This window comes from Martes martes (assembly GCF_963455335.1).
Source record: "Martes martes genome assembly, chromosome: 8".
In the NCBI taxonomy this organism is placed as follows: Eukaryota; Metazoa; Chordata; class Mammalia; order Carnivora; family Mustelidae; genus Martes; species Martes martes.
Window position 1 is genome coordinate 20,233,116 of NC_137895.1, and position 144,179 is coordinate 20,377,294.

General features: G+C 37.6%; 2 protein-coding genes across 4 annotated transcripts in view; one reads left to right on the plus strand and one right to left on the minus strand.

The window, feature by feature from the left end:
* Positions 1 to 31,206: 31,206 nt before the first annotated feature.
* On the plus strand, positions 31,207 to 92,244 carry SLC5A8 (solute carrier family 5 member 8; the record flags this gene model as incomplete). The annotated part of the gene is made up of 15 exons (XM_080812171.1): positions 31,207 to 31,557; positions 36,833 to 36,898; positions 38,339 to 38,390; positions 42,985 to 43,052; positions 44,101 to 44,255; positions 46,842 to 46,982; positions 50,344 to 50,473; positions 53,679 to 53,767; positions 54,648 to 54,760; positions 58,802 to 58,869; positions 74,660 to 74,746; positions 77,785 to 77,990; positions 84,743 to 84,846; positions 88,125 to 88,204; positions 88,458 to 92,244. The coding sequence occupies 15 exons, from the start codon at positions 31,207 to 31,209 to the stop codon at positions 88,581 to 88,583; spliced, it is 1,836 nt and encodes a 611-aa protein (XP_080668297.1). The 3' UTR covers positions 88,584 to 92,244.
* A 47,420-nt stretch (positions 92,245 to 139,664) lies between these two features.
* Positions 139,665 to 144,179, minus strand: part of ANO4 (anoctamin 4) — a gene marked incomplete at both ends in the record, with an annotated part of 455,955 nt that continues 451,440 nt past the window's right edge. For all 3 annotated transcript variants that reach the window (XM_080810130.1, XM_080810131.1, XM_080810132.1), the window contains 2 exons: positions 139,665 to 139,856; positions 141,288 to 141,393. In XM_080810130.1, coding sequence (XP_080666256.1) covers positions 139,665 to 139,856; positions 141,288 to 141,393 — 298 coding nt within the window. The remainder of the gene's footprint in view (positions 139,857 to 141,287; positions 141,394 to 144,179) is intronic.

Here is a 144,179-nt window from a genome sequence, read left to right on the forward strand (position 1 = left end):
TGATTTGCTTTGCTTTGGATTTGTTTGCTTTGCCAAGTCTTAATGATACAGAATATCTCCAGTGATGTGGAACTTTATGATGTATCCCATTCCATTTTGGAGTTTCATTGGAAATTTCTTTCTTACATAATGGTATTTTGCTACATTAAGTTTGGTCTATATATACATTCTTTGAACATTGGCATATCAAGACAGGTTGTCAAGAATTCTAAAGTGCGAACATAATTAGCCATCTGGAGAAAATATTAAAGAAGACTTCGGGTAGTAGAGAGTAGATGTAGGGACAGTAAGATCAAGCTCAACACAGTTAACAGGAAGGCCAGTCTCAGCCTTTCAGAAATCCAAAAGACACTGGAAACTACCCCAAGTGAGGAGAAAGTTGCAGTACCTAGGACATTCATTGATTACTAGCAATAGTTTTGGTACAACACATTTGCTATTCAAATGTTGCTTCAGCCCTATCCTCAGAGAGCTTAATTCTCAGACTGGCTCTAATATCCTCCAATTTTACAAGCCCAAAAGTAAATGTCCCTTTTATAATTGTTCTGGCAAAAGTCCCAGGACTGATTCTCATTGATCCAAATTGGGTCATGTGCCCACATACCTGTCCATGAACCAACCACTATTTTTAATCACAAAACACTCTTATCTGTTAGGCCTGAGTGACTCATTTGTGTACTCCTGGTGTGTTGTGGTCAGCTTACCTGAATTGCATCGATTTAGAGCATGGGAAGTAGATACCCATGAAAACTGAACTGTTCCCCAAACAGTGAGAGAGTGATGCTGGGCAGGCACAACAGCAGATGCACATGACATGTCTGCAAAGAGTGACCTGACTCAGTTTTCATGTGTTTCTAACTGTGAGAACCCAGCATCTTCCTCAAAGGTAGCATTCACTTGGGCTATGATGCGAATGGAGACCCTGGATTTTTGCAGTGCTTTGCTCTTCTTCCTCTCTCCCTGCTACCACTATTTCTTTAGCTTCTGGTTTTAATAGGTTTTCAATAGACAGAGGGGAGATAGCACTCAAAGTACAGGCTTCCATAGAGATACTGATCCTGGGAGTTCAGGTAAGTCACACTATTAATGAGTCCCAATGCCTACAACCTAGTACCAAGGTCTTCATGCTGTTGATTCAGACCTTCCAGCACATACACAAACTTTCTCTATGACAGAGAAAACTGCTGCTAACTATATCTTCAGAATTGTTTCATATTTATCATAGGTCTTGTATGCCTCCGATAATAATAGTAGTTGTCATTTAATGAATGCTTACAAATGAGTTTTTGGAACATTGCCACTTCATAAGCTGGAAATTGCATGTGAATTTGGAAATGTGTGCCAGCATTAACCTGACTAGACATGCTATTTTGTTTTAAAGATTTTTATTTATTTGACACACAGAGAGAGAAATCACAAGTAGGCAGAGAGGCAGGCAGAGAGAGAGGAGGAAGCAGGCTCCCCGCAGAGCGGAGAGCCCGATGCAGGACTCGATCCCAGGACCCTGAGATCATGACCTGAGCTGAAGGCAGAGGCTTAACCCACTGAGCCACCCAGGCACCCTAGACATGCTATTTTGGTCATAAACCAATAGGGTTTTCCTTTCTTTTTAAAGATTTTATTAATTTATTTGACAGAGAAAGAGATATTCAGAGAGGGAACACAAGCAGGAGGAGTGGGAGAGGGAGAAGCAGGCTTCCCGCTGAGCAGAGAGCCCAATGTGGGGCTTGATCCTAGGACCCTGGGATCATGACCTGAGCTGAGACACCCAGGTGCCCCCTGGGTTTTATTTTCTTATCCCTGTGTTTGACTGACATAAATTCCCTTGCTCTAAACCATTCCACTATAGACACAGAAGTCTTCTTTCTCTGTTCCTTCATATAACCTCAAAAGGGTAAATTTGAACTGGAGGAAAAATGGAGATAAAGGTAGAATTTATAAGCTAAGAGGAAAAATTATATGTTTAGTTTATCATATGGTATATAATGTACTATATGTACTATATAATATATAAAACCTCACACACATATTTTTATATATATACATATATATTTATCACATATGTGTGATATATAATTTTTCCTTTCTTTCCATGTTTTAACTTTGTGGTGTATCTCTGATTTTAACCAATTTATCTTGCCTTCTCTGATATATGTCTTAAGAACTTACAGGGGAATCCAAACAGATGACAAGTTTAAAGTCAGTTTAAAGTGCTTAATGGAAAAAAATAAAGTACTTGACTGTTAGTATTCTTATAGCAAAATTTTCATAAGGTTTACGATATTTCTTTGATTTCTCAAGGTTTCAGAACTACAGAGGTATCATTACAGAGGTATAATTACAAGGTATTAAAACCAAGTTTTCCACTTTGGTTTAGAGATTTGTTTTAATTTACTATGCGTCATTTTTAGGCTCCTTGACCTTCTAGATCCGCTAGACCATTCTTTCTTTTTTTAATTTAAATTCAATTAGCCAACATATAGTATATCATTAGTTTCAGATATAGTGTTCTGTAGTTCATCAGTTGTGTATAACACCCAGTGCTCATCACATCACTTGCCCTCCTTAATGCCCATCACCCAATTATCCCATCCCCACACCCACCTCCCCTTCAGGAATCCTCAGTTTGTTTCCCAGAGTCTCTCATGGTTTGTCTCCCTTCCTGATTTCTTCCTATTCAGTTTTCTCTCCCTTCCCTTATGATCTTCTGCACTGTTTCTTATATTTCACATATGAGTGAAACTATTTGATAATTGTCTTTCTCTAATTGACTTACTTCACTTAGCATAATACCCTCCACTTCCACCCACATTGATGTAAATGATAGGTATTCATCCTTTCTGGTGGCTGAGTAATATTCCATTGTGTATGTTTGTGTATGTGTGTGTATACACACACACACACACACACAACATATATACACACACACACACACACACACACATATATGTGTGTGTATATATATATCACATCTTTATCCATTCATCTGTCAAAGGACATTTCGGCTTCTTCCACAGTTTGGCTATTGTGGACCTTGTTGGTATGAACATTGGGGTGCAGGTGCCCCTTCATTTCACTACATCTGTATTTGGGGGGTAAATGCCTAGTAGTGGAATTGCTGGGTCATAGGGTAGCTCTATTTTTAACGTCTTGAGGAATCTTCCTACTGTTTTCCAGAGTGATTATACCAGCTTGTATTCCCACCAACAGTGTAAGAAGAGGGTTCCTCTTTCTCCACATCCTTGCCAACATTTGTTTCCTGTGTTGTTAATTTTAGCCATTCTGACCTGGTGTGTGGTGATATCTCATTGTGGTTTTGATCTGTATCTCCCTGATGCTGAATGATGTGTAGCAATTTTTCATGTGTCTGTTGCCATTTGTATGTCTTCTTTGGAGAAATGTCTGTTCATGTCTTCTGCCCATTTCCTGACTGGATTATTTGTTTTTTGGGTGTTGAGTTTGATAAGTTCGTTATAGATTTTGGATACCAGCCCTTTATCTGATATGTCATTTGCAAATACCTTCTCCCATTCTGTCAGTTGTCTTTGGTTTGTCGACTGTTTCCTTTGCTGTGCAGAGCTTTTTTTTTTTTTTTTTTAAATTAAATTTTTTATTTATTTTCAGCATAACAGTATTCATTGTTTTTTCACCACACCCAGTGCTCCATGCAATCTGTGCCCTCCCTAATACCCACCACCTGGTTCCCCCACCCTCCCACCCCGCCCCTTCAAAACCCTCAGGTTGTTTTTCAGAGTCCATAGTCTCTCATGGTTCACCTCCCCTTCCAATTTCTCTCAACTCCCTTCTCCTCTCCATCTACCCTTGTCCTCTATATTATTTGTTATGCTCCACCAATAAGTGAAACCATATGATACTTGACTTTCTCTGTTTGACTTATTTCACTCAGCATAATCTCTTCCAGTCCCGTCCATGTTGCTAGAAAAGTTGGGTATTCGTCCTTTCTGATGGAGGCATAATACTCCATAGTGTATATGGACCACATCTTCCTTATCCATTCATCCGTTGAAGGGCATCTTGGTTCTTTCCACAGTTTGGCGACCGTGGCCATTGCTGCTATAAACATTGGGGTACAGATGGCCCTGGAAACAACGTGTGTTGGAGAGGATGTGCAGAGCTTTTTATCTTGATGAAGTCCCAGTAGTTTGTTTTTGCTTGTATTTCCCTTGCCTTTGGAGACGTGTCTAGCAAGACGTTGCTACAGCCAAGGTCAAAGAGGTTGCTGCCTGTGTTCTCCTTTAGGATTTTAATGGATTCCTGTCTCACTTTTAGGTATTTCATCCATTTTGAGTTTATCTTTGTGATGGTGTAAGAAAATGGTCTCAATTCATTCTTCTGCATGTGGCTGTCCAATTTTCCCAGAGCCATTTGTTGAAGAGACTGTCCTTTTTCCATTGGATATCTTTCCTGCTTTGTTGAAGCTTAATTGACCATAGAGTTGAGGGTCCATTTCTGGGTTCTCTATTCTGTTCCATTGATTGATCTACACGTCTGTTTTTGTGCCAGTACCATACTGTCTTGGTGGTTACAGCTTTGCAATAGAGCTTGAAGTCAGGCATTGTGATGTCCTCAGTCTTGGTTTTCCTTTTCAACATTCCTCTGGCTATTTGGGGTCCTTTCTGGTTCCATACAGATTTTAGGATTATTTGTTCCAGCTCTGTGAAAAAAGTGGATGGTATTTTGATAGGGATTGCATTGAATGTGTACATTGCTCTGAGTAACACAGACATTTTAACAATATTCATTCTTACAATCTATAAGCATGGAATATTTTTCAGTCTCTGTCTTCCTCAATTTCTTTCTTAAGTGTTCTACAGTTTTTAGGGTGCAAATCCTTTACCACCTTGGTTAGGTTTATGTAGGTATCTTATGGTTTTTGGTACAATTGTAAATGGGATCAATTCCTTAATTTCTCTCTCTTCAGTCTCATTGTTAATGTGTAGAAATGCACTTGCTTTCTGTGCATTGATTTTGTATCATGCCACATTGCTGAATTCCTGTATGAGTTCTAGCAATTTTGGGGTAGAGTCTTTTGAGTTTTCCACATAGAGGATCATGTCACCTGTGAAGAGTGAGAGTTTGACTTCTTCTTTGCCAGTTTGAATGCCTTTGATTTTTTTTGTTGTTGTCTGATTGCTGAGGCTAGGACTTCTAGTACTGTGTTGAACAATAGTGGTGAGAGCGGACATCCCTGTCATGTTCCTGAGCTTAGGGGAAAGGCTTTCTCCATTGAGAATGATATTTTCTGTGGGCTTTGTTTAGAAGGCTTTTATGATATTGAGTTATGTTCCCTCCATCCCTACACTGTGGAGAGTTTCAACCAAGAAAGGATGCTGTGTTTTGTCAAATGTTTTTTCTACATCAATTGAGAGGATTCTTTTTTTTTTTTTTAAGATTTTATTTATTTATTTGACAGAGAGAGATCACAAGTAGGCAGAAAGGCAGGCAGAGAGAGAGGGGGAAGCAGGCTTCTTGCTGAGCAGAGAGCCCAATGCAGGGCTTGATCCCAGGACCCCAGGATCATGACCTGGGCGGAAGGCAGAGGCTTTAACCCACTGAGCCACCCAGGCACCCCAATTGAGAGGATTCTTAATGAATACTTATTCTAGCCATGAATACATACCAGGGCAAACAGAGAGTGCAGGCAAGCTAATTATTTCAGTGCCCCTTCAAACTGATATTATTTAAATTTGTATTCAATTCCCCAGTCAAGCTTTCAGAGAATACCTCAACCCTGGCTGATACTTGATTGCAGCCTTGTGTGAAATCATGAGTCAGAGTACCAAGTTAAGCCATGTCTGGATTCCTGACTCACAGAAACAGGGAGATAATAAACATGTGCTATTTTAAGCCACTACATTTGTGGTAATTTGTTGCATAGCAATAGATTAATAAAGTAGTGATCAGAGAAGTTTGCCTATACCTAGCCCAAACCTCCATTGTTAACTAGAACCACCTCCTTAAAAGGTAATTGAACAATCAACTGTGTGAACTGAACATATCCTTCAGAGACCTTACCTTTTACACTGGTCAGAACTCTTTGGGCTGCAAGCAACAGAAACCTATTCTAACTAGCTTATGTAAGAATGAGACTTATTAGCTTACATACCTGAGTGTCAAAGGGTATACCAAACACCCTCAACCTTAAATCTACTAAGGAGGACTATAATTGACTCTTTTTGGGATATATGCCAATATTGGACCAATACTGTGTCTAGATGGATAGGGTACTCTAAGTAGGTGGCTTGAGTTGCATGTGTATGCCTGTAGTGGGGAAGTGTTGGGAAGGGACATCGCATCTGAAGGCCTCTTCATGTAATAATAGATAGTTATCCAAAGGAAAATTGAAATTTCATTTCTAAAAGAACAAGAAGGTGTATAGGGCAGGCAAAAGAGCACCTTTTTCTACCATACTAACTTCCACCCAGCATGTTAAGAAAACACTGCTTCCAAATACATGCAAACATTTCTAAGAGAAATTATGGTAAATATGGAATATTAGAGCTTTATAGTTTCAGTGATTTTTTTAAAAAAACTATTTTTTATTTTTTTAATTTTAATTTTTTTAAATTTTTAGTTATTTTTTAAATTTCTTTTCAGTGTTCCAGAATTTATTGTTTATGCACCACACCTAGTGCTCCATGTAATATGTGACCTCCATAATACCCACCACTAGGGTGAACTATTGTAATATGCATATATCATAAGAGGACAGATGGGTGAATTTTCATAACCTTATAACCAGCACCCTATCTAGAAATACTACCATCACCACAAAAGCCTTGCTGCATGTTTCTTTTTCAGTCAGTATTCACATTCACCTTCCTCTGTCAAGAATACCCACTGTTCAGGGGCACTGGGGGGCTCTGTTGGTTGAGCAACTGACTTTTGGTTTTGGCTCAGGTCATGATCTCATGGGTCACATGATAGAGCCCCACGTGCATCTCCATGTCAAACTTCACTCCACTTGGATTCTGCTTGGGATTCTTTCCCTCTTCCTCTCCCTCCCCTTCTGTCCTCCCAACCGCCCTGCTCACATGTGTGTGCTCTCTCTCTCTCAAACAAATAAATAAATCTTTAAAAAAAGAACCACTGTCCACTTCTAACAGCATTGATTAGTTTTGCCTATTTTACTATTTTATGTAAAAGAAACAATAGTACATGCTCTCTTTTGTGTTTGGCTTCTTTGCCCAAAATTTTTTTCTAAGATTCATCCATATTGCTATTATAATTCAAAATTACTCATTCCTATTTAGATATAGAATTCCATTGTGTGACTAGATTACAGTTTATCCATTCTACTATTGATGGGCACTTGGGAAATTTCCATTTTGGGGCTACTATTTAGAGTGCTGCTACAGACATGCTAGTGCATGTCTTTTGGTGAACACATGTATGAATTTTGGTTAGGTATATAAATAGTACAATTGCATACATTAACATTAGTGCCAAACAGTTTTCTGAGAGGGTGTATCAATTTACATGCCCAGTACTGGTGTATGTGGATTCTGGTTGCTGCAAATCTTTGCCAAGTCTTGGTATTTTTCATCTTTTTCATTTTAGCCATTCTGGTGAGTTAGGTGTAATATCACATTATGGTTTTAATTTCTAATTCCCTGATGACTTATGAAGATGAATGCTTTTTAATATGCTTAGTAGCTATTTGGATATCTTTTTTTTTTAAAGTCTTCTGGTTATTGTCCTATTGTCTTTTTCTTAATAATTTGTAGTTCTTTATATATTCTGGATATGTCATTTATCAAATATAATTATTGCAAGTATCTTCTCTAACTTTATGGTTGCTTTTTCATTCTTAACCATGTCTTTTGATGAACAGAATTCTCAATTTTAACGTAATAATTTATCAAGTTTTTCCTTTTGTGTTTAGTGGGTATTATGTTCTATTTAAGAAATTTTTCCAAACTTAATCGCAGCAATGTTTTATCATATCTCAGTGATATTTTAGGAACCACAAATTTAGTGACTTCTCATTAATGATAGCCATAAGTTTAGGTTGATATTTCAGTTACTTTGGAAAGACACTGAGCTTTTTGTTTCTAGATAAAGCCTAATTTAGCCAACAAATGTATTTTCAGAATGTTACATTTCAGTAGACTATTATCTTCACCTTATATTTTAGAAGGTTCTCTTTTTTAGTTTCCAGATTGGAAAGAAAATGCAAAATGTTGTTTACTTAACTTTATGACAGCTTGGCCTAAAGAAAAAAGCACTCATTTACTACAATGAGCTTTTGTCAGATGCTTTATGGTAGCAAATCATTCACTGTCTCTGAGCCATAGTAACCTCTTCTGCAGATGTTGGGGAATAATTCCCACTATGTCAATATCATAGTGTTGTTATGAAAATAACAGCAGCAATAATAACAATAAAAATAATATGATAAAATGCAATGTACCAATTCCTTATGAAATAACTACCATGGGGAGACACATTGACAAGATGTTTGGCAAATAAGTGAGTATGACATAGAATTGGAGGTTTACTGCTCACCAGGAGTGACAGGAAAGTATCAAAAATGATTGCAATTTTGGGGAAAAGACGGTCTCTTCCATAAATTGTGCTGGTAAAACTGGACAACTACATGCAAAGGAATGAAACTAGACCATTTTCTTATGCCCTACACAAAAATGAAGCAAAAATGGATGAAAAACCTAAATGTGATACCTAAAACCATACAATTTCTAGAAGAAAACTTAGGCAGTTTTGTTTTGTTTTTTTACATTGAGCAAGGAAACATATTTATAGATATGTCTCCTCCGAGAAGAGAAACAAAAGCAAAAATAAACTACTGGGACTAAACCAAAATAAAAAAGCTTTTGCACAGTGAAGGAAACCATCAACAAAACAAAAAGGCAGCCTATTGAGTGGGAGAAGATATTTGCAAGTGATATATCTAGTAAGAGGTTAATATCCAAAATATATAAAAAGCTTATACAAGTCAATGACCCCCCCCCCGCTAAAATAATCTGATTAAAAATGGTCAGAGGTGGCGATTCACAGACCTATACCCCTGGGGCTAATAATACATTACATGTTTCAAAAAAAAAAAAAATGGTCAGAGGACCTGAATACATTTTTCCAAAGAAGGTGTACAGAGGACCAACAAACACATAAAAAGATGCTCAACATCAGTATCATTACGGAAATGCAAAGAATCATATAGTTTCACTCATATGTAGAATATGAGAAACAGCACAGAGGATCATAAGGGAGAGGAAGACTGAATGGTAAGTGATTAGAAAGAGAGAAAAACCATGAGAGACTCTTAACTATAGGAGACAAACTGAGGGTTATTGGAGGAGAGGTGAGAGTGGGGTTGGGGTGACTGGGTGATGGGCTTTAAGGAAGGCACATGATAGGATGAGCACTGGGTGTTGTATACAACTGATGAATTATTGAACTCTACACCTGAAACTAATGGTGTACTATATGCTGGCTAATTGAATTTAAAAAAAGGTAAGAAATAACAAGTGTTGGCAGAGGATAAGAAGGAACTGTCATGGGGCACCTGGGTGGCTCAGTGGGTTAAAGCCTCTGCCTTCAGCTCAGGTCATGATCTCAGGGTCCTGGGATTGAGCCCCACATCGGGCTCTCTGCTCGGTGGGGAGCCTGCTTCCCCCTCTCTCTCTGCCTGCCTCTCTGCCTACTTGCAATCTCTGTCTGTCAAATAAATAAATAAAATCTTAAAAAAAAAAAAAAAGGAACTGTCATGCACTTTTAGTAGGGATGCAAATGCCACTGTGGAAAATAGTATGGAGGTTCCTCAAAAAATTCAAAATAGAATTACCATACAATCCAGTAATTCCACTACTAGATACTTACCCAAATATAACAAAAACACTAATTTGAAAAGATAAATGCACCCCTGTGTTTACTGCAACATCGTTTATAATAGATAAGATTTGGAAGCATTCCAAGTGTCCATCCATGGATGAATGGATAAAGAAGATGGTAGTGTATTATATGGAATGGAGTTGTTTTTGAAGATCTTATTTATTTATTTGACAGAGATCACAAGTAGGCAGAGAGACAGGCAGAGAGAGAGGAGGAAGCAGGCTCCCTGCTGAGCAGAGAGCCCAATGCGGGCACAATCCCAGGACCCTGGGACCACAACCTGAGCCGAAGGCAGAGGCTTTAACCCACTGATCCACCCAGGCACCACTGGAATGGAAATTTTAAAAAGGCATATAAAAAGCCATTTAAAAAGGCATGAAATCTTGAAAAAAAAAAAAAGCGTGAAAGCATTTGCAACAAATGACTGGATCGAGAGGGTAAAGTGCTAAGTGAAATAAATCAGTCAGAGAAATAGACATACTATATGATTTCACTCATGTGGAATATAAGAAACAAGACAAATGAACAAAGAAAAAGACAAACAAATATAAAACCAGGGTCTTAAATATGCAGAACAAACTGGTGGCTGCCAGAAGGGATGTGGGTGGGGGTGGGTGGATGAAATAGATCAAGGGGATTAAGAGTACACTTATCTCGATGAACACTGGGCAATGTATAGAATTGTTGAATGATTATATTGCACACTTGAAACTAATATAAATTGTAAATTATGCTTCAATAATAAAAAATATGTTTAAAAAAAAGGAAGCAGTGTCACTAATTTTGTTGTTTTGCTTGCCAGCAGCCTTCACTATTCTGTTGAGGTCTGTTCAGATATCTCCTTATTTCAGTAAACCTGAGCTTTTTCAGGAAGAAAGATGATTGCATTTTTTCCGTGGAGAAAGTTAATTTACCAGGGAGTGAACTCATTTGAATTTCTCTAGAGAAATCTTCTTTCTTATATACTTCTTCCCAAAGAATAACAAAAGACTTTATAGAGTTAGATGCAGATATTAAAACTAAGCCAAATACAGAACCATATATATAAAAGTCTCCATAGTTGAATGTAAATCTTTAATCCGACACTAACATTTGATACCCTACACAAATTTGTGGCTCTGTTTTGTTAGTTGCTGCTCAGAATCTGGCTTTCTTGTTGATTATTTTGGACGGTAGCTACTTTTTCAAAGCCTGCTGTGGATGTAAGCCATTTTTGTTTTTTTCTTTTTTTAAAAAAAATTATTATATTTTTTCAGTGTTCCAAGATTCATTGTTTATGCACCGTACCCAGTGTTCCATGCAATACATGCCTTCCTTAATACCCACCACTAGGTTCACCTAACCCCCCACCCTCTTCCCCTCCAAAACCCTCAGTTTGTTTCTCAGAGTCCACAGTCTCTCATGGTTCGACTTAAGCCATTTTGAACACTTAGCAGACAGCCAGTTTACAAGGCCTATCAGAAAACCTGTCTGCTTACTTTTTTAATGTTATTTTAAACCAAAGGGGGCATTAACACTTCTTGGCATTGTCTCACTTTGAAAGACTTTGGACTATGTCTGAAATCACAATATCTTTCATGGAAGATTGTCGTCATTTAAGTTGTTTACAAAGAAATGCCCTTGATGTACGCTTGCCAGAGTTAGCTAATAAAAATACCCAGTTAAATTTGATGCCCATAGCCAAACTATGGAAGGAACCTAGATGTCCATCAACAGATGAATGGTTAAAGAAGATGTGGTATATATATTTACAATGGAATACTATGCAGCCATCAAAACCCCCGAAATCTGGGACGCCTGGGTGGCTCAGTTGGTTGAGCCGCTGCCTTCGGCTCGGGTCATGATTCCAGGGTCCTGGGATCGAGTCCCACATCGGGCTCCTTGCTCGGCGGGGAGCCTGCTTCTCTCGCTGCCTCTGCCTGCCTCTCTGCCTGCTTGTGTGTACTCTCTCTCTCTCTCTCTCTCTGGCAAATAAATAAAATCTTAAAAAAAAAAAAAAAACCGAAATCTTGCCATTTGCGATGACATGGATGGAACTTAGAGGGTATTATGCTAAGCAAAATAAGTCAATCAGAGAAAGACAATTAACATATGATCTCTCTTTATGAGGGATTTGAGAAGCAGGGCAGGGGGTCGTGGAGGGTAGGGAGGGAAAAATGAAACAAGATGGGACCAGGGAGGGAGACAAGCCATAAGAGACTCTTTTTTTAAATTTAATTTTATTTTTTCAGTGTTCCAAGATTCATTGTTTATGCACCACACCCAGTGCTCCATAAGGGACTCTTAATCTCAGGAAATAAACTGAGGGCTGCTGGGGAGTGGTGGGGGTGGGGATAGGGTGACTGGGTTATGGACATTGGAGAGGGTATGTGCTATGGTGAGTGCTGTGAATTGTGTAAGACTGATGATTCACAGACTTCTACCAAAAAAAAATTTTTTTTGATGCCCAGTTAAATTTGAATTTAAGATAAATAACAAATACTTTTTAATATAAGTATGTTCCATGCTTATACTAAATTCATATCTAAATGGGCATCTTATAATTTATCTGTGATCCCTACCAAATTGTTGAAGATAATTAAAAGAAAAGGATTTTTTCTTTTTTTTTAAGATTTTAAAATTTTATTTATTTGACAGAGATCACAAGTAGGCAGAGAGGCAGGCAGAGAGAGAGAGAGAGGAGGAAGCAGGCTCCCTGCTGAGCAGAGAGCCCAATGTGGGGCTCGATCCCAGGACCGTGGGATCATGACCTGAGCTGAAGGCAGAAGCTTTAACCCACTGAGCCACCCAGGCACCCCAAAGAAAAGGATTTTTAAAACTGTTTTGTATAATTGTGGCATTACAGAACTACAATACACATCTAAATTATAAGACTTTTTTTAAAAAAAGGGATCACTTTATCATATTATCAGACTTTACAACATTGTAGCAAAGAAAAGTGTGCATCAGGAGTAATAAATCACAAAAAGTATGTGGATTTCATTAGTGTATGTTGTTTATTACACCTTGAACAGTCTCTCAGATTAATAAAGAGCTCCTTGTAACCTCTCTACAGTCAACCTAAGCTTATTTAATGAGTCAGATGAACTGTTTTTATTTTTCAAACCACTTTATGGGGGTATGACTGACATTAAAAACCATACATATTTAACATATATAACTCAATGAGTTTGGGTAGGTCAACTGGTTTTATCCAAATATCATAGGGAATAATGAATAAAAGAAATAGGAAAATTGTAGTACCAAGACAACAGATGAAATGGGGAATTCCCCGTTGAAGATTAGCCTTAACCTTGCCTGGTTCCTGGTTTCAACTTGGTTTCCTCTGACCTTAGTGGTGGAGAGGTACAAGAATCTGTAAGGGAGCGCCCTAGTGCCTCATGCCTTGTTTAACCATTATCTAGTAATAGCAACTTGTTGTTATGTAACTCCAGCAGTAACACACCATCAGCACACAGAGGACTTACAGAATGAGAGGGCCTGGGCTGTGATGTATGACGCATGCCTTCAGGAATTTTTTTAATCTTTTTAAGTATTTTAATAATGCCTTTTATACAGTCAGTATTTTCCTGACACAGTATGCCTTCTGTACTCAACATGAATTTCCTTTGTTACATCTCTTTGTGCTCTCAGTAGTTAACAGTTTAATTTTAAAAGTGAAAATTTACTTTTCTATGGATGACAATCAATAGAAGAATTTTGCCAGGAAGCAGGAAAGGCAATAAGGAATCTTTTCTCATTCTGTCAATAGGAAGTATCTTTTAAGAACTTAGACTTTCTTTGATTAGCCAATTATTTTTCTCAAGAATTGTAGCTCACTGAGTATAAAGTGAGATACCTAAAAGTTGGGGAAAAAGTTGAAGATTGTTACTGCTTTTGCAAATCTGAGTCTTGCAAATCTAAATCTTGCTTGAGGACAGAGAGTAATCGGGACATTAAAGGTAAAAGTTGTTAAGAGGTTCAAAGAAAATAAGCAAATAAAAAAGAAAAGAGAGAGAAATAATTATTCTAGGAAAAGCAAAGGTTACATAAAGTTTCTTTTTAATACACTATGTGACTTGGCTATGAATAATTATATAGCCATAATAAAATATATGGTGAATTTTTCTCTAACAAAAAATTATGATACATCTCTATTGGGGAAATTGGGAACAGAAAGTATGTGTATGTGTATGTGAAGATGAAGAAAGGAGGACCTGATTTCTCTGGTAGGGAGGTAAGAGGAAATATCTAAGCCTTAAAACATCAAGAAATAGCTATAATACATAGCTACTTAGAAACCTGCAGGTCAATACTAGAAGAAACAACTAAAAGAATATAAAATGGTTTTTCAGGAATGAGAACTTGTGGGATTGGGGTATTTGGTTATAAGCCTTATTGTCCCATTTGACTTTTTATCATATACATGTATTAGCTTAATTAAATTAAAAGTTTTATAAAATCAGGGATCCTCCCCGAACAAAACACATCAAATTTAAAAAATAATAGAACTATTTCAGGGAAGGTTGTGGAATATATTCTTAGTTCCAAACACATTTTGAAAATAAGTAAGACTTAGGTCCATCAATAGATTCTAGATAGATAGATATAATATAGATATCCAGGTTGATTTCTGAATAGATAATATATTTAGAGAGATAATATAAATATAGAGAGAGTAGATAGATAGGAATATTACTCAGCCATAAAAAGATTAAATTCTTACAACTTGTTACAAGGTAGATGGACCCAGAAGGTATTATGCTAATTGAAATAAGTGAGAGAATAACAAATACCATATGATATCATTTATATGTAGAATCTAAAAAATAAACAAAAAGCAGCAATAGACCCATAAATACAGAGAACAAATTAATGGCTACCAGAGGGAAGGGTGGATGAGCAAAATGGGTAAGGGGGAGTAAGAGATACAAGCTTCCAGTTATGGAATGAATAAGACATAGCAAGAAAAGGTGGATCATAGGAAATATAGCCAATTTTGTATTATAATAGGGTTGTATACTGAAACATGGCAGCAACACTTATGAGCATAGCATAATGTGTTGACTTGTTGAATCACTCTGTTGTACACCTGAAACTAATATAACATTGTGTGTCACCTATATTCAATCTGAAAAACATACAGAAAATAGATTTTAGGAGCATAACCTGTTCATAAGGATGGGACTTCCTACCTTTCAAACTCAATAATGGTATGAGATCTGCCTTAAGAGATTCTAGATACAGCCTGGCTTCCCCCACCTTGCTCCCTTGTTCAATCCTTTCCCGGTACACGTTCAGGATGAATAGCATTGCCTTTTGGAGTATTGCAAAGTACTAGCCTAACAAAGCTAATGTTTCTAGGATCATTTAACTCAGTTTTCCTAGAAATAAGCATGGGAATGAAGTTTTGAGACCTACTGAGCCCTTTTCTGATCTGAGAATGTGTTGGGAAACTCAAACCTCCTTCCTTTCTTTGCTCTTTTCAAAGAGGTAAAGGGCCTTGTGATGGCACTTGAGGGGGGAGACTTTTGCCAGATTAAGCACATAGGGTGCCATGGGAAATAAAACTGACAATAGATTCAGGTTAATGAGACTTCAACAACTTTCAGGATTCTACAGTCAAGCTTCAGATTTGGGGGGACAAGAGAAAGCTTTTTGTCTACTGGGTTTACACTTGGGTTTAGATTGAGGTGCAGGTGCTTTCCACTTGGTTGGCAAAGTTCCTCCAACTGCTAGAATTTGAAAAGCAGCCAGGGCTGGGCTAGGAGCATTTCTCACAACTGTACTAAGCCATGTTTCCCCCAGGAACCAATTATCCTTTGACATAAAAACAACCCTTGGCCAGTGAAAGTTCCAGCACACCACCTGGTCCACGTGGCTGCCCTTTTGAAGAAGAAAGGGGCTGGGACGCCTGGGTGGCTCAGTTGGTTAAGCAGCTGCCTTCGGCTCAGGTCATGATCCCAGCGTCCTGGGATCGAGTCCCACATCGGGCTCCTTGCTCCTCAGGGAGCCTGCTTCTCCCTCTGCCTCTGTCTGCCAGTGCTCACTCTCTCTTGCTTCTCTCTCTCTCTGACAAATAAATAAATAAAATCTTAAAAAAAAAAAAAAAAAAAAAAAAAAAAAAAAAGAAGAAAGGGGCAGAGGGGATATTCATAGTGCCAGTGAGCTGAGTGCTCACAATGTGGGGAACTATTCCTTCTCTTCCACCTTTACAAGAAAGGAAATTTCGAGTGTCTGTTCTCTGGTATTAGCCCTTCTCCTCATCCCTGATGCTCTGGGCTTATTTGTCATAGTAGATTGTTCTGTGCTAGTTCTGTTGGTGAGAGGACAACTATCCCTATAGATGATTTTCTGCTATTATAGATTTTTTTTTACTTTATTTTTTTGAAGACTTTATTTATTTTGAGAGAGAGAGAGAGAACAAGCAAGGGGGAAGGGTAAGAGAGAGGGAGAAGCAGGCTAGCAGTCTCTGTGCCAAGCAGGGAGCCCGATGGATATGGGGCTCAGTCCCAGGACCCCAGGATCATGACCCAAGCTGAAGACAGACACTTACCCAGCTGGACCACCCAAGTGCCCCTTCACTTTCTTCTTAAGTCCTGTCTCCACAATGAGAATATAAGATCCTTGAAGTCGAGGATTGTGTGATGCATTTCTTTTTTATCTGTTTCTACCCTAGATCTTTCACAGTGTTGATACTCAACATATGCTGTGTGTTGATAATGACATTTACAAATACTTTACTCTATTGTATTTGTACAAAATATTGAAGAATAGCCATCATAAAAATGTGTATAAGATTATGAGTATAGTAGGTCTTCTTTTTGCTTATCTGAATATTCTAATTTTTCTATAACAATTAGGAGTGGGGGAGATTCTTTGTCCTCAACAACCTTCTTCCCTCCTAAAAGGAAAAGAGGCCACAAATGTATTCGAACATAAAATTAACTAAGTACATACATATATACATTAAAAAAAAACAGCCAAAGCTAACTTTTATTGAGCACTTACTATATGCCAGGAGCTGCTTTAAGTACTTTACACGTGTTAGCTTATTTAATCCTAAAAATGGTTCTTCTAATCACAGCTGTCTCACATTGTGTTAAGAAACATCCTGTACTAAAAAACTGGGTTATTTCCTGACTTTACGCAAACAGATTGGCATACTTTATAATCCTAGTCATCATGGTACAGTAACACCTGTACCTGTATTAATTTGAAAGACTTCAGGGAAGTCATCAATATATTGGCGTAAAGGTATGCCTTCACTCCATTGTGAAATTGGGACTTGTACATGTCACAAGTATAAATGCAAACTAACTAAAGAAATTATTTCTAATCATTGTTGATTTTGAAACTGATAGTCTACTGGGTCCCTTATCACTGCCTCATGGCATAACAAGAACTTGCTCACTAGATGGCAGTTATCCAAGTATCACTATGCTTAACTAATTAATCTTAAGGAGCATGGAGTGACCACATGTGCACTTAAAATGATTCTATTTAAAGTGAAGTATAGCCTGTAACATACAGAGTTTTTGAGGTTGGCCTTTTAGCTGAGGATTCCCCCATCTGATAGTCAGTGGATGCTCCCTGAGATACACTGATGTTTCCAGGGAAGCAAAAGTCATATGTAATGAAAGCAGAGAAGTTGGTGCTAACCCAAGGACAACCCATCACCCTACCCAAACCAGAAAAGCAGGAGTTTGATGCCATGGAATGTGCTAATACCTCCTGCCAACCACCAGCTGGACTCAGAACTTCCTGAGGTAGTTCCTGGAACTTTGGGCAAACAAGTCACACCAGCACTGTCAGACACTGGAGTAGTCACGGCAAATATAACAGAATCTATCACTTTAAAGGAAATAATAATCATAAAGATTTATTAGCAATGAAAACAATCCTGCCTGTTTAGATTGGCCTACTGGCATTCTAAAACATTTCCCCACTTTGGCCCAGAGTCAAGAATAGATGCTACAGAGGGAAGAAGTAGGAGTAGCTATTGTTGGCAGAAAGGACAATCAGAATTTTGAAGCGGGGAAGTCCCAAGACCTTCCATTTCCCAAAGAGGAAACAGAGGCATAGAGAGATTCAGAGACTTACCTAATATCACACAGTGCAGTCAATACTGGAATCCAGATTTCTGGATGTCCAGTTCAAGGTGTTTTATTATTTATTACCTTTTTTAAAAATAAAACAATGTAAAAAAAAAAAATAAAAATAAAACAATGTAACATTTCAGAAAATGGAAAGTTTAGCAAAAAAAAAAAAATACTCATAATCACAACTTTCCAGTAACTATTGTCATTTTTATTTTCTTCTAACATGTCATTATTTTTATGTCTTTAACATAACTATAATCATTAATCATATTTCTCATTTTCAAAACCAAAAATTAACTTTTCTCTCTTAAAATTTAAGTGACTCTTATATGTTCATTCCTGTTTATATTTTGTTTACTGAAGTTTTTATTTAAATTCTAGTTACCATATAGTGTAATATTAATTTTGAGTGTAGGGTTTAGTAGTTCAACACTTATATACAACCCCCAGTGCTCATCACAAGTGCTGTCTTTAATCCCCATCACCCATTTAACAATCCCCCTGTCTCCCCAGTGCACCTCCCCCCCGCAATCCTCAGTGTATTCTCTACAGTTAAGAGTCTGTTTTATGGTTTGCCTCCCTTTTTTTCCCTCTATGTTCATCTGTTTCGTTTCTTAATTCCACATATGAGTGAAATCATGTATCTATTATCCAATGCTTACGTGCACCAGTATACAGTTGTTCCAAATAACACAATCCCTGTCCCACAGAACTAACATTCTAGTGTGGTAGACATAGAATACATAAATGAAAAAGTAATGGACAATATTCTCCAACCAATGAGGATAATTTGTTTCTGAATAAAGGCCCTTGTGGGGGAAAATATAGCTCCTTCTTCCATAAGCTGAAATTGTAACTAGCATTAATTTCAATTGGAAAAAATTTTTTCTCTAAAACCCCTAAATTAACTCCCAGTTATGCTAAAAGCAGAGCCAATCCCATTAACATAGACCCAGTTCTATCATAGGAAAATAACTGTCATAAGACTGTGCTCACAAATCAACTATATGCTACCCAGTGTTTATGTAATTAAATGTTTAAGAAGAAAAGAGCGATAAAGAGTAAAGACATGAATGAAAATGATGCACAAGAGGAATATTTCCATGAGTACTTTAAAGGGAGAAACTTAGAGCAATCCACATTATTTTCAAGACTGCAAGAATGACACATGGGTGCTTATGCCAGTGGCTTCCTAGCCAAAGAAGTCCAAATCCGTCTTCCTGAGTATGAAAAATGACGCATAAGCTGAAATGAAGGTATTACTACTTATAACATCCCCCACCCCCACTGCAAACACAGTTCTATCCAGGACAGTAGGACTGAATAGAATAATGGCAAGTAGTGATAAATAGTAGGAAACAAAAATAAAAATAAAGTTTAATACATTTTTATATATATATAATATATAAAATATAAATATATAAATATATATTCATATATACTTATTTATATACATATATCATATTTATATATCTTATATATATACATTTTATATATATCTTATATATTTATATATAAAATATAGTTTAATACATTTATATATATCATATGTGTAATGATATATAATGTTTATATATAATCAACACATATATTTAATATGTATATACTGATATTTTATATATCATTTATATATCATGTATATTTTAATATTTATATATAATACATTTATATCTAAATATGTATATATTTAATACATTTATATATCATTATATGCATTTATACATATCATATATATTTATATATATACATATATATGTATATATATTTATATATATATTTATATATATATTTATAAATATATATATATAACTAAAGTGTCATTCAGGAAACTACTGAGTGGTATATGCAGCCAAGACAAAGGAGTGTACCAAAGAAGACACATGAGATTCAGGTAAAAAGAGATCAACTGGAAAAAGACTGGGAAAATCCCTGGAGTATGATAAACTGAGATCTCAGGGCAACAACTATGTATCAGTTCTAGAGAACAAACAGTTCAGTGAGGACCTGATGTAGTGAGTGGAGATTTACAGTCTTGGGGAAGAGTTTGGGAAAGAGATAACGGGGGAAAAGATGCCAGGGGTCTTCCTTTTTTTTGCATATGTAGATATTCCTTAGTCCCCCAGTTTTCAGTATAACAGCGAGGCTACAGTTGTATCCAGTGTGCTCTTTCTAGAGTCTCTCTGATTTAACCTCTTCTGGAAGTGAAATTAAGTCTTCTGCTGCGGTAGGGAAGGGGCTGTTGCCCAGCTGACCAGGGTAGGGATAAAATTTCCTCATATATAGATTTTCAACCAATTCTGTTTTCAGCCACCCCTCCCCAGCACCCTGTCCCCTTCAAGAATTTTTGTTATCTCCAATTCCTGATCTTTTGGGGCTCCTGAGGCACAGCTAAGCCTGTTTCCAGGCTTCCTATTTTGTTGGCTTGAATTTCAGCTTCCTCTGGTTTTCTAAGTAAGTTTCTACGTATTCATCTGCTTTTTGGATTCCAAAGTTTTATTCCTCTTCTTTTGTCTTTCACTCTGTTTATCTTTTATAGTTTATGCTATTTTTGTTCCACTGCAGTCATGTCAGTGAGGTCAGAGAGGGAGCAAAAAGTGAATATGTGTTCAGTCTGTCATGCTGTTTAAAACCTAGCTTTCTTTTAAATTGTAAAATATTTGCATACAGTTTAATGAATAATTATAAAGTGAACAATCATTGACCAATACTAAAATCAAGAGATAAAACATTGCCAGCACGCTGAAAGCTCTCTATATATCCCTTCCTGATGGAAACTTGCTACCTCTCCCCAGAGATAACACTGTTCTGCCTTTTATGATTACAGCTTCCTTCTTTTTCCTTATGGTTTTACCACTGTTTACAGTCATTGTGAAACAACATAGTATAGTTTGGTCTGTTTTGGAATTTTATATAAATATTATATTTTTATATAATTTTATATAAATTTTATATAGAGTCATACAGTACATGTTCTTTTGTGTCTCACTTCTTTTAGTTAACTCTTAACTTTTTTAGTTAACTCTATAAAATTGTACCATGTCGTTGCACACATCCATTTGGATTGTGTGAGGATACCACAGACTATTAATCCATGTTCTTGTGGATGTATTTGTTTCCAGTTTGAACTAAGTCTTATAGCTACAGATATTCTTGTGCATATCCTTGCTGCACAGACACATAAATTTCATTTGTTACACAACAGGATGTGAAAATTTGGTGTCACAGTGCATGAATAACTTCATCCCTATATTACCCAAAGCATTTATAACAACATTATATGCATGTTCCCACTACTCCACATTCTCAGCAACACTTGGTATTAGCTGACTTAGTTTTTACCAATTTGGTAGCTGTACAACCTAACATACTTAGCAGGAAATACAGTTGACCCTTGAACAATATGGCTTTGAACTGTGCATATCCACTTACATGCATATTTTTTCAATAAATACAGAACAGTGCTGTAAATGTATTTTCTCTTCCTCATGATTTTTTTTTAAGATTTTATTTATTTATTTGACAGACAGAGATCACAAGTAGGCAGAGAGGCAGGCAGAGTGTGTGGGGGGAAAGCAGGCTCCCTGCTGAGCAGAGAGCCAGATGTGGGGCTCGATCCCAGGACCCTGGGATCATGACCTGAGCTGAAGGCAGAGGCTTTAACCCACTGAGCCACCCAGGCGCCCCTCTTCCTCATGATTTTCTTAATAACATTTTCTTTTATCTAGTTTATTGTACAAATACAGTATATAATACATACACCATACAAAATATGTGTTAATTGACTGTTTTTTTAAATGTTATGTTAGTCACCATACAGTACATCATTAGTTTTTGATGTAGTGTTCCATGATTCACTGTTTGCATATAACACCCAGTGCTCCATGCAATTCGTGCCCTCCTTAATACCCATCGCCAGGCTACAGACAAAGGGTTGATATCTAAGATCTATAAAGAACTTCTCAAACTCAACACCCAAAAAACAAAAAATCAGATCAAAAAATGGGCAGAAGACATGAGCATACACTTCTCCAAAGAAGACATACAAATGGCTAACAGACACATGAAAAAGTGTTCATCATCATTAGCCATCAGGGAAATTCAAATCAAAACCACATTGAGATACCACCTTATACCAGCTAGGATGGCAAAAATTGACAAGGCAAGAAACAACAAATGTTGGAGAAGTTGTGGAGAAAGGGGAACCCTCTTACACTATTAGTAGGAATGCAAGTTGGTGCAGCCACTTTGGAAAACAGTGTGGAGATTCCTCAAAAAATTAAAAATAGAGCTACCCTATGACCCAGCAATTGCACTACTGGGTATTTACCCCAAGGATACAGATGTAGTGAAAAGAAGGGCCATATGCACCCCAATGTTCATAGCAGCAATGTCCACAATAGCCAAACTGTGGAAAGAACCAAGATGCCCTTCAACAGATGAATGGATAATTGACTGTTTATATTATTGGTAAGGCTTCATGTCAACAGTAGGCTACTATTCAGGGAGTCAAAAGCTGTGGATTTCCACCCTGCAGTTAGGGTCAGTGCCCCTAACTCCTATATTATTCAAGAGTCAACTGTATTTTGCCTAGTTTTCCATGTACCTGCCATCACTATATCACCCCACTTTTTGAAAGAATTTTTATTTTTATTTTTAAAAATTTTATTTATTTGAGACACAGAGAGAGAAATCACAAGTAGGCAGAGAGGCAGGCAGATAGAGAGGGGGAAGCAGGCTCTCCGCTGAGGAGAGAGTCCAACGTGGGGCTCGATCCCAGGACCCTGAGATCATGACTTGAGCTGAAGGCAGAGGCTTAACCCACTGAGCCACCCAGACGTCCCTGAAAGAATTTTTAAAATTCCCCTTTCATAAAGGTCAGACTGTAAGGCAATCCATATATCTCATTGTTTTTTGTTTGTTTGGGGGGAGTATGTTCCACATGGAGATTCCTAGTTTCCCCAGATCCCCTGTTTCCTCACTCCCTTGTCTTCCCCTTTCTGTATTTTCTCCCTGTTTTTGTAGATCACTTCTCCAGAAGCTTTATAAGAAATGGTGTGTAGAGTACAATTTGGGAGATCTTGCAAATTTGAAAACATCTTTATTGTCCTCTCACATATGCTTGATAGTTTGATTGGGTTAGAATTTTAGGTTGGAAATAATTTTCTAAGATTTTATTTATTTATGTGACAGAGAGAGACACAGTGAGAGAGGGAACACCAGCAGGGGAAGTGGGAGAGGGAGAGGCAGGCTTCCCGTGGAGCAGGGAGCCCAATGCGGGGTTCGGTCCCAGGACCCTGGGATCATGATCAGAGCCAAAGGCAGACACTTAATGACTGAGCCACCCAGGTGCCCCTGGAAATAATTTTCTAAGGAATTTTGAAGGCACTTTATTGTCCTCTAGCTTTCAGTGTTGCTGTTGGAAAGTCTGATGCCATTCTGATTTCTGATCTTTGTATGTAACGACTTTTTTTTTTTTTTTAACTTCTGGAAGCATTTAGAATTGTTTATGTATGGGGTTCTGACATTTCAGAATGTTGGGTTTTGATGTGGGTCTTTTCTTTTAAAAGATTGTATTTATTCATCTGAGAGACAGAGAGCAAGCACGCACATGTCAGCGGGGAGAGGAAGAGGGAGAGAGAGAATCCCAAGCAAAGTTTGCGTTGAGCATGGAGCCCAATGTGGGGCTCAATCCCAGGAGCCTGAGATCATGACCTGAGCTGAAATCAGGAGTCAGTCACTTAATCCACTTAGCCACCCAGGAGCTCCTTAATGTGGGTCTTTTAAAATTCACTGTCTATACACTTGGTGAGCACTTTCAATCTAAAGAATTTACCATAGAGCACACATGAAAGAAATTGAGGAAGACAGAGAAATGGAAAAACATGTCCATGCTCATGGATTGGAAGAACAAACATTGTTAAAACATCTATGCTACCTAGAGAAATCTATATGTTCAGTGCAATCCCTATTAAAATACCATCAGCTTTTGTTACAGAGCTGGAACAAATAATCCTAAAATTTGTATGGAACCAGAAAAGACCTGAATAGCCAGAGGAACGTTGTAAAAGAAAAGCAAAGCTGGTGGCATCACAATTCAGGACTTGAAGCTCTCTTACAAAGCTGTGATCATCAAGACAGTATGGTACGGGCACAAAAACATACATAGATCAGTGGAACAGAACAGAGAGAACACAGAAATGGATCCTCAACTCTATGATCAACTAAGCTTTGACAAAACGGGAAAGAATATCCAGTGGAAAAGACAGCATCTTCAACAAATGGTGTTGGGAAAATTGGACAACCACATGCAGAAGAATGAAACTAGACCTTTTCTTACACTATACAGAAAGATAAACTAAAAATGGATGAAAGACCTAAATATGAGATGGGAATCCATCAAAATCCTAGAGGAGAACACAGGCAGCAACCTCTGTGCCCTCAGCCACAGTAACTTCTTCCTGGACACATGTCCAAAGGCAAGGGAAACAAAGGCAAAAATGAACTATTGGGACTTCATCAAGATAAAAAGCTTTTGCACGGCAAAGGAAAGTCGACAAAACCAAAGACAGTTGACAGAATGGGAGGAGATATTTGCAAATGAAATACCAGATCAAAGGCTAGTATCCAAAATCTATAAAGAACTTATCAAACTCAACGCCCAAAGAACAAATAATCCAATTAAGAAAACACCGGTTAGAATGGCCAAAATTAACAAGACAGGAAACAACAAGTGCTGGAGAGGATGTGGAGAAAGGGAAACCTCTTAAACTGTTGGTGGGAATGCAAGTTGGTGCAGCTACTTTGGAAAACAGTGTGGAGATTCCTCAAAAAATTAGAAACAAGGCTGCCCTATGACCCTGCAATTGCACTACTAGGTATTTACCCAAAAGATACAGATGTAGGGAAAAGAAGGACCATCTGTACCCCACTGTTCATAGCAGCAATGGCCACAATCGCCAAACTGAGGAAAGAGCCAAGATGCCTTCCAACAGACAAATGAATAAAGAAGATATGACACATATATGCAATGGAATATTACACAGCCATCAGAAAGGATGAATGCCCAACTTTTGTATCAACATGGATGGGACTGGAGGAGATTATGCTGAGTGAAATAAGTCAAGCAGAGAAAGTCAATTATCGTATGGTTTCACTTACTTGTGGAGCATAGGGAATAACATGGAGGACATTAGAAGAAGAAAAGGAAAAGGAAATTGGGAGAAAAGTCAATTGGGAGGAGATGAAGCACGAGAGACTGTGGACTCTGAGAAGCAAACTGAGCATTTTGGAGGGGAGGGGAGTTGGGAGATAGGTGAGCCTGGTGGTGGGTATTAAGGAGGACACGTATTTCATGGAGCACTGAGTGTGGTATATAAACAATGAATCTTGGAACACTGAAAAAAATAAAAAATAAAAAGAAATGGGCAAAATACACAAACAAACATTGCTCTAAAGAAGATATACAAATGGCCAACAGACACATGAAAAAATGTTCCACATCACTCGGCATCAGGGAAATACAAGTCAAAACCACAATGAGATACAACCTCATACCAGTCAGAATGGCTAAAATTAACAAGTCAGGAAATGACAGATGTTGGCAAGGATGCAGAGAAAGGGGAACCCTCCTACACTGTTGGTGGGAATGCAGGCTGGTGCAGCCACTCTGGAAAACAGTATGAAGATTCCTCAAGAAGTTGTAAATAGAGCTACCCTATGACCCAGCAATTGCACCACTAGGTATTTACCCCAAAGAAACAAACTTAATGATCCAAAAGAACACCTGTACCCCAATGTTCATAGCAGCCATGTCCACAATAGCCAAACTATGGAAAGAACCCAGATGTCCTTTGGCAGAGGAATGGATAAAGAAGATGTGGTATATATACACAATGGAATGCTACTCAGCCATCAAAAAAAAATGAAATCTTGCCATTTACAACAACGTGGATGGAAGTAGAAGGTATTACGGTAAGTGAAATAATTCAATCAGAGAAAGACAATTATCATATGATCTCACTCATGTGTGGAATTTAAGAAACAAAACAGGGGATCATAGGGGAAGAGAGGAAAAAATAAAACACAACAAAATCAGAGAGGGAGACAAACCATAAGACGCTCTTAATTACAGAAAACAAACTGAGGGTTACTGGAGGGGAGGGAGGTGGAGGGGGATGGGGTAACTGGGTGATGGACGTTAAGGAGGGCACGTGATGTAATGAGCACTGGATATTATTCAAGAATGATGAATCACTGACCTCTGCCTTGGAAACCAATAATACATTATATGTTAATTAATTGAATTTAAATTTTAAAAAAAGAGTCATGTTCTTAAGATGTGGGGAAATTTTCTTGAATTTTCCTTCGATAATTTCCTTTCCTCCATTCTCTCTCTAGAATTCCTTTAGTCATGTTATAGACTCCCAACATTGAACTTCTAAATTTTTCTTTTAGCTCCCATTTTTCATCTCTTTATACTTTTGTTGTGCTTTGTAGAAGGTTTCTTCAACTTTATCTTCTTTCTACTAATTCTTAATTTCTGCTTCTATATATTTTGATTTCCAAAAGCACATTCTTATCCTCCATGAAATTAATAGAAAACTCTTTGCATTTCACAGCATGAAGAATTTTCCTTGTTTTCTCAGAAAAACTGGATTTTTCCTTGTATTCTTAGAATAACTCTGGATTTTTAGGGTTTCCCTTTGCTTCCTTCATTGACTCCTTTTTTTTAATGTTTCTTTTTTATTTAAAAGATTTTATTTATTTGGAAGAGAGAGAGAGAACAATGGAGAGGAGCAGAAGGAGAAGGAGAAGCAGATTTCCTGCTGAGCAGGGAGCCTGATTCGGGGCTCCATCCCCCAACTCTGGGATCATGACATAAGCCGAAGGCAGACACTTAACTGACTGAACCAGCCAGGCACCGTGTAATTTTTTTTTTTTTTATGGTTTGTTTTTGTCTCTGTCTTTCCTGCAAAAAGTTATTCTGTGGGGCACCTGGGTGGCTCAGTCATTAAGCGTCTGCCTTCAGCTCAAGTCATGATCCCAGAGTCCTGGGATCAAGCCCTACGTCAGGCTCCCTGCTCAGTTGGAAGACTGCTTCTCCCTCTTCCTCTCCCCTTGCTTGTATTCCCTCTCTCTGTCAAATAAATAAATAAAATCTTAAAAAAATTAAAAAAAAAGTTTTTCTGTAAGGGATAGTGATCCCTGACTATCCATTCATATTAAGGAGAGAGATAGTAGAAGCCAGCAGGAAAGTGTGTGTGGAGGTTGAGCTCGTAGATGGGAGGGCCTCACTTTAGGATGGTAGGTGGGGGCCCTGCTTTTTTTTTTTTTTTTTTTTTTTTTTTTAAGAAAGAGCAAGCAGGAGCATGAGCAGGGGGAGGGTTAGAGGGAGAAGCAGGCTTCCCACTGAGCAAGGAGCCCGATGTGGGGCTCGATCTAGAATTCCAGGATCATGACCTGAGCTGAAGGCAGACGCTTAACCAACTGAGCCGCCCAGGCGCCCCCACCCTGCTTTTTTATAGTACCCTTAAATGCCAACATTCTCTTGGGCTGCTTGGTTTCTTCAGAAAGAAATCCTCTCCAGTCCTACTTGAGAACATATACAAAGTCCTCATGCTGGGAGCCTAGTAGGAAAAGGATGGGGAGGGTGTCTTGCCATTCAGTAGACACTTTCTCTAATCCCTGTCTTCTAGGAAAATGCCTCACTCTAGTGGTTAGCTGTGACAGGTGTCCTGAGCCAGAGTTTTTTTGCTTTAACCTCTCCAGAAGGTATCTGTAGTTTTCCACCAAGGAAGAAGGAGAGGTACTTACCTGACTGCCAGTCCCAAAGCACTCCTTATATGAGTCTTCTGGTTTTCATTTTACCTCATACTTCATCTTTAGAAGTATATGGCCCCTCTGATTTCTGACTTTTCCCAGGGGTATTATTGTACAAATTGTTTTGTCAGCTTCCTCTCCTTAAGGTATTTCACAAGGGGGGAAAACTGAAACCTGTGTCACTTTCCACTTGTCTCTCTGCATTCATTCTTCCCAAACTGTGGCAAACTTTTTATTGACAATCATCTCATATTTCTTTCTCTCTGTCCTTATGGGCTGACACCTTTTTTACTCCTTTGATGCCATGTTAGTGGTGATTTAGGAGGTACTGTGGTATGCACAAGGAATATATTTTGGTTTTCCTTCTTTGTGTATAACTTTCTGTATCCAAAAGAAGATGTGAGATGACGTGCAATAAAAGATACATATGCAGGGAATGTTGAGACTTGGTGAAGACAACAAAAATTAAGTAGCAAAAGGAGGGAAATATCTGTGCCAGAAAACCAAGCTAAGGGTCTGGGCTATGATAGTAGAGAAGTTGGCCTTATTGAGCTGCTATGGCAGTTTTGCTAGAAGGAGAAATATGATGCGTTTCACAGCCCTTATTATTTAGCAGGAAGCACACCAGGACATTAGATAAAACTTCTCCTACTAAATCTATTAGGTTGATTGTTCCCATTACTTAATAAAAGTACCTAGTACTACAACTCAGCATTGATGACGCTGAGTTGGTTAGAGTGGGACCCAGATAAGAAAGAAACAAAAGAAGATATGTGTGTGGGGGTATAGATGCTAGGTACTGATTCATAGACATCTTTCCCAACTCGAGCCATGTGATGACATTTGCCATTGTACTAACCTGAAATTTCCAACTTAACTCAATGTTCCTAGGCGGAAGGATGTTAAGAAAGTACTCTGTAGAGGAAGGCTCGGGTGCTCTTATCTTCCTTTGCCAATTCAGAAGGATATTCTCTAGTAACTGTGGTTGTGATTCCAAGGTAAAGAATAGGCAGACAGCAGAGAATTATGTTGGTAGTACACTTTCCTTGACTTTTCCTCTCAAAAACATAGGTAAGCATGTGAGTAATCTAGATTCAGGATTCAATAGGATCACTATCAGATTTCCAAATTTCACTTTTAGAAGTTTAGGGGGAAATTCTGGATGCCAATAAGCATTGTAAAGTAGGATCAATACAGTAGGTTTAGCATATTTTTTAGGCAACAAACTAGGTTCTGGGGGTTTACACACATAGGCAAGCACAGTCCCTTTTCCCAAGGAGCTTATCTTTTACCCACAGGAGATAATAAAATGACACGGACATTTAATAGAGGAGACACTTTGCAGACATTACCACCCTCCTATGTGGAGAACTATTCCCCTTTCCCTACTGTCAGGGTGAATCTGTGCAGCCCGCAATGAGAACCCTGCCCTTCTGGCCAGGGATGATTGGATTAGATGACCAAAGCTACCCCAGAAGGATTTCTTCTCCCAGGGATTTAGAATTCGAAGTCAAAGACGCTAATTGGTCTCTGCATTCCACTGAATTAAGGGCATTTTTGACCATGCACCTGTGGCAATGGCAGAGAACACGTCTGGAGAAACGGGGGAAAAAAATGAAGCAATATGTAGAATGGCTTTCTAGTTCCTGCTTTTGGACTCATGGAATCCATAAAATACTCCTACATTAAGAGCCTTGATCAAAACAACTGCACTACTATACCACCAGGAAGGCCAACAAATGTGTATAAACATACTAAGAGGACTAAGGTAGGTGAAAGAGTATAGCTGGTTGTAAAGCAGGTGGGATTAGGAGATGATGTTTCCTGGTGAGTTTGAGTGCCAGGCAGTAAGAACAGAAGAAAATGCTGTCTTGGTCCAAGAGAGTCATAAGTGCAAAGACAGCAAATTTTACACAGTCGGGACATAATTCCACACCACATATTTGTTTAAATGATTGCATTGCTTGGATTTAGCTTCTATTTCCTTCTTTAGTTCCCTTTGAAAATGTTATACAAATAATGCCAGCTCACAAAACATAAAACCTGAAATAGCTTTCTTCCTTCACATAGTGGGTTGGGCTAAACGCATTCTGTGGATTGTTTACCAAGAATCACCTGGTAAATTATGCAGATATATGACAATGAACAAGGTGGCCTGAAATAGACCTATGCCAGGGTACTTTTGACTGGAGGGTCTATTTTACAGGAAAAACCTGGAGTCACATTGCTTTACAAGTCTGACTCATGTATTGTTTGTAATATTTCAAGGCAAGCCTCTTAAAATATGTCCTGAGGACTGATACTGGACATGATCTTGTTTTCCATATGCTTTCAAGTGTCTTCACTTAAATGTACATATTTATATCTACTTTTAACATCTATCTACATGAACTCTACAAAATATAGTATTATGATTTGAAGAACAAATTCTGAGATCAAAACCTTAACCGCCACCATTTCCTTGGGCAAGTGTTTTCATCTTCCTATGCCAGTTCCCTCATTTGAAAAATGGAGATTATTCCTACCTCAAGGGTAATTGAAATTACACTAGTTAATGTATAAGGTGCCAAGCATGTTCTGTGTCACATAGAACTTCTTAAATAGTAGGTATTATTTTTAAGGTATTATTATTAAAGAGTAAGTCTCCTTAAATAGTAGGTATTATTAATACTATAGAAACTGTCATGTTTAGGAGAGACTACCGGGGATCAGAAATGTTTATTGAATGAAAAGGCAGGGACCAATAGCACAGATTTCTTCCTGTCCTTTGTAAATGCTTACCTGTCTAGGAACTGGAAGCTCAACTCACTGGGCACTGTCACCAGAATCGCCCATTAATTTACCAAGTAAGGCAATCTAATAACTCTAGGTGTATCTTCTCCTGAGGACCCGGACTGTTGAACTGGAAAGCTAAAAGTGCAGGCGTGACAAATACCTTTCGATCCACACCCCCCATAGGTCGCCAGCTTATTTAAAAGGTGCGTTCCCTCAGGTGCCAGTTGCTAACCTTTAGGCGGTCTCTAGAGACCCCCTGTCAGTTCTCCGCGGAACGCAGCTGAAGACTCCAGTTCTCCCAGGTGTCCGCAGCGCTCTGCGATCGGGCCACCCCGAGCCCTGCACCAGGTGAGGGTTTAGCGTGGCGGAGGTGCCCCTCCCCACCCGAAGTCCCAGTTAGAGGAGCTGGGCTGGCTCCCCTGGGCGCAGAGGACACTGACGGCGCCTTCCCACCTTCTCCGGGCGCTCGCGGCCAGCTGGGGGACGGATACCTGGAAGACGCCTCCAATCCCCGCGGGCGCCACGCCCGCCGCGCCGGCGGCGGCGCGGGGAATAAGTAGAGAGCGCCGGGCCGCAGAGGTAAAGCGCGGGCACCGGCAGCGCGTCGCAGGGCCACAGTTTGTACGCAGGGCCTGGGCAGCCGCACGACCGAGCGACCATGGACCCGCCGCGGGGCATCGGCACCTTCGTGGTGTGGGACTACGTGGTGTTCGCCGGGATGCTGCTCATCTCGGCTGCCATTGGCATCTACTACGCCTTCGCCGGGGGTGGCCAGCAGACCTCCAAGGACTTCTTGATGGGCGGCCGCAGAATGACTGCCGTGCCGGTGGCGCTGTCCCTCACCGCCAGCTTCATGTCGGCAGTCACCGTCCTGGGCACCCCCACGGAGGTGTACCGTTTTGGGGCCATATTCAGCATCTTTGCCATCACTTACTTCTTTGTGGTGGCCATCAGCGCGGAGGTCTTCCTGCCGGTGTTCTACAAACTGGGAATTACCAGCACCTACGAGGTAAAAGGGGGGAAGGGGACGCTGGGGAGAAAAAGGGGCAGGGCTTTTCAGGGTCTTGGAGGGATTTTCCTGATGGCTGACTCCGCACCATGTCGAAATCCCTCCCTGTCCAGGTCCATGACCTCCCCTGAGGTCCCCTCTTGGGGAGAGTTGTTCAGTGAAGGCGACAGAATCTTTGGGGTTACTTGCATGAGCTCAGTGAAAAAGAGAAATTTCCAAAGTAAACGGGATGATTTGGACTAGTGCTCACAAAGACCCTTTCTGCTTTTAGTATCTTTGATTCCGAGTCAAGGGGAAAGATTTTAATACTTTTTATCCTGGGGAGGGCAAGTGTTCAAGTCTCAGCCCCTCCTCCTTGAAAGGAATAGCCTTGTCCCAGGTTCCCAGACACCATTAGCTTTTCCAGGAAAGTTGGAGAAGAATTTTCCCTCTCCCCTCCTTGCCTCCGCACACACATGTTCCCTGGAGAGACAGATTCCCCAGTGGTTAAGGTGCTGTAACTGTAGTCTCAGTACCTGCATTTGAGACCAGATTCTACATTTACTAGCTGGGTAAACTTGGGTGATTTATTTAACCTTTGTGCCCCCCCTTTTTTTTTCATCTTAAAAATGAAAACGATACCAACTACCTTATCCAGTTGTTGGGAGGATTAAATGAGATGATTCAAGTATAGCATTCAGAATAGTGTCTGGAGCAGGGTGAGTGCTGGATGAACGCTGACCATAAGTATTTGTGGTGGTAGTGGCAGAGGTGGTTGTTTTGGGGTCACTAGGAAGCCTTGGCTGCAAGGTTATCAAACAGGCCTACCTCCTCTGTATCTGGAAAGATGATTAAGGAAAACGATCTTTCCTGGCGCCCAGCTCCGCTGGTTATAGGTGTTCTTCAGTTGTCTGCAGGAAAGGGCTTTGCAAAGATGGGGAATGTTTGATTTTAGTTTAAAGAGCTGTTGAATGGGAGTGCGGGATTTGGGGGGCATAAAAGCTCTGGGGTGTGGAGGGGCCTGTTCAGTGCCCTCACCGGTCTCCTTTTCCCAGGTACTATCCCATGAGCAACATGGATAAACAGGGCAGAGTTTCCTCTCTCACAGGTCATGATCCAAAGGGTGATTACACTCATTCCTCAGTGCTTGAGTTTAGGTACTGAGTGCTCTAATCCAGAGCTACTGGAAAGGTGGTTTCCTAGTGAGGCTGGTTCAACTGGTGCCGGCTACAGAGCCTTAATGGCACAAGTGCTGGTGACAAACGCCTGGGCTATAGTGACGCCATCCAGGGCGAGGCACCCCTGGGGCAGCATGCCTTCCACTCACTGGCCATTGTGTTTGGGAGAGTTCAGTCATCGTCCCAGAAGTGAGCAGGATAGAATTTCTCTGTTTTGCTCAAAGGTAACAAAGCTGGTTGTCCCAGACCAAACTGTTTTCTTTTTTTTTTTTTTTGACCCTTATTGTGTTTTGAAAGAAAATTAATTTAGCATTTCTGATGTTGAGAAGTCAAATAAAATTCCAGATTCTAGTTTCTTTTGAAAATTTAGAAGCCTGGGACTGCCTGGGTGGCTCAGTTGGCTAAGCAGTTAAGTGTCTGCCTTTGGCTTAGGTCATGAACCCAGGGTCCTGGGATTGAGCCCCACATCAGGTTCCCTGCTCAGCGGGGAGCCTGCTTCTCCCTCTCCCTCTGCTGTTCCCTCTGCTTATGTGCTCTCACTCTCTCTCTGTCAAAAAAATAAATAAAAGGGCACAGATTGCATGGAGCATTGGGTGTGGTGAAAAAACAATGAATACTGTTACGCTGAAAATAAATAAAAAATTTAATTAAAAAAAATAAATAAAATCTTTAAAAAAATTTAGAAGAGTGGTGACACTGGGCTCACATTCCCTGTGATGCAGGAACTCCAGTTTTAAGGCCAATGCTTTCACCTCCTGTCGATTTCTGTATTGAGGCCTCATCATGGTAGGTGCATGGTTATTTTCTTATGATAGAGAAATCTTTATCTGCATTTTTGTCTTCCTCAAAAATATGAAAGAGAAAATGGACAGGGGTGAAGGGAGTACTTGGTTTTGAGAGAGAGATGAGATGACATATTTCTTAGTGGATATGAGGAATATTTTAACATTTTAATATATGAACACCTGGCTGATCCACTGGGGTATGTTACCTGATGAGACCTTAGGCACTTTGCATCCATGGGCTCTGATCTGTAGTTAACCAACTCTAGAACTCAGAAGGGGTTTCAAGAACCTGGCAAGAGGACTTCAGTCCCCAGAGAGGAATGCTCCTCTAGTAAGCACTGACCCATGCCTCCTCAGGGGCAGCAACATTAACTCAACCAGAAACAGATTTCCCACACATTTCCCATGGTGGAGGCTGTTAGCAGGGTTCCAGCCAAAAATGGCAAAAAGTTAACATTTACCAAATGTTTAATACATGTGTGGCACTGGGCTGCATGTTTTATACACATACATTATCTGAATCAATACTCTAAACAATCCTTATGAGGGGGGTACTATGAGAGCCCCATGTTGACAGACAAAATTAAGCTACATAAGAGAGTATGAGGCAAAGTAGACACATGCCTGGGACTATGCAGTGGTGCCTACTGTCTGCTTCTGAAAGCTCTGGTAAGTCTGTTATACACCCAGGCAGGGCTTAAAAGAATGCAGAGAGAACAAGAGAAGTAGAATCAAACACCAAGGGTTTGGGCATGCTGGGGGTGTTCATGACTTGCGGGTGCCCAGCAGTAGGAGTCAGGGAGGTTAGATAACATGCTTTGTCCCTGACAGTTGGCCATAGCAAATACTTTTCTTGTGAGTATTTTTTGCATGTTTTGTGCTGAGAGATGGAACCTACACAGAAGAAGAAGTCCAGCATCGAGGGATACCTTGGCATTCTAGCTCAAATGGGAAATCTCTTCCTGCTTACATTTCTTTACTAGAATTGGCTGTTCAGAAGCATTTTTGTTATCTATTTATCCCTGCCTTCAAAGTATAGGCCTGATAGGTGTTTAGCCAATTCCAGACCCACAGACAAGAAGTAAAATGCAGGACTCCAGTTTCATTCCCCACTTTTTCAGGATCTTTCTGGATCCATGTAATCTGTATATTGGATCTGAGTTATCCAGATTATATGTGTATGTGTATGTATCTGTGTGTGTACATATGTGTGTGTGTGTGTGTAAAATATGTATTTTTGATTATATTTGTCTTTATTATTCATATATATTTATTTGTGAATATGTATGTATGTTTATAATTGTGAATTATATTAATCTGTGGATTTAGATCCAACTTCTTAATGTCTTAGTTTTGAATAACAGTTTATACTATTTCCCCATCCATTTATATCATTCAATAGTCTCCAAACTCCTGCAAAGTAAGAGGGAAAAGAATTAATACTGTGATCCTCAATTTCAAGAAGAGCAGCCTAAGATCTCCAGTGACTGCCCCAAGCTTGTGCAGTCACAAGTAGGACTGGGTTGAGGGCTGGAACTCCTCCCCAAAACTATAATGTGCTGCATATTTTTTTACCTGTCAGTTGTTTTGAAAGGTCCTACTATGTGTCAGTGCCACCTACTCAAAGCTATGGTCGGTTTCCTTACTTACTTATTTGGAATAATATAGTTGTTCCCTGTCCAGATTTAGGCATTAAATAGTCCTAGACTTGCATTGTGGCTTTGAGAGCTATAAGGGTACAACTCTGGTGTTATCTCTTAGCCCCGGTGCCCTCCCCTCTAATAGGTAGTTCTGGCCTCAAGGAGTTGTTGGGAGGACAGTGTACATAGCAAGTACTCTATAACTGTTACCTGTGACTATGGAACAAAAATATCTGGTGTCATTTCTCCAGACTATTACTTAATGTCAGTTTTTCCTTCCTCCTTTTTTTCTGGTATGAAGACTGTTTTCAGCTTTAAAATTCCCTCTATGTGAGTAATAGTATTCAAGTTAAAGAATGTTTGAGACCCCCAGCTTCTTTCCAGCTTTAAAATTCTATGACTCTAACTCTATATTATGACATATAATATAGGAGATGAGCTGACTATATTTCAAGATATAGCAGATACCAAGGAGAGTATGAAAAATTGGCAGGGTTGTTGGCTCTGAACAGAAACTGACTTAGGCCAATTTAAGTAAAAAATAATTTATTTGGGAAGATATAGGGGTAGCCCATAGAACAGAGTGAAAAGCTGGATGAATAGGTTGTGAAAAGGACAGAAGCCAGTGAAGCCGCTTCAGGCCACTGTTAGATCAGTCTGCTTCTGCTTCAATCATTTTCTGTCTTTATATTATACCTCCAAGAGCCAAATACCCATTGGAGAGAGGAGCTGATTGGCTGAGCTTGGATCATGTGACCATCCCTCAGTCAAAAGAGGCAGGACACCTTGATGGACAAGTCCATCACAATTGCCTGCAGTAGGAATGGGCTGATTCCCAAGTGAATCAGGGAAATGTCTGAAGTAGATACCAAGAGAAAGGGGAGAAGAGCACTTCACTCATTTTGAAGTTGCAGAATATAATCCACTTAGGTGAGATTCTGGGAAAGCCAAAACTAGGGATGGAGAACAGATCAGTGATTCCAAGGTTTAGGGTTTAGGGAACAGTTTGACCGTAAAGGAACAACATAACAAAGTTCTCTGAGGGTGATGGAACTATCCTGTATGTGTGAAAGTCCAATGAACTGTACTTTAAAGCAAGAGCCAATTTTGGTATATGTAAATAAAAATAGTAGTAATATAGGAATACAGAATACAAATCACTTACGAAGTTGCTTTAAATTTTTTTAAATTTAAATTCAATTTAGTTAACATATAGTGAGTGTATTATTAATTACAGAGGTAGAATTTGGTGATTCATCAGCTGCATATAACACCTAGTGCCCATTACTTCATGTCCCCTCCTTAATGCCCATCATCCAGTTACCCTATCTCCCCATCAACCTCCCTTCTAGCAACCCTCAGTTTGTTTCCTATAGTTAAAAGTCTCTTAACGGTTTGCTTCCCTTTATGTTTTTATCTTATTTTATTTTTTCTTCCCTTCCTCTATGTTCATCTGTTTTGTTTCTTAAATTCCACATATGGGTGAAATCATGTGGTATTTGTCTTTCTCTGACTGACTTCTTTCACTTTACCCTCTAGTTCCATCCAGATTGTTGCAAATGGCAAGATGTCATTCTTTTTGATGACTGAAGTTGTTTTGAATTTCTAACCCCTTTACTTCTTAAGCAGATCATTTTTTTAAAGGTATATAAGGTTTTCACATATTAACCATTTCTTCCTTTTTTGGAAACAGTATTTAGAGCTCCGATTTAACAAATATGTCCGTCTCTGTGGAACAGTCCTCTTCATTGTTCAAACAGTAAGTCACTCTCCCTTAGTTTGCTTTACCTTCTGTTGTCTAAAATGTTTTCAATCAAGGCACCTGGGCTAAACTTATTTGGTAAACACATGAAAGATAAAAAAGAGGTGTTGAAAATAGGCGTAAACTAGAAAGGGAAAACACTTGTCATTACTTTCCATTCTTCATCCAAGTTGCTGGAGGCTTGTCATGATTATTGTCTCTTCATTTATATCCATCTTCCTCTTGGCAGCTGAGAGCTTTAGGGATGGGTTTGATCATGGAAGTCCAGGAAGGACTTTTCATTCTCATCCCTATTTGTAATTCACTCCTCCAAGCATTTGCAACAGCGTCACAGAGTGCCTTTGTAAATTGTTTAACTTGACTCCATTTTATGTTTCTGTAAATTGCATAACTTAGATTGGTTATTGGTCAAAGAAAGGAGCCCTTTGGGGTCTGGCAGAGATCCTGACAAAGAACTGAAGCTGGTAGCTTGCATTTACCAACTGTTCAGACCCTCTTTGTATAATTTTTAGAAATGCCTACAGAAATGAAAAGTGGGGAACAGGTGTTAGGAATATGGTCCATGGCCTTGTTTTCAAATCTTCAACTTGGTCAGGATGATGACTGTGGAAGTCTGGTTCCTTCTTGCAAAAAAGAGGAAAGCTTTAGCATCTCCCACTTGAAGGACTTATTTCCGTTGATCTACCCATGTAATATAATCAATCATTCAAATACTGTAATATGGCTTTTTTCATAATATGTTTTTATAGAGTAAACATGGACTCATAGAGAATCATAGAACCATAATATATTTTTATAGAAAAAAATCACATAGAATATATATGATATATTTGAAAGATCAAATGCAGTGGAAATGATGTTCTGAGAAGAAAGACATATTTATCATACACTGGATTAATAAATATTTGTTAGGCGTATGAGTGAAAAATAATATATAGAAAAGATGGGAATATGATTTTTGTTGGCTTTCAGGATTTTTTAGTGTAAATATATACTTTTGTTTAATTAGTAAGCATGAAAACTTTTTAAAACCAGTTCACAAAATTTTCACTGTTTTCCTAGTTAATTATGCAGTAATTAGTAATAGTTTGAAATCATGTGAATGGGGAACCATCTCCTTTTAAACTTGTGTTTTTTCTTCCTAATTGTTTAGATTGAGGAGAGTTGATTTCAAGCTTGAGAAGATGGATCAGTGACTATCTGCACTAAACACCATGTGAAAAGTGCATAATTTTAACAAAATGGGTCATATAAGATTTTTGTAAACTATGACCACACCACAAACAGGAGAATCAACTCCACTTAAATAACATTTTCAAGTTACAAACATATTTTATTAAGTATATTGAAAATACTGTTTTAATTCATTGTTGAGGTTATAGAAAAAATTGACTATTTTATAATTCATACAGTTTATTTGTTTCTTTTTTCTTGTAGATTTTGTATACTGGAATTGTTATTTATGCCCCTGCCCTGGCTTTGAATCAAGGTACATTTTAGAGTTACGAGTTATGTCCCTCACATTTTGGGGGTCATTTTTAATAGAACTTATTCTCTCTTTGAGGAGTTGTGGAGTTGGAGGGATGTTCCCAGTAACCTGCATCAGCTTGAGGGGAGCGAGATGGGCTTAGTGTTTAGCAGCTTCTTTGCATTTCTGGATCGATAGCTCCAAAAGATCTATGATTAATAGAAGGGCAGACTTCCCTGAGGAGTGAGTCTCTGAAGTGCCAACCCACCATGTTCCACTCCTTCAGAATGAACGCCCCCTATGTTCTAAATCATGAATGGCTGCGCTTTCTTACTTGGTGGAAGCCCAGAGTCAAGAGGCTTCTGTGTTACTCAGCTCAGCTCCATCGTAAAATGTGGCAGGGAGAGAGCTTTCCTTATTTCCATTTCTACTGTTGTCCAAAATGCAAGAGAAGGAGATCTGTGTGATTTGAAGTATCAGCCCACTCCTAGTGACAAAATGAAAGTGGTTATGGTGTCCTTTTAAACAAATATACGAAGATGGTGCTGATTGACATACTCCTATACTCTTTGGTTTTGGGCGGATAAAAGCCATGGAACTGGAATAGTTTCCTGAGGCAAAGATGCCTGTTAGTCATATCCTTAAAAGGCTTTGGGAAAACCCCATATCCTTTGGATTCTTATCAATCAGATGTTAGTTTATCTTTTAGGCTTCCTTATGAAATGTAAAGGTATACTCTGATGGGGAAAATGTGATGCAATTCCTGGAGTTAATATAAAATGGAAAGCCCTGCTAAACCCACACTCTAATTTCCTGCTTTCATGGCAGATAGATAATAATTATTACCTAAGTTTATAAAGTACAACAGTATCATTATAAAATATTCCATTATGTAACATGCTCTTGAATTCTGAATGCCAGGCATGTTCCAAGTCAATATTACCAACACCATGATCGAGTCATTTCATGGGTAAAGAGCTAACTTATAAGCTTCATAAGTTACCTATTGGCAGTAAGTATAATTAAAGATGTGGCCTTAGGGTTTTAAAGTGCAGTTCTGGCAGTAAGAGAGTACTGTCTTCCATCTATGAAGAAATCAAGGACTCTGATCTTATCAGTTTATTGGACTATTCCCTAGGAATTAGGACCCACGAAGCTGCTGAATTTTGACCACTTGAATATCAATTGCATATATTACTGTGACCAAAGATAAATACAGTACTTGGTATGCAACATATGTGCTATAGAAACTTGTTTAACTGAAATGAATCTTAACACTCTCTAGGTCCAATAGTTTTCATTTTACCTTTTAAAAAATACATATAGAAAACTTTAAATAAATATATGCTAGAAAAAGGAAAATAGTATATTGAACTCTAATGTACACTTTACAGTAAAAATTATCAACTCTTGGTTCAGTTCACTCGGTTTCCCTCACTAGAGTATTTTGCTGTAAATCTGAAGTATTTCATCATTTCATCTGAATTCAGTATCTTTTAAAAATAATGATGTGCTAATTTTTTCACGGGGGTCTAATTGACTTATAACATTGTATTATATTATAATGATTTAAGATATGTATATGTTGAAAAATGACTACCACAATGTCTAGTTAACATCTGTCTCCATACAAAGTTACAAAAGCTCTTTTTCTTGTGATGAGAGCTTTTAATATGTACTCTCTTGGCAACTTTCAAGTATGTAATACAGGATTATTAATTATAGTCATGTACCTTACATCTCTGTGACTTAGGTATTTTATAACTGGAAGTTCATACCAGGATGTGTTTTGTACACACAATTATACCGTATTCCTATCTAAAATATTAACATTATTTTTGGGATGCCTGTGTGGTTCAGTTGATTAAGTGTCTGCCTTCGGCTCAGGTCATGATCCTAATAGTCCTGGGATTGAATCCTGTATTGGGCTCCCAGCTTAGCAGGGAGCCTGATTCTCCCTCTGCCTGCTGTTCCCACTGCTTGTATTCTCTCTCTCTGACAAATAAATAATCTTGAAAAAATAAATAAATAAAATATTAACATTATTAAAACATATCAATATGAAGTCAATGTTCAGCTTTCCTTGATTTTTTTTTTCAGTGTTTGTTAGAATCAGGACTCAAATAAGTTTACGCAGTTGCAATTAGTTGATTCGATAAATTTCTCTTTCTCGCTTTTAAAACCTCTTTCTTTTTAAATAGGCTCCACACCTAGCATGGAGCCCAGTGCAAGCCTTAAAATCACAAGCCTGAGATCGAGACCTGAGCTGAGGTCAAGAGTCAGATGCTTAACTAACTGAGCCATCCAGACGCCCCTCTTGCTTCTTATTTTCTTATTATTTATTTATTTATTTATTTGACAGACAGAGATCACAAGTAGGCAGAAACGCAGGCGGAGAGAGAGGTGGGGGGAAGCAGGCTCCCCGCTGAGCAAAGAGCCCAATGTGGGGCTCGATTCCAGGACCCTGGGATCATGACCTGAGCCGAAGGCAGAGGCTTTAACCCACTGAGCCACCTAGGTGTCCCCCCTCTTGCTTCTTAAAATTAAAAACCATTTTTTGTTGAAATACAACTTGTACAAAATAAAATGTACAGAAATTAAGTGTACAGTTGAACTAGTTTTAACAATTGTACATAGTTATGTGACCACCACCCAACTCGATACAGACTATTTTCACCAGTTAATCCTAGGAGATTTTCTTTGCTTCTTTCTAATAAATTCCCCTGCCAACCCAAGCTGCCACTTTCTGATTTTTTGTCACCATGAATTAGTTTTCCCTTTTCTTAGATTTTATATAAATGGAATCATGTAGTGCCTCTTTTGTAACTGGTTTATTTTGCTCAACAAAATATTTCTGAGATTCATTCATGTTGCTACATGTTTCAGGAGTTCATTCCTGTTTATTGCTAATATTTTATCATCTGTATCTCTACGGTCTATTTATCCATCAACAACGTTGGGCACTTTTAGGCCATTATGAATTAAGACTACTAAGTTCATTCTTGTAAAGGTTTTGTTTTGTCTCGTTTTGCTTTTTTTAAGTTCATTTGCATTTGTTAAAAACTTTTAAAGCAGAATGTGACTTGAACACTGCATTTCCACTCACAGAACTTGCTGAGTTACTTTTTTGAGCAGCTTTACAACACACCTAAATGAGCTTGTAATTTTGCTAAACAATGCTCTTCTTTGGAAAACATGCCATTTAGATAGTTATTCCCATCAAGTTGGCTCAGTTTAACATACGAGTTTCTAGGTGCCCAGTACATGTGGTTGATAACTATAGGGGATAGAAGATTTAAAAAATAGATCCTAGAAGGTGAAAGTTGTTTTAACCAATATTTCTCTTTTAAACATCAAGATATAGCTCAGAACACTTTAGTGACAAAAAATTTGGTCCTTACTAAGGAATCTGCTTGATTGCTAAACACTTTAGACCACACAGTCAACATTAGTTTACATACATCTTACAACAAATGTTACCTTGTTCCATTAAAATAAGCCAGTTTACTGAGTTTTTATAATAAATGGATGTTGCCTTTTGTCAGATGTTTTTTCTGCATCTTTTGATATGATCATGTGATATTTCTTTTTTAGTGTGTTAATATGATAGATTCCATTAATTGATTTTTAAATTTTGAACCAGCCTTGCATACCTGGGATAAATCTCTCTCAGTCATGGTATATAATTCTTTTTATACTCTTTTGGATTCAACTTGCTAATTTTCAACTTGCTGAAGATTTTTGCTTCTGTGTTCATGAGAAATATTGGCTTGTAGTTGTCTTGTAATGTCTTTATCTAGTTTTGGTATTAGAGCAATCCTGGCTTCTTAGAATGAGTTAGGAAGTATTCCCTCTGCTTCTATTCTCTGAAAGATATAGCAGAGAATTGGTATAGTTTCTTCCTTAAATTGGTAGAAATTACCAGTCAACCCATCTGGGCCTAGAGCTTTCTGTTTTGGAAGGTTTTTAATTATTGATTCAATTTCTTTAACAGCTATAGGCCTACTTAGATAGTGTATTTCTTCTTGCATGAGTGTTTTGGCCTATTGTGTCTTTCAAGGAATTGGTTCATTTTATATAGATTATCACATATATGGGCAAAGTTGTTATTCTTCCATTTAGAAAGAATATAATATGCCCCTCCACTTAGATAAATGGTAGCAAATTATACGACTTTTCTCTTTCTTGGTCTCATCTTAGTAACATGCACAACTTGTCTTTCAAGGACTGGTAGAGTAGTGTGTTTATTTGAACTATGAAGACACATACTCTCTGACCCCATTCAGTCTGGGTAACTATCTCACAGAATCAAGTTGTTTCTTAGCTTTATTACAATATAAATGCTTTCTCATGTATTTAATTTAGGCAATGGTGGATCCATGTATGCTCTCTGAGGGCAGAAACTAGTTCCATTTAACTTACCAAGTAAAATTTTAAACTTCATTTGTTTAGGGGCATTTTGTGAGATTTGTATCTAGTTTTAGGCAAGAGTAGAGAAGTAGGTAGAAAGATAGGTGCCCCATAAATAATATCACTTTCTATTGATGATTTTTTGAGAAGTATTTTTATTATACATGTTTCACAGTTATACATGCATTTTCTTTTCTTTTTACAGTCACAGGATTTGATCTGTGGGGTGCGGTAGTGGCAACAGGGGTGGTCTGTACATTCTACTGCACACTGGTATGTCAAGAACATTATTTCTTCTTTCACTCTACCAACTGTTTTGCAAAGTTGAAAATTCCAGTAGTTGTGTTCTGCAAACTAGATTGTTTGTATGTCCTCTCCTACTCCTACCACTCACCGTGTAACTTTTTTATAAGAGAGAGTCCAGCTGGGGAAAAATTTGATTCTTTATAGAGCATTGATTATAACTGAAACTTTTTTCTTTTACCTGAACCATTGCAGTGGTCCTGAGTCTTGTCTCCTAATTCACCCTTACTATTGCTAAATTATTATATTTGTGTTCATACTATTCTTCAGCTTAGAAACCTAAGATATATTGCATGGAGGACTGGGTATGGTGCATAAACAATGAATCTTGGAACACTGAAAAAATAAAATTAAATTTAAAAAAAAGAAAAGAAACATAAGATAGTTTCCCATTGCCTAAAGGCAGAAAATGCAGTCAAAATATGTAAAAACCAGGTAGTATGGACACCGGTATTATAATGGATGCTAGTTTCTAGAAGTGGTGCAACTCTTGTGGCATATCTGACATAATAGGTCTTAAGACTTTAGTGGATTTTTTTAGAAGATGGGGATCTTAGGGAAGGGATAGTTCAGCCAAGGACATAGGGACTGGAGCGAGACACTGGGAAGTTTGTGTCAGTGGCTAGTACAAAACAATTTTAGTATGTCAACAACGGGTATGACATTCTGTGTGCATACTTGATTGAATATCAGCCCTACCTATAGGATAAAATCTATGACATTGCCTTTTGCAATTTCACTCTGGCCACATTCAAGTCATGGACTTTGAATTCTTTGTGCTTTTGTCCATGCTGTTTTCTCTTCTGGGATGACCTTCTTCACCTCTGCTTCTGTCTGAAAGGTTGGCTTAAATCACACCCTCTTTTGAAGGTTCTCCCAACCTTACTGTCTATTACCTTAAGTGTATTCCTTGGCCAAGATCTATGTTTTCATTATTCCTGTCCAGCATAATATATATTAGATAGATGATAATAATGTCTGATAAGAGCATTAATCCTAATATTCTTTTCCCTCAAAGGGTGGTCTTAAAGCAGTTATCTGGACAGATGTTTTTCAAGTTGGGATCATGGTGGCTGGATTTGCATCTGTGATTATACAGGCTGTAGTGATTCAAGGAGGGATCAGCACTATTCTAAATGATTGCTATAATGGTGGAAGATTAAACTTCTGGAAGTAAGTTGCTATTTATCTCCTCGTCAATAGAACACTCCTTTTGTTTTTTTCTTTCCTATAAAAATAATCTCATCATTGAAGTAGTAGATTTACATTAGAAAACAAATAGATGGCTACGAATGTGGTATGAAAAATTGAAGGTGGTAAGTTAATGTGTGAGGGGTTTCTACCAGGTCTTTAAGGGGTTAAAGCAGTCAGATGGTTGCTTATTTACATAGAATGTAACTTCATTCTGAGAAAGGATTGATAGCAAAAGAGGATTTTTCTTCCAGATATTAAAATCTGGAACTGGTCAAAGGGTGGGGTAGTGTAATTAGGGAAGAGGGAATGGAGAAATAAGAAAAGGAAACCTCTTAAGAGAAAAACACTAAAGGATCATGCTGTTATTCTGACAGTTCCTTGTTTCAAGCAGCCTAGAGAATTTTTCTATTGATATTGCCCTGGCAGTATATATTATTACCATATTTCATAGTGATATATGTACAAATATTTTATAATATTATATATTATTTCTAGAGTATTGACTAGAAAATTTATGACTAACCTCAAGTGTCAGTATATTGTATAATATAGCATATCCTAAACAGCTATTTAGGTTTCCTAGAGAAAGACCAGTGGAGAAACTAGATATTTCATCACAAATACACCACACAGCTTAGAAGAATATTTAAAACACCTTCTGGAGTGGGTCAGTAGTGTCATTCTTGTTATTGTGTTTAATGTGGGGAGGGGCTCATTTTCATATGAACTGGCTTATTTCCTCTTCAAGCAGTCCTACTTTGAGAGAGGCAAGCTGAAATCACTGGCAAGAAGAAAGAAAAAACATTTCTTACTTGGTGACTCTCTTCTAGTTTTCTGACAACGGTGCTAATGTTGAAAAGAGCCTTTTCAGAAATTGGTCAAGGACAATGTGTTAATCGCAGAGATAAGTTGAATTATGATGAATCAACTTCCACTATTTTCAATAATTGCTTTTTAACCTCAAGATTGAGATTCCAAGGAAGAACACCTCCAGTTGTCCTAGCCTGGGCATTGACAACCATTTAGACTACTTTATGGTGAAATGGTCATTTCCCCAAAGCAGATTGGGTTGCCGTTACTAGAGCACAAGAGAATGGATAGAGAAGCAGAAACAACTAGTGGACACTCAGAAGACCTTGCTTACTCCTAAATTTCCTAGTAGGCGAGGCTGAGGGGAGAGGATGTAGAATCAATCATTTTTCTGCAAGATAACTCTCACTAACTCTGCAAGATAACTCTCACCATATTGCTTCATTGAAGTGACAACTTATACACCAAAAAGAGATTATTAAAAGTAAAAGATTAGACACTTTTATGACCTTTACTGTGGAGGATGCCAACTATTAAATAATCATGAAAAGCCTTATTGTATATCTCTTGTGTGTCTGATATGTTTGAGAATATTGGTGGGCAAAGTACCTGCTCTCGTGGTGATAAAGCAAGAGAAGGATTTTGTGTTGGTATTGTCTGTATGGTTATAGTTGTCATACATATTTTGTATGGCCTAAAACCACTAAATTGGGTATTCTAAATCTTGTCTTCCTTCAAGTAGATTCCTGAAACCTTTTGGCTCTTGACTTCCATTAGCTAATATAGTAGCTGTTTTCTCTATGGGTTAAAGGGTCAACATCCTTGAAACACTGAACTTTGATATGAAGTGTTAGAGAATGGAGTAGAGGCTCTTATATTTCCATAGGAATGCTGGGATATATATGAAATCTGAACACTTAACTCATCTTAAATATAAGATTGAAATGGATTTACAGAATTTCGTAATTTTTAGAAAGTTTCTATGAAAGCTAATTTTGCAGAAATTTGTCAAACTTATATTGTGTATCATGGATGAACAGAATCATTCCTTCCAAGATAATGCATTAAGAAGAGTTAAAACACATATTCAATACAGAAGTTGAGCTTTCTTTGTGACAATATTTTGGACTTAAGTACATGTCATTTAGTGACTTTTCACTATTAGCATTTAGCTTGTGCACACAGCATTTAAGAAAGTATGATTATAACGACATGGTAATTTTAGAAGATGAAAGCCTTTAAACTGCATTAATTGAGTTCTTGAGCTTGAATATAAATTAGAAATATGACTGTACATGTGTTAGGAGAGAAATTATATATGCAAAATGTGTCAATTTTGTGTTCATTTCAGTACCGTATCTATTGCTATGATGCACTTAGGAACCTTACTCTCTTTATTGCTCTCTCTCTTTTAACTTTCATGCTCTTCTCTGATTCTAGCACAGCAGACTTATTTAAATAACAATTTCCTAGGACCACTGGAGAACAATTTTTATGAAAGCTCAGAATAATTAGAATATTTGTTTTCCTTCAGTCCCATCCAGAATTTCCAATTCTCTGAAAGTATCCATTTTTATTTCATTGAACTTAAGTTAGGAATTTTTAACCTTTTTTATTATTTAATAAATTTGTACATATTTATATCTGTGTGCATATTTATATAGATACACATTGCTTGCTTCCAAAAAATATTCTAGAATTTTCTGTTGTTTTTTGCTTATAGTTAAAATTTGTTTTCTGTTTCTTTTCATTTAGTTTTGATCCCAATCCTTTGCAAAGACATACATTCTGGACAATTATTATAGGAGGGACCTTCACATGGACCAGCATCTATGGTGTCAACCAATCCCAAGTACAGAGATATATTTCCTGTAAAAGCAGGTTCCAGGCAAAAATGTAAGCCAAACTCTGGTATGGAAATCATTAATAACCATCAGTGTCTTTATTGAAACTTGTTAATTAGTCAAGCTTTGCTCAGGTTTAAGCCTTTTGTATCATGAAATTCCAAGAAATAAATTATATAGTTATAAAAGAATCAAGTGTATTTTAAATCAGATATTTGAAATATTTATATGAATTATTAAGTAAAATAAATCCTATTAACTAAATAGGCATTTATTGTGTATCTATTTGTATAAGGAGTTATGGAGGATAAAAATTAGAATTATATGGCTCTTCTAATGAAGGAACTTAACATCTAGTTATGAAAACATATAGAAGTATGCAAAAAGCGAAATAACCCTAGAAAGGTATCACAGTTCTATGGAACAATATAATGATAGAAGAAATGGTCAAGGGCATTATATTGCTAGATATGCTGGTATATTTTATTTTCAGACATAGTCATGGGTTTATAACTCTGCTCTAATACTTGCTATTTGAATCGCCAGTTACTTAGTCTCCCTGAGTCCCAGTTTCCAAACTTATAAAATGAGCATAAGAAATATTACACATCTCAGGAGAAGTATTGTAAAATGTGCTTGGCACACACTTGGTAGCGGTCCAGTAAATGTGACCTCAAATCACAGGATGTGAAGGCAGAGATTGGGTGAGAGATTCCTGTCAACCAAGCAGATCCTGAATAATGACCATATATGGGCAGGTAGAGAATAGCAGAAGAGCATTCCATATAAACATTTATTTGGACACAGCCCAGAGGTCAGAAGGATGACATGATCAGGGAATTCTCAATCCAGTCTTGGCTTGAGCAAGGAATATAAATGGTGGCTGGTTCTTTCCCAGGAGGCCTCAGATCAGTATGGTGACCACTGCTCCCCATGCTGATAGATAAAGCTGACTGGCCCACATGCATTTAAGACCTTAAAAGTTATAAATAGATTAAGAGTAACTGGGTGGTTGGAGTAGGACAAGGAATGGCAATTAAATTTCTATTCAAAGAATATGAAAATATTGTGATGTCACATGTCATAACCCAATATATTGAGAGTAAATAGGTTTAGACATTATCTGTCTTTGTAAAATTCCATAGTAAAAGATCTACACAAATATCAGCACAGTAACTGGATATAGAATCCCTCAAAAGTGAGCTTAAGTGTTCTGGTATTTTAAGGAACTTTGAAGGAATGTAATTTATACATCCAGTGATCCACTGGACTTTAAATCTATACTAGAGCTAATGCATCTCCAAAATTAATTATGCATATGCTCTTCTGTTTCTTTGGGAACATGAAACTCAAAGGCCCAATTTTATAACTAAGAGACCAGCGTTAGAGCTTAGAGCTTTCTTTTTTTTTTTTTTTTAAGATTTTATTTATTTATTTGACAGAGATCACAAGTAGGCAGAGAGGAAGGCAAGCAGAGAGAGAGGAGGAAGCAGGCTCCCTGCTGAGCAGAGAACCCGATGTGGGGTTTATTCCAGGACCCTGGGATCATGACCTGAGCCGAAAGCAGAGGCTTTAACCCACTGAGCCACCCAGGCGCCCTGAGCTTAGAGCTTTCTTTTTTTTTTTTTTTTTTTAAAGATTTTATTTGTTTATTTGACAGAGATCACAAGTAGGCAGAGAGGCAGGCAGAGAGAGAGGAGGAAGCAGGCTCCCTGCTGAGCAGAGAGCCTGATGTGGGGCTCGATCCCAGGACCCTGGGATCATGACCTGAGCTGAAGACAGAGGCTTTAACCCACTGAGCCACCCAGGTGCCCCAGCTTAGAGCTTTCTTAATAAGAAACAATTTCCTTTGGAATGGCCCTCAGCTGACTCCCTGAGCTGAGAGGAACCATTTTATCCTACTTTTTAACGGTGCTCCATGAGAAGAATGAATCCCAGTCAAAAAATTAAGACCTTGATCAACTGCGGAGAGTATCAGATATTATTAATAAGTGGTCTATTTGAGTGGTATTAACGTCAAATAAAACTATATAGTAAAGTATTAGACTCCTTTGTGAACAAGGGTATTTGAGCAGGAAAGTATCTGGATATATTTTCTGGTGATTTGGAGATGAGCTGTAGTTACTTAGGCTATTTTTAACCAATAGCAAAACATAGAGTAAATTTAGTCAATCAAGGGAAAAGGTTAGCAATCTGTTGTTTGGTACCTGTTGAAGGTGCATTCTCCTGAAACAGACTCTGAAATGGGGGTTGGCATGCCAGAGACTGTGGGGGAATCACCACCTGTAGAAGGAAGAGAAGAGAAGGAAGCAGAATTGGCCAAAGAGAGAAGTTGGATTGTAATGCTGTTTCTCAGCCAAGCCTTAGGTGAAGCCCTAATGCTGAACTGACTCCAGATTTGTCCTAGGTTAGGGTAAGGAGACTGATCCTTTAAAATTCTGAATCTAGTAGTCACTGGACACAGGTACCCCAAGGAAGGAGGCATGACTTTGAGGATGGTACCTCTCCTCCACCTAGGGCAGCATTTTACAGTATTCACTACAGCACTACTGGGGAAAATAAATGAGGACACCTTAGTGAGAACAGTGTTTACTATTCACCTGATTATTAAGGCATAGAATTCGGTGCCATTAGCACTCATAATGTCAATAATTACTATTTAACAAATGTTATTACATGCCAAGCACTGTGCTATGTAATACATACTATTTCATCTAATGTTAAAACTCTGCAAGGTAGGCATCATTATCTGTAGGCATAAATGAAGAAGCTGAAGATCAGAGAAGCTAAATTACTTGCCCAGGGTCATATGTGGTAGATGGAACCAAGATTTATGTCCAGGTCTGACTCCAGTACTGTTCTCCTGGAGCACGCACCATGTATTATGATGCTGAACATTGTTGGAGAAGATACCTGTTCAAGGGATGCAGGTTTGCCTCTCATACTTACTAGGTGATATTACAAACCACATTCAAACAAGTTCAATGAGTTTCTATGTAGATGCTAACAGTGTTTAGCAGTTTCTAACTCCATTGCTTTAAAAAGGAAAAATGAGTAATAGTTACTGCTCTGTTGACCATTAAAAATCTTTATTTCATGACAAGAAGCCCTGAAGTAGTATAATTGGATATCATTATAAAGCTGATAATGCCCGTGGAACTCTGACCAGAAGGATACACACATCTATTCAGTAGAGAAGCCCCCATCTATTCCAAGTATTTCAAAATACATTGTTGATTGACAGCATAAGCAGAAGGTTAGGCTAGAATAAAATAGATAGCATTTTTGATAACCAAAAGATTCTGTGCATTTATTGAGTAATCATGAAGGTCTCTTCTGTGTATGTAACAAGTTTCCTATTTTTGGGATGGTAATTACAAATATCATTTGCTGGTTTGTTTTCATTTCCTTAGGTCTCTCTACATCAATCTTCTGGGACTCTGGGCAATCCTTGTCTGTTCAGTGTTATGTGGGCTTGCCCTGTACTCCAGGTACCATGACTGTGATCCTTGGACAGCCAAGAAAGTATCTGCACCAGACCAGGTTTAGTACCATGTCTTTCTTACATGTGTATTAATATTATCCAGAAAGCTTATTAGTTTGGGAGGAAAGAGTATTCATGTTTTTATAGAGAAAGAGCAAATGAGTATAATATAATCATCTTTAATTTCTAGAAAGCATTTGGCAAAAATTTATTTTAGCATATATAGCAAGAAGGAAGAATACTGTATCCAAGATTAAAATATTGAAATACCTGGAAAATTCCAAGCCAAGTGTTAAAGAGAACTAGGTCAACACTGGGAATAGAAATGTAAATACAGTTAAAGAAGAAAAACTATATACAAACCATGGTAGTATAAAACATTATGTGGATATTCTTAGATCACTTTTTTATCAACAGCTTACCTTCCAGTTTTTAAATGATAGAGAAACAGATCTAATGAGTGAACATTTATAGAGTACCAACCAAGCAGTGAGAGAATGTGCCTAGAGCTTTGCGTGCTTTATCTCTTTTAATTCTCATAACCCAGTAATTCTAAATCTAGAGATGAGGAAATGAGTGACTCGCAGAGAGATTATATTACTTGCTCAAGGTCATAGGGCTGATAAATAAGTATAGCTGCAGGAATTCATCATACTGTCATAAGTGCTTTATATAAACTTCAACTTTGAATCCTTAAAGTTACACACTGAGATAAGTGCTCTGATTATCTCCCTTTCAAAGATGAGGAAACTGAGGCACAGACAGGCTATGTAATAGCTAGTAAACCTGGAACCAGAATTCAAGTGCAGGCAGGCTGTCACCAGATTCCTAACTTTAACCTCTATGCTGTATACCACCTTTCAGAAAGTGTAGCTAGAATTCAAACCCAGGACCGCTAGACTCTGAAGCTTGGGTTCTTGCCAAAATTATTTTCTAAGACTTGCTTGTAAATCAAGTGCCCAGAAGAGTCATTAGATTGAAGATAGTCTGAATTTTGTATTGACATAAATGCATCACATACTCCTAGAAAAATAATGCAGTTTTGTGGGACTAGAAAATGAGAACCTCCTTGAGCTGTGCATCTCAACCCTAGGTTCACATGTGTCCTCCTGTTAATAAATAGATCTTTCCTATTTGCTCAGAGAATCTAAGAATCATGTTTACTTTGAAGGTAGATGCACTCTTCCCTTATATGCTCTCTAGTGAAGGATGTTTTGTCTGTAGTTTATATCATGAAGATAATAGGGATATTAGAAATGTTTCTCATATATCTTCCCCTATCCCTAGACGACGACAACAAAAAATATCTACAGCTTCCTACCCTTGAGACTCCTTGCCATAGAATGCATTCAGGAGTGTCTTGCATACATCCACTTTTAGAGAGCCTGTACTGAGTTTTTTAAAAAGAAAGAGGTTGCAGGGCACCTGAGTGGCTGAGTTGTCAAGCTTCTGCCTTTGACTCAGGTCATGATCCCGGTGTCCTGGGATCAAGCCCCGCATAGGGAGAGTTCCCTGCTCAGCAGGAAACCTACTTCTCCTTCACCCCCTGCTTGTGTTTCCTCTCTAGCTGTCTCTCTGTCAAATAAATAAATAAAATCTTTAAAAAAAAGAAAAAGAAAGAAGTTTTCTCCTGATTGGATGATTCTGGTATTGTATTGATTATTGAGGAGTTAATGCAATTAACATTTCCCTAGAGATACAATGCACGTAAGGCCTAGTAGTAGAAAGGTAAAAATCTTAACCCAAGGAGAGTAAAGATGTATTTCTGCGACACTCTGCTGGAGCTCACCCTGAGGAAGAAAGATTAGTGTCTAGATACAGTTTTACTATTTTTCTATCTATCAGTCTTACCTTGCTGGACCTATACCTGAGGGGGCCAGTCGGAATATGAAATATCACCCTCAAAGACTTTTGAGAAAATTGATATTAGGGTAGAGGATTTTAGGTCTTGTTATCACAGTAACAATGGAAATTTAATGTTTATGTATGAATTACTGCTTGAAGTTACACTTTTAAGATATCTTGGGAACACTGGCTCTTGATTTCATATAGAGATAAGTTCTGTTCTCTCTGAGACTAAAAAATTAGTAAGCTTTGGATGAAGAGGAAACATTCTTAAAACGACTGAACACAGACCCTTATAACGTTGGAGTTTGTTTGTCCACATACCGTAACAAACTTTGTCAAATGAAATCAGAAGAGGCTGATGAGATAGGACATGACATCCACTCTCTACAATTGGAGAAGGACTTGGGTATGTTTCAATGCAAGTGAGGGGAATTTTACTAGAATATTATCCTCCTAGGATCCTTTTAATTTAAAAATCAGTTTTGCCAGAAGACTATCATGTGACATAGTACTGAAGTAATAAACCTTCCCATCCTTGTTTAATATTATCTTTTAAAAAGTAACTTATCAGAAAGTAAGTTGGTATCAGGAACTTTTTTTTATTGAAATAGGGCTAATAGTTTTGTTGTATTGTATTGTATTGTATTGTATTGTATTGTATTGTATTGTATTCTTTCAGTGTTCTAAGATTCATTGTTCATGCACCACACACAGTGCTCCATGCAATACGTGCCCTCCTTAAAACCCACCACCAAGTTCACCTAACCTCCCACCCCCCGCCCCTCCAAAACCCTCACCATGAGAGACTGTGGTATCAGGACCTTTATAAAAAGAAGCAAATTTCGGGAACTTCCCGAGGTTACTCTCTACTTGTCACTATGTCTCATACTACATGCAGCTATAATTACACTTTTGGTCCTGGGCAGTGATTAAAGTTCACAAAGATCTTTGAGTCATCTGTAAAGTTAAGTGAATGCTGCTTATTACTTAAGCATAGAGGTATGTAAAATATTTCCTTTAAATTGATTTATTATTCCAAAGAATGAGAACAGCTACCTTTTATCAAGCATTTACTGTATTCCATGTACTATACTAAGAGCTTTACATAGATGATATAATTTAACTTTTATAACAAGTCTGTGAGGTTAGTTTTAGTACCCCTGCTTTACAGATGAAGAAACTAAGTCTTAGAGAAGTAACAAAGACCACTTCTGTCTGAATCCAGACCCTGCGTTCTTAACTGCTCTGCTATTATTTTAAGTATTAGCAATAAACGAGTTTAATTTTTCATTTTTAGAAATTTCAATTATATGAACTAGATTCCTTTAGTTCTTGAAGAACACGAGATCAAGGAGGCATTAATTAATTTTATTTGATAACAAATAGCACTCAGAAGTAAATTTTGGAATTTTTCAGCTCATGCCTTATTTGGTACTGGACATTCTGCAAGATTTTCCGGGACTTCCTGGACTTTTTGTGGCCTGTGCTTATAGTGGAACATTAAGGTATAAACTATGACTCGAACAATACATGGTTTTCCTGTTGGGATCTTTCTTTTGTTACTGGATATTTTGGGGAATAAAACTGAATTCTGTGTATGAGCACCAATGTTCAAAGTGGGTAATCTACTCCATGTATCTTCTCTGTTGGTCTCACTCTTATCCATGTGAACTATCAGTCTATTAACCTCAGTCTCCACTTTTAACTTGGGCTCTACTGTAATACATCATCATATACTATGTAAGGTCACCATAAAAATGATCAATTGATGGTAGTTTTCACTGATTATCAAAAAGGGATGCCTACAGTCTTAGTTTAAACTGTATGTATATCTAAACATGATCAAATGGAAAATGAGAATTAAATCTCCTATTACATGCTGAGTAATATACACTGTCCAAAGAATCTTGTTCTGCCTTTCAACTTACTCATTGTACTTTTTTCCTGTGTTTGTGCCAGGGAATGAATTCTTATTATTAACATGTACAGAGTTTGTTAGTGAGGATCCAGGAAATTAATAGTATTGATATTTATGGCATATGTTTCTGAGGATTTATGACAGTCCTTTCTATGCACAAAAAGGAATACATTTTAAAGTCATTATATAGTAGTACTATGTAGTCTGTGTAAATTCTCTCCATAGACACTAAGGATTTATTACAAAGTGGAAGCAACATAAAATTCTTCTCCTCACTATTAACCCTTTGGATGTTGCCTGAATCATTCTTGGTTGATAGCAGCTTCCAGAAAGAGGGTGTTGTAATCATTAAAAATATAGTAGAAATCGGGTTATATTGACAGTTTTGTTCCCTCTTTCTTATTCCTACTTAAAGTACTATTAAAGTCAAAATATTATAAATCAAAAGATTGATTTTTCTCTTACAGCACAGTGTCCTCCAGTATTAATGCTTTAGCAGCAGTAACTGTGGAAGATCTAATTAAACCCCACTTCAGATCGCTCTCAGAAAGGTCTCTCTCTTGGATTTCCCAAGGAATGAGTGAGTTTCCATTTTCACGATCCCATTTTACCTTGAGGAGATGATTTTTAGAAATACCAGAAATCTTGGGCACCTGGGTGGCTCAGTTGGTTAAGCAACTGCCTTCTGCTCGGGTCATGATCCTGGAGTTCCGGGATCGAGTTCCGCATCGGGCTCCCAGCTCCCTGGGGAGTCTGCTTCTCCCTCTGACCTTCTCCCCTCTCACACTCGCTCGCTCTCTCTCTCTCTCTCTCTCTCAAATAAATAAATAAATAAATAAATAAATAAAATATTTAGAAAGAAAAAAAGAAATACCAGAAACCTTTTCCATGGAAGATATAGAGTAAGAACCTATGAGTGTTAATGTATATATACATATGCATGCCTATGACTAAATGTAGTCATGCTATATTTGCAATCAAGATTTGATAGACACTTCAAGAAATTAATTGTCAGGGGACCACGAAGAACAATATCCAGGGGTCCTTATTTTTTTTTAAGTTTTAACTTAAATTCCAGTTAATTAACATAGAGTGTAATATTAGTTTCAGTGATTCAACACTTCCATACAACACCCAGTGCTCATCATGACAAGCGCAGTCCTTAATCCCCATCACCTATTTCATGCATCCCTCTACCCATCTCCCTTCTGGTAACCGTCAGCTTGTTCTCTGTGATAAGAGTCTGTTTCTTGGTTTGCCTCCCTCTTTTCCCCCCTCTATGCTTGTTTGTTTTGTTGTTAAATTCCACATATGAGTGAAGTCATACAGTATTTGTCTTTTTCTGACTGACTTATTTCACCTAGCATTATATACTCTAGCTCCATCTATGTCATTATAAGACCTAGTACTGCAATTGCTGGATCATAGGGTAGTTCTATTTTTAACCTTTTGAGGAATCTCCATACTCTTTTCCACAGTGACTAGCACCAGTTTGCTTTCCCACCACGAGTGCAGGAGGGTTTGCCTTTCTCCATATCTTTGCCAACACCTGTTGTTTCTTTTGTAGTTGATTTTAGCCATTCTGACAGGTGTGAGGTGATATCTCATTGTGGTTTTGATTTGTTTACCTGATGATGAGTGATGTTGAGCATCTTTTCAGGGTCCTTATTTGGCTATCCTTCTTTTTTCACTTCTTCCTATCCCAAATCTGTGTTAAAATTCTTAGCCACAGGAAAAATTCAACCCTTTTCCTTTCCAAACTTTAGCCAACAGTTTTAAGAAATGCCCTTAGTTTGGAGCCAAGAACCACATTTTTCTTCTTGATTACATAAGAGGGCACCGTCAGCTTAAAGTACAGAACACTGGTGTACGCAACTGATAAATTATCGAACACTACATCTGAAAATAATGAGGTGCTATATGTTAGCTAATGGATTTTAAATTAAAAAAGGGAAACCTAACCCCCCCAAAATAGAGTAAATAGTCTGTGTGTATGAATTGAAGATGAAGAAACAAAATATTAGGATTTTTGACCCATCTTGGTTGTCTATTTTATCTGTACATGTAGACTGCCCTGGAGATAGTCAATTATATTGTACAAGGAATGTTCAACTCCTATTGATAGATTATAGGACCTTATTAGGGGTTAAATATCAGTTGCATGGAAAGGTTTAAAGACCCCAGTTCCCAGATGTCCCAAATGTACCAATCAGACGCAAAGGAATCTGGTTACTGTACTTCATTCTTTGTGTTTGACATTTTGGTTATATGTATTCTAGAATGAATGAGTAACAAACTTGTTTTTAAAAAGAATGTTTAACTTCAACTGAGTAACACTAATAGACTGTCAAAGAAATAGTAAATAATATTCTATTTTGAACCATAATTCTATATGTAATCGTCTTGACTATAGCCTGGAATAAATACTTAATTTATATTTTTTGGTGTCCCTTAAATTTAATAACATTGCATCATCTTATTATGTGCCTAATTTTCATCCTGGAGCATAATTTCAGAATGATAACAATGCTTCCTAAAGAGTATTTAGATTGGTTCATTATAGGATTATTGAAGCTATATGCTTTCAAATAGAAACTTTTGAAGCCAGACAGACCCAGTCTTGCTTTACCAATTTGTTAGCCTCAAGCAAACCCAATAACTCAATACAGCTTGAATTTTTTTGTATGAAAAATGTTGCAAAAGTATTAATCTTGCAGGTTCTATGAGGTTTAGAGGTACTGTGTATAAAATAAGAAGCACTAGCTGGTGCTCAAGGAAGGGTGTTGATGGCAATTAATAACAAATCAACTCTGCTAGTGTAGATGAGGTTTTCATTGACTTTGAAGAATTATATAAAGTCATTATCTTGAGGTATGAACAGTAAGGACATCATAGAGAAGAAAATGGAAATTAATTTGTGTGTGTTTCCATTAACTTTGAATACCAAAACCCCATAGTGGTGACCATTCATGAGCTATCAGATATAGAAGAATCAAACTAAATATGTTGGAAATACTATTTACACTAGGATTTGGAGGCTTAAAAAATCATTGTGACATGAGCTTTATGTAAAAACTTAATATAAGTTTTCCATTCAGGTGCAATAAGGTTATTTACCCAATATACTTAACAAAGATGTGACTTCTAGTGTAAATTAGATGTAATGAATGCACTGATTTTATGATGAGCAAAGTTATTCCTCTTTTTGTGTTTTGATTTTTTGTGTGGGAAATTATATTGACTGATATTAGCACTGATTTGTGCTAAATGAAAATATTCAAAAATAAAAATCTGGGGGCATGTGTGTAAATTTTCCTATAATTTAAAAAGTAGGGGCACCTGGGTAGCTCAGTTGGTTAAAACCTCTGCCTTCGGCTCAGGTCATGATCCCAGAGTCCTGGGATTGGGCCCTGCATCGGGCTCTCTGTTCTGCGGGAAGCCTGCTTCCTCCTCTCTCTCTCTGCTTGCCTCTCTGCCTACTTGTGATCTCTGTCTGATAAATAAATAAAATATTTTTTTAAATTTTTTAAAATAATTTAAACATATAATGTATTTCTTTTTTTTTATTTATTTATTTTTTTTAAATTTTTTTTTAAAATTTTTTATTTATTTTCAGCGTAACAGTATTCATTGTTTTTTCACCACACCCAGTGCTCCATGCAATCTGTGCCCTCCCTAATACCCACCACCTGGTTCCCCCACCCTCCCACCCCGCCCCTTCAAAACCCTCAGGTTGTTTTTCAGAGTCCATAGTCTCTCATGGAATGTATTTCTTTATAAACATATAATGTATTTTTATAAACATATAATAAACATACAATGTATTATTAGCCCCAGGGGTACAGGTCTGTGAATCGCCAGGTTTATACACTTCACAGCACTCATAAATAAAATCTTAAAAAAAAAAAGTAAAGCATGTATTTGGAGAAAATCTGGAAAGTATAAAAACCAAAGGAAAAAAACCGTATAATTATAATCTGACCAACAGTGGTGGCTTGAGAATTCCTACAAAGTTTGGGAAAACAATTTGGTAGAATGGGTAACATCAGACTTGATACTATCTTTCTTTGCTAGTTTAACAGGAAAGACGTGGTGATGTTGTTGGAGATTACAAGAGGGCTAAAGGTCCTAAACCATCCCTTGGTGTGCATTGTTACTTCCCAGAAGAAATGAACACTTCAGATCAGACAACTTTAATTTCTCATGTTTATTACTCCCCTCCCCCATCATATCATACAAATTGTGTCCTGTTTCTGGCAAACTGAAAACAGAGACCTCAGCCTTCCTTTATAAAACAAATGTTTATGGAGGATTAGATTAATAACACAATAGTTCTTAGCTTAAAAGTCTCTATGGTTAATGCTAGGGATTTTTTTACTTATATAACCTAATGTTGTCACTAATCCCAGTACACAATATCAGAGTTTTCTTTTGCCTTTGCACACTGCTGATCCTGTAGGAAAACACCCCTTCCCTTTTTTTGGCTGGCTCTGATGTATGTGGCCAATTTTCACCATAATCATATTAATTACTTTGAATCAAAGACAGGGTAGCTTGTTCTATTGAGAATTCTAATCCTCTTGGTCTGAATTTTATACTGGCTTTTATGTCACCCATCTAGGTGTGCTGTTTGGAGTTCTCTGCATCGGAATGGCTGCATTGGCATCACTAATGGGAGCTTTGCTGCAGGTAAGAGCTGATTCTGCAAGGTTTGAATCATAAACACTGAATTCTTCCTTTTTTAAAATGTTGATGTGACTATCCTTCCAGACTTCTCTAGTCATCTATACAAAGCAATCGCAAGGAAATGAATTGCCTAAATTCTTTACAATTTTTTAAATCAAACTTTCTATTATGATATAATTGTAGATTTATATGCAATTTTAAGAAATAATAAAGATCCTCAATGGTGTGAGACTTAGATTGATGTTCCTTCCCCCACTTCTCTATAGATGTACAGTTGTAAAGGCTGTATTTCTTCCACAGAATTGCACCTATATCAAAAATCAGTTAGGCAAGAGAGAGAGTTTGACTTCTTCCTTGCCAATTTGGATACCTTTTATTTCTCTTTGTTGTCTGATTGCTGTTGCTAGGACTTCTAATACTATGTTGAATAAGAGTGGTGAGAGTGGGCATCCTTGTCGTGTTCCTGATCTCAATGGGAAGGCTGCAAGCTTTTTCCCGTTGAGGATGATATTTGCTGTGGGTTTTTCATAGATAGATTTGATGAAGTTCAGGAATGTTCCCTCTATCCCTATACTTTGAAGCGTTTTAATCAGGAACGGATGCTGGATTTTGTCAAAAGCTTTTTCTGCATCAATGGAGAGGATCATGTGGTTCTTCTCTCTTCTCTTATTGATTTGTTCTATCACATTGATTGATTTGTGAATGTTGAACCATCCTTGTAACCCAGGGATGAATCCTACCTGGTCATGGTGGATAATCTTTTTAATGTGCTGTTGGATCCTGTTTGCTAGGATCTTGTTGAGAATCTTAGCATCCATATTCATCAGCGATATCGGTCTGAAATTCTCCTTTTTGGTAGGGTCTTTGCCTGGTTTGGGGATCAGGGTAATGCTGGCTTCATAAAAAGAGTCTGGAAGTTTTCCTTCTGCTTCAATTTTTTGAAACAGCTTCAGGAGAATAGGTATTATTTCTTCTTTGAAAGTTTGATAGAATTCCCCAGGGAATCTGTCAGGTCCTGGGCTCTTGTTTTTTGGGAGAAGTCAAACTCTCTCTCTTCGCAGATGACATGATTCTTTATATGGAAAACCCGAAAGACTCCACCTCCAAACTACTAGAACTCATACAGCAATTCAGTAATGTAGCAGGATACAAAGTCAATGTCCAGAAATCAGTGGCTTTCTTATACACTAACAATGAAAATACAGAAAGACAAATTAGAGAATCGATTCCATTTACTATAGCACCAAAAACCATAAGATACTTCGGAATAAACCTAACCAAAGAGGTTAAAGATCTGTACTCGAGGAACTACAGAACACTCCTAAAAGAAATTGAAGAAGACACAAAAAGATGGAAGACCATTCCATGCTCTTGGATGGGAAGAATAAACATCGTTAAAATGTCTATACTGCCCAGAGCAATCTATACTTTTAATGCCATTCCAATCAAAATTCCACCAGTATTTTTCAAAGAGCTGGAGCAAATAATCCTAAAATTTGTATGGAATCAGAAGAGACCCCGAATTGCTAAGGAAATGTTGAAAAACAAAAATAAAACTGGTGGCATCACGTTACCTGATTTCAAGCTTTACTACAAAGCTGTGATCACCAAGACAGCATGGTACTGGCATAAAAACAGACACATGGACCAGTGGAACAGAGTAGAGAGCCCAGATATGGACCCTCAACTCTATGGTCAAATAATCTTTGACAAAACAGGAAAAAATATCCAGTGGAAAAAAGACAGTCTCTTCAATAAATGGTGCTGGGAAAACTGGACAGCTATATGTAGAAGAATGAAACTTGACCATTCTCTTACACCGTACACAAAGATAAACTCGAAATGGATAAAAGACCTCAACGTGAGACAGGAATCCATCAGAATCCTCGAGGAGAACATAGGGAGTAACCTCTTTGATATCAGCCACAGCAACTTCTTTCAAGATATGTCTCCAAAGGCGAAGGAAACAAAGGCAAAGATGAACTTCTGGGACTTCATCAAGATAAAAAGCTTCTGCACAGCAAAAGAAACAGTCATCAAAACAAAGAGGCAACCCACGGAATGGGAGAAGATATTTGCAAATGACAGTACAGATAAAAGGTTGATATCCAGGATCTATAAAGAACTCCTCAAACTCAACACACACAAAACAGATAATCATATTAAAAAATGGGCAGAAGATATGAACAGACACTTCTCCAATGAAGACATACAAATGGCTACCAGACACATGAAAAAATGTTCATCATCACTAGCCATCAGGGAGATTCAAATCAAAACCACATTGAGATACCACCTTACACCAGTTAGAATGGCCAAAATTAGCAAGACAGGAAACAACGTGTGTTGGAGAGGATGTGGAGAAAGGGGAACCCTCTTCCACTGTTGGTGGGAATGCAAACTGGTGCAGCCACTTTGGAGAACAGTGTGGAGATTCCTCAGGAAATTAAAAATAGATCTTCCCTATGACCCTGCAATTGCACTGCTGGGTATTTACCCCAAAGATACAGATGTAGTGAAAAGAAGGGCCATCTGTACCCCAATGTTTATAGCAGCAATGGCCACGGTCGCCAAACTGTGGAAAGAACCAAGATGCCCTTCAACGGATGAATGGATAAGGAAGATGTGGTCCATATACACTATGGAGTATTATGCCTCCATCAGAAAGGACGAATACCCAACTTTTGTAGCAACATGGACAGGACTGGAAGAGATTATGCTGAGTGAAATAAGTCAAACAGAGAAAGTCAAGTATCATATGGTTTCACTTATTGGTGGAGCATAACAAATAATATAGAGGACAAGGGTAGATGGAGAGGAGAAGGGAGTTGAGGGAAATTGGAAGGGGAGGTGAACCATGAGAGACTATGGACTCTGAAAAACAACCTGAGGGTTTTGAAGGGGCGGGGTGGGAGGGTGGGGGAACCAGGTGGTGGGTATTAGGGAGGGCACAGATTGCATGGAGCACTGGGTGTGGTGAAAAAACAATGAATACTGTTACGCTGAAAATAAATAAAAAATTGGGGAAAAAAAATCAGTTAGGCAGGGTGCCTGAGTGGTTCAGTCAGTTGGGTGTGTGACTATTTCAGCTCAGGTCTTGATCTTGGGGTTATGGGACTGAGCCCCTTGTCAGACTCTTCACTGAGTTCAGAGTCTGCTTGCCCCTCTCTCTGCACCTTTCCCAGCTTGCATGCACATGCTCCCACTCTCTCTCAAATAAATAAAATATTTTAAAAAATCAGTTAGGCATATTTGTGTGGGCTTATTTCTGGTTTCTCTTTTCTGTTCTATTAATCTATGTGTCTGTCCCTCTTCCAGTAGTATACAGTCTTGATTTTTGTAGCTTTATAATAAGTCTAGAATCAGGTAAACCAATTCCTTCCACTTTATTCTTATCTTTCAAAAATGTGTTAGCTATTCTCGTTCCTTTGCCTTTCCATATAAAGTTTAGAATAATCTTCTGTATACCTAAAAAAATGTTGCTTAGATTTTGATAAAATTGCACTAAACCTATATATCAATTTGGAGAGACTTGACATCTTTACTATATTGAATCTTTGAATCCATGAATATCTCTTCATTTATTTAGATCTCTAATTTTTCTTATAACCATTGTTTAATTTTCAGTATATAAGTTCTGTGTATATTTAGTGATATTTATACCTTACAATTAATAAATTGTTTTAAGTTTTTTAAAAAGACATTTATTTGAGAGAGAGTGTGAGCATGAGTAGGGAGAGGGGCAGAGGGAGAGAATCTCAAGCAGATTCCCCACTGACTACAGGTCCCAAAGTGGAACTCAGTCCCACAATTCATCAGATCATGACCTGAGCCAAAATCACGAGTTGGATACTTAACCAACTGAGCCACCCAGGTGCCCCATAATTTTTTAAAGTATTAATTTTAATTCCAGTTAGTTAACATACAGTGGTCTATTAGTTTCAAGTATACAATATAGTGATAGTGATTCAATGATGCCGTACATTTCCTGGTGCTCATCATGACAAGTGTGCTTCTTAATCCCCATCACCTATTAGTCCATCCCACCATCCACCTCCCCACTAGGAACCATCAGTTTGTTCTCTATAGTTAAGAGTCTATTTCTATTAAGGAGGGCACATATTGCATGGAGCACTGGCTGTGGGGCATAAACAATGAATTTTAGAACCTTGAAAAAATTAAATAAAATTTTTTTAAAAAGAGTGTTTCTTAGTTCATATCTCTCTCTCTCTACTTTTTTCCTTTGCTCCTTTGTTTTGTTTCTTAAATTCCACACGAGTGAAATCATATGATATTTGTCTTTCTCTGACTGATTTATTTTGCATAGAATTATACTCTGTAGCTCTAGCCCTGTCATTATAAATGGCAAGATATCAATTCTTTTTTATGGCTGGCTAGTATTCTCATATATATGAGCGTTTTTCTGCATCTATTGAAATGATCATATAGTTCTTATCCTTTCTCTTATTGCTGTGATGCATCACATTGATTTGCAAATATTGAACCACCCTTGCAACCCAATAATAAATCCCACTTGATTGTGGTAAACGATTTTTTTAATGTATTGTTGGATTCAGTTTGCTGGTATTTTTTTGAATATTTTTGCACCTATGTTTATCAAAGATATTGGCCTGTACTCTTTTTTTTTTGTGGTGTCTTTATTTGGTTTTGGTATCAGGGTAATGCTGACCTCATAGTCTGAATTTGGAAGTTTTCCTTCCTTTCCTATTTTCTGGAATAATTTGAGAAGAGTAGGTATTAGTTCTTCTTTAAATGTTTGATGAAATTCACCTGTGAAGCCATCTGGACTTCTGTTTTTTGGGAGTTTTTTGATTAATGATTCAGTTTCTTTGCCGGTAATTGGTCTGTTCAAATATTGTATTTCTTCCTGTTTCAGTTTTCATAGACTATATGTTTTTAGGAATTTATTTCTTCTAGATTATCCAATTTGTTGTTTTTCATAATATTCTTTTATAATTATTTATATTTCTGTGGTGTTGGTTGTTATTTTTCCCTCTCTCATTTGTAATTTTATTTATTTGAGTCCTTCCTCTTTTTTCTTCATAAGTCTGGCTAGAGGCTTATCAATTTTATTAATTTTTTCAAAGAACCAAGCTCCTGGTTTTATTGATCTGTTCTACTATTTTTTTAAGTTTCTGTATCATTTATTTCTGTTCTGATCCTCATTATTTCCTTCCTTTTGCTAGTTTTAGGCTTTGTTTTTCTTTTTTCTAGCTCCTTTAGGTGTAAGGTTAGGTTGTTTATTTGAGACTTTTCTTGCTTCTTGAAGTAGGCCTGTGTTACTATAAACTTCCCTCTTAGAACCACTTTTTCTGCATCCCAAAGGCTCTAAACCATTGTGTTTTCATTTTCATTTGTTTCTGTGTACTTTTTAATTTCTTATTTGGTTTCCTAGTTAACTAGTTGACCCATTCATTATTTAGTAGCATGTTCTTTTGAATTTAATTTAATTTTTTTTCAGTGTTCCAAGATTCATTCTTTATGTACCATACCCAGTGCTCCATGCAATACATGCCCTCCTTAATACCCACCACCAGGCTCTCCCAACCCCCCACTATCCTCCCCTCTAAAACCCTCAGTTTGTTTCTCAGAGTCCATAGTCTCTTATGGTTCATCTCCCCCTCCAGTTTCCCCCAACTCACTACTGCTCTCCTTCACCCAATGTCCTCCATGTTATTACTTATGCTACACAAGTAAGTGAAACCATATGATAATTGACTCTCTCTGCTTGACTTATTTCACTCAGCATAATCTCCTCCAGTCCAATCCATATTGATACAAAAGTTGGGCATTCATCCTTTCTGATGGAGGCATAATATTCCATTGTATATATGTATCATATCTTCTTTATCCATTCATCTGTTGAAGGGCATCTTGGCTCTTTCCACAATGTGGCGACTGTGGCCATTGCTGCTATTCAGGTAGAGATGGCCCTTCTTTTCACCACATCTGTATCCTTGGGGCAAATACCGAGTAGTGCAATTGCAGCATCGTAGGGTAGCTCTATTTTTAATTTCTTAAGGAGTCTCCACATTGTTTTCCAAAGTGGCTACACCAACTTGCATTCCCACCAACAGTGTAGGAGGATTCCCCTTTCTCCACATCCTCTCCAACACTTGTTTTTTACTGTCTTGTTGATTTTGGCCATTCTAACTGGTGTAAGGTGGTATCTCAATGTGGTTCTGATTTGAATGTCCCTGATGGCTAATGATGATGAACATTTTTTCATGTGTCTGTTAGCCATTTGTATGTCTTCTTTGGAGAAGTGTCTGTTCATGTCTCCTGCCCATTTTTTTGACATGATTATCTGTTTTGTGTGTGTTGAATTTGAGGAGTTCTTTATAGATCTTGGATGTCAGCCCTTTGTCTGTAGTGTCATTTGCGAATGTCTTCTCCCATTCCGTGGGTGGCCTCTTTGTTTTGTTGACTCTTTCCTTTGCTGTGCAGAAGCTTTTGATCTTGATGAAGTCCCCAAAGCTCATTTTTGCTTTTGTTTCCTTTGCCTTTGGAGACATGTCTTGAAAGAGGTTGCTGTGGCTGATGTCGAAGAGGTTACTGCCTATGTTTTCCTCTAGGATTTTGATAGATTCCTGCCTCACGTTGACGTCTTTTATCCATTTTGAGTTTATCTTTCTGTATGGTGCAAGAGAATGGGCAAGTTTCATTCTTCTATACATAGCTGTCCAGTTTTCCCAGCACCATTTATTGAAGAGACTGTCTTTTTTCCACTGTATATTTTTTCCTGCTTTGCCGAAGATTAGTTGACCATAGAGTTGTGGGTCCATGTTATTTAACCTCCATATATTTGTGGTCTTTCAGATTTTTTTCTTGGGTTGACTTCTGGTTTCATAGTGTTGTGGTCAGAAAAGATGCATGGTATAATTTCGATCCTTTTTAATTTGTTGAGGTTTGTTTTGTGGCTTAATATGTGAGCTATTCTGGGGAATGTTCCATGTGCACTTAAAAGAATATGTATCCTGCTGTTTGATGATGGAATGATTTAGATATATCTGTTATATCCATCTGGTAGTATGTCATTCAAAACCATTGTTTACTTGTTGATTTTCTATTTAGATGATCTGTCCATTGATTTAAGTGGGGTGTTAACATCCCCTAATATTACTGTATTACTATCAATTAGTACCTTTATGTTTGTTATTGTTTAATGTATTTGTGCACTTCCATGTTAGATGCATAAATATTTACAATTGTTATATCTTCTTGTTGGATTATCCCTGTTATTATTATATAGTGTCCTTTGTCTCTTGTTAGAATATTTTTTTATTTTTATTTTTAAAGATTTAATTTATTTATTTAGGAAGGGAGAGGGAGAGAATCTCAAGCAGGCTGTGCTAAACATGAGGCCTGACATGGGGCTCAATCTCACAAACCTGAGAACATGAGCTGGAATCAAGTGTCGGACACTTAAACTACTGAGCCACCCAGGTGTCCTAGAATCTTTTTTAAAGTCTAATTTGTCTGATACAAGTATTGCCCCTCCAGCTTTCTTTTGATGTCCTTTTGCATGATAAATGCTTCTCCACCTTCTCACTTTTAATTTGCAGGTGTGTTTAGGTCTAAAATGAGTCTCTTGTAGGAAGCATAGAAATGAATCTTGTTTTTTTTATCCATTATGTCACCCTGTATTTTGATTGTAGCGTTTTGTCCATTTATAGTCAAAGGAATTATTATTTTTAAGATTTCATTTGTTTATTTGAGGGAAAGAGAACACAAGGTGAGGGGCAGGAGGCAAGGGAGAAGCGAACCCCACCACTGAGCAGAGAGCCCAACACAGGGCTCTTTTCCAGGACCTTGGAATTATGACCTGAGCTGAAGGCAGAGGCTTAATTTATTGAACCATCCAGGCAACCCTCACAGTAATTATTGATAAATGCATACTTACTGCTATTTTGTTACTTGTTTTGTGATTATTTCTGAAGATTTTCTCTGATCCTTTCTTGTCTTTCTTTCATGATTTGTTGGTTTTCTTTAGTGATAAATTTGGATTTCTTCCTCTTTATTCTTTGCATATCTGTTACTGGTTTTTGTTTTGTGGTTATCATTAGGTTTGTATATAACATCTTCTGCATATAGCAGTCTACATTAAGTTGATGGTTGTTTAAGTTTGAACCTATTCTTTACTCCTCTCCTCCCCAAGTTTTAGGTATATGTTGTCATATTTTACATCCTTTATTTTGTGAGTTCTTTCACTGATATTTTATAGAAATATTCATTTTTACTGTTTTTGTGTTTCCTACCTTCATACCATTACTTTTAGTCTTTTCTTTCTACTCATAGAGTCCCCTTTAGTATTTCTTGCAGGGCTGGTTTAGTGGTCATGAACTCCATTCATTTTTGTTTCTCTGAGATACTCTTTATCTCTCCTATTCTGAATGATAACCTCTCTGGATAGAATGTTCTTGACTTCACATTTTTCCCATTCAACATTTTAAATATATATCATGCCCGTTCTTTTATTTATTTATTTAGGTGGGCCAATGGACATGCCAGTCCTTTCTGACATGGAAAGTTTCTGCTGAGAATTCTGCTGATAGCCTTATGGGGTTTCCCTTGTATGTAACTGTTGTCTTTTGTCTTGCTGCTTTTAAGATTTTTTTTTCTTTATATTTTGCCATTTTAATTACAATCTGTCTTGATGTGGATCTGCTTTTGTTGATTTTGTTGGGCATTCTCTGTGCCTCTTGGATCTGGATATCTGTTTCCCTCCCCGGATTAGGAGTTTTCAGCTATTATTTCTTCAAATAAATTCTCTGCCCTCTTTTCTCTCTCTTCTTCTGGGATTCCTATAATATGAATGTAACTCTGTTTGATGGAGTCACGGAGTTCTCTAAGTCTATTGTCATTTTTCCTAATTCTTTTTTCTCTCTTTTGTTTAGCTTGATTACTTTCCATTACTCTGTCTTCTAGGTATCGATTTACTTCTGTGTTTCTTCCACTCTGCTGTTCATTCCACCGAGCATGTTCCTGATTTTGTTTATTGGGCCCTTTATTTCTCCTGTGTTATTCCTTATCTCTATGTTAATGGTCTCGCTGAGGACTTCCACTCTTTTCTCAAGTCTAGCAAATTTTTATGATCATTACTTTAAATTCTCTATCAGGCATGTTACTTGTATCTGTTGCATTTAAATCTCTAGCTGTGGGCTTGTCTTGTTCTTTCATTTGGGACAAATTCCTCTATCCTCTCTTTTGTCTAAGTCTCTGGGCTAGCTTCTCTGTGTTAGAAAAGTCAGCTACATTTCCTCCTCTTGAAGGTAATGGCCTTATGAAGAAGAGGTTATATACTGCCCTGCACTATAATGTCACCTGCTCTCCAGAGCCTGGAACTCCAGAGAGTGTTTCCACGGTGTGGTGTGCTGCATGTACTTTGCTTACTTTGCTGTTGTGTCCTGGCCACTTTATCCTTCAGATCAATTGTCTAGAGATGCTTTCTTTGCCTATTGTGAGTAGTATTTGTTCCCTGACCTGAATGTAGGGAATTTTAACTACTGGTAGTCTACTCTGCTTTTGAAATGAGTCCTGTTGTCACAGCTGCCAAAACGGAAGCCCTGCAGAATTCATGGGTAGGGAGACATGGTGTGGGGAGAGGTTTGGGCCAGTCTCCTGGGGGAGAGGGATCACTGTGCTGGCACCAAGGCAAGTGTGACTGAGATGGGCAGTTCCACTGGAGTGGGGGGGGGGGATGGGCCTTGGTGTAAGCAAGTTAGGTAGTGAGTGTCAGCACCGTACTGGTTCCCACAGGTGGCCCTGTGCTTATGCTGAGGGGCAATGGAGGCCAGTTATCTTTGTTCCTGGAGGGATCTCTCCATAAATGCTGCCAAGAAGAGCAAATAACCTCATTATGTGCCCCAGGCACTCTTCAGATTGCTGTTTCCATGCTGTATGTTCGTAGGCTATTTGCCCTGCCTTCTCTCCAAGAGTAGCCCCAATTCCCCTGGGTTCACCTCAAGCCAAACACACTAGTCTTTAAAACTCTAGGTTTTAAGCCCTGCTGGTTACAAGAACTCATGAAACTCAGCCCCTTCACTTTCCAAACCAATTGCTGTAGGGAATCATCTTCCCTGTGCACTCCCTTGTGTGCTTGTCTGTCTCTTGCCCTTCCCTGGGACCACAGCTCTCTCTCTACCACAGTGGCCAAGATCTCTCTCTCCCAAACCATGTCTCCACACTTCCTACTTTCTGCCATGTGGCCTCATCTCTACCTTTAGTTGTGGAATTTGTTGTTATGCCAGTCTTCAAGTCGATTTCTGGGGTATGTAGGATGATTTGATAGTTATCTAATTGTATTCGTGGGACAAGGAGAGCCTAGAATCCTCCTACTCAGCTACCATCTCCCTCCTTATCCCAATATTTAATTTTTTAAAAGTGATTATAAGTGATATTGTACTTTTAATGTTGGTGTCCATGTGTTTGTTAATATGTAGAAATACAACTAATATTTGTATATTTGTGCTGTATCCTGAGACCTTGCTGAATTTATTTATTAGTTCTTGGGATTTTCTACACAGATAGTCATGTCATCTTCAAAAAGGGACAGTTTTATTTCTTCCTTTACAATCTGTATGTATAGCTTTTATTTCTTTATTGCACTGGCTTTAACTTCCACATCAGGTTAAATAAGAGTAGTAAGAGTAGACACCTTTTCCTTGTTTCCCAGTCTAGATGAGGAAAATATTTAGTCTTTCACTCCTAGATATAATGCTAGCTGTAAGATTTTAGTAGATGCCCTTTACAAAGTTGAGGAAATTCCCTATTTCAATCTTTCTGAAAGTTTTTATTATGGATGAATGTTGAATTTTGTCAAGTGCTTTTTCTGCCTTGATTGATGTGGTAATATGATAGTCTTCTTTAGTCCTTTGACATGATGAGTTACATTGATTGATTTTCAAATGCTTAACCAGCCTTGCATTCCTGGAATAAACTTGGTCATGGTGTATAGTTATTTTTATATATTTCTGATTCTATTTGTTAATATTTTGTTAAGGATTTTTGCATACAGAAATATTGATCTGTAATTCTTTTTTTTGTAATGGCTTTGTCTGGTTTTGGTATCATAGACATTCTAGCTTCATAAAATAAAGTGAGAAGAATTTATCTCTGTTTTCTTAGAAGATTGCATAAAATCGGTGTTAATGATTTAAATGTTTGGTAGTATACTCTAGTGAAACCATCTGGGCCTGGGTATTCCTTTTTTGGATGTTTTAAAATTATGAATTAAATATCCATAAGTTATAGGGCTATTCAAATTATCTGTTTCATATTGGGTGAATTATGGTAGCTATATTTTCAAAAAATTGGTCCATTTCATCTAAGTTGTAAAATTTGTGTATGGAGAGTTGTTCATAGTTTTCCCTTATTCTATGTTTGGTGTCAGCAGGGTCTGTAGTGTTATTGCCTGTTTTATTCCTAATATTGGTAATTTTATCTTTTTTTTTCAGTGTTGCTAGAGGTTTGTCAACTTCATAAAAATTTCAAAAATCTACCTTCTTATTTATTTATTTATTTATTTATTTTGGATTTTATTTATTTATTTGACACAGAGAGAGAGAGACCACGAGAGAGGGAACAGAAGTGGGGGCAGTGGGAGAGGGAGAAGCAGGCTTCCCTCTGAGCAGGGAGCTCCCTGCAGAGCTCGATCCTGGGACTCCAGGATCATGACCCAAGCCAAAGGCAGATGCCCAATGACTGAGCTGCCCAGGCACCCCCTACCTTTTTATTTCACTGATTTTCTCTGTTGTTTTTCTATTTACAATTATTGCCTTTTGTTCTTTTCTTTAGTCTTTCTTCTGTTTGCTTTGGGTTTATTTTGCTGGAGATAGGACCTTAGATTATTGATTTAAGACCTTTCCAAAAAAAAAAAGACTTTTCCTCTTCTATAGTGTGTGCACTAATTGCAAAAATTTTCCTGTCAGTTTTTAGTTGTGTTCCACGACTTTTCATATTTTGTATTTTTAAGTTTCCTTTGAGATGTCCTTTTGACCTATGAATTATTTAGAAATATGCTACTTAGTTTCTAAGTGTTTAGAGATTTTCCTGTTATTTTTCTGCTATTCATTTCTAGTTTCATTCCAATGTGATCAAAGAGTACATTCTGTATTCTTTTAATTATTTTAAATCTGTTGAGGTCTACATTATAGCCCAGGATATGGCATTTTGGTATATGTTCCATTGGCACTTAAAAAGAATGTGTACTCTGCTGTTAGGTGCAGTGTTCTATAAGTATCAATTAGATCCTGCTCATTGATGGTGTCATTGAGTTCTTCAACATCTTCTGATTTTCTGTTTAGTTGCTTCTATCAATTGGTGACAGTGGAGTGGTGAATTCTAAACTATAATTGTGTGTTTGTCTATTTTCCTTTTAGTTCTATAAGTTTTTTAAAAATTTTTATTTATTTTTTTAAAATTTCTTTTCCATGTTTGTTTCATGTATTTTGAAGTTCTCATTTGGTGCATGTATATTTAAGATTTCTATGTCTTCGTGAACTAATTATTTTGTTATTTATAATGTTTCTCTCTGATAATTTTATTTATCTAAAGTATAATTTATATGATATTAATGTAGTTACTCCTACTTGCTTTTGATTAATGGTTGCATGATACACCTTTTTTCCATCCTTTTACTTTGAACTTGCTTATATTATATTTTAAGTAAGTTTTTTGGAGTCAGCATATAATTGGGCCATGTTTTTAAATATATCCTGCCAATTTCTGTCTTTTAATTGGTGTATTAGACCATCTTCTACACTTAATGTAATTATTGGTATGTTAGGGTGTATGTATGCCATTTTTTGTTTTATGTTTGTACTTTCTCTTTTCTTTCCCTCCTACCTTTCTATAAGATACTTGAACATTTTTTAGAATCCATTTTTATTTATCCGTATTGTTTTGAGTTTGTCTCTTAGAATAGCATTTTTAATTGTTGCTTTAGGTATTACATAAACATAATACAATCTACTTGTTTTGTCATTTTACCAGTTTGAGGACAGTATAGAACCTTTATCTCCCTTTATGTCTGTTTACCCAGTTTTTAATATAGTTATCAAATATTTACTCTAGATGCATTTTGAATAACATTAAAGTATTACAATTTTTGCTTAAACAATCAAATATAACTTAGGAAACTCAAGAAGAGAAGGAAAGCCTATTATATTTAGCCATATTTTTGCTTATTGTATTCTTTATTCCTTCCTAATGTTCCAAGGTTCCTTCTTTTAATAATTTCTGTTCTGTTTAGAAAACTTTCATTAGCCATTCTTTTAGGATATGTCTGCTGGCAAAAATTCTTTGTTTCCCTTCATCTGAGAATGTATTGATTTCCCTTTATTCCCAGAAGATGTTTTTGCTGGATATAGGATTCTGTGTCAGCAGTTCTTTTTATCCAGCACTTGAAAAACATGTGCCACTTTCTTCTGGTCCAGTATTTCTGATGAAATATTTGCTGCCACTCTAATTATTTTCTCCTACAGGAAAGGTATCATTTTCTCTGATCACTTTTAGAATTTTCTCTTTGTTGTTTTCAGAAATTTATTTCAGTGTGTCTTGGCATCTATTTCTTTGTGTTTGTCCTGTTTGGAGTTTGTGCAGCTTTTGAATCTGTAGGTTTATATCTTTTGTAAAATTTGGGAAGTTCATACATTATTTCTTTGAGTGCTTTTTATCCTCACTCTCTTCTCCTCTAGGACTCTCATTACCTGTGTTAGATTTTTTGGTATACTTGCACAGATCCTGGAAACTCATTTCATTTTTTTAAAGTCCATATTCTCTCTGTTGTTCTGATTAGGTAATTTCTATTGACCTATCTTCCAGCTCACTAATTCTTTCTTCTGTCTCCTCCATTCTGCTGTTGAACCCATCTACTAAGATTTCACCTAGTATTTTTCAATTCTAATAATTTCCATTTGGTCCTTTATATCTGCTGTGTTTTTGTTGAGACATTTTATTTATTTTTTCTCTAAGACTTTCTATTTTTCCATTTATTTCAAGCATGTGTAAATTACTGAAGAAGTTTTATCATGGCTCTCTGACACACCTGGCCCTCCCCATGATCCAGAAAGTTGAAGGTCACTGCTGAGCAAAGCAGGTCCTCCAAACTCCTGCTTTAGACCTAAGGCTTGGGTCCATTCTGGTTTGTTTGCTTGTGGCATACCAGTTGTTAAAATAGTTTTATCTTGGGGCGCCTGGGTGGCTCAGTGGGTTAAAGCCTCTGCCTTCAGCTCAGGTCATGATCCCAGGGTTCTGGGATCGAGCCCCACATCAGGCTCTCTGCTCAGTGGGGAGCCGGCTTCTCCCTCTCTCTCTGCCTGCCTCTCTGCCTACTTGTGATCTCTGTCTGTCAAATAAATAAACAAAATCTTTAAAAAAATAGTTTCATCTCATCCTGAGTATATGAATGCATGAGTGAATGAATGATAGATATCCAGAAGCTCCAAGCTTATCTAACACATCTAAGCCATAACCAATAAAACTCCTCTGAATATGCTTTTCTCCATATTATTGCTTGTTCTTCCATAGTCTGCATTATTGCTTATAACTTTTATTGTTAACTCTTATTGATTGAGTCCCTTTTTTTTCATATATCAATTCTGGCCTGAGTATCTGTAGTGAAGTGTCCTAATAGTGTCATCATAACTCCAAGCCAGTTTTTTCTTGCTTCATCTCTAACCAAGGTATTATTTCCTGAAACTGGTTTTTTTTTTGGGGGGGGGGTATATTCCTTATACCTCTAAAACTGGCTCACAGGTCATACCGTCACAGCTTGCTTCATGGGCCATGTGACTTTTTTCACATTTTTCAGTGAAGGCTGTCTTCCTTCCTGCTGGGCTTTGTTCAAGAGAAGTTGTGAAATCACTCCCTAAGATTATATTCTGAACCCATATCCTCCTCAAACACTAGTTCTTTGTCAACTCTATCCACACTCCTTTCCCTAGTCTACAAGGTAGACTTCTTAATTTTTTTTTAACCTAGAACTGCCATCTATATCCTATAAAATTTTCTTGACTTGATATTTTTCTTTGATTTACTGATTCTGTTATCAAGCCCCTTTACCCTGTAGACAATGTGTCCTCTAATCCTTCTTTTATGCTTCTGTCCACGCTTAAAAATTAACCATTGGCTTATTGGGAACTCACATCTTTTAGAATTTTCAGGTTTTGCATTTCTCCATTATTCACATTGTAACTTTTTTTCACTAGCATGATTTTGGCATCTATACATCAAAGCAAAGGTTTCAATTAGCCAGTTATATTTTAAATCAACATGATTTAAGCAATTTTTTTTAAATAATCATTTTTTCATTCTAGTTCCATTCCCAGGGAATCAAGGGTGGCATTGTGTTTCATTGCCATCTCTGCTCACTTAGCAGTACTTATCCACAGTCTTGTTTTACAGAAGATTTTGAGACTGTCAAAGCACAAAGGAGTGGTGTGATTGATTATAATCACTCGCAGGAACAGTTGGGAGAAGGAGTGTCCCTCTGGGCTTATGAATTCATATAGGTGTTCCTGCTGTTTTGTCGTGACTCTACCTTCTTTATATTCTGCTTCCTTTATTGAGGATACCTGAATGAACAAATGAATAGTTGAGACTGAGAAACAGAAGCATTCAAGTTCTGATTACCTATTTGTCAATGACAAGGCTGCCATGATTTTTGGGAGGAGATTGATAACTTTAAATCCTCATTCTGATGAAATTACTTTGAAACACTTTAACTTGGTATTTGAGATTGCTAGTTACTGACTTTTTATTATTTTTGTAGGCAGCACTCAGCATATTTGGCATGGTTGGTGGACCACTTCTGGGCTTGTTTTCTTTGGGCATTTTGGTTCCCTTTGCCAACTCAATTGTAAGTATAAAGAATGAATATGTGTAAAGCTTACTTTCCCAGCTATAGTAGCAGCTCTCTAATTTTTTCTTAATTGGAAATATATAGTTCCTTTGATATCTGTCATTAGTGACTTGATGGCTTAAATTACTCATATTGACTTTCCTGGAATATAAAATAAAGTGCTATGCACTGGGATCCTGCATATGTGAAACAAAATGGAAACTGCCAAAATAATATATATTATGAATATTATATAGTTAAGTCATATAATATTACAATATAACTATATAACTAAGTATATAATATTTTAGAATGTATAATGTAACTAAAGGATATATATTATGAAATAATACATATTATATTGTACATTATATGTAATATGTATTATGAATATTATATAACTAAAGGAACATTTTTTGTGGATTTATCTTTTTGCCCTTCTTGAAAGTCATTAGGATTTCTATAAACATTTTTAAAATTTAAAATAAGTTAATTAACATGTAGTATATTATTAGCCTCAGAGATCACTAAACTCTACCTCTGAAAATCACTAGGATTTAAAGAAAGGAGAGCAACAGGCTCAGGTGTGAAAGAGTTAAGAGCAGTAGAGCTGAGGATACCTGTGAATAGTCAGAGTACAGCAAAGGGAAGTAATAAGATAAGCTCTTCACCATCTTGACCAGAGATTTTATATTCCTGATATTTAAAGCAATAGTTCCAATATCATGGTTATGGCCCCAAAGGGGTGATCATAATTGGAAATAGTATCCAGAATGAGGTAATACCTCTCTTCTACACAGACATTTCTGTGCTTTAAAGTACTAAATTTCGTTTGGAATAAATGAAATTGAAATTATTTCTCTGAAAGCCAGGAGAAACTCCACTGGGTCAGTCCTGCTGTAAGCTGAAGTTCAGGAAAAACTGATAGTGTATGTATGGTTGTTTCATACAGTTGTAGAATAACTGCAGAACTATGACTTTGCATTTAGAATTCCATTTTCTTCATGAGGCATTAGGGATTGGTAAGATGGCTACTCATGAAGGCCATTACCATTATTATTAATAAGCACTGGATGTTATACACAAACAATGAATCATGGAACAAAACCTGATGATATACTGTATGGTAACTAACATGACAAACATAACATAAATTAAAAAATAAAAAATAATAATTCATAAGGAAAATAATTCTTAACAGATGGTAGCTACACTTGTGGTAAACATAGCATAATGTATAGAGATGTTGACTCACTGTGTTGTACCCTGAAACTAATGTAACATTGTGTATCAACTGTACTCAAATAAACATTTTAAAAAAATAATTATTCTCAAATAATTGTCAATGAAGTATCATATGAAAAGCTAGTTTGGTAGAAATTAATCACCATGAAAGAATAGTTTGTATCTACCTCAGAATGTTGAAGCTTTGATTAGACTCTTTGCATTATGAAATGCACAGTCGTTTACTGAGTGTCTGAAACATTAAGAAAGACTGATTTGGTTTTTGACATTTACTGCCACCATGGGTTGCCTCCAGAATAGCTAGCTGACTTGGTCCCGTATAATCTTTTCTTGGGAGAAGTATGATATTATTATTCCTGTCATAGGAGGTACCTCTTTTTACTCTACTCACATTTTTCATCAGCAGAGTACCTACCCTTGCTTTGGAATGGACTTCCTGCCTTCCTCTCTCCCTCCATCCTTCCCTCCCTTCCTTTCCTTCCCCTTTTCTCCTTCCCTTCCTTTGCTTCTCCTCCTCCTTTCTTTTCTTCCTCCTTCCCTCCCTTCCTGTCATTCATTCATTGAATATTTTTGAGCTAAGCACTGTCCTGGGAATAGAGAACACTGAATATTTCTGCACTCATGGGCTTTATAATTTTGTGGATCTTTGATCAAGCCATGTACAATGCTGAGAAGCAAGTCTGGCTTGTCAATGGCTGGCCACACTACTATTCCAATCTCATATTATTGAAAAAATATTTATTGCATGCCTGCTGTATGTCCAGCACTCTAGTAAGTGATGGGATAACAAAACCAAAAAAAAATCTAATTCTGCTTTCAAGGTTCACAACTTAATGAAAGAGCTCATAGTGTTTGTCCCCAACATAAATCTTCTGATCTTGTCATCAGCCTTCATCTTACCCCATCAATACACCATTCTTTTTTCCTACCCTGTGATTTTGCTTATGTTTTTTTCCCTTACTTCAAATATTCTCCCCTGTCTTCTTTATGGGGAGCCCAAGGCACAGGCTGCCCTGTCTGGTCAGTATTCTTAAAAGAAGTGGGAAATTTTCACCACAGAGGAAGGGGCCCACCAGCTCAAGGTTTGTTTTTGTCCCCATCATTTGGGACTAGGATTTAAATCATTCAAGGTCTAGCAGAACATCTGGACTTCTGGTGAAAAGCAGAAGCGGAGAACCCATTTTCCAAAGATTGAGAAACCAAATGTCTTCAGAGGGGACATCTCTTTTTGTCTTTAGAAATACTTGGTGTGGTTATATGCACCGTTGCAGTCATTTGTGAAAACTGCTTCCTATTTTCCTCCTAGCTACCTAGGAGCACAATTACAATCATGCATGTTGTTAAATATGGAATAAACTCCATGTCTGCTTTCCCCTTCATAGTCTTCTGTGCATTTGGCATACTGTTAGTTCACAGGTTAAGCAAAAATAAAGGGGACAGTTGGCCTGGGGTCAACCATGTGGTTGTTGTAGTTCTTTGGGTGTGAAGAGAGGAGAAGGCCAGAAAAGACTGCTAGCCATGGAAACAGAGTAGAAGGAATAGAATTATGAGATTAGCAAAAAGAAAAATGAGCAAGTTGAGATAAGGATATGGAAAGGGAATGGAGTTACTGGATCCCCAGGGCTCTGGGATAAGGGACCACTGGCTCATGCTGCCCTTGACAACAAGCAAGGATCTTGGGGGAGAGAATGATTTTAGGAGAGAAGCTGGTAAATCTGGCTTGGGCCATGCTGAGCTTAATCTTCTGATATTAATTTCTATCTCAAATAAAACTACATTATTTTTCTCTTAAAAACATTCTTGTTTTACAGGGAGCAATTGTTGGTTTGATGGCTGGATTTGCTGTTTCTCTGTGGGTTGGAATTGGAGCTCAACTTTATCCTCCACTGCCTGAGAGAACTATGCCACTAATCCTTGAAACCTATGGCTGTAACAGCACATACAATGTGACAAATTGGGTGACAACCACAGAAATGCCATTTTCTACTAGTGCTTTTCAAGAACACAGTGTGGAAAGGTATTGAATTAAGCTTTATAGTGTCATATTTTAAAGAAATGCATGTGTCAGGTAGAGAACCCCAGTTGCCCAGTTGCTGCAATTTTCCCTAATTCTGAAATGGGTAAAGCCCTTGTGGATTTCTGGCTATAGTATTTTGTTTGGTAACAGCAAAAATTGATGTAAGTTCTTAATTTTAATAAACACCTCTGCCTCACTCACAGATCTGGAGAAAAATTGAATAAAAACCAAAAAATTATGTTATGGATAAATGCTACCAAGTATCAGCTGTAGTTGAATGAAAAATCATCTTGGTGAACTAAAGTATTTTAAAATGAAAAGCAAAATTATAAAAGAAACACTGCTTATATAGACTTTAAGTATAGCCGTTATAGTCTAAAAGCTACAGTCATCTAAATATGTTAGATCATTGCTATTTGTTTAGATTTAAAGATTCCTGATCTTTAGAGCACTGGCAATGAGTTGCAGCTGTGATCAACTCACTTGCTCGAGTTTTCTGTATGCAGTATACTTTTGGGCTCTGGGTCCTTATTTCATCTGATTTAATGAAATGATGTAGATCTATAGGTAGGTGAGTGTTTTATAATACAGTAGATATAAGAGCAAGATTTCTTTAGTGGACAATTAAATGTCTAGCCTTAAAGCATAAACCCCTTGGAGATATTCAAGGAATACAAAAATGAGGCTGCTGCCCCCAAATTATTGCCCCCAGTTTTAGCTTTCCTGGAATGAAATAATTAAAGACTTATTCCCTTTGCATCAAGACGTGCTGTCTCCCTTTTAAACTGGAAGCACTCCTGAGAGAAGGAATGTGACTTATTATTAGTGATTCATGTTCCAATCATGAGTTCCTAACTATGAGAATGCTTGTCAATGGAAGTTCAAGGCTGATAAATGACACATGGGTAGAGAGAAAAGGTAGTTCCAGAGCCTGAGACATTTTGGTGGGAGCTTTGACTAGCTGGGGTGCCATGGGGTGAGGGGCAGGGAAATGCCAAAAGCAGTTTGGACAAGCATGAAAACACTAACGTTTGTGTGTGTGTGGGGGGGGTAGTTGTTAGAGTCAGAAAGGGAGAAAAAAATAATTGAAGGGTACATGGGAGGACATTCAGTATATACTTCTTGTTTCACCATTTTGCTTAGCATTTGTCTTGATTGTGTAAATATCTCTCTTAACTGAAGAGTCTGAGACAAAATAGTTATTTGGATACTGAAACAAATTTAGCTGAGGTTTAGTATGTACCTGGTACCATAAGGATTACTTTTATATGTTAGCTTATTTATAAAATAACAGGTAATAAATAAGAAGTTCTAAGAATAAACTATGTACTTAGGTCTGGGCTGGCCATTTATGTAGTATCACAAGAAAGTCATCCCCTCTTATTCACTGTGGTTCCTGCCTTCCAGGAAGTTATAGTCTAGCGGGAGAGAGTGTGCTAATATACACAAAACAATTAATTCAGTAAGCACAGTAAGTATAAAACTAGCACATGGTAAATAGTAATAAATAATTGATGAATATCTGTTAAAAGAATGAATATAAACAGTTGGAGTGATTAGCATCAAGACTTTACAGAGGTAGTACGACTTGAAGGATACAGAGTTTGGCTGGAAGGAGAGGGTCTGGAAAGTCACAGAAAATGACCAGAAGGGAAGTGAAGTTGGACAAGAAAATAAACACTTAAACAATACCCTCTGGTAAGTGATACTCATAGGTGATCAAGAGAGGCACCCTTCCTGGTAGAGTCAAAGAAACCTTCTAAGAGGAAGATTAATCAGGTGAACAGCGTTGGGCAGAAGGGACATACAGAAGTGGTGCATATTGCACAGTGGGGAAACGGTATATCCAAAGGTGTGAAGGTCTGGAGCCACATGGTATCTTAGGAAATCATACATAGTTCAGTGTCCCTGGAGTACAAGGGGAATAAACTACACAGCTGAAGATGAAACAAAATACTCTTTGGTTGCCTAGATAACATGTTTCCATTACCTAGATACAGTTTTTATTCTTTAAATTCCTAATGCTTGGTGGGTATATACTGATAGCCCATCATAGTTTTAATTTACATTTCCTTTATGATCAACTACATTCAATACCTTTTTTTTTTTCTTCAAGATTTTGCTTATTTGACAGAGAGATCACAAGTAGGCAAAGAGGCAGGCGGGGTGGAGGGGAAGCAGGCTCACTGCTGAGCAGAGAGCCTGATGTGGGGCTCTATCCCAGGACTCTGAGAACATGACCTGAGCTGAAGGCAGAGGCTTAACCCACTGAGCCACCCTGGTGCCCCCATTCAATACCTTTTTATTACATGGGGTTTTTTGTTTGTTTGTTTTGTTTTTTTGCCATTTCCATTTGTATATGTACGTATGTACTTTTGTGACGTGGTTGTTGAAATCTTTAATCCAGCTTTAAATGGATTCTCAGTTTTTTCTTATTTATTTGGGAATTTATGATATATTCTAGATAAAATACATATTTTGAATTATTTTCCTCCTGTTTTGTGGGTTGCCTTTTTACTCTCCTAATGATACTTTTTTGGTGGTCAGAATTTCTTCATTTTAATTAAGTTCAACTCATAAGTCTTTTTTTTTTTCCTTTCAAGTTTTTATTTAAATTCCAGTTAATATTATACATAGTGTAATATTAGTTTCAGGAGTAGAATTTATTGATTCATCACTTACATAGAACACCCATTGCTCATCACAACAAGTGCCCTTCTTGATGCCATCACCCATTAAACCCATCCCTCCACCCACCTACCTTCTAGCAACCTTCAGTGTTCTATATAGTTAAGAGTCTGTTTTATGGTTTGCTTCTCTCTTTTCTCCCTCCATGTTTATCCATTTTGTTTCTTAAATTCCACATATGACTGAAATCATACAGTATTTGTCTTTCTCTGACTGACTTATTTTGCTTAACATAATATATTCTAGCTCCATCTATATTATTACAAATGACAAGATTTCATTCTTTTTTATGGCTAATATTCCATTGTGTATATGTACCACATCTTCTTTATCCATTCATCAGTCAATTGACTTTTGAGCTCTTTCCATAATTTGGCTGTTTAGTTGAAAACGCTGATATAGGGGCACCTAGGTGGCTCAGTGGGTTAAGCCTCTGCCTTCAGCTCAGGTCATGATCTCAGGGTCGTGGGATTGAGCCCCACATCTGGCTCTCTGCTCGGCAGGGAGCCTGGTTCCCCCTCTCTCTCTGCCTGCCTCTCTGACTACTTGTGCTCTCTCTCTCAGTCAAATAAATAAATAAAAGAAAAAAAAAGAAAATGCTTCTGTAAACATTGGGGAGGGGGGTCATGTATCTCTTTACATCAGCATTTTTGTATCCTTTGGGTAAATACCTACTAGTGCAATTGCTGGATCATAGTTTTATTTTTAACTTTTTGAGAAACCTCCATTCTGTTTTCCAGAGTGCCTACAACCAGTTTGCATTCCCATCAACAGTATAAGAGGGTTCTCCTTTCCCCACATCCTCACCAATATTTGTTTGCTATGTTGTTAATTTTAGCCATTCTGACAGGTGTGAGGTGATATCTCATTTTAGTTTTGATTTGTATTCCCCTGATGATGAGTGATGTTGAGTATCTTTTCATGTCTTAGTTATCTGTATGTCTTCTTTGGAGAAATATCTATTCATGTCTTCTGCCCCTTTCTTAATTGGATTGTTTGTTTTTTGGGTGTTGAGTTTGTTAAATTCTGTATAGATTTTGGATACCAATCCTTTATCAGAATGTCATTTGCAAATATCTTCACCATTCTGAAGGCTTCTTTTTAGTTTTGTTGATTGTTTCTTCATTGTGCAGAAGCTTTTTTATCTTGAAGAAGTCCCAATAGTTCATTTTGCTTTTGTTTCCCTTGCCTCTGCTAAGAAGTTGCTATGGCTGACGTCAAAGAGGTTGCTCCTGTGTTTTCCTCTAGGATTTTGATGGTTTCCTGTCTCACATTTATGTCTTTCATCCATTTTGAATTTATTTTTGTGTGTGGTGTAAGAAAGTGGTCCAGTTTCATTCTTTGCAAGTTGCTATCCAGTTTTCCCAACACAATTTGTTGAAGAGACAGTCTTTTTTGCATTGGATGTTCTTTCCTGCTTTGTCAAAGATTAGTTGGCCATATAGTTGTGGGTCCATTTCTGGGTTTTCTACTCTTTTCCACTGATCTATATGTCATTTTATATCAGTACCATACTGCCTTAGTCACTACAGCTTTGTAATATAACTTGAAGTCCAGAATTGTGATACCTCCAGCTTTGCTTTTCTTTTTAAAGTTTGTTTTGGCTATTTGGGATCTTTTGTGGTTCCATACAAATTTTAGGATTGTTTGTTCTAGCTCTGTAAAAAAATGCTGGTGATATTTTGATAGAGATTGCATTAAATGTGAGATTACTTTGGGAAGTATAGACATTTTAAGAATATTTGTTCTTCCAATCCATGAGCATGGAATATTTTTCCATTTCTTTGTGTCATCTTCATTTTCTTTCAAAAGTGTTCTGTAGTTTTCAGAGGATATCTCTTTCACTTCCTTGTTTAGGTTTATTCCTAGATAGCTTATGGTTTTTGGTGCAATTTAAATGGAATCAGGTCCCTGATTTCCCTTTCTGCTGCTTCATTATTGGTATATAGGAATGCAACTGATTTCTGTACATTGATTTTGTATCTTGTTATTTTACTGAATATATGTATTAGTTCTAGCAATTTCTGATGGAGTATTTCAGGTTTTCTACATAGAGTATCATGTCATTTGAGAATTAAACCAAATACTGTAACAAGAGATAAAGGAGGACAGTATATCTTAATAAAGGGGTCTATCCAGCAAGAAGATCTAACAATTATAAGTACTTATGCTCTCAACTCAGGAGCACCCAAATATATAAAACAACTGATAACAAATTAAAGGAGATCTTTGATTATAGTACAATAACAGGAGGGGACTTTAACACCCCACTTATACCAATGACAGATCATCTAAACAGAAAATCAACAAAGAAACAATGGCTTTGAATGACACACTGGATCAGATGGACTTAACAGATAGATTCAGAACATTTCATCCTAAAGTAGTAGAGTACACATTCTTTTTGAGTGCATATGGGACATTCTCCAAAACAGATCACATACTAGGTCGCAAATCAAGCCTCAATAAGTAAAGAAAGATTGAGATTATACCATGCATATTTTCTGATCACAATGCTATGAAACTTAAAGTCAACCATAAGAAAAATTTGAAAAGACCACAAATACATAGAGGTTAAAGAATATCCTACTAAAGAATAAATTATCAGTCTTTTCCTATATTGTTAGTCCTTTGTGTGTTCCAATTAAGAAATCCTTTCCTGGGGCGCCTGGGTGGCTCAGTGGGTTAAGCCGCTGCCTTCGGCTCAGGTCATGATCTCAGGGTCCTGGGATCGAGTCCCGCATCGGGCTCTCTGCTCAGCAGGGAGCCTGCTTCCCTCTCTCTCTCTCTCTGCCTGCCTCTCTGCCTACTTGTGATCTCTCTCTGTCAAATAAATAAATAAAATCTTAAAAAAAAAAAAAAAAAAAAAAAGAAATCCTTTCCTATCCTGAGGTCGTAAAGAGATTCCTCTAATTTTTCATTTAAAAGCTTTAATGTTAACTATCTACATTAATGAAATGTAATCTACTTTGGAATTGATTTCTGTAGGTGCTGTAATCAAGACTCATTTTTTTCCCATATGGACATTCAGTTAACTAAATACCACTTATTGGAAACCTTCCCTTTGCCCCATTGCAAATGAGTATCAAATTTAACTAAACCAGATACTATCTTCTTGGTCTGTTTCTTGATTCTCTATTCTGTTCTATTTTGTCCGGTTTTCCACCAGTAATACTGCATGATCTTAATTTCAATAGCTTACCTCAATGTGTTTCCCTTTTTTCTGGGATCTTGGCCTCTCGATTTCTAATTGCCTGCCTGCCCCATTCCTCCACTTCTTATACATTGTTCTTAGTCAGATGTGTTCTAAATCAAGCTACTGTATTAAAGCTAAAAGTGGGATTCTAGAACAATCATTTTAGAAACATCAGGTCATGTCACTCCTCCATTTAAAATACTGCCACAAGTTCCATTGCCCAGGGTAAAACCCAGACTTCGTACAAATCTAACTACAACAACAAAAAAGACCTCTGCCTTCCTCTCGTCTTGTATTACTCTTATGTTGCTAATTATGATTTAGTCAGCTGGGGTTTACCTCTGTCTAGGACACTTTCCTCAAAAACTTCTTGTTATTCATATCTCAGTTCAAAGGTCGCTTCACAAGTGCTTTCTCTGACATTAGGGTATAGTTCGTTCTTTCCACTCTGTTTCACATTACCTTGTTTTATTTTCCTTATAGTGCTTTTCACCAGTGGAAATTATTGTATTTATTAGTTTACTTATTTACTGTATTTCTCTCTCCATTAGAATGCAAATTTTATGAGGGCAGGAGCCTTATCAACTTTTTTTATGGTAGACTTTCCAATGACAAGGAACAGTGCCTGGGACATAAAGCAGAGTTGAATGAATACAGATGGACATTCAGTATTATAGTGTATGGTCAAGATTAAGTCTGGCTTTTAATTCTTGATCCAATAAGATAAAGATGGAACAGTAGTTTATGACATTAAAAACATTGTTAAAAATTTTATTTTGACTTTGCCATGCATGAAAATTATCAACACTGTTGTAGTTGCTAGTAGCATTACATAAAATCTTACAGTTATGCTTTTGTTCTTTCTTAGGACTCCACTGATGGATAACTGGTATTCTTTATCATATCTATACTTCAGCACTCTTGGAACTTTGGTAACGGTATTCATGGGAATGCTAATCAGTTTACCAACAGGTAGATATCTAAACATTAGTATTGCTGTATTTACCTAGATATCAGTTTTTACTATATCTCCTTTATAGCTATTTATGTTATTTTTCTATAGTCCTGTTAACAACTAGGTTAATTACTTGTTCCATTTTCCTCATGGGAAATTTGAAAGCAGAAGATCCTATTTGAACCTTTGTTCTGCCACTTACTAGCTGCATAAACTTAGGGAAGTCCATATGGCTACTCTGAAGCTTAGCTATCTTATGTGTAAAATGAGGATAATGGCAATTGACTTGCCTTCCTCACAGGTTGCTGTAAGAAAAAATAAAGTGCTTGACAAAATTGTATGTAGCTACTGCAATGCTAGGATTTTACATGTATTGTTACAACAGTCCTATGTCATGATATTTTCATTGTCCTATGCTGGCTTTTTATAAACTGTAAAGAAGTATACAATAGGAATGATCATTACAATCTTTACATCTGAACATAGTGTGAGGCTTTTTTCACATGTCCATAAATTTAAAAATGTTATTTTAAAAACATATTGATAATACACATCTTATACACTGCTCTCTGGGATTGCTATAGAGCTGTTACCCTGGGACTTCATTTTGTCCTAATTTTGTGAATTCCCCTGGTCTCCCTCCTGTGTTGGATTCCCTATTGCCAGTATTCCATTATTTATAATTCTTGTTTATCCCCTTAATTGAATAGAGCACATCCTTTAGCATGTTCCTGAGAAAGGGTAGACAAGAGATTTAAAGTTGTGGTGTCTTTTGAAAAAATGTCTTTAATTCTCCCTTATACTTGATTGATTGATTGTTTGAGTAGAGAATCCTAAAAAAATAGCTTTCTTATTTCTGAAAGGATGTCTTAATTTTCTCCTAGATGATTATGTTTTTACTGAGAATGCCAGTGCCATGCTACCTGTTGGCACTTTGCATGTGACTCATTTCACAATGATTGCTTTGCCCTAAGCCCTTGTTATGGTGTTTTCAATCTGGAGACCTATGTCCTTCAGTTTGTGGACATTTTCTTATATTATTATTTTTGTAATTTCCTGTGATTTTCTGTTTTCACTTTCTGGAAACTCTTGTTAGTCAAATGTTTTAGTCTCAGACAGTTATTCTAATTTTCTTCTCTTTTCTCTCGTATTTTCCATCACTGTGTCTTTTAGGTCTACTACATGGGATACTTTTCCAATTACTTTTCCAATAATTCTCAAAGGAGCACTCTGATCCAGTTTTGAGAATAGTCTATAAGGGAAGGTGGGCAGGTAGGAGGCTATTGCAGTAATCCAGGTGAGCGACTGTGGTAGCTCAAAGCCGGGTAGCTGTATAGAGCTAGTGAGAAGTGCCAGACTTCCTGATTTCCTGCATTCCCTCACCCATGTACATCTATAGTAACCAGAGGAGGGGAAGGCAGCCCCACTGCCCTCTTCATCAAAGGTGCAGTCACTATTCAGAAATCCTATACTTTGTCCTAGTATGTTTGATGTCTTTGTTTGCTTTATGCTACAAAGCTACCAGCACTATGACACTTGAAGGAATTCTGTCAGTCATTGTTTTGTGGCTCCTGAATAGCACTGCCTTTCACACTTCTGTGATACTTGTATTTACAATGAACAAATCATATTAATAATTAGTAGTGATATTCATATAATGACAACAATTATATTAATTATAATTATTATATATTCAATGCCTAATTACACATTTATAATAAAGTTTGTAGTTATTTATTACCGCTTAAACACATTTTAAACTATTCTCTTTCATTTCAAAAATGACTGTGCCTTTCTTCATAAATAAAACTACCAACACAGTAGATTTATTCTTCTGTCTGTTTTGATATATTTTAAGATAGATTTTAAAGTTTCTTACCAGTAACCCAGTTATTCAGGTCTGGAATACACCTAAACAGTCTCCTTGTACTATTTGACCTCAGATCCTTATTCAACACATTCCTTTTTCTTTAAGAAAATGGAGTATTGGAGCATTCCCTTTGAGAACCCCCCTTTTTTCCCTTAAAATTTTTATTCTGATAACCATATATGCCCACTTCTTTTGTTTTATAAAGTCATGCTTTACCTAGGTGAGCAGGCATCCAGTGATTAAAAAAAAATTCAACTTGATTAATTTCATAAATGACTTATTTCCACTTCACAGCAGCAACGAGCACCTCGAGAAAATGATCTAGAAACATGAAATCCTAACACTATTTGAGAAATAAATAGGAAGATTCAGTAAGAATTCTGGCCATACAGACTGGGTTGGCATTTCAGTTTCACCCTACCATGTAGTGTGTACCGTGAGTGGGTCTGTCTCCTCATCAGTAAAATGGGGTAAATAAGGCCCTAAATAAACCATAAGCTATGAGTATAGTAATTGTTTTACTCATGTCTGTCTCTCCAGCACCTAGTAGAGTCTCTAGCAGATGGTAGGCACTCAACAATGTCGAATGAATTAATTTTAAGTTGATTTCATCTCCAGAAGAGCAGAGGTTCCCATAATTAAAAGCCTAATATTTGTACTGAAGTGGTGGTTCTCAAATATTAGAGAGCATGAAGATCACTTTGGAAATTTGGTAAAAATCAGGATTCAGTGGCCCCACTCCAGAGTTTCAAACTGGGTTGGTCCAGGTTGAAGTCTAGGAATCTGCATTTGATGTATGTCTGCTAGATGATTTGTATAAAAGTAGTTTGAGAACCACACAATTTTAAAAAGCTTTGTCTTTGATCTACAAATAAAATACCAAAACAAAGAATAATTTTTATAAAACAGAATGTTAGGGAAGAAGAGTTGAATCAAATACCAATCATTATATTGATTTTCACTTAACTAATTTATTCAGCATTTCATAATTCCCTGCATTTCCTCGTGCACCTCTACATTCATAGCCATTAAACTGGGGAAAGACAACTCCTCTGTCTGCAGCAGAGGCAGATGGCTTGATATTTTATTGGTAGATCACAGAGGTTGCTTTTAAATCAGTTCCCTTATGAGTCTTGGGCTCTTAGGTTAAGTACCATATGAGGTAGGTGGCTTGCATTTAAGAACCATCTCATTCATCTTCAAACACTAGACTCATTTGTCACAGTTAGAGGCTTGCAGAATCTAAGACCAAGACAAGGGAAATGGTGAGCCAAGTCTTCGGCACTATGTAAAAGAGTCTCTTTCTCTGCGTGTTTTATGAACGCATTGAGTTGAATGTGCACAAGGTAAATGCTTGTATGATGGGCCGTCACTGAGTAGTTACAGATACCTTTTAACATTGTAAATGATGTAAATGTTTTTCAGGAGGAAGGAAACAAAACTTAGACCGCAGATTCCTATTAACCAAAGAGGACTTTTTATCCAATTTTGACATTTTTAAGAAAGTAAGTTGGCTTTCTTTCTCCTTACATTAGTAAGACCGTGCTTTTATTACCAGGATAGCATACTAGTTAGTCCTTGGACTCTCTTTTGAACTCTGATGGGCGAGGACAATATTTGCCCTATTCTTTGATTTCTATTGTATATCTTGTCTTCAATAGACTGCAAAGCTGATTTAGAGGAAAAAAAAGCAATAACAATTATTTAGAATTGAATAGTTCCTTTTTTTTGCTAATCACTGTTAACATTTTCTTTTAGAAGGAGCATATTTTAAGCTATAAATCTCACCCGGTAGAAGACGGTGGAACTGATAATCCTGCCTTCAACCATATTGAATTGAACTTCCCAGATCAAAGTGGCAAGATGAGTGGGACTCGTTTGTGAAGCATCTGTGATACTAGATGATCTTAAACAGTGACCCAGTTACATATGTTTCCTAAGATAATTGGACAAGATTTGGATTTCTTTTTGGGGGGAGGGTTCGATAATGAGTGAAGTTTTGGGGGAACCTTTGGGGGTAAAATTTTGTTGAAGCAAAGTACTGACTCTTCACTTACTGTATTCATTAACTGATGCTACTCTGGAGTTAAGAATTTCAACATCAGCATTTTCCTTTATTTCTCTTTTATTTTGATGAAGATGTCATTGTGAAAGTTATGACCACATATTGCTAAAGGATTAATATACACATATACACACATACTTGAAGGTCAAAAAAGAGTATTTTAAATTTGGGCATTATTAAAAATATTTTCCATGCATTTATTGCTAGCATATAAGTTTTGGGGTTTCCCAAAATCAGATATAATACTGAAAAAGCCTTTTGTCCTTCTACAACATACTGCATTTTTAGGAAACAGTGAGGTGACAAATCCATGTTGTCTAGATCTTTGCTTCCCACTGATCCATATCAGCCCTATCAGGGAGCTTATTAACTCTGGAACCAGTTCTGGCTCAGGAAGGTGGTAATCAAGAAGCATCCTGTTTGGGAGAGAACATGGGCCCAGTGATCAAGGTCTTTTTGGTTCTACTTATCTATTCTTGTGCCTTTTTGCTAATTACCTACAACTCCTGGCCATTGGCTGTTTATATTGCCTTGCACCCCAGTTCTTATATGCAATCCCAATTTCTGACCCATCAGCTCAGATTTTGTTGTACACTTTACTTTTCTTGTCTTCCTAGTTTTCTATCTACTATGTTACCTTGGACTTGTATATGTCTTCAAATACCCAATGTGAATCATGCTACCCCAGATCCTGGTTTACGATGTCACAGACTATAAATTAGAAATCCTATGAACCTGATACTGACTAAAGTATTTACAACATAAGTACTTACGGATTTGGTCACCCAAGAACATTTACATGATTAAAATGGTTAAGTTCCATGGAATTGCATGATTATGTTGAATGATACTCATTTGAATGTCAACTAATTTGCAGTCAGTTGAATTTAAGGGTACGTACATATGCTTAGAAGTCTTGAATTCTAGTGTATGCACCCATTTAAAGACCTACATTACATAGGTAAACACACTACTTTTTTTTTAATGTTCTGAATTACCAACTATATGCTTTGTTTCATGCTATAAAATTTCAAGTAGAAATCTCAAAGTTTATTTTGTTTATCTTGCTACATTTCCAGCTAAGGGTTTGGTCACAGACTTTTATCAATAACATTTTTTTCCACAGTTCTCGCATTAGATACTGTTTAGAAATGTGTTTCTTTTGTTTGTTTGTTTGCCTTACAATATTTTAAAATAATATGAGAAACATTTAGGCACATTAAATAGATTTTAGAATTAAATATTTTTTTGCTTATTTTCTGATATTTAGGTAAGTATGCTCTGTACTTTTAGAGGTTGCCAACCGAAAACATGAAGCAATAAAAAAATAGGAAGTAGCATTTATCTAAAGAAAGATTTATGTAACATTTAAATAATGATGTGTTAATATATTTCATATGTGTATAGATGTTATTTTTTTAATCAATATGTTTGTAAGCATATATCAAACTTTGTAAATCTTTCTACAATTTTTAATGAGTAGGAAGATATCATCTTAGTTTCATGCAAGTGTGATTTGAACTATTGTTATTTATTTAGTAAGTGTAAATGCACATGTGTGTAGAATGCTTCAGTTTTGGAAATCAAAGTCCAGTTATATAAATTTTTCCTTATCTAACTACAAAGATTATGCCACGTGTTCTTAATGATATGATACTTCTATTCTTGTGCACTTTATTTAACCAAATACATCTTTGTGACTTTGGGAACTGTTGGTATTTTACCTTTATGAACACATAAGAGTGCCAGACCACATTCTTAAGAAATCAAATTACTGTTATTAATTATGAAAAAATCATTTATCTTATTTGAATCTTTGGATAAAACCAAAAAGAAGTAAAACATTAATGTATCATAGTGTGAATGAAATAATCTAATGTTCTTCATTATTTCTGAATCACAACAGTCCCAACAGGAGGGAAAAGCCACATAAATAGTCTATTTTCATTTTGTCATTGACAGATTATATTACCTTGAATTTATCCTTAATCTCCTCTAATGATGGAACTCTAAACACTTAACTACCTCACAGAAATAATGTGAGTATAAAAGATTAGATAGCACTTTATTAGCTCAAATAGTATTACTTAAAATTTTAATATGATTGGAAATAAAAATTTGAGACAAAGGTCACTTGTTAGTTTAAAAGAAAAAAGACAAATTGTTATATTTAGGAATCAGCAGGATTATTCAGAGAGAATGGAAACTTTACTTTAAAAAAAAGCAACCAATCATATTCACTCCATAGAGAAATGGCCAATCATATTCACTCCATAGAGAAATGAAACTTTTATATGTAGGATATAAATGGTATAAATGTATATGCATCTATTTGATTGCTTATGTATTAATTTTTTCTCTAGACCAGTGGTTCTAATGGGGCAGTTTTACACCTGCACTTGGACATTTGGAACTATCTGGATACATTTTTGGTGGTTACAGTGGTGATGAGGTGCTACTGGCATCTAGTGGATAGAATTTAGGGTTACTACTAAATATCCTGTGATACATAGGACAATCCCTCTTCACAACAAAAAATGATCCTACCCCAAGTATTAATAGTGTTGAGTTTAAGAAATCCTGCCCTAGAGGTTAGGGTTGCAATCTTGATTTTCCTGAAGTCACACATGCTAGTTTTATTTCTTTAGGGAAATTGCCTTGACTCTTCTATCTGATCATTCTCATCTACAGGGGAGGATTAAAGTGTTACTGGCATACACAATGTTAGGATACAGGATAATAACCATATATTTTCATAGTATTTTGAAAATATTAAGGAATATAAAATGTGAATAATTATGAAAACAACTTTTATGAAGGTTTCATTTTGCAACATGATTTCCAACATTAACATACATTAGGATGAAGGAAATATTAAATACATGAATATGAAGATTTCATAATTTTGCTTTACCTATGAATATCCCAGAAAGTAGTTTATTTGTTAACAACTTATCCATGATATACACACAAGGGACAGGGATAGGGTTAAGATCAGGAGAATGACTCACTGTGTCAATTCTTGTAGGAAATTCTTAGTTTTTCCCAGTAATAGTTGTTGATACAGAGTCAACTGTGAGTTGCAGAGTGCATACAATTACTGAAAATTCACCACATAATTTAGTTATTGTAAAATTTACTTTTATATTTATGTGCCCATTGTGAAAAATCTTGAGGGAATTGAACATTATAATGTAAAACAAGTTTGCATTTCTGATTTTTCAACTTGCTGATTAAACTCTCCACAAGTGTCTTTGCAGTTGTCTGTTCTTGGGGAAGAAAATGTCAAAATGAATATAATTAAGTTTATCAGTGTTTACAGAGAATTATTTCCACTCTACCACAAAAGGACTCTTTCTGTATACTACATTCAGATTATAAAAGAATAAGCAAATGAACATGCAGAACTTTTGTTGCTGAAGAATATTTTATGCGTTGAGTAATTAACACTGTATTTGAAAATAAAAAATCACATCTTCAGTCCTGAAAATTTCTTAGCCATTATTTCTTAGAATATTCTCCCCCTCCCATTTTCTCTGTCCTGTAACTCTTTAACTCCTATTAGAGGAACAGCATACCTCTTTATCCTATCCTCCATGTCTCCTAATCTGGTTCATATTTTCTATATAAAATTTAAAAATTTCAGGATATTTTTCTGCATGTGGCTGTCCAATTTTCCCAGCACCATTTGTTGAAGATGCTGTCTTTTTTCCATTGGATATTCTTTCCTGCTTTGTCGAAGATTAGTTGACCATAGAGTTGAGAATCTATTTCTGGGCTCTCTATTCTGTTCCATTGGTCTATATGTCTGTTTTTGTGCCAGTACCATACTGTCTTGATGATGACAGCTTTGTAATAGAGCTTGAAGTCTGGAATTGTGATGCCACCGACTTTGGCTTTCTTTTTCAATATTCCTTTGGCTATTCGAGCTCTTTTCTGGTTCCATATAAAGTTTAGGATTATTTGTTCTATTTCTTTAAAAAAAATGGATGGGATTTTGATAGGGATTGCATTAAATGTGTAGATTGCTTTAGGTAGAATAGACATTTTCACAATATTTGTTCTTCCAATCCATGAGCATGGAATATTTTTCCTTACACTATTTCCTTACACTTTTTCCTTACACTATTTCCTTACACCACACACAAAAATAGACTCAAAATGGATGAAGGACCTCAATGTGTGAAAGGAATGTATCAAAATCCTTGAGGACAATGCAGGCAGCAACCTCTTTGACCTCAACCGCAGCAACTTCTTCCTAGGAACATCGCCAAAGGCAACAGAAGCAAGGGCAAAAATGAACTATTGGGATTTCATCAAGATCAAAAGCTTTTGCACAGCAAAGGAAACAGTTAACAAAACCAAAAGACAACTGACAGAATGGGAGAAGATATTTGCAAACGACATATCAGATAAAGGGCTAGTATCCAAAATCTATAAAGAGCTTATCAAACTCAATACCCAAAGAACAAATAATCCAGTCAAGAAATGGGCAGAGGACATGAACAGACATTTCTGCAAGGAAGACATCCAGATGGCCAACAGACACATGAAAAAATGCTCCACATCACTCGGCATCAGGGAAATACAAATCAAAACCACAATGAGATACCACCTCACACCAGTCAAAATGGCTAAAATTAACAAGTCAGGAAATGACAGATGCTGGCGAGGATGCGGAGAGAGGGGAACCCTCCTACACTGCTGGTGGGAATGCAAGCTGGTGCAACCACTCTGGAAAACAGTGTGGAGGTTTCTCAAAAAACTGAAAATAGAGCTACCCTATGACCCAGCAATTGCACTCCTGGGTATATATCCTAAAGATACAAATGTGGTGCTCCGAAGGGGCACGTGCACCCGAATGTTTATAGCAGCAATGTCCACAATAGCCAAACTATGGAAAGAACCTAGATGTCCATCAACAGATGAATGGATAAAGAAGATGTGATATATATACACAATGGAATACTATGCAGCCATCAAAAGACATGAAATCTTGCCATTTGCAACGACATGGATGGAACTAGAGGGTATCATGCTTAGCGAAATAAGTCAATCGGAGAAAGACAACTATCATATGATCTCTTTGATATGAGGAAGTGGAGATGCAAGGTGGGGGGGTTTGGAGGGAGGTAGGAAAAGAAAAAATGAAAAGATGGGATTGGGAGGGAGACAAACCATAAAAGACTCAATCTCAAGAAACAGACTGAGGGTTGCAGGGGGGAGGGGGGACGGGAGAGGGTGGTGGGGAAATGGACATTGGGGAGGGTATGGGCTATGATGAGTGCTGTGAAATGTGTAAACCTGACGATTCACAGACCTGTACCCCTGGGGATAAAAATACATTATATGTTTATTAAAATAAAAAAATTAAAAAAAAATTTCAGGATACATCACATACATATATATGAAAGGTCATTTTCTTTCTGGCTTTCCCTACTCTGCTACTTAATTTGTCCATTGAATTTTCCATTTCAATGACTTTATTTTCTTCATTTTCAGAGTTGGATGTGCTTTTTCAAATTTTTCAGTTTCCTTTTTTTTAAAAATTTTTTATTTATTTTCAGCATAACAGTATTCATTGTTTTTTCATCACACCCAGTGCTCCATGCAATCTGTGCCCTCCCTAACACCCACCACCTGGTTCCCCCAACCTCCTACCCCCCGCCCCTTCAAAACCCTCAGGTTTTCAGAGTCCATAGTCTCTCATGGTTCACCTCCCCTTCCAATTTCCCTCAACTCCCTTCTCCTCTCCATCTACCCTTGTCCTCTATATTATTTGTTATGCTCCACAAATAAGTGAAACCATATGATACTTGACTCTCTCTGTTTGACTTATTTCACTCAGCATAATCTCTTCCAGTCCTGTCCATGTTGCTACAAAAGTTGGGTACTCGTCCTTTCTGATGGAGGCATAATACTCCATAGTGTATATGGACCACATCTTCCTTATCCATTCGTCCGTTGAAGGGCATCTTGGTTCTTTCCACAGTTTGGCGACCGTGGCCATTGCTGCTATAAACATTGGGGTACAGATGGCCCTTCTTTTCACTCCATCTGTATCTTTGGGGTAAATACCCAGTAGTGCAATTGCAGGGTCTTAGGGAAGCTCTATTTTTAACTTCTTGAGGAATCTCCACACTGTTCTCCAAAGTGGCTGCACCAGCTTGCATTCCCACCAACAGTGTAAGAGGGTTCCCCTTTCTCCACATCCTCTCCAACACACGTTGTTTCCTCAGTTTCCTATTCTTTCCTAACTGGATTCTTTCATTGTGATTCCAAACTATTCTTTTTTTTTTTTTTAAAGATTTTATTTATTTATTTGACAGAGAGAGAGGGAGATCACAAGTAGGCAGTGGCGGGGAAGCAGGCTCCCTGCTGAGCAGAGAGCCCCATGCAGGGCTTGATCCCAGGACCCTGAGATCATGACCTGAGCTGAAAGCAGAGGCTTAACCCACTGAGCCACCTAGGTGCCCCCAAACTATTCTTTTATCTCTAATAATTTTAACCATATTTATTTCTCTTATGCTATTTGAAATTCTTTTTTAAATTAATTTATTTATTTTAATAAACATATAATGTATTTTTATCCCCAGGGGTACAGGTCTGTGAATCGCCAGGTTTACACATTTCACAGTACTCATCATAGCACATACCCTCCCCAATGTCCATATCCCCACCACCCTCTCCCGCCCTCCCTCCCCCCAGCAACCCTCAGTCTGTTTTTTGAGATTGAGTCTTTTATGGTTTGTCTCCCTCCCAATGCCATCTTCTTTCATTTTTTCTTTTCCTACCTGCCCCCAACCCCCCCCCCCCACATTTCATCTCCACTTCCTCATATCAAAGAGATCATATGATAGTTGTCTTTCTCCAATTGACTTATTTCGCTAAGCATAATACCCTCTAGTTCCATCCATGTCGTCGCAAATGGCAAGATTTCATTTCTTTTGATGGCTGCATAGTATTCCATTGTGTATATATACCACATCTTCTTTATCCATTCATCTGTTGATGGACATCTAGGTTCTTTCCATAGTTTGGCTATTGTGGACATTGCTGCTATAAACATTCAGGTGCACGTGCCCCTTCGGAGCACCACGTTTGTATCTTTAGGATATATACCCAGGAGTGCAATTGCTGGGTCATAGGGTAGCTCTATTTTCAGTTTTTTGAGAAACCTCCACAGTTTTCCAGAGTGGTTGTACCAGCTTGCATTCCCACCAACAGTGTAGGAGGGTTCCCCCCTCTCTGCATCCTCGCCAGCATCTGTCATTTCTTGACTTGTTAATTTTAGCCATTTTGACTGGTGTGAGGTGATATCTCATTGTGGTTTTGATTTGTATTTCCCTGATGCCGAGTGATGTGGAGCATTTTTTCATGTGTCTGTTGGCCATCTGGATGTCTTCTTTGCAGAAATGTCTGTTCATGTCCTCTGCCCATTTCTTGATTGGATTATTTGTTCTTTGGTTGTTGAGTTTGCTAAGCTCTTTATAGATTTTGGATACTAGCCCTTTATCTGATATGTAGTTTGCAAATATCTTCTCCCATTCTGTCAGTTGTCTTTTGGTTTTGTTGACTGTTTCCTTTGCTGTGCAAAAGCTTTTGATCTTGATGAAATCCCAATAGTTCATTTTTGCCCTTGCTTCTGTTGCCTTTGGCGATGTTCCTAGGAAGAGGTTGCTGCGGTTGAGGTCAAAGAGGTTGCTGCCTGCGTTCTCCTCAGGATTTTGATGGATTCCTTTCTCACATTGAGGTCCTTCATCCATTTTGAGTCTATTTTCGTGTGTGGTGTAAGGAAATAGTCCAATTTCATTTTTCTGCATGTGGCTGTCCAATTTTCCCAGCACCATTTGTTGAAGAGGCTGTCTTTTTTCCATTGGACATTCCTTCCTGCTTTGTCGAAGATTAGTTGACCATAGAGTTGAGGGTCTATTTCTGGGCTCTCTATTCTGTTCCATTGATCTATATGTCTGTTTTTGTGCCAGTACCATATTGTCTTGATAATGACAGCTTTGTAATAGAGCTTGAAGTCCGGAATTGTGATGCCACCGACTTTGGCTTTCTTTTTCAATATTCCTTTTGTTATTCGAGGTCTTTTCTGGTTCCATATAAATTTTAGGATTATTTGTTCTATTTCTTTAAAAAAAAATGGATGGGATTTTGATAGGGATTGCATTAAATGTGTAGATTGCTTTAGGTAGAATAGACATTTTCACAATATTTGTTCTTCCAATCCATGAGCATGGAATATTTTTCCATTTCTTCGTGTCTTCCTCAATTTCTTTCATGAGTACTTTATAGTTTTCTGAGTATAGATTCTTTGCCTCTTTGGTTAGATTTATTCCTAGGTATCTTATGGTTTTGGGTGTGATTGTAAATGGGACTGACTCCTCAACTTCTCTTTCTTCTGTCTTGTTGTTAGTGTATAGAAATGCGACTGATTTCTGTGCATTGACTTTATATCCTGACACTTTACTGAATTCCTGTACAAGTTCTAGCAGATTTGGAGTGGAGCCTTTTGGGTTTTCCACATATAGTATCATATCATCTGCAAAGAGTGATAGTTTGACTTCTTCTCTGTCAATTTGGATGCCTTTAATTTCTTTTTGTTGTCTGATTGCTGAGGCTAGGACTTCTAGTACTATGTTGAACAGCAGTGGTGATAATGGAAATCCTTGCCGTGTTCCTGACCTTAGCGGTAAAGCTTTCAGTTTTTCTCCATTGAGAATGATATTTGCAATGGGTTTTTCATATATGGCTTTGATAATATTGAGGTATGTGCCCTCTATCCCTACACTTTGAAGAGTTTTAATCAGGAAGGGATGCTGCACTTTGTCAAATGCTTTTTCAGCATCTATTGAGAGTATCATATGGTTCTTACTCTTTCTTTTATTAATGTATTGTATCACATTGATGGATTTGCGGATGTTGAACCAAACTTGCAGCCCTGGAATAAATCCCACTTGGTCGTGGTGAATAATCCTTTTAATGTACTGTTGGATCCTATTGGCCAGTATTTTGGTGAGAATTTTCGCATCTGTGTCCATCAAGGATATTGGTCTGTAATTCTGTTTTTTGATGGGATCCTTGTCTGGTTTTGGGATCAAGGTGATGCTGGCCTCATAAAATGAGTTTGGAAGTTTTCCTTCCATTTCTATTTTTTTGGAACAGTTTCAGGAGAATAGGAATTAATTCTTCTTTAAATGTTTGGTAGAATTCCCCTGAGAAGCCGTCTGGTCCTGGACTTCTGTTTGTTTGGAGATTTTTGATGACTGTTTCAAGCTCCTTACTGGTTATGGGTCTGTTCAGGTTATCTATTTCTTTCTGGTTCAGTTGTGGTAGTTTATATGTCTCTAGAAATGTATCCATTTCTTCCAGATTGTCAAATTGTAGGCGCAGAGTTGCTCATAGTATGTTCTTATAATTGTTTGTATTTCTTTGGTGTTGGCTGTGATCTCTCCTCTTTCATTCATGATTTTATTTATTTGGGTCCTTTCTCTTTTCTTTTTGATAAGTCTGGCCAGGGTCTTGTCAATCTTATTAATTCTTTCAAAGAACCAGCTCCTAGTTTCGTTGATTTGTTCTATTGTTTTTTTAGTTTCTATTTCATTGATTTCTGCTCTGATCTTTATGAGTTCTCTTCTCCTGCTGGGTTTAGGCTTTCTTTGTTGTTCTTTATCCAGTTCCTTTAGGTGTAGGGTTAGGTTGTGTATTTGAGACCTTTCTTGTTTCTTGAGAAAGGCTTGTATCACTCTATATTTTCCTCTCAGGACTGCCTTTGCTGTATCCCACAGATTTTGAACAGTTGCGTTTTCATTATCATTTGTTTCCATGAGTTTTTTCAATTCTTCTTTAATTTCCTGGTTGACCCATTCATTTTTTAGAAGGATGCTGTTTAGTCTCCATGTATTTGCGTTCTTTCCAAATTTCCTCTTGTGATTGAGTTCTAGCTTCAGAGCATTGTGGTCTGTAAACATGCAGGGAATGATCCCAATCTTTTGATACCGGTTGAGACCTGATTTATGACCCAGGATGTGGTCTATTCTGGAGAATGTTCCATGTGCACTAGAGAAGAATGTATATTCTGTTGCTTTGGGATGGAATGTTCTGAATATATCTGTGATGTCCATCTGGTCCAGTGTGTCATTTAAGGCCTTTATTTCCTTATTGATCTTTTGCTTAGATGATCTGTCCATTTCAGTGAGGGGAGTGTTAAAGTCCCCTGCTATTATTGTATTACTGTCGATGTATTTCTTTGATTTTGTTATTAATTGGTTTATATAGTTGGATGCTCCCATGTTAGGGGCATAGATATTTAAGATTGTTAGGTCTTCTTGTTGGACAGACCCTTTGAGTATGATATAGTGTCCTTCCTCATCTCTTATTATAGTCTTTGGCTTAAAATCTAATTGATCTGATATAAGGATTGCCACCCCAGCTTTCTTCTGATGTTCATTAGCATGGTACATTGTTTTCCATCCCATCACTTTAAATCTGGAGGTGTCTTCGGGTCTAAAATGAGTTTCTTGTAGGCAGCATATTGATGGGTTTTATCCATTCTGATACCCTGTGTCTTTTGATTGGGGCATTTAGCCCATTAACATTCAGGGTAACTATTGAGAGATATGAATTTAGTGCCATTGTATTGCCTGTAAGGTGACTGTTACTGTATATTGTCTCTGTTTCTTTCTGATCTACTACTTTTAGGGTCTCTCTTTGCTTAGAGGACCCCTTTCAATATTTCCTGTAGAGCTGGTTTGGTGTTTGCAAAGTCTTTCAGCTTTTGTTTGTCCTGGAAGCTCTTTATCTCTCCTTCTATTTTCAATGATAGCCTAGCCAGATACAGTATTCTTGGCTGCATGTTTTTCTCATTTAGTGCTCTGAATATATCATGCCAGTTCTTTCTGGCCTGCCAGGTCTCTGTGGATAGGTCTGCTGCCAATCTAATGTTTTTACCCTTGTATGTAACAGACTTCTTTTCCCGGGCTGCTTTCAGGATTTTCTCTTTGTCGCTAAGACTTGTAAATTTTACTATCAGGCGATGAGGTGTGGACCTATTTTTATTGATTTTGAGGGGTGTTCTTAGCATCTCCTGGATTTTGATGTTTGTTCTCTTTGCCATATTAGGGAAATTCTCTCCAATAATTGTCTCCAATATGCCTTCTTCTCCCCTCTCTCTTTCTTCTTCTTCTGGAATCCCAATTATTCTAATGTTGTGTCGTCTTATGGTGTTGCTTATCTCTGGAATTCTCTCCTCAGTCCAGTATTTGTTTGTCTCTCTTTTGCTCAGCTTCTTTATTCTCTGTCATTTGGTCTTCTATGTCACTAATTCTTTCTTCTGCCTCATTTATCCTAGCAGTAAGAGCTTCCATTTTTGATTGCACCTCATTAATAGCTTTTTTGATTTCAACTTGGTTAGATTTTAGTTCTTTTATTTCTCCAGAAAGGGCTTTTATCTCTCTGGAGAGGGTTTCTCTAATATCTTCCATGCCTTTTTCGAGCCCGGCTAGAACCTTGAGAATCGTCATTCTGAACTCTAGATCTGTCATATTACCAATATCTGTATTGATTAGGTCCCCAGCCTTTGGTACTGCCTCTTGTTCTTTTTTTTTGTGGTGAGTTTTTCCGCCTTGTCATTTTGTCCAGATAAGATTTGCTTTCTCCTCCTCTAGAATTCCACTGTTCTTGGTGAATGAAGTTGGTCTTGGCTGGGTTTCTTGTTGATCTTCTGGGGGAGGGGCCTGTTGTAGTGATTCTCAAGTGTCTTTGCCGCAGGCGGAATTGCACCACCCTTGCGAGGGGACGAGCTAAGTAATCCGCTCGGGTTTGCTTTTGGGAGCTTTTGTTCCCTGAGCGCTTTCTGTAGAGTTCCGGAGAACGGGAATGAAGATGGCGGCCTCCCAATCTCTCGGCCCAGAGGAGCCGAGAGCTTGGGGTCCCGCTCCTCAGTGCGCCCTCAGAGAAAAGCGCCCAACCGCCCCGCCTCCCTGGCCTGTGGTCGCGCTGGTAGGAAAACAGTCAATTGCTGGCACTTGGAGAAATGCACCTGGTTGCTTCCGTCTCTGTGGACTCTGGCCGCACTCCGAGCCCACCCAGCCTGCGACTGACACAAGGTAACCCTGGGCTGAGAGCTCACTCCTCGGCTTTGTCTCTGTAGCTGGCTTCCCTGCTCTAATACTTGCGAGCTCTGCAGCACTCAGACACCCCCTATCCTTCTGTGACCCCGCGGGACCTGGGGTTACGCTGACCCCGGCTGGGCTCCCCCCCAGCTTAGCCTCTGGAGGGATGTCCCTCCATGGAGCAGACTTTTAAAAGTCCCGATTTTGTGCTCTGTTGCTCTGCTGCTTGCCGGGAGCCAGCCCCTCCCCCTGCAGTCTGTCTTCCCATCACTTTGGATTTACTTCTCCGCAGGTCCTACCTTTCAGAAAGTGTCGATTTTCTGTTTCTAGAATTGTTGCTCTTCTTCTCTTCGATTTCCCGTTGGATTTGTAGGTGTTCACAATGGTTAGATAAGCTATCTAGCTGATCCCCTGCTACCCAATGTTGTCTCAGCCTGCTACTTCTCCGCCATCTTGACTCCTCTCCCTGCTATTTGAAATTCTTGATGTGCTAATTCTTCTACTTGTTCATTTGCTTACTCTCCACCATGGTGGTTTCTTTCCTTATATAGTTGAACATTTAACTGAAAGTTTATCTTCAGCAGGGGTTGTACTTTTTGTAGTGAGCGTTCCTTGGGCTCCAGTTAGTGAAAGTCTTTACAGAGAAGTTTTAGATCAGCTTTGGCTGTGCCCATGTTTTAATTGCCTTCTACCAATCTTACTTCATTATCTCAGGTTAGGACTTCTGTCTTAGGTTCACAGTATCAGTTTTCATCCTCTATCCATAGATGGCACAGGGTTTAGGGTTGGAGCCTCAAGTAATTTGTTCTCCATCAAAGACTTGGAGAGAGGCAAACTTTCTTTAAAATTCCCTTTTAAATAATGGGGCAGTTCTTCAAGGCTTCAGGCTTTTGGTGATATTTGCAATAGAGTTCTCACTCTCACATTCTGGAAGCAGAAACCTCATCTTAGTCTACATGAGGACCCATAAACTCATTAAGAAGTATACCTTCATAGGTTATTCAACACTTGTTTGACTTTTTTTTAAATTGAAGTAAAATTGGTTTATAATTAGTTTTAGGTGTACCAAATAATTTGGCATTTGCCTGTACTGCAAAGCAATCACCAGAATTAGTTACTCTCCAGCACCATACAGTTGCCTTGACACCCTTTTTGCCCACCTCCCAACCCCTTTCCTGTCTGACAACCGTCAATCATTTTTCTTTTCAATATTGGGACCTGGTGTTTCCCTTTTCATCCTTTTTTAAAAAAATTTATTTATTTGTTTATTTGACAGAGAGTGAGAGATAACAAGTAGGCAGAGAGGCAGGCAGAGAGAGAGGAAGAAGCAGGTTCCCCGCTGAGCAGAGAGCCCGATGTGGGGCTCGATCCCAGGACCCTGAGATCATGATCTGAGCTGAAGGCAGAGGCTTAACCCACGGAGCCACCCAGGCACTCCTCCTTTTTCATTCTTACAAGTTTGGTTATGTATTAAAATTTTTGTTTTGTGACATTTTATCCAGAATTTCTGTATGTTTCTAGCAGGAAGGGGCCCCATCTGTATGAGTACAGACCACAACTTTTTGAAGGTTCTGTTGTTATTATTTTCATTTACTTAATCCTGGGCTGTGGAGGCATGAGGAGATGTTCATCATGCATAGCAGTGCCAAAACTATCTGAAAAATGTGATAATCTGTTATAAACTGAACACATGAATCCTGAAGTACATGGAGAGTCTTTTGTTTTTATATAAAAGCTTTATGGAGATATAATTCACACATCATACAATCAGTCCATTTGAAACGCACAATTTAGAGGCTATTATATTCCCAGAATTATACAGCCATTGTCACAATCATAGAATATTTTCATCACCCACAAAAGAAACCCCATATCCATTGTAATCACTCCCCATTTTCTCCCAGTCCCCTTAGCCCAAGTGGCCACTAATCTAATTTCTGCCTCTACAGATTTGTCTATTCTGGACATTTCATATATATGAAATCACAGAATATGTGGTCTTGTGTGACTGGCTTCTTCCACATAGAATGTTTTCAATGCTTACCCATGTTGTACCATATATCAATACTTCATTCATTTTTGTGGTCTTATAGTATAACATTGTATGGCTATACCACATTTTATTTATCTATTTCTCAGTTGAAATACATATTGTTTCCACTTTTAGTCTATTATCAATGATGCTGCTCTGAACACTGTGTGCAAGTTTTTGTGTGGACATATATATTCACTTCTCTTGAGAAAGTACCTAGTGTGGAATTGCTGGGTCATATAGTAACTCTACGCTTGACCATTGGAGAAACTGACAGACTGTTTTCCAAAATGGTTGCACCGTTTTACATTTTTATCAGCACTATCTGAGGGTTCCAACTTCTCCACATCTTGACGAGTGCTTATTATTAACTATATTTTTTATTATAGACATTCTGGTGGGTGTGGAGTGGTATCTCATTGTGGTTTTGATTTGCATTTCCTTGATAGTGATGTTGAACATCTTTTTATGTTTATTGGTCATCTGTATGTCTTCTTTGGAGACATGTCTATTTAGACCATTTGACCATTTTTTAGTGGCTTGTCTCTTTATTATTGAGTTGTAAGAGTTTTTTGCATATTCAAGATTTTTCTCTTATCAGATAAATTATTTGCAAACATTTCTTCTGTTCTGAGGGTTGGAGAAATTTTTTTTAAATTTTTTTTATTATAAACATATAATGTATTATTAACCCCAGGGGTACAGGTCTGTGAATCGCCAGGTTTACACACTTCACAGCACTCACCATAGCACATACCCTCCCCAATGTGCATAACCCCACCACCCTCTCCCTCCCTCCCCCAGGAACCCTCCGTTTGTTTTGTGAGATTAAGAGTCTCTTATGGTTTGTCTCCCTCCCGATTCCATCTTGTTTCATTTAGGAGAATTTTATTTTAATTGAAAGTGAGTTACAGAGAAAAGTCATTTGAGAGCTAAAAAGAAGTAAATATAATGTGATTTTAGAAAAACATAAAGCCTTCTATTCATATACTTAAGGCAGAGTAGGAAAACATGATGTTTCAATAAGTAAGGCATGTAGAGTACAGTGCAATTTATAATAGAACCAGGAGTGAAGATAGATGGTGGGGGTGGAGGAGAAAAGAGGTAGAGAGACATGGCATCACTGTGTAACACTGGGTAGAAGCTGGGATACCTAGGCAAAGGCAAGACTGCCAAAAAGTGGTAAGAATCAAGGAGTTCCTTGGTTTCAATGTTGGAGAGTTGGGATGCCTGGGTGTTTCAGTCAGTTAAGTGTCTACCTTCAGCTCAGGTCATGATCTCCAGGTCCTGGGATTCAGCCCCACATCAGGCTCCCTGCTCAGTGGGGAGTCTGCTTTTCCCTCTTCCCCTCACCCTGCTCATGCTCTCTTTTTCTTTTTTTCTCTCTTTAAATAAATAAATAAATAAACAAACATCTTTAAAAAAAATGTTGGAGAGGCAAGGGTCTGGCTCAAGGAGGCCATCTACAGGGGGAAGTAATCAAAAAAGAAAGGCATGTGAGGAGGTTCTGAGGGAAGTATAGTGGTGAGTTATTCAGAAAATTAACCAATGACCTCCCCTACTCCCTGGAGCATTCTGTTGCCTCCTTGGCTTTTCTTCCCATTCAAATAATCAGGTCTTTGGTATTTATAACTCAGGGAAGGGAGGCTTCAGGAAATACCAGAGAAAAGAGGGATTTCTTCTTGGCTTTTGAGTGTCAGAAGTCTAGCTTCTTAGGTTGATAAGGATAAAATATCTTAGAAGGTAAGAGCTTGGTTCTGGAACTCCTAGAGTACAAATGGACCCCCTAAGCTGTAACGGTCAGAAGGAAGCAATGAGAATTAAATATTGATGAGCCTTGGAGGAAGAGTTTCTCTGTTCTACTCTCTGTGCTGAGCCAGGGATGGCAGCAGCAAACCACCATAGGCTTATGTAGTTTGAAAACCAATACAACCCATGCTCTTGCTCCTGGTTAGAGCTTGGAGCCATAAGACCCCAGTACATACTTAGCTAAGTGGTATGTTTGGGCAGGCATGGGGCCTTGGAATGTTAAAAAAAAAACTTCACCATGTTTCTTAAGCACTGAAGCAGGAATTACTGTATGAGGTGTCCAGATGAATAGGACTTTAAATAGTGTCCCAATTTCCTACAATCTAGTGTAGTAGAAAAGCAACATAATGATTTCTAAGCTTCCAAGGGCAACAATGAGGTAAGGAAGGAAACCCTTTTGGGAATTAGGCTCAAATAGGCTAAGACCTGCTTAGACTAACAATAAAGGATTTTATGGTTTCTGAACAGAACACGAATATTATAAGCTTAGACAATTAAAAAAAAAACAACTAAGCAGGTGAAGAAGTGGTGATGGTAGGCAGAAATACCTTTCTCTTTTTATAACAAGTAGTCAACACTGCTGCTAAAAATTGATTTCAGTCTCAATGCTTTTCATGATCTCTTCTTAAATTTAGTCATCTATGTTCACTGCTGTATCTTAGCATCCAGAACAGTCTGGCCCAATAAATTCTTGTTGAATGAATGAATCTATACAATTCCTACTTCTTATAACTTTCATCCACCTTTTGGTTTGTTTTTAAGTGGATGTCACTTGTTTCATTCCTCAAGAAGTAGAGTCTGAGATCAAGTTTACTGTGTTTAATGTTTATTAAGAAGAGCCTCTAGGATTAACACCTGTGTAAGAAAGGCTGAAAATGCAGATTTGGACAGAGGTAGAGTTTGAATTGCAGCGTTGATCCAAAGACAGTTCCCCCCCCGCCAGAGATTCTGAAGTGAGGAGAAGTTACCCCACATTGGGCCAAGACAGCCAGCAGCCAGACTTTCATATTCACTCAGTTAGTCACTGAGTGGGGCTGTCACGGGAAGGAGTGTGGTCATGGAGCAGGTGATCCTCTGCAATGAGGCAATTAAGAAGGGACCAAGGTATAAAGGTTGTCTGGCTTTACCACTCCCAATGCAATGGCAAGAAGTCCTTCCCTGAAAGAGGATCTCAGCAGTGTACTACAGTGTGAACTTCATGAGGTAACTTTGTCTTAGAGAAGTTAAATCAGTAGCCCAAGTTCATACACCTTGGATCTGAACTTAGTTTTGTCTGACTCCAGAGCCTATAATCTTAATATTTTTGCTCATTGTGCATATTAATGTAAGCTCATTCCTAAATTTGTGAGGGTGAGGGTTGCAGTTGGGAGAACTTATTCTCAGGCTCCTGGGTTGATACAAAGTGCAGGTCAAGGTGAAAGACCTTTTGTGGCACTGATCAATCCTTCAAGAAATGCCCAGTGCTCTGCTTAGCTAGGAACCTGTAGTAGCAGTGCTTTGTATTGAATGATACAATTAACTGGTAACTGCTAGGGTATTAAGACCCGAGTTTAAAATTGCTACCCACTGAACTTTCCACCAGAGTGATGTTCTCTAAAATGTTACACAGAGAAAACTGATTAAATTCGGCTTGAATTGTAGAGTATATTAAAGGAATTCAAATTTTAGCAAAATATTCACCAGATCAGTAGTTTTCAAAGAGTGGTCCCCCAACTAACAGTATTACTACCATCTGGGTACTTGTAATAATTAAAATTCTCTGGCTCACCTGAATCAGAAATGGTGGTGGTAGGGTCCAGGTGATTCTGATGCATACTAGAATTAGTTTGAGAACTACTGAACTAGATGATAATGATAATCAGGAAAACAAACTGGGTTTATGACTAGTAAATAAACTGTATGTGAATGATACCTTTGAAAATTGTTCAAATATTTATTTTGTTCACAGTAATTTCTTTGCATATTTGACTTCAGCCCTTCCATATCATCACAACTTCCTAATTAGTGAGGTCTGAATTAACGAAAGTTGAAGATTACCTCATTGGGGGCTGAGGTCTAGGCAAGCTGTAGTGCAGCTCTACAGAGTTACCATTAATAACGGCTTTGGTATTTACCCTTCTCTAGTAGAAGATTGAGTATATCAAGTATTCAAAACCACTCATATATTGAAAGTGTTGTTAAGCAAGTCTTCTTAAATTTTTTTTGTTAAATATTACAAAACTGGTATCCAAATTTGGACAATCAATGGGAAATCTGGAGAAATTACTCAGTATCTCTGTTGGAAAATCAATAGCTGTCATTTAAATGTCGGTGACTTTAACTTCTTCACTAGAGTATTAAAGTTAATGTCTTACACTTGTCCCCTTCGTGATGAAATGTGTTTACAGGAAGTGAGTTCAAATTGATTGCATGTCATAAATAACAATGGCTCCCTTTTAGTTTCATTTATTTTAAGAAGCACTGATCACTTGACTGTAGGCATCACACTCTGTTAGGCATTTAGGAAGGTGAAGGCATGGTTCCTGACCTCTATCACTTAGATGCTATGTGAGGACATAAGATAGACATGCATGTACTAGCTGAGGAAAAAGTCCGAGTGAATGGGGCAGATTGTTTGATAGGAGACTTCGGTAGAGGGATAGGACTTGTTGAGAGACATATCTGTGGAACAGTTGGAATTTGAGCTAGACCTTGAAGCTAGAGATTATTTGAATATGCAAAGAAGAGAGGAAATATGTTTCATCAGGGAGTGTGGTATACAGACAAAGAGTATAAGGAAAGCTTTGGAAAGAGTGAAGGCCCTTCCTCTTCTTGGGGATATGAGGAGGTGGACCTGGCTAGCATGGAGATTGGACTAAAGTGAAGAAAGTTGTGTAAGTAGGGTGGCCAGCTCTGAAGGCCAAGATGCAACGTTAGGTTTTTTACTAGCACTTTCCTGAGAATCATTTGAGGTTCTGGAGTGTTGAATCTAGAAGGGTCTGCTATCTGCCAGGGGCATTTCACTATATTCTTAATCTGTCCCTGATGTACATTAGAATAATATATTTAGAGTGCTGACACTGAATCAACAAGGGAAAGATAAATGGATTTCGATTTCCTTTAAGAACCTCTGGAAAGTGTATGGTCCATTTGTACAAAGATTTCCATTTAAAAAATCAGCTATAATAAAATTTTGTGAGTTCCAAAATGAACCATCCTTGCTAACTATTTGGATAACTTTATATCTAGAATCACTACTTTCTTGAAGGATCCAGATGGCTGAAGTTTTAATGACAATTACAGTGTTGAAGTAGGATATTTCTAATATTCTAGTTTTAGGAAGACTTATAAGATTCAGTAGATTAGAAAATCCTCTTAAATTATGGCATATTCATTATGCTTGATATTTAAAATATTCCACAATCAAGACTGGGAAAGAAAGTTCATCATAAATATTTGCTAATATTTTGATGGTTATATTACTTGTTTTTGCATGCATTCAGCCAATAGGCCTCTGACTTCTTTTTATATTTTTCTAGTTTATTGAGATATAATTGGCATACAGTGCTACATAAATTTAATGTGTACAGCATAATGATTTGACTTACATATATTGTTGGAATTATTTAAGTTTAGTTAACATCCGTCATCTCATATAGATACAAAAATTTTTTAAAATGTTGTTTTCCTTATAACTTTTAAGATCTACTCTATTAAAAACTTTCAAATATCCCATAAAACAGTATTTTTTTTTTATTTTTTTTTTATTCAACAGACAGAGATCACAAGTAGGCAGAGAGGCAGGCAGAGAGAGAGAGGGAAGCAGGCTCCCTGCCGAACAGAGAGCCCGATGCAGGGCTCGATCCCAGAACCCTGAGATCATGACCTGAGCCGAAGGCAGAGGCTTAACCCACTGAGCCACCCAGGAGCCCCACCCCACAAAACAGTATTAACCAAAGTCATCTTATTGTACCTTATATCCCTAGTACTTATTTATCTTTTAAAAGATATAATTGATAAATTTTATTGGTTTTGTATGCTACATAATCCAATATTTATACATATTGTAAAATGATCACAGTAACTCTAGGAGTAACTCTAACTCCACATCTACTTATAATTTTTAGATGAATTTAAGATTTATTTAGAAACTTTCAAATATGCAATATAGTATTATTAACTATAATCAACATGATATCTATATATTATATCCCCAGGACTTACTTATTTTATAAATTTATTTTATAAATATTTATATTTTATATTTATAAAATATTAAAAAAATTATTTTATAAATAAAGTTTGTACTTTTCGACCACTTCACTCATCACCCATCCCCCTTCTCTGACTACCATCAATCTGTTCTCCTTATCTATGAGTTCAGTTGTTGGGGTTTTCAGGGGTTTCTTTTTTAGATTCCACATTTAAGTGAGATTATATAGCATGTCTGTCTTTTTCTGACTTATTTTGCTTAGCCTAATGTCCTCAAGGTCCACACATGTTGTTGCAAATAATAACATATATATATACTTAAACACACACACACATATATATATACACATAGCTATATATGTGTATATAGATATCTCGTTTTTTCTTTAGCCATTCATTCATTGATAGACATTAAGGTTGCTTCCATGTCATTGCTATTATAAATAATTCCATAATAAACATGAGTGTGCAGATCTTTTTTACTTAGTGTTTTGTTTTCTTTGGATAAAATCCCAGGAGTAGAATTGTTAGATCATATAGTAGTTCCATTTTCAAGTTTTTGAGAAGCCTCCATACTGTTTTCCATAGTGACTATACCAATTTTATTTCCACCAACAGTACACAAATGTTGTATTTTCTCTATATCCTCACAACACTTGCTGTTTCTCTTCTGTGTGATAATAGCCATTCTAACGGGTGTGAGGTGATATCTTCTTGTGGTTTTGATTTGCATTTCCCTGATGACAGTGATGTTAAACACTTTTTCATGTATCTGTTGGCCATCTGCATGTCTTTGAAAAAATGTCTATTCAGATCCTTGGCTGATCTTAATTAGATTTTTTGTGATTATTGTATTAGTTGTTTTTTAATGGAAGTATAAATAACATACAATATTATATTAGTTTCAGGTGTAAAACATATCATTTCAACAAGTCTAATATTACTCAATACCATGATAATTGTAGTCACCATCTGTCACCATACAATGTTATTACACTATTATTGACTATATTCCCAGTGCTGTATTTTTTATCTTCATGACTTATTTTATAACTGGAAGTTTGTACCTCTTAAGCTCTTTTATCTATTTTACCCATCTTTCTACCCACCTCCTCTCTGGCAACCACTAATTTGTTCTCTGTGTTTAAGGGTCTGCTTTCTTGTTTGTTTGTTTGTTTGTTTGTTTCCTTGTTTGTTTTATTTTTTAGATTCTACATATAAGTGAAATCATATGGTATTTGTTTTTCTCTGACTTTTTCCACTTAGCATAATAACCTCTAGGTCCATTCATGTTATCACAAATGGCAAGATCTTATCCTTTTTATGGCTGAATAATATTCTATCATATATATTCTATGTCTTTATCCATTCATCTATCAATGAACACTTGAGTTGTTTCCATATTTTGGCTATTGTAAATAATCCTTTAATAAACATAGGAATGTATATATTTTTCAAATTGGTGTTTTTGCTTTCTTTGGTAAACATTCAGTAGTGGACATATTTGATCACATTATATTTCTATTTTTAATTTTTAAAAGAACTTCCATATTGTTTTCCATAGTGGTTACACCAGCTTACACTCTCACTAACAGGGCACAAGGGTTCCTTGTTCTCCACATCCTCGCCTACATTTGTTATTCATTGTCATTTTGATTCTAGTCATTTTGACAGGTATAGAGTGGTATCTTAATGTGGTTTCACTTTGCATTTCTGATATTTAGTAATTGTAGTCTAATAGTTAATTTTTGTCCTTACTTCCCATGCCTTAGGATACATGTGGAAGAGTGTTGCTAATGCCCATGTCTAAGAGATGAAATTTTATGGTCTCATATTTAGGTCTCACATTTAAGTCTTTAATCCATTTTGAGTTTATTTTTGTGTATGGTGTTAGGGGATGATCCAGTTTCAGTTTTCTGCATGTAGCTGCCCAGTTTTCCCAGCACCATTTATGGGAGAGATAATCTTTCCCTCATTGTATATTCTTGCTCTTTTGCTATAGATTAATAGACCATATAAGCATGAATTTATTTCTGGGATCTCTATTCTGTTCCATGGATCTATGTGTTTATTTTTGTGCCTGTATCGTACTGTTTTGATTATCATATCTGTGTAGTATATGTTGAAGTCTGAGATTATGATAGCTTCAGCTTTGCTCTTTTTTTCTCAAGATTGCTTTGGCTATTCAGGGTCTTTTTATTCCATACAAATTTTAGTATTATTTGTTCTAGTTCTGTGAAAAATGCTATTGATAGTTTGATAGGGATTGCATCTAATCTGTAGCTTGCTTGGGTAATATGAACAGTTGAACAATATTAATTCTTCCTTCTATGAGCATAAGATACCTTTCTATTTATGTGTGTTATCTTCAGTTTTTTTCATTGGTGTTTCATAGTTGTCAGAGTACAGATCTTTCACCTAGATATTTCATTGTTTTTCATATGTAATTTTAAATGGGATTTTTTTCTTAATTTCTCTTACTGCTACTTTATTATTAGTTTATAGAAACACAGCAGATTTTTGTATATTAGTTCTGTATCCTGCAACTTTACTGAATTCATTTATTAGTTCTAATAGTTTTTTGGGGTAGTCTTTAGGGTTTTATATATATAGTATCATGTCATCTGCAAATAGTGACAGGCATTTGAATGCCTTTTTTTTAAATTTAATTTTATTTTTTCAGTGTTCCAAGAGTCATTGTTTATGCACCACACCCAGTGCTCCATGCAATCCATGCCCTCCTTAATACCCACCACCAGGCTCTCCCAATCCCCTGCCCCCCTCCCCTCCAAAACCCTCAGTTTGTTTCTCAGAGTCTATAGTCTCTCATAGTTCATCTCCCCCTCTGATTTCTCCCAACTCACTTCTCATGTCCTTCACCCAATGTCCTCTGTGTTATTCTTTATGCTCCACAAGTAAGTGAAACCATATGATAATTAACTTTCTCTTCTTGACTTACTGCACTCAGCATAATCTCTTCCAGTCCTGTCCGTGTTGGTACAAAAGTTGGGTATTCATCCTTTCTGATGGAGGCATAATATTCCATTGTATATACGTACCATATCTTCTTTTTCCATTCATCTGTTGGAGGATATCTTGGCTCTTTCCACAGTTTGGCGACTGTGATCATTGCTGCTATGAACACTGGGGTACAGATGGCCCTTCTTTTCACTACTTCTGTATCTTTGGGGTAAATACCCAGTAGTGCATCGCAAGGTTGTGGGGTAGCTCTATTTTTTAATTTCTAAGGAATCTCCACACTGTTTTCCAAAGTGGCTACACCAACGTGCATTCCCACCAACAGTGTAAGAGGGTTCCCCTTTCTCCACATCCTCTCTAACACTTGTTGTTTACTGTCTTGTTGATTTGGGCCATTCTAACTAGTGTAAGGTGGTATCTCAATGTGGTTCTGATTTGAATGTCCCTGATGGCTAAGGATGATGAACATTTTTTTATGTGTCTGTTAGCCATTTGTATGTCTTCTTTGGAGAAGTGTCTGTTCATGTCTTCTGCCCATTTTTTGATTTGATCATCTGCTTTTTGGGTGTTGAGTTTGAGGAGTTCTTTATAGATCTTGGATATCAGCCCTTTGTCTGTAGTGTCATTTGTGAATATCTTCTCCCATTCCATGGGTGGCCTCTTTGTTTTGTTGACTCTTTTCTTTGCTGTGCAGAAGCTTTTGATCTTGATGAAGTCCCCAAAGTTCATTTTCGCTTCTGTTCCTTTGCCTTTGGAGATATGTCTTGAAAGAAGTTGCTGTGGCCAATGTTGAAGAGGTTACTGCCTATGTTCTCCTTGAGGATTTTGATAGGTTCCTGTCTCACGTTGAGGTCTTTTATCCATTTTGAGTTTATCTTTCTGTATGGTGTAAGAGAATGGACAGCTATGTGTAGAAGAACGAAACGACCAATTTTCCCAGGACCATTTCTTGAAGAGACTGTCTTTTTTCCACTGTATATTTTTTCCTGCTTTGTCGAAGATTATTTGACCATAGAGTTGCAGGTCCATATCTGGGCTCTCTACTCTGTTCCACTGGTCTATGTGTCTGCTTTTGTGCCAGTACCATGCTGTCGCTGTGATCACAAGTTTGTAATAAAGCTTGAAATCAGGCAATGTGTTGCCCCCAGTTTTTTCTTTTTCAACATTTCCTTAGCAATTTGATGTCTCTTCTGGATGCCTTTTATTTCTTGCCTTATTGTTGCTACTAAGACTTCCAGTACTATGTTGAATGAAAGTGGTGAGAGCTAACATTCTGTTCTTGTTCCTAATCTTAGAGGAAAAGCTTTCAGTCTTTTTTTTTTTAAGATTTTATTTATTTATTTGACAGAGATCACAAGTAGGCAGAGAGGCAGGCAGAGAGAGAGGAGGAAGCAGGCTCCCTGCTGAGCAGAGAGCCCGATGTGGAGAAGATATTTGCAAATATCTTCTCCCATTCTGTAAGTTGTCTTTTAGTTTGTTAATTGTTTCCTTTACTGTGCAGAGACCTTTTGTTTTGGTAGTCCCAATTGCTTATTTTTGCTTTTATTTCCCTTTCTTCAGAAGACCTATCTAGAAAAATGTTGGTACTGCCAATGTCACAGAAATTACTGCCTGTGCTCTCTTCTAGGATTTTTGTGGTTTGACGTCTCTTAGGACTTAATCCATTTTGAATTTATGTTTGTGTATGGTGTAAGAAAGTGGTCCAGTTTCATTCTTTTGCATGTTGCTGTCTGGCTTTCCCAACACCATTTATTGAAGAGACTGTCTTTATCCCCATTGCATATTCTTTCCTGCTTGTTGATTAGCTGACCACAGAATTGTGGGTTTATTTCTGGATTTTCTATGCTGTTCTGTTGATCTATGTTTTTTTTTTTTCCCCAGTACCATACTGTTTTGATTACAATTTGTAATACAACTTAAAGTCTGGAATTGTAATACCACCAGCTTTGCTTTTCTTTTTCAAGCTTGCTTTGGCTATTTGGTGTCTTTTGTGGTTCCATTTGAATTTTAGGATTGTTTGTTCTAGTTCTGTGAAAAATGGTGGTGGTGTTTCAATAGGACTTAAACGTGTAGATTGCTTTTGTAATATAGACTTTTTAAGAATATTTGTTGCTCCAATCCATAAGCATGGAATATCTTTCCATTTCTTTGTGTCATCTTCAATTTCTTTCATCAGTGTTTTATAGAGTATAAGTCTCTTACCTCTTTGATTATGTTTATTATATCTATTATATCTAGTAGTGGTTTTTGTTTTGCAGTTACCATTCAGTTTATAGAACATCTTCTATATATAGCAGGCCATGTTAAGCTGATGGTTGCTTAATTTTTTCCCCTCCACATTTCAGATATTTGGTATCATCTTTTATATACTTTTGGGCTTCTCTTGACTGATTTTTTTTTTTACATATTTACATACTTTTTGTTTTGTGTTTTTTATTTTTCTTAGTCTTATTTATGGGTTTTGTTTTCCACTCAGAGTCACCCTTAACATTTCTTTTTTTTTTTTTAAGATTTTATTTATTTATTTGACAGAGATCACAAGTAGGCAGAGAGGCAGGCAGAGAGAGAGGAGGAAGCAGGCTCCCCGCCGAGCAGAGAGCCTGATTTGGGGCTCGATCCCAGGACCCTGAGATCGTGACCTGAGCCAAAGGCAGAGGCTTTAACCCACTGATCCACCCAGGTGCCCCGACCCTTAACATTTCTTATAGGGCTGGTGTAGTGGTCATGAATTCTTTTCTCTCTTGTTTGAGAAACTCTTTATCTCTCATATAGTGAATGATAGCCTTGCTGGATAAAGTGTTCTTGGTTGCAGCTTTTTCCTTTTAGCATTTTGAATAAATCATGCCACTTTCTTCTGGCCTGCAAAATTTCTGCTGAAAAAGTGGCTGATAGCCTTATGGGGTTTTATTTGTATGTAACTGTCTTCTTTTCCCTTGGAACCTTTAAAATTATTTCTTTAACACATTTATTTTTTGCCATTTTAATTACTATGTGTCTTGGTGTGGGCTGCTTGGGTTGAATTTGTTGTGGGCTCTCTGTGTCTCCTGAATCTGGATCTCTCCCTCCCCAAATTTAGGAAGTTTTCAGCTATTATTTCTTCAAGTACATTCTCTCCTCCCCTTTCCTCTTCTCCTCCTGGATCCCCTATGATGCAAATATTTTTATGCTTGAAGGAGTTACAGAGTTCTCTAAATCTATTCTTATTATGCAGTATTTGTCTCTCACCTCTACACTTTGATAGGTTTCCATTACTCTGTTTTCCAGGTCACTGATACATTCCTTTGCTTCCTGTAGCCTACTATTTATTCTATCTATTACATATTTTTTGAGTTCTTCATTTATTGAGTTCATCTCAGATATGTTATTTTTTATCTTTTTTTAAAAAATTATTTTTTATTAACATATATTGTATTATTAGCCCCAGGGGTACAGGTCTGTGAATTGCCAGGTTTACACACTTCACAGCACTCACCATAGCACATACCTTCCCCAGTGTCCATAACCCAACCACCCTCTCCCTACCTCCTTCCCCCGGCAACCCTCAGTTTATTTTGTGACATTAAGAGTCTCTTTTGGTTTGTCTCCCTACTGATCCCATCTTGTTTCATTTTTTCCTTCCCTACCCCCCAAATCCCACACACTGCCTCTCAAATTACTAATATCAGGGAGGTCATATGATAATTGTCTTTCTCTGATTGACTTATTTCACTCAGCATAATACCCTCTAGTTCCATCTACATTGTTCCAAATGGCAAGATTTTATTTCTTTCGATGGCTGCATAGTATTCCATTGTATATATATATACCATTCTTCTTTATCCATTCATCTGTTGATGGACATCTAGGTTCTTTTCATAGTTTGGCAATTATGGACATTGCTGTTATAAACATTCGGGTGCACGTGCCCCTTCGGATCACTACAGTTGTGTCCTTAGGGTAAATACCCAGTAGTGTGATTGCTGGGTCATGGTGTAGCTCTATTTTCAAATTTTTGAGGAACCTTCATGCTGTTTTCAACAGTAGCTCCATGAGATTGCATTCCCACCAACAGTGTAGGAGGGTTACCCTTTCTCTGCATCCTCGCCAGCATCTGTCATTTCCTGACTTGTTAATTCTAGACATTCTGACTGGTGTGAGGTGGTATCTCATTGTGGCTTTGATTTGTATTTCCCTGATGCTGAGTGATATGGAGCACTTTTTCATGTGTCTGTTGGCCATCTGGATGTCTTCTTTACAGCAATGTCTGTTCATGTCCTCTGCCCATTTCTTGATTGGATTATTTGTTCTTTGGGTGTTGAGTTTGCTAAGCTCTTTATAGATTTTGGATACTAGCCCTTTATCTGATACATTGTTGGAAAATATCTTCTCCCATTCTGTCAATTGTCTTTTGGTTTTGTTGAATGTTTCTTTTGCTGTGCAAAAGCTTTTGATCTTGATGAAATCCTAATAGTTCATTTTGTCCTTGTTTCCCTTGCTTTTGGCGATGTTTCTAGGAAGAAGTTGCTGAGGTTGAGGTCAAAGAGGTTGCTGCCTGTGTTCTTCTCAAGGATTTTAATGGATTCCTTCCTCATATTGAGGTCTTCATCAATTTTGAGTCTATTTTCGTGTGTTGTGTAAGGAAATGGTCCAGTTTCATTTTTCTGTATATGGCTGTCCAATTTTCCCAACACCATTTGCTGAAAAGACTGTCTTTTTCCATTGGACATTCTTTCTTGCTTTGTCAAAGTTTAGTTGACCATAGAGTTGAGAGTCTATTTCTGGGCTCTCTCTTCTGCTCCATTGATCTATGTGTCTGTTTTTGTGCCGGTACCATACTGTCTTGATGATGACAGCTTTGTAATAGAGCTTGAAGTCTGGAATTGTAATGACACCAACTTTGGCTTTCTTTTTCAACATTACTCTGGCTATTCGAGGTCTTTTCTGGTTTCATATGAATTTTAGGATTCTTTGTTCCATTTCTTTGAAAAAAATGAATGGTATTTTGATAGGGATTTCATTAAACGTGTAGATTGCTTTAGGTACCATAGACATTTTCACAATATTTTTTCTTCCAGTTAATGAGCATGGAACATTTTTCCATTTCTTTGTGTCTTCCTCAATTTCTTTCATGAGTACTTTATAGTTTTCTGAGTACAAATTCCTTGCTTCTTTGGTTAGGTTTATTCCTAGGTATCTTATGGTTTTGGGTGCAATTGTAAATGAGATTGACTCCTTAATTTCTCTTTCTTCTGTCTTGTTGTTAGTGTATAGAAATGCAACTGATTTCTGTGTGTTGATTTTATATCCTGACACTTTACTGAATTCCTGTACAAGTTCTAGCAGATTTGGAGTGGAGTCTTTTGGGTTTTCCACATATAGTATCATATCATCTGCAAAGAGTGGTAGTTTGACTTCTTTGCCAATTTGGATACCTTTAATTTCTTTTTGTTGTCTGATTGCTGAGGCTAGGACTTCTAGTACTGTGTTGAATTGCAGTGGTGATAGTAGACATTCCTGCCATGTTCCTGACCTTAGTGGAAAAGCTCTATTTTTCTCCACTGAGAATGATAATTCGCTGTGGGTTTTTCATAGATGGCTTTGATGATATTGAGGTATGTACCTTCTATCCCTACACTTTGAAGAATTTTGATCAAGAAAGGATGCTGTACTTTGTCAAATGTTTTTTCAGCATCTACTGAGAGTATCATATGGTTCTTGCTCTTTCTTTTATTAATGTATTGTATCATCTTGATTTGCAGATGTTGAACCAACCTTGCATCCCAGGAATAAATCCCACTTGGTTGTGGTGAATAGTCTTTTAACGTACTGTTGGATCCTATTAGCTAGTATTTTGGTGAGAATTTTCGCATCTGTGTTCATCAAGGATATTGGTCTGTAATTCTCTTTTTTCATGGGATCTTTGGTTTTGGGATCAAGGTAATGCTGGCCTCATAAAATGAGTTTGAACATTTTCCTTCTGTTTCTATTTTTGGAACAGTTTCAGGAGAATAGGAATTAATTCCTCTGGGAATCCATCTGGCCCTGGGCTCTTGTTTCTTGGGAGATTTTTGATGAGTGCTTCAATCTCCTTACTGATTATCAGTCTGTTCAGGTTTTCTGTTTCTTCCTGGTTCAGTTGTGGTAGTTTACATGTCACTTGGAATGCATCCATTTCTTCCAGATTGTCAAATTTGCTGGTGTATAGTTGCTCATCGTATGTTCTTATAATTGTTTGTATTTCTTCAGCTTTGGTTGTGATCTCTCCTCTTTCATTCATGATTTTATTAATTTGGGTCTTTTTTCTTTTCGATGGGACTGGTTAGGGGCTTATCAATCTTATGAATTCTTTCAAAGAAGAAGCTCTTAGTTTTGTTGATTTGTTCTATTGTTTTGTTGTTGTTGTTTCTATTTCCTTGATTTCTGCTTTGATCTTTATGATTTCTCTTCTCCTGCTGGGTTTAGGCTTTCTTTGCTGTCATTTTTCCAGCTCCTTTAGGTGTAGGGTTATTTGTGTTTGTGAGAACTTTCTTGTTTCTTGAGAAAGGCTTGTATTGCTATATATTTTCCTCTCAGGACTGCCTTTGCTGTATCCCACAGATTTTGAACAGTTGCATTTTCATTTTCATTTGTTTCCATGAGTTTTTAAAATTTTTCTTCAATTTCCTGGTTGACCCATTCATTCTTTAGTAGGATGCTCTTTAGCCTTCATGTATTTGGGTTCTTTCCAAATTTCCTCTTGTGATTGAATTCTAGTTTCAGAGCATTGTGGTCTGAAAATATGCAGGGAATGTTCCCAAACTTTTGGTACTTGTTGAGACCTGATTTGTGACCCAGGATGGTATCTATTCTGGAGAATGTTCCATGTGCACTAGAGAAGAATGTGTATTCTGTTGCTTTGGGGTGGAATGTTCTGAATATAACCATGATGTCCATCTGGCCCAGTGTGTCATTTAAGGCCTTTATTTCCTTGTTGATCTTTTGCTTGGATGATTTCAGTGAGGGGGGGTATTAAAGTCCCTTACTATTATTCTATCATTGTCAATGTGTTTCTTTGATTTTTAAAAAAATATTTTATTTATTTATTTGGCAGACAGAGATCACAACTAGGTAGAGAGACAGGCAGAGAGAGAGGAGGAAGCAGGCTCCTTGCTGAGCAGAGAGCCCAATGCGGGGCTTGATCCCAGGACTCTGGGATCATGACCTTAGCCAAAAGCAAAGGCTTAAACCCACTGAGCCACCAAGGTGCCCCTGATTTTGTTATTAATTGGTTTATATAGTTGGCTGCTCCCATGTTAGGGGCAAAGATATTTAAAATTGTTAGCTCTTCTTGTTGGACAGACCCTTTGAGTATGATATAGTGTCCTCCCTCATCTCTTATTATAGTATTTTGGCTTAAAATCTAATTGATCTGATGTAAGGATTGCCACCCCAGGTCTCTTTTGATGTCCATTAGCATGGTAAATTGTTTTCCATCGCCTCACTTTAAATCTGGAGGTATCTTTGTGTCTAAAATGAGCTCTTTGTTGACAGCACATTGATGGGTTTTGTTTTTTTATCCATTCTGATACCCTGTGTCTTTTGATTGGGGCATTTAGCCCATTTACATTCAGGGTACCTACTGAGAGATATGAATTTAGTGCTGTTGTATTGCTTGTAAGGTGACTGTTACTGTATATTGTCTCTGTTCCTTTCTGTTCCACTTCTTTTAGGCTCTCTCTGCTTAGAGGACCCCTTTGAATATTTCCTGTAGAGCTGGTTTCTTGTTTACAAATTCTTTCAGCTTTTGTTTGTCCTGGAAGCTCTTTATCTCTCCTTCAATTTTCAATGATAGTCTAGCTGGATATAGTATTCTTGGCTGCTTGTTTTTCTCATTTAGTGCTCTGAATATATCATGCCAGTTCTTTCTGGCCTGCCAGCTCTCTGTGGATAAGCCTGCTGCCAATCTTTTTACCATTGTATTTTACAGACTTCTTGTCCTGGTCTGCTTTCAGGATTTTCTCTTTGTCGCAAAGACTTGTAAATTTTACTATTAGATGAGGGGGTGTGGACCTATTCTTATTGATTTTGAGGGGGGTTCTCCATGCCTCCTGGATTTTGATGCTTGTTCCCTTTGCCATATTAGGGAAATTCTCTACAATAATTCTCTCCAATATACCTTCTACCCCCTCTCTCTCTTTCTTCTTCTTCTGGAATCCCAATTATTCTAATACTGTTTCGTCTTATGGTATCACTTATCTCTTGAATTCTCCCCTCATGGTCCAGTAGTTGTTTGTCTCTCTTTTGCTCAGTTCCTTTATTCTCCATCATTCGGTCTTCTATATCACTAATTCTCTCTTCTGCCTCATTTATCCTAGCAGTAAGAGCCTCCATTTTTCATTGTACCTCATTAATAGCTTTTTTGATTTCAGCTTGGTTAGATTTTAGTTCTTTTATTTCTCCAGAAAGGGCTTTTATTTCTTCAGACAGTGTTTCTCTAATAGTTTCCATGCCTTTTTTGAACCCAGATAGCACTTTGAGAATCATTCTGAACTCTAGACCTGACATATTACCAACATCCATATTGATTAGGTCCCTAACCTTCAGTACTGCCTCTTGTTCTTTTTTTTGTGTGTGTGGTGAGTTTTTCTGCTTTGTTATTTTACCCAGAATAGAATATATGAATGAGAGAATAAAATACTAAAAGGGTGGCAAAAAAAACCCAGAAAATTGTGTATTATACAAATCAGTAGAGACCCCAAGTCATGGGGAGAAGATGGGGGTAAAAAGAAGTTCAAAAAAATTTAAAAAAGAAAAAATATATATTAGATTGGGAATAGAACAGAGCCACCCACTCTATTTTGGGGGTATTTTGGTCTCTTAGAAGAAACTACCTCCCAAAATTTTAAAGAAAGAAAGAAAGAAAAAATATATATATATGTGTGTGTGTGTTTGTGTGTGTGTGTGTGTGTGTGTGTGTGTGTGTGTGTATACACACAAAAATAAAGGTAAACATGATGAAGGGATGTAATATGACTATAAAGATGAAAATTTAAAAAAAATTCTAAAAAAGTAGTTGATAAGGAAGTTAGTTGGGAAAAGAAAGAAAAAGAAAGTGGAGAGAATTTGCTTATGCTGGAGACTAGAAGAAACCCTGTGCTAGATTTAGGGTATATTTTGATCTATGAGAAGTTGTATCCCAAAATTTTTTAGAAGAAAAAAACCCTATGTGTATACAAAAAATAAAGTTAGATACAATGAAGGATAAAATATGACTATAATAATGAAGGTTCAAAAAGTTTTTTTTAAAGAAAGGTATTGTTAAGTTAAACTAGTTAAAAAACATTAAAAGAGGAAAGAGTAAAAATTTCAAAATTAGAGTAAGAAAAAACTTTAAAAATTTAATTAACTTTGCAAGGCTAAAGAATCATGGGGAGAAAGCCATGAATTCCTTGCTTTGCTTTCTCCTCCTCTGGAATTCCACTGTTCTCCTTGATCAGTGAGCTTGGTCTTGGATGGATGTTCTTGCTGATCTTCTGGGGGAGGAGCCTATTGTAGTGATTCTCAAATGTCTTGGCCTGAGGCGGAATTGCACTGCCCTTACCAGGGGCCAGGCTAAGTAATTTGCTCAGGTTCAGTCTCCGTAGCTTTTGTTTCCTGAACACTTTCCATAGAGCTCTGGAGGATGGGAATGAAAATAGCGGCCTCCCAATCTCCAGCCTAGAGGAGCTGAGAGCTCAGGACCCCACTCCTCAGTGCACCTTCAGAGAAAAGCACTCAATCACTCCCATCTCCCTCGTCTCCTTCTGTGCTCTGAGCTCACCCGGACTGTGACCAAGCATTTCTGTTCCTGGCACACTGCCCCATTTGAAGTCTCCAAACCCAGCAGATCCCTGCCACTCTTCCAGGGGAGTCTCCTCGTATCTGCCACTTGTGGGGTCCCTGCTCAAAAAGCAGTGGTCTGACTGTGCCATGGATCACAGTTTAAGGTAACCCTGAGTTGAGAGCTCACTCCTCTGCTCTGTCTCTGTAGCTGGCTTCCCCGCTCTAATACCTGCAAGCTCTGTGACACTCAGACAGCCCCGATCCTTCGGTGACCCCATGGGACCTGAGACCACGCTTTCTCTGCGAGGGCTCCACCCCCACTTAGCCTCTGGAGTGATGTCCCTCAGTGGAGCAGACTTTTAAAAGTTCTGATTTTGTGCTCCGTTGCTCTGCCGCTTGCTGGGAGCTGGCCCCTTCCCCCGTGGTCTATCTTCCCGTCACTATGGATTCATTCCTCTGCAGGTCCTACCTTTCAGAAAGTGGTCGATTTTCTGTTTCTAGAATTGCTGCTCCTCTTCTCTTTGATCTTCTGTTGAATTTGTAGGTGTTTGGAATGGTTTGATAACCATCTAGCTGATCTCCTGCCACCTGATGTCATCTCAGCCTGCTACTCCTCTGCCATCTAGACTCCTCCTTATTTTTTATCTTTTTGTCAAAGGTCTCCCTGATGTTCTCCACCCTTTCCTAAAGTCCTGTGAGTATCTTTATGGTCATTACTTTAAATTCTGTATCAGGCATAATACTTATTTCTCTTTCACTTATGTCTCCTGTTGTGATTTTTGTCCTGTTCTTTCATTTGGGATATATTTCTCTGTCTCTTCATTTTGTCTACCTCTCTGTGTCTATTTCTGTGTTAGGAAAGTCTTCTCTTGAAAGTAGAAGATACATGAACAAGAGGTCCTGTAGTGGCCTCTAATGTAGTATCCCCTGTTTACCAGAACTGACTTTTCAGGGGAGTCTTCTGTTTGTGCTCGCATCCTACTATTCTGTCTGAGTTGCTTTACCTTTCAGTCCAGACATCTGGACTGACTCTTGGCCTTTTGTGGGCTTTGCTTGCTCTCTGTGATGTTAGTGAGACCCAGGCATGCTGGCTCTGAGGGTCTACAATAGTAGAAGGACTTTTTCTGGGTGGTGGTGGTAGCAAAATTTGCACTAAGCCACTAGTCCTGGCCCTATCCCCCACAGCCCAGTGACTGGGAGTACAACATGCAACAACTAAAGTGTCCAGGGGACTATGGCATCTGTCCGTGCAGTGGCTGGGTATGGTATCTGTGCTCCTCTTGTCTATGTGAGCAATGGCTGGGTCAGAAGTGTGCAGCTGGGGTATGCAAAATCTGTGCATTTAGTGGCTGCATATGGTGTGTGAGCTTTAACCAAATTTATGCTGAGCTGCTAGTCCTAGGCCAGATCTCCTGAAGTATGGTGGCCATGGGGCTATGGTACACATAGGCAGTGGTTGGGTGAGGCACATGCGGCATTAACAAAATTCGTGCTGAACCCAGGGCCTAGGCCAGCAAGTTTGGGATCCTCAAGAGAACTCATGGGCTCACTGCTAACAGGTTTGGTAACAAGTGTCTGTGCAGTGCTTCCTCCCATACATGGTTCTGTGTTTATGCTTGGGGGTGGGGTAGGTAAATGTCATCTGCCATGTCCTTTGTTCCCAGGAAGCCCATCAACATGTTCCAAAACAGATAAACAGATTTCTCTGCCACCGTATAAGCTGTTGCATCTATGTTGCTTTTGCTTAGGCTGTTGTTTCTTTACACCAGGAGACTGGCTATCACTCACCCTCCCATTGCTGAGTCAGTTGACTTTTAAAGCTCCGGGCTTCAAGTTCCAGAGGTTATACAAACTCATAGAATTTAGCGCCTTCTAGTTTTCAAGGCCAGACATTATGGGGATTCATTTTCCCCATGTGGGCTTCCTGGTGCTTTCCCTTCTCCAAGACTATAGTGCCCTCCTTCCTGCAGGCAGCTTCTGACCATTGTTTTTGCTCTTCCTAAACTCCCCAGTGCAGCAGCTTCTATACATTTAGTTGTAGAGTTTGTTCTGCCAGTTTTGGATCACTCTCCATTTTATTTGGTGGATGTGAGTAATACCTAGCTGTAAATGTGAAATGAGGTAAGCTTAGGGTTCTCCTAATTTACCATCTTCCCAAGGCTCTCCAGTGTGATACCTCCAGGTTTTTTTTTTTTTTTCCCCCAAGATTGTATTGGGTATTCAGTGCCTTTGTGGTTCCACACAAATTTTAGGACTGTTTGTTCTGGTACTATGAAAAAACGTTGTTAGTATTTTGATAGGGATTGTGTTAAATCTGTAGATTGCTTTGGGTAGTATGAAAATTTTAATATTTGTTCTTCTAACCCATGAGAAATGCTATGGATTTTTTATTTAATTTTGTTTCCTACAACTTTACTTAAATCATTGGTTAGGTCTAACAGTTTTTTTTAGAAATTGTAGTCAGTCTATATATTTTCTTTATATAAAATCTGCAAATAGAGACAATTTTACTTCTTTGCATTTCTGATGTTTATATCTTGTCTGATTGCTCTGGATAGAGCTTCAAACACTATGTTAAATGGGAATGATGAGAGTAGGCATTTTTTTTTTCTTGCTCTTAGAGGAAAGCTTTCAGCTTTTCACTATTGAGTATGATGTTAGCTGTGGGATAGCCATATATGACCATTATTATGCTGAAGTATGTTCCTTCTGTATGTAACTTGTTAGGAGTTATTATTATGAACAAATGTTGAATTTTGTCAAAAACTTTCTGTGTATCTATTGAAATAATCATATGATATTTTTCTTTCATTCTATTGATGAGATGTATCACTTTATTGATTTGTGCATGTTGAGCCATCATTGCACCCAAGAATAAATCCCACTTGATCATGATGAACGACACAACTTTTTTTTAAGATTTTATTTATTTATTTGACAGTCAGAAATCACAAGTAGGCAGAGAAGCAGGCAGAGAGAGAGAGAGGAGGAAGCAGGCTCCCTGCTGAGCAGAGAGCCTGATGCAGGGCTCAATCCCAAGACCCTGGGACCATGACCCGAGTTGAAGGCAGAGGCTTTAATCCACTGAGCCACCTAGGACCCCCCCCCTTTTTTAAAAGATTTTATTTATTTGAGAGAGAGAGAGAGTATGAGCAGTGGGGGGGGGCAAAGGGAGTGGGACAAGCAGACTCTGTATGGAGCACAAAACCCAACACAGGACTTGATCCCAAGACTCTGGGATCATAAGCTGATGCAAATGCACATGTTTAACTTACTGAGTCACCTAGGTGCCCCTGTGAATAACTCTCTCTCTTTTTTTAAAAGATTTTATTTATTTATTTATTTGACAGAGATCACAAATAGGCAGAGAGGCAGGCAGAGAGGGAGGAGGAAGCAGGCTCCCCGCTGAGCAGAGAACCCGATGCGGGGCTTGATCCCAGGACCCTGGGATCATGACATGAGCTGAAGGCAGAGGCCTTAACCCACTGAGCCACCCAGGCACCCCATGAATAACTCTCTTAATGTGCTGTTCAGTTTGTTAGTATCTTATTGAGAATGTTTTCATCTTATTCATTAGAGACACTGGCCTGTCGTTTTCTTTATAGTGTCCTTTTCTGATTTTGGCATCAGAGTAATCCTGACCTTGCAAAATGAATTTTGAAGTCTTCCATCTTCTTCGATTTTATTTATTATTTTTTTGAGATTTGAGAAGTATTAGCATTAATTCTTAAATATTTGGCAAAATGTACCATTGAAGCCATCTGGACTAAATATTTTCTCCATTGGGAGATTTTTCATTACCGATTTGATTACCTTACTAGAAATTGCTCTGTTCAGATTTTCTATTTCTTCCTGATTTAGTCTTAGTAGGTTGCATGTTTCTAGGAAATTTTTTCATTTCTTCTAGTTTGTTGGCATGTTGTTGTTCTTAGTTGTCTCTTATGATCGTTTTATTTCCATGGATTCAGTTAAATGTCTCTTTTTTTTCATTTATAATTTTGTTGACTTAGGTCCTTTTTTTTTCCTTGGTTAGTCTTGCTAAAGGTTGTCAGTTTTTTTTTTAACAAAACTAACAGCTGTTTTTTTTAAAAATTAACATATATTATTTGTTTCAGGGTTACATGTCTGTGATTCATCAGTCTTACACAATTCACAGCATTCACTATGGCACATACACTCCCCAAAGCCCATCACCCAGCCACCCCACCACTCCCACCCCTCTCTCCCCAGCAGCTCTGTTTGTTGACCGAGATTAAGAGTCTCTTATGGTTTGTTTCTCTCTCTGGTTTCATCTTATTTCATTTTCCCCTCCCTTCCCCTACAATCCTCAATAGTCTTCTTTCTCAAATTCTTCATATCAATGAGGTCATATGATAATTGTCTTTCTCTGATTGACTTATTTCACTTTGCATACTACCCTCTAGTTCCATCCATGTCATTGCAAATGGTAAGATTTTGGGGGTTTTTTTATGGCTGCATAGTATTCCATTGTATATACATACCATATCTTCTTTATCCATTCATCTGTTGATGGACATCTAGGCTCTTTCCCTAGTTTGGCTATTGTGGACATTGCTGCTATAAACATTCGGGTGCACATGCCCCTTCGGATCACTACATTTGTATCTTTGGGGTAAATACCCAATAATGCAATTGCTGGGTTGTAGGGTAACTCTATTTTCAACTTTCTGAGAAACCTCCATACTGTTTTCCAGAGTGGCTGCACTAGCTTGCATTCCCACCAACAGTGTAGGAGGGTTCCCCTTTCTCTGCATCCTCACCAGCATCTGTCATTTCCTGACTTGTTAATTTTAACCATTCTGATTGGTGTGAGGTGGTATCTCACTGTGGGTTTGATTTGTATTTCCCTGATGCTGAGTGATATGGAGCACTTTTTCATGTGTCTGTTGGTCATTTGGATGTCTTCTTTGCAGAAATGTCTGCTCATGTCTTCTGTGCATTTCCTGATTGGATTATTTGTTCTTCGGCTGTTGAATTTGATAAGTTCTTTATAGATTTTTGGATACTAGCCCTTTATCTGTAAGTCATTTGCCCATATCTTCTCTCATTCTGTCAGTTGTCTTTTGGTTTTGCTGACTGTTTTCTTTGCTGTGCAAAAGCTTTTGATCTTGATGAAGTCCCAATAGTTCATGTTTGCCTTTTTGCCTCCCTTGCCTTTGGTGATGTTTCCAGGAAGAAGTTGATGCAGCTGAGGTCAAAGAGGTTGCTGCCTGTGTTCTCCTCAAGGATTTTTATGGATTCCTGTCTCCCATTGAGGTCTTTCATCCATTTGGAGTCTATTTTTCTGTGTGGTGTAAGGAAGTGGTTCAGTTTCATTCTTCTACATATGGCTGTCCAATTTTCCCAACACCATTTGTTGAAAATGTTGTCTTTTTTCCATTGGACATTCATGCCTGCTTTGTCAAAGATTAGTTGACCATAGAGTTGAGGGTCCATTTGTGGGCTGTCTATTCTGTTCCATTGATCTATGTGTCTGTTTTTGTGCTAGTACCATACTGTCTTGATGATGACAGCTTTGTAATAGAGCTTGAAGTCTGGAATTGTGATGCCACCAACTTTGGCTTTCTTTTTCAACATTACTCTGGCTATTTGGGGTCTTTCTTGGTTCCATATAAGTTTTAGAATTATTTGTTCCATTTGTTTGAAAAAAGTTGATGCCCATTGCTGCTATGAACATTGGAGTACATACAGCCCTTCTTTTCAGTACATCTGTATCTTTGGGGTAAATACCCAATAGTGCAATTGCAGGTCATAGGGGAGCTCTATTTTTAAATTTTTAAGGAAACTCTACACTATTTTCCAAAGTGGCTGTACCAACTTGCATTCCCACCAACAGTGTGAGGGATCCCCTTTCTCCATATCCTCTCCAACACTTGTTTCTTGTCTTGTTTGTTTGTTTTTTCCCATTCTAACTGGTGTTAGGTGGTATCTCAGAGCCTAGTGGTGGGTGTTAAGGAGGGCACATATTCCATGGAGCACTGGGTGGTGCATAAATAATGTTGGAACACTGAAAAAATTAAATTTTAAAAAGTTGATGGCATTTTGATAGAGATTGCATTAAATGTGTAGATTGCTCTAGGTAGCACATTTTCACAATATTTGTTCTTCCAATCCATGAGCATAGAACGTTTTTCCATTTGTGTCTTCCTCAATTTCTTTCAAGAGTAGTCTAGTTTTCCGAGTACAGATTCTTTGCCTCTTTGGTTAGATTTATTCCTAGGTATATTATGGTTTTGGGTGCAATTATAATGGGGAGCAACTTCTTAATTTCTCTTTCTTCTGTCTTGCTGTTGGTGTATAGAAATGCAACTGATTTCTGTGCACTGATTTTATATCCTGACACTTTACTGAATTCCTGTATGAGTTCTAGAAGTTTTGGAGTGAAGACTTTTGGGTTTTTCACATAACGTATCATATCATCTACAAAGAGTGAGAGTTTGACTTTCAGATGCCTTTTATTTCTTTTTGTTGACCGATTGGAATTTCTAGTACTATGTTGAATAGCAGTGGTGATAGTGGACAGTTGTGTTGTGTTTCTGCACTTAGGGGAAAAGATCTCAGTTTTTCCCAAATGAGAATGCTATTTGCTGTGGGTTTTTAATAGATGGTTTTGATGATACTCAGGTACATACCTTCTACCCCTACACTGTGAAGAGTTTTGATTAAGAAAGGATGCTGTACTTTGTCAAATGCTTTTGCAGCATCTGTTGAGAATATCATGTGGTTCATGTTCTTTTATTAATGTATTGCATCACATTGATTGATTTGTGGATATTGAACCAACCTTGCACCCCAGGAATAAATCCCACTTGGTCGTAGTAAATAATCTTTTTAATGTACTATTCGATCCTATTGACTAGTACTTTGGTGAGAATTTTTGCATCCATGTTCATCAAGGATATTCGTCTGTAATTCTCCTTTTTGATGGGGTCTTTGTCTGGCTTGGAGATCAAGGTAATGCTGTTTGGAAGTTTTCCTTCCATTTCTGTTTTTCGGAAAAGTTTCAGGAGACTAGGTATTAATTCTTCTTCAAATGTTTGGTAGAATTCCCCTGGGAAGCTGTCTGTCCTAGGGCTCATGTTTGTTGGGAGATTTTTGATGACTGCTTCAATCTCCTTCTGGTTTTGGGTCTGTTCAGGTTTTCTATTTCTTCCTGGTTCAGTTGTGGTAGTTTATATGTCTCTAGGAATGCATCCATTTCTTCGAGACTGTCAAATTTGCTGGCGTATAGTTGCTCATAACATGTTCTTATAATTGTTTGTATTTCTTTGGTGTTGGTTGTGATCTCTCCTCTTTCATTCATGATTTTATTAATTTGGGTCCTTTCTCTTTTCTTTTTGATGGGTCTGGCCAGGGGTTTATCAATTTTATTAATTCTTTCAAAGAACCAGCTCCTAGTTTCATTGATCTGTTCTATTGTTTTTTGTTTGTTTTTGGTTTCTATTTCATTGATTTCTGCTCTGATCTTTATGATTTCTATTCTCCTGCTGGGTTTAGGCTTTCTTTGCTGTTCTTTCTCCAGCTCCATTAGGTGTAGGGTTAGGTTGTGTTTTTGAGACCTTTCTTGTTTCTTGAGAAAAGCTCATATTGCTATATACTTTCCTCTCAGGACTACCTTTGCTGTGTCCCACAGATTTTGAACAGTTGAGTTTTCATTTTCACTTGTTTCCATGAGTTTCTTTTTTTAATTCTTTTTTAAAGATCTTATTTATTTATTTATTTGCAGAAAGAGAGATCACAAGTAGGCAGAGAGGCAGGCAGAGAGAGGGAAGCAGGCTCTGATGTGTGGCTCAATCTGAGGACCCTGAGATTATGACCTGAGCCAAAAGCAGAGGGTTAATCCACTGAGCCACCCAGGGGCCCCATCTTTTTTTAGTTCTTTAATTTCCTGGTCAACCCAATCATTCTTTAGTAAGATGCTCTTTAGCCTCCATGTTTTTCAGTTCTTTCCAACTTTCCTCATGTGGTTGAGTTCTAGTTTCAAAGCATTTTGGTCTGAAAATATGCAGGAATTATCCCAATCTTTTGGTACCAGTTGAGCCCTGATTTGTGACCCAGGATGGAATCTATTCTGGGAAATGTTCCATGTGCACTAGAGAAGAGTGTGTATTCTGTTGCTTTGGTATGGAATGTTATGAATACATCTGTGATGTTCATCTGGTCCCCTGTGTTATTTAAAGCCTTTATTTCCTTATTGATCTTTTGCTTAGATGGCCTGTCCATTTCAGTGAGGGGGGTGTTAAAGTCCCCTATTATTATTGTATTGTTGTTGATTTGTTTCTTTGATTTTGTTATTAATTGGTCTATATAATTGGCTGTTCCCATGTTAGGGACATAGGTATTTAAAATTGTTAGATTTTCTTGATGGACAGACCGTTTGAGTATGATATAGTGTCCTTTCTCATCTCTTATAGTCTTTGGCTAAAATCTCATTTGTCTGATATAAATATTGCCACCCCAGCTCTCTTTTGATATCCATTAGCATGGCAAATACATTTCCCTCCACTCACTTTAAATCTGGAGGTGTTTTGGGTCTAAAATGAGTTTCTTGCAGACAACATATTGATGGATCTTGTTTTTTTAATCCATTCTGATACCCTGTGTCTTTTGATTGGGGCATTTAACCCATTTACATTCAGGGTAACTATTGAGAGATATGGATTTAGTGCCATTCTATTGCCTGTAAGGTGACTATTACTGTATATTGTCTCCATTCCTTTCTGGTCTACTACTTTTAGGCTCTCTCTTTGCTTAGAGGACCCCTTTCAATATTTCCTGTAGAGCTGGTTTGGTGTTTGCAAACTCTTTTAATTTTTTTTTTTTTTTTTTGTCCTGGAAGCTTTTTATCTCTCCTTCTAGTTTCAATGACAGCCTAACTGGATATAGTTTTCTTGGATGTATATTTTTCTCATTTAGTACTCTGAATATATCATGCCAGTCCTTTCTGGCCTGCCAGGTCTCTGTGGATAGGTCTGCTGTCACTCTAATATTTCTACCATTGTGGGTTACAGACCTTTTATTCCGAGCTGCTTTCAGGATTTTCTCTTTGTCTCTGAGACTTGTAAATTTTACTATTAGATGATGGGGTGTTGACCTATTTCTAATGATTTTGAAGGAGGTTCTCTGTGCCTCCTGGATTTTGATGCTTGTTTCCTTTGCCAAATTAGGAAAGTTCTCTGCTATAATGTGCTCCAATATACCTTCTTCCCCCTCTGTCTTTCTTCTTCTGGGACCCCAATTATTCTAATATTGTTTCATCTTATTGCATCACTTATCTCTCGAATTCTCCCCTCGTGATCCAGTAGTTGTTTAATATCTTTTTCTCAGCGTCTTTATTACCTGCCCATCATTTAGTCTTCTATATCACTAATTCTCTCTTCTGCCTCATTTATCCTAGCATTAAGAGCCTACATTTTTTAGTACACCTCATTAATAGCTTTTTTTTTATTTCAACTTGGTTAGATTTTATTTCTACTTCTCCAGAAAGGGATTTTCTAATATCTCCTATGCTTTTTTCTAGCCCAGCTAGCATCTTTTATAATTGTTATTTTGAACTCTAGTTCTGATACCTTACTAATGTCCATATTGATTAGGGTTCTAGCAGTCAGTACTGCCTCTTATTCTTTTTTTTTTTTTTAAGATTTTTATTTATTTATTTGTCAGAGAGAGTGTACACACAAGCAGGCAGAGAGGCAGGCAGAGGCAGCGAGAGAAGCAGGCTCCCTGCTGAGCAAGGAGCCCGATGTGGGACTCGATCCCAGGACCCTGGGATCACGACCTGAGCCGAAGGCAGTGGCTCAACCAAGTGAGCCACCCAGGTGTCCCTTTTTTTTTTTTTTTTTTGAGGTGAGTTTCCACCTTGTCATTTCATCCAGAGAAGAATAGATGAGTGAGAGAACAAAATGCTAAAAGGGTAATAACAACCCCAGAAAAATATACACTAAGCCAATCAGAAGATACCCAAAACCAGGGGGAAAAGGAAGGAAAAAAATTATGACTAGGCTGGTGAATAGAACATAGTCACAAACTTGCTTTTGGGTATATTTTGGTCTGTTAGAAGAAACTGCCTCCCAAAATTTTAGAGAAAGAAAAAAAGTGTGTGTGTGTGTGTGTGTGTGTGTGTGTGTGTGTGTGTAAACACAAGGGTTAGAATATGACTGTAAAGATGAAAATTAAAAAAAGATTTTAAAAAAGGAATTGTTGGAAAGGGAGGTGAACCATGAGAGACTATGGACTCTGAAAAACAACCTGAGGGTTTTGAAGGGGGGGGGTGCGGTGGGAGGTTGGAGGAACAAGGTGGTGGGTATTAGGGAGGGCACAGATTGCATGGAGCACTGGGTGTGGTGAAAAAAACAATGAATACTGTTACGCTGAAAAGAAATAAAAAATTTAAAAAAAAGGAATTGATAAGATAAGCAGTTGGTTGAAAAAAGAAAAAAGGAGAGAATATGATCAGGCTGGAGACTACAACAAAGACATATGCTAGATTTAGGGTATACTTTGGTCTTTTAGAAGAAACTGTATCCCCAAATTTTAAAGAAATGAAAACTTATACAAAAAATAAGATTAAATACTATGAGGAGATAGAATATGACTATACAAGTTAAAATTATAAAAGGTTTTTAAAAAGGTATTGAGGGGTGCCTGGGTGGCTCAGTGGGTTTAAGCCTCTGCCTTTGGCTCAGGTCATGATCCCAGGGTCCTGGGATCAAACCCCACATTGGGCTCTCTGCTCAGCAGGGATCCTGCTTCCCCCTCTCTCTCTCTGCCTGCCTCTCTGCCTACTTGTGATCTCTGTCTGTGAAATAAATAAATAAAATCTTAAAAAAAAAAAAAGAACTCTTTCAGATTTAAAAAAAATAAATAATAAATAAAAAGGCATTGGGAAGAAAAATAGTTAAAATAGGTTTAAATAGGAAAGAGGAAAAATTTTAAAAAATAGAAAAAAATAAATTTTTAAAATTTAACTTTGAAAGACAAAAGAATAATGGGGGAAAATCCTCATAAATTCTGTAAGCTATTTTCCCCTAGCACTGGTGTTTTGCAGTTCTCATTGATCAGTAAACTTGGTCTTGGTTGGATGGTCTGGATGATCTTCTGGGGGAAGGGCCTCTTGCAGTGATTCTCAAATGTCTTTGCCCAGTGTGGAATTGTACCACCCTTGCCAGTGGCCAGGCTAAATAATCTGCTTGGTTCTGCTCTTGGTATCTTTTGTTCCCTGAAAGCTTTCCATATAGCTTTGGAGGACGGGAATAAGGATAGTTGCCTCCCGATCTACAGCCCCAGGGGAGTGGAGAGCTTGGACCATCCCCCCTCTTCAGTGCCTTCTCAGCGAAAAGCAGTCAATCATGCCTGTCTCCCTGGTCTCCAGCTGTACTCCAAGCTCATCCAGCCTGTGACTGAACATTTCTTTCTCTGGCTCACAGCCCTGTTTGGAGACTCCAGACCCAGCAGATTCCTGTAGCAAGTTCCCGTGCTGCTGCTCCTGGTGGAGAAGGTGTGTGTGGGGGGTGTCTCCCTGGATTGGCCACTCGTGGGGTCCCTGCTTGAAAATCAGTGGCCACACTTTGCTTTGGATCATGGTTTATGGTAATTCTGAGCTGAGAGTGCACTCTTCACACCCGTCTCTGCAGCTGGCTTCCCTGCCAGTACCCTTCCCTGCTGGTTCCCTTCCAATACCTGGGAACTCTGCCACACTCAAACACCCCTGGTCTTTCTGTGACCCCTTGGGTCCTGAGACCACACTGTCCCAGTGAGGGCTCCACCCTGGCTTAGCCTCTGGAGCCACATTCCTCAGTGGAGCAGACTTCTAAAATTTCTAATTTTGTGTTCTACTGCTCTACTGCTTGCCGGGAGCTGGCCTTTTTTCCCCATGCAGTCTATTTTCCCATATATTGCCTTGGATTCACTTCTCCGCATGTCCTACCTTCCAGAAAGTTGTCACTTTTCTGTTCATAGAATTGCTGCTAGTCTTCTCTTCAGTCTCCTGTTGAATTTGTAGGTGTTCACAGTGGTTTGATAACTATTTAGCTGAATTCCTGGGACCAGATGAAATTTAGGTCTCCTACTCCTCTACCATCTTGCTCCCCGCCCCCAGAACAGTTGGTTTTATGAAAAGATAATCTTTTGAATTTTTTTTTCCTTATTTCTGCTCTAATATTTATTTCCTTCCTCTGCTACCTTTGGGTGCAGTTTTTCTTCTGTTTCTAGTTCGTTCTGGTGTAGAGTTAGGTTGTTTGAGTTATGTCTTGTTTATTAATGTAGGCATTTGCTGTTATGAACTTCCCTCTGAGAACTGCTTTGCTACTTCCCATAAGTTCTAGAGTTTTGTATTTCTATTTTCATTTGTCCCAAGATATTTTTAATTTCTTCTTTGACCCATTGGTTGTTCAGGAGAGTATTTAATCTCCATTCATTCATGAGCTTTCCAGTTTCCCTCCTTTTATTGATGTCTAGTTTCATACCATTATGGGCAGAGAAGATACTTGGTATGGTTTCAGGCTTTCTGAATTTGCTAACATATAGTCTATCCTAGAAAATGTTCCATGTGCATTTGAGAAGAATGTGTATTCTGGTGTTGTCAGATATAGGTCTGTTAGCTCCATTAGGTTTATAGTGTTATTCAAATCTGCCATTTCCTTATTGATTTTCTGTCTGGATGATCTATCTGTTGACAGTGGGTGCTAAGGTACCCAACTAGTATTGTATTGCTGTTCATTTCTCCTTTTAGCTCCATTACTTTTGCTTTATATATTTATGTGTTCTGATGTTGGGTGCAAATATTCACAATTACTACATTGTATAGATAGATTAACCCCTTTATCATTGTATAATGACCTTATTTGCCTCTTTTCACCATTTTAGCTTAACACCTATTTTGTCTGCTAGAACTAGAGCTATGCTTGGGTTTTCTTTGGTTGGCTACCTTTATTTGAAATATCTTTTTCCATTTCTTCATCCAGTCTATGTGTGTCTTTTAGGCAGCATATCATTGGATTTTGTGGGGTTTTTTGAGGGCATTCAGCCATTTTGTGTGTTTTAAGGACCTGAATCAGGCAGATCTACATCCAAGTTCCCTGATCATGGCTATGCAGATAAAGCCACTGGCTGGGACTACTTCTTTGGCATTATAGCTAAGAACTCAGTTTTCCAAGATCTATTGGTTGTTGCAAGCACTTCTCCATCATAATCAGAATCCCAGTGGCCAAGTCCTGCAGATTTTCCTGCAACTTCTGTGGGGGAAAATTAGAATGGGAACTGCTAAAAAGTGACCCACAATGCTGGAGGTGCTGAATGTCCACACAGCACTCTCCATTTCTTCCCTGGAGGAACTGTAGGCTCAGGAAAGACCTTGGCAAAGCACTGTATCAGCCTGGAGGAGGGGCAATGCAGTCAGCCTGGAGCTGCTCCTCTTGCTCTTCTAATATGGTCTTTTTTGGTCTCCATTGTACAGGGGTGCTTCAGCATCACTCCTGCATTCTAAATTTTCTCAGTGGTCTTATCCATGAATAGTTGTTAGTTTCCATTTTGTGAGGAAGAGCAAAGTTAGGAACTTATGTCTCTGTCTTGGTGATGTTACTCCTTACACTTGATTTCTTATAAACTACATCAGAAATTCTCTTCTATAACCTTCTTTGCCTTTCTCCCCAAAACACCTTAAGATATTCACCATATTTTCCTTGTACCCCAAACGGGAAAGGTGAATAAGTATACTCACTGCATTGGTAGAAAGAAAGAGAAGAAGAGTGGGCAAGCAGGATGGTGGGAGGAAAGAGGAAGGGAGGGAGAGAGTGTAAGAGGAAGAAAAGAAGAAAGAATTGTATGCCAGAAACATATCAGGAATTGTGATTGTCTGATGCACTTGGAATAGCAAAGGCAGAATTCCACAGGCAGAAAAAAATTCTGGCTATAGAGCTGTCTTAAGTTCAGTTTATGCTCAGACCAGTAGAAAGTGGTACTTAAATGTTTTACTTCTTGGTCCTGACAAGTGTGTTTGGTAGTCCTCTACCTAGCTCTGAATGTTCATGGCCCATTCCAAACCCAAAGAAGGGCTTGCAATTCTTTCTTTTCCCCTTGCTGCTCTCCCTGCCTCAAGGATTTATTGGGCCATGATGTTTGGAGCTTGGAGAGGCGTAGCAAACAGAAGTTACAAGCTAAGTCAGTAGAGCGAGTTTAGTCCTATTGGAATGTCTCTTTGCATTTCATCTCTTAAGACTTTTCATAGAAGTTCCTCTCCCAGGGGCTGCTGTGAAGTATTTCACAGACTTCTTAGCCAAAGATTGGAAAGAAAACTCTTTCAATGGCCTTTTGTCTTCAGTTTCCATAAAGTACTTCTCTATAGTTTAGGCCCTGGTAGGGTTAGAATTTCACTCCTATGAACATCAGGTCATGGAAAAACAAAACTAAGAAATGGTTGACGTTCTGGCCTGCCCAAAGCCACTCTGACTGCCTACTTCTATCCAAGCTAAGAAAACATCTATGGTCTTTGGGAATCAATCAGCTTAAGAGAGCACACATCTGAACGAGGACAGTGTTCGTTAGACACGGTAATGGGAGCATTCTCATCTCCCTGACATAGACTAGATGATAACATAGGTCAAGGGCAAGTTCTACTATCTCTAGAAAAAGAGTTACCACAACAGGCTTGCTTAGAAACTTTTTATCCCCCCAGATAGAATGGCTTCTTCCTATGAGTAGCAGACCAGACTAGTAAGCAAGGTAATCAAAACAGTGTTAATTATCATTGGCTATATTTCGTATTTCTTCAGCAAAGTATGTCAATGGCATTTTCCATGTTCTTCTATGAAATTTCTAATTAGGTGGCTTCATACTCTGAAAAGGTAGTACAGAAACAAGATGGAAAAAATGGATTTAGAAAAAATAGTCTCTCTGAAGGGTGAAGTGATTTCTCAGGAGTATGTGGGAGTAATAAACATTTCTTTAAAGATCCCACTCTGATTTCTCTTGTTCTATGAGAAAAAAATACAACAGAATTTCAGAATACCCAACTGAAAATATTCCATGTGCATAAATTTATTTTAAATTTTATTGCATCACATTATACAAGCATTAAACATGGCTTCATGTTGATGACTATTTAAATGTGAAAATTTATCATTCATGTCAGTACCCTTTGGCTATTTACAAGTAAGGAATTTCTATGTACTTTATATATCTCTGTATTTGTATGTACATATGTAAGAATACATGACTATACATATGTACACAGAGAAATACATCTATGGCCATACACATAGCTATAGATATGTCATATATAATAATCTCCTCAGAAAGATCTGAAATTAAAAAAAAAAAAGAAAAAGTTGTAAACAGGGTCTTGTCTCTATTGTTTGGTGACATGGAATTAGGACCATATGATGACATTCTAAGAATGTGTGTCCAGGTGTTTGAATACCCTTATTAGCCCAGTGTCTGTAAAATTCACATGGGGTAGAATGCAAAAAAGGTAGCAAACAGGCTGAAAAACAGGCCCAGTATACAAGTTCCCCTTGGTTTTAAAAACTTGAGAATGTAACTGCCCATGACGTGCATGCTTGCTTGGTCAAGAATGGTCTATGGATAGATAGCAATTGTGTGCTGCAATGTGATTTCACAGCAGCATGATTTCCAGTAGTCCTTTAGGGTGCTGACCCCCCCTGCTGCTGCCAATGTCTGCGACATGCACTGCGGCTGCATTTTAGTCATTCACTTGAATGTGCTTTTGCACAGCTGGGAGAAGTAAACAGAATTCAGGTCCTTGGTTTGGAAATAAACTATTACCTAGAAAGAGAAAAGAAGGCATTAAAACCCTATGTACACACGATGGCTTAAGAACACGGTATGTAATGGTTGTTTCATACTGACCATGCATCAAAAGCATTTAAAGAATTTGTAACCCCAAACCAAGTAAGGTATGGTACAAACATTATTATGTTTGCTTTACAGATGAACAGACTGAGTCAGAAAGGCAGTCTGAAGCAAAGTGACATCCTGCCAACTGTTGCAGGCATAGAGTCAGACAGATAAACAATATACTTTCGAGCAAAAATTAGAAATGGCCTCTGGGGAGAGAGCAGCCCATTGTGATGAGGCTAGAAGAAGCTCCCAGTTGGTTACCAGCCCTGCAGACCAGTGCAGCCCCTGGGTGTAGGTAATGTCATTGCTTCATCCTGGTCTCTAGCCACTGGAGCTCCTAGGAGCAATGTTCTTCACTAATGTCTGCTTCCTACCCGCAAAGCAAGCCATCTGGATAGTCAGTCTTTCTCCTCTGACGGCTGACCAGAGCCACAGAAGAGGTGATCGGAATGGGTATCAGGACCAGGGGCTTGGAACAAATTCTAGGATTCAAAATATTAAAGCTGGATAGGCTCTTAAAGTACTGTTCAGTCCAACTACTTTACTTTTACAAATGTGGAAATCGAATCCACACAAATATTCCATTCCAGGTCCTACAGATAGAGAATGGAAAAACCAGGTCTAGAATCTGGCAGACTACAACAAATCCCCTACAGTATTCTATAGCACTTTATTGTTTAATATGTGTCTCACATACATTGCCTTATTTGAACTGCATATCAGCTCTGCCAAACAAGAAGTCTCAGAAAAATTAAGCAATTTTCCCCAAATCACAGAGCCAAATGGCAAATTTGGGAAATGGCAAAATTATTATGTTGCAAAAAATGTCTTGACTTTAAGTGAAACCAAGGCCTACTTTGGAATTGAGGGTTAGAGCATTATTCAATATCTATATACCACTATAATACCTGTGGGTCTGGGGTTTGGGTAATTTCCTCCAAGTCTACCTTCATATTCAATTCTTAATAGCCTTCTGGACTCTTAACACAGATATGGGGTGACACAAATTCACTAACATCTCTGCAAATATCTGCTACATCTTAACCAATACAAAAAATGAAAAACATAACTTTTCCCCCCTTGTATACCTCATTTTTCTTTTGGAGGCCAAATTTTGAACAATGATGTCAAAGTTAGTCTTCAAACGAGTGGAGACAGAGGAATGATGGGTGAGGAAGGCAAAAGAAATGCTATTGTATTAGATGCGCAGAATACCAAAAGAGAGAGCTCATCTAATCATTTAATCACTGAAGAAACAGAAGCCCAGAGGTTAACTGACTTGCCCAAGGACACATAGCTAATAGAATTGTCAGAGAGAAGGTTTCAGAAAAACTTTCATAATGTTTCCACATATCTTATCAGAAAGTTTCTTACAATGTTTTTAGCCTTAATCCGCCAAACCTTTATCAACTGAATTATGTTTAAAGGCTGCTATGTACTTAACACTATGCTAACTAGTTGAAAGAATAAAATTACCATCCATAAGGACATTCCTAAAGATGCTTAAAATTGGGCTGGGGAAGCCTGATCATAAAATTTTATGATCATAAAATCATAAAAAAATCATAAATTAACAATACAGATACATATATGTGTCAATACATGTAACACAGATGAAATAACCACGGAAGTTTATAAGAAGTGAGACTCAGTGGGCTGATAAGTCTGGGGAAAACTTAGAAGGTATGGTGTGACATGGACCAGCCCGGTAGGAAACAATAAATGGGTGATGAAGGGAAGGCCATCTTGGGTCAGATAAAAAGGTGACTTTCCATCCCCAAGGCAACATGACTCTTCTTTCTGTTTAAAGAGAATCTCCAGACTGGAGTGGAAGGGTGAGAAGGAGGTTTATTTCAGGAACACTGAGGCCAATTCCTAAAGACCTTGATTGCCAGACCAAGAATGGCATGGAGGTAGAGAAGAGTTGCAGGAATTATGTGCAAAGGGAAGATAAAATTAAATTGTGCAATTTAGAAACAGGCTGGCTTGGGAAACTTCTAAGGAGTTTGATTTCTATCAGTAGGACATGACAAGCTTTGACCCAGGAAGTTTAAAGCACTTCCTTCAGCCCAAGGAGAGGTTTCAGAACATGAGCACACTTCTTACCTACCTGGTCATGGCCACTCATTGTGGTGTGCTTTTCCATTTTTCTTCCTCTCCTTTCGTTCCTTTTGGAGACGTTCCAGTTCTGCTTCATACATCATCTCCTGAATCAAGTACTTCTCTCTTCTCATTCGATCCCTTAGATCTTTTGGGAGGTCTGGGATCAGATATGAAATGAGGTGCTTTATACAAAACACGAGATGCTAAAAACATAAAGGAGAATACAATAGGTTAGCTCTATTGACCATACTTAGCTGGAAAGAGCTCTGGAACTTGGTATAAGAACTCCTCTCACTCCAGGGATGTGGAACTTCTTGAGTGTCTGGAGAGTGGAAGGAGGCCAGGGGAGGTATGTGAGGAAAGATGATCACAGGGATAGGTGAGGACTAAAATTAGTCTGATGACACTTCACAGAGAATGAAAAAAGGAATCAGGAAAGAATGCAGAGAAGGAGTGGTCAGAGAATGTAAAGGTGAGCCAGAAGTACCTATACCATGGAGTCAGGAAACCCAGGATTGAATCCTGGCTCTATAGCTTTTATTACTGAAGAAGTGTCTGCTTACCTGGGAATAAGTCACTCTCTGAGCTTCAATTTGCTCATGTATAAAATGGGCATTATGGTGGACAATTATAAGAAAATATTTCAAAATGCTTTGCAGATTGCCAAATTTGCCTTGCAAATTTTGATTACGAAAATGACCAGTAGGCCTATAGGAAGTGATAATTTCAGGAAGAAACTTTTTTCTGGTAAACTGCCACAAATTCTTTATCTGACTTACTTAAAGGAAACTCTAGAAACACTGTCATTTCTGTTTGTCTATATGATGACCAGTAAAGTACTAGATGATAATTTAAAGGCTCTCATAATTCTAGAGTATTAAGAAAGTGAATTCCCAGGGAAGAACAACTTGTCTTCTCTTGGTTACCTGGAACGAAGGGAAAAATGATGGAAGAAGAGGTATAGGAAATGTCCAGTTCAAGCCAAGAAGTAGTCCTGGTTTTCATTAATCTGACTTTAATATATGTGACAGGAGATGGAATTTCCATTTATAAGTACAGTCATAGAAACGCAAATGATTTCTAGGAGCAATTTTCTTAAAGATTAAAAATAGACGATGTATTTTTACTGACATATAATATAGGTAATTGCTAGGTAGATTAAAAGTCAATTTTGAGTCTAAGATAATACTTATTTGTGTCCTGAATGTGAGTAATATTGTGATGACACACAACCAGAGGCTACCACTTGTACAAGAGCCAGTTCAATGTTTTCCAAACTATAGTCCTTGAACATCTACATAAGAAAGAATCACCTTGGAGGGCTTGTGAAAAGCAAATTACAGACATGATGTATCTGAGTCTCCAGAAAACCTGCAGTTTTCCTAAAGTTGAAGAACAATGGCCCTAGAATATTAGGACTGATGATTTGTGACCTATCCATAAACAATCAATAATAGACTTTCAATTGTTTCTTGGACAACTCAAGGGGAAGAAAAAGACTTTTTAAAGAGGCTATATAAAATCACTATAATACTTCTGGACATACATAATCACATTGAAAGTTCTCACACTTACATTTATGCATTACTCTTATCTACTTAATTATGGCAAAGGAATTGGTTAAGAGAACATACCTCAAACACAATGATAAAAGCCAATCGAGCTGCTAGGACATGCCAAAACTGCAGTGTGTAGCCATAGGGCACCAGTGAATGAGGAGGGTCACGGTAGTCTCGGTATCTATAAATATACAGGAGAATGAAGGTTATATTCCGAACTTATTTTCCTGACTCCTAAATCTCCTCAATTCCCACTATGTAGTTCTCATTCATCATAGATAGTTCAAAAAGTTTCTCTATCCCAGACTCTCTATCTCTATCCCTATCTGTCACTTGTCCATCTTTTCTTCTTCTGGTAAAAGAATAGCTCTTCTCTGGGGAATTATCCATGTGGGTTAGGCAGGGTTCACCCATGACTCCTGACCCCAGTTCAAAAGATGAGTCAGACCTGATCAGTGAGAATCCTCACTAGGACTTCTGCTAGAATGACCATTTAGTAAATTATAACAAGTCCACAGAAGGTAAAATCCTGGAGCTGCTGCTGGTTCTCACGGACTGTGTGGAGAGAGCTTGCTTGTAAAGGAAGTCATTTGAACAACACAGAGGTAGCAGAGAGGCACTGTCTTGCTGACACAGTTGGAGGCTTGAGACCCAGCCATTACTAGTGTATTTATCATCCTGCCAATTTCCCAGTTACCTGAACCAATGAATTTCTTTCTAAGTCCATTTATACTGGATTTCTGCCACTTGCCACTGAGGAGGCCTTCCTAATATATGCTCCAACTATAACTTTTGGGTCAGCATCAAATTCCATAAACATTTGTTTTGTTTTTTTTTTTTTTAATATTTTATTTTATTTATTTGATAGAGAAAGATCACAAGTAGGCAGAGAGGCAGGCAGAGAGAGGGAGAGAGAGAGAGAGAGAGAGAGAAACAGACTCCCTGCTGAGCAAAGAGCCCATGTGGGGCTCGATCCCAGGACCGGAGATCATGACCTGAGCCGAAGGCAGCGGCTTAACCCACTGAGCCACCCAGGTGCCCCTCCATAAACATTTGTGAAATACCTGGTTCCTATTAGGAACCAGGCACCTGACCTAGGAACTTAAATTCATTTGACTCCGTTTTATCTTTGCCACTATCATTACTATTACCACAGGTAGGAAAACTGAAAACTGACTCTCAATATTATAGAGTTTTCACACGTCTTAAACACAGTGTTCTTTTCATTAGCCCCAGAAATGTGAAAAGGTTTGGAGATGCTAATTCTTCTAACAGTTCTGTGTGTAAACATACCAAATTCCCTTCTCTGAGGAAAAGTTATGATTATCCAGGCTCTCATGTAAGATAGTACCTAACATCAGGGTTGGCACTAATTTGTATATGAGGATACAAGACAATTCCTATATGGAGTATCTTTTTTAAAATTATGTATAATTGACATACGATGTTATATTGGTTTCGGGTAAAGAACGCATTGCTTTGACAAAATTTAAACATTAGTATTCATCACAATAAGTATAGCCTCCATCCGTCATCATACAATATTATTACAGTATTGACTATATTCCTTATACTGTACTTTTCATCCTGGGACTTATTTTATAACTGGAGGTCTGCAATCTCCATTATCTATTTAGCCTATTCCCCTACCTACCTCCACTCTGACAATCACCACTTTGTTCTCTGTGATTAAGAGTTCATTTGATTTGTTTTTTAGATTCCACACATAAGTGAAATCATATAGTATTTGTTTTTCTGACTTATTCACTTAGCATAATACTCTCTAGGTCCATCCATAGTGTCACAAATGTCAAGATCTCATTCTTTTTAATGGCTGAGTAATATTTCATTGCATGCATATAAACTACCACTTCTTTATCCATTCATCTATCAGCAGACACTTAAGTTGCTTCCATACCTTAGCTATTATACATAATGCTTCAATAAACATAAGGGTGCATGTATCTTTTTGAATTTTCGTTCTCATTTTCTTTGGGCAAATACTCAGTAGTAGAATTATTGGATTGTATGGTATTTCTAATGTTTTGAGGAACCTCCATAATGTCTTCCACAGTGGTTACACCAATTTACATTCCCACTAATAGTGCACAAGGATTCCCTTCTCTCCATATCCTCGCCAACACTTATTTCTTGTCTTTTTGATACTAGCCATTCTGGCTGGTGTGAGGTGATATCTCTTTGTGGTTTTGATTTGCATTTCCCTGATAGTGATGTTGAGCACCTTTTTATGTGTCTGTTAGCCATCTGTATGTTTTCTTTGGGAAGATGTCTATTCACTCTATTTTTTAATCTGATAATTTCTTTTTTGGTGTTAAGTTCTTTATATATTTTGGATATAAACCCCTTATCATATCTATTGCAAATATCTACTCCCATTTACTAGGATACCATTTTGTTTTATTGATGATTTCCTTTGCTGTGCCAAAGCTTTTTATTTCAATGTAGTCCTAGTAGTTTATTTTTGGTTTTGTTTTCCTTGCTTGAGAACACATATCCATAAATATTTTGCTGTGGCTGATGTCCAAGAGATTATTGCCCATGTTTTCTTCTAAGAGTTACATGGTTTCAGGATTCGCATTTAGGTCTTTAAACCATTCTGACTTTTTTTTTAATATGATTGTAAGAAGGTGGTCCAGTTTCATTCTTTTGCATGTTGCTGTCCAGTTTTATAACTGGAGGTTTCTCAATACCATCTGTTTAAAAGACTATCTTTTCTCGATTGCCTCCTTTTTTCACAGATTAATTGACCATGTAGGTGTGCATTTATTTCTGGGCTATCTTAGTCCATTGGCCAATATGTCAATTTTTGTCCTATGCAGAGCATCTTTGGAAAGTACCAAGGACTATAGAAATGAGCTGTCACTATTATCATCACAATCATCATCTTAATTATCACTAATGCTTATGGTATATAATAATTATCTATTTTGTCAGTAAAATTATATT